General features: G+C 34.4%; 22 protein-coding genes across 28 annotated transcripts; 8 read left to right on the top strand and 14 right to left on the bottom strand.

Annotated features, from left to right (window-relative positions):
* Positions 1-23,304: 23,304 nt before the first annotated feature.
* On the top strand, positions 23,305-26,398 carry LOC136408242 (uncharacterized). The gene is made up of 6 exons (XM_066389119.1): positions 23,305-23,421; positions 23,471-23,536; positions 23,590-24,106; positions 24,323-24,602; positions 24,979-25,233; positions 25,292-26,398. The coding sequence occupies exons 1-6, from the start codon at positions 23,305-23,307 to the stop codon at positions 25,494-25,496; spliced, it is 1,440 nt and encodes a 479-aa protein (XP_066245216.1). The 3' UTR covers positions 25,497-26,398.
* Positions 26,399-39,877: 13,479 nt separating this feature from the next.
* LOC136408341 (helix-loop-helix protein delilah-like) lies at positions 39,878-41,342 on the bottom strand. The gene has a single exon (XM_066389267.1). The coding sequence runs from the start codon at positions 41,149-41,151 to the stop codon at positions 40,474-40,476; it is 678 nt and encodes a 225-aa protein (XP_066245364.1). The 5' UTR covers positions 41,152-41,342; the 3' UTR covers positions 39,878-40,473.
* Positions 41,343-43,191: 1,849 nt separating this feature from the next.
* Positions 43,192-47,925, bottom strand: Gnmt (Glycine N-methyltransferase). Of its 2 annotated transcripts, none has more exons than XM_066389392.1 (7): positions 47,888-47,925; positions 44,345-44,566; positions 44,160-44,287; positions 43,966-44,101; positions 43,717-43,837; positions 43,528-43,664; positions 43,192-43,445 (listed from the first exon to the last, which is right to left on the bottom strand). In XM_066389392.1, the coding sequence occupies exons 2-7, from the start codon at positions 44,548-44,550 to the stop codon at positions 43,271-43,273; spliced, it is 903 nt and encodes a 300-aa protein (XP_066245489.1). In that variant the 5' UTR covers positions 44,551-44,566; positions 47,888-47,925; the 3' UTR covers positions 43,192-43,270. The 2 variants fall into 2 exon arrangements, with proteins under 2 accessions (XP_066245489.1, XP_066245490.1); XM_066389393.1 differs by lacking the exon at positions 47,888-47,925 and adding an exon at positions 47,481-47,539.
* Positions 47,926-48,761: 836 nt separating this feature from the next.
* On the bottom strand, positions 48,762-50,185 carry Aven (Apoptosis and caspase activation inhibitor). Its single transcript, XM_066389395.1, has 4 exons — positions 50,041-50,185; positions 49,626-49,980; positions 48,922-49,189; positions 48,762-48,870 (listed from the first exon to the last, which is right to left on the bottom strand). Exons 1-4 carry the CDS (start codon positions 50,064-50,066, stop codon positions 48,794-48,796), a joined length of 726 nt encoding a protein of 241 aa, XP_066245492.1. The 5' UTR covers positions 50,067-50,185; the 3' UTR covers positions 48,762-48,793.
* Positions 50,186-50,363: 178 nt separating this feature from the next.
* Positions 50,364-52,198, bottom strand: NitFhit (NFT-1 protein). Its single transcript, XM_066389356.1, has 7 exons — positions 52,009-52,198; positions 51,792-51,956; positions 51,543-51,734; positions 51,255-51,467; positions 50,901-51,204; positions 50,676-50,851; positions 50,364-50,612 (listed from the first exon to the last, which is right to left on the bottom strand). Exons 1-7 carry the CDS (start codon positions 52,174-52,176, stop codon positions 50,448-50,450), a joined length of 1,383 nt encoding a protein of 460 aa, XP_066245453.1. The 5' UTR covers positions 52,177-52,198; the 3' UTR covers positions 50,364-50,447.
* A 239-nt stretch (positions 52,199-52,437) lies between these two features.
* On the bottom strand, positions 52,438-53,465 carry Alg13 (Alg13 UDP-N-acetylglucosaminyltransferase subunit). The gene has a single exon (XM_066389016.1). It carries the CDS (start codon positions 53,316-53,318, stop codon positions 52,758-52,760), a length of 561 nt encoding a protein of 186 aa, XP_066245113.1. The 5' UTR covers positions 53,319-53,465; the 3' UTR covers positions 52,438-52,757.
* Positions 53,466-53,743: 278 nt separating this feature from the next.
* LOC136408028 (zinc finger protein 883-like) lies at positions 53,744-56,946 on the top strand. The gene is made up of 10 exons (XM_066388749.1): positions 53,744-53,985; positions 54,224-54,563; positions 54,623-54,969; positions 55,070-55,311; positions 55,365-55,532; positions 55,596-55,726; positions 56,021-56,185; positions 56,242-56,406; positions 56,462-56,607; positions 56,661-56,946. Exons 1-10 carry the CDS (start codon positions 53,851-53,853, stop codon positions 56,781-56,783), a joined length of 1,962 nt encoding a protein of 653 aa, XP_066244846.1. The 5' UTR covers positions 53,744-53,850; the 3' UTR covers positions 56,784-56,946.
* Positions 56,947-57,452: 506 nt separating this feature from the next.
* Slh (sec1 family domain containing Slh) lies at positions 57,453-60,780 on the bottom strand. The gene is made up of 11 exons (XM_066388750.1): positions 60,582-60,780; positions 60,355-60,514; positions 60,079-60,292; positions 59,939-60,026; positions 59,787-59,876; positions 59,316-59,603; positions 58,785-59,081; positions 58,408-58,675; positions 58,197-58,341; positions 57,794-57,994; positions 57,453-57,680 (listed from the first exon to the last, which is right to left on the bottom strand). Exons 1-11 carry the CDS (start codon positions 60,607-60,609, stop codon positions 57,573-57,575), a joined length of 1,887 nt encoding a protein of 628 aa, XP_066244847.1. The 5' UTR covers positions 60,610-60,780; the 3' UTR covers positions 57,453-57,572.
* A 143-nt stretch (positions 60,781-60,923) lies between these two features.
* On the top strand, positions 60,924-63,272 carry Syx5 (syntaxin 5). Its single transcript, XM_066388632.1, has 5 exons — positions 60,924-61,383; positions 61,677-61,821; positions 61,878-62,207; positions 62,260-62,492; positions 62,813-63,272. The coding sequence occupies exons 1-5, from the start codon at positions 61,150-61,152 to the stop codon at positions 62,978-62,980; spliced, it is 1,110 nt and encodes a 369-aa protein (XP_066244729.1). The 5' UTR covers positions 60,924-61,149; the 3' UTR covers positions 62,981-63,272.
* Positions 63,273-63,363: 91 nt separating this feature from the next.
* Positions 63,364-68,512, bottom strand: Capr (Caprin). Its single transcript, XM_066388631.1, has 7 exons — positions 68,184-68,512; positions 66,621-66,756; positions 65,570-65,768; positions 65,307-65,511; positions 65,149-65,251; positions 64,634-64,890; positions 63,364-64,421 (listed from the first exon to the last, which is right to left on the bottom strand). Exons 1-7 carry the CDS (start codon positions 68,328-68,330, stop codon positions 63,993-63,995), a joined length of 1,476 nt encoding a protein of 491 aa, XP_066244728.1. The 5' UTR covers positions 68,331-68,512; the 3' UTR covers positions 63,364-63,992.
* Positions 68,513-69,488: 976 nt separating this feature from the next.
* Positions 69,489-70,710, top strand: LOC136408332 (metallo-beta-lactamase domain-containing protein 1). Its single transcript, XM_066389254.1, has one exon. It carries the CDS (start codon positions 69,572-69,574, stop codon positions 70,196-70,198), a length of 627 nt encoding a protein of 208 aa, XP_066245351.1. The 5' UTR covers positions 69,489-69,571; the 3' UTR covers positions 70,199-70,710.
* Positions 70,711-70,753: 43 nt separating this feature from the next.
* stc (nuclear transcription factor, X-box binding stc) lies at positions 70,754-74,222 on the bottom strand. Its single transcript, XM_066389241.1, has one exon. It carries the CDS (start codon positions 73,948-73,950, stop codon positions 70,969-70,971), a length of 2,982 nt encoding a protein of 993 aa, XP_066245338.1. The 5' UTR covers positions 73,951-74,222; the 3' UTR covers positions 70,754-70,968.
* A 199-nt stretch (positions 74,223-74,421) lies between these two features.
* Positions 74,422-84,802, bottom strand: LOC136408325 (uncharacterized). Of its 2 annotated transcripts, XM_066389247.1 has the most exons (12): positions 84,583-84,797; positions 84,379-84,521; positions 82,023-82,413; positions 81,519-81,970; positions 81,214-81,468; positions 77,533-77,879; positions 76,644-76,848; positions 76,182-76,351; positions 75,904-76,129; positions 75,606-75,841; positions 75,378-75,542; positions 74,422-74,623 (listed from the first exon to the last, which is right to left on the bottom strand). In XM_066389247.1, the coding sequence occupies exons 1-12, from the start codon at positions 84,621-84,623 to the stop codon at positions 74,480-74,482; spliced, it is 2,775 nt and encodes a 924-aa protein (XP_066245344.1). In that variant the 5' UTR covers positions 84,624-84,797; the 3' UTR covers positions 74,422-74,479. The 2 variants fall into 2 exon arrangements, with proteins under 2 accessions (XP_066245344.1, XP_066245345.1); XM_066389248.1 differs by lacking the exons at positions 74,422-74,623; positions 75,378-75,542 and having other exon boundaries at positions 75,694-75,841; positions 75,909-76,129; positions 84,583-84,802.
* Positions 84,803-92,320: 7,518 nt separating this feature from the next.
* Positions 92,321-104,624, bottom strand: LOC136408324 (uncharacterized). Of its 4 annotated transcripts, none has more exons than XM_066389245.1 (13): positions 104,525-104,624; positions 99,895-100,035; positions 95,797-96,181; positions 95,492-95,744; positions 95,249-95,438; positions 94,866-95,129; positions 94,378-94,718; positions 94,128-94,326; positions 93,902-94,071; positions 93,617-93,845; positions 92,855-93,081; positions 92,632-92,805; positions 92,321-92,575 (listed from the first exon to the last, which is right to left on the bottom strand). In XM_066389245.1, the coding sequence occupies exons 2-13, from the start codon at positions 100,031-100,033 to the stop codon at positions 92,354-92,356; spliced, it is 2,793 nt and encodes a 930-aa protein (XP_066245342.1). In that variant the 5' UTR covers positions 100,034-100,035; positions 104,525-104,624; the 3' UTR covers positions 92,321-92,353. The 4 variants fall into 4 exon arrangements, with proteins under 4 accessions (XP_066245342.1, XP_066245341.1, XP_066245339.1 ...); XM_066389244.1 differs by lacking the exon at positions 104,525-104,624 and adding an exon at positions 103,904-104,113; XM_066389242.1 differs by lacking the exon at positions 104,525-104,624 and having other exon boundaries at positions 99,895-100,132.
* Positions 104,625-104,678: 54 nt separating this feature from the next.
* On the bottom strand, positions 104,679-106,742 carry Pex16 (peroxin 16). The gene is made up of 4 exons (XM_066389253.1): positions 106,481-106,742; positions 106,145-106,385; positions 105,675-106,085; positions 104,679-105,195 (listed from the first exon to the last, which is right to left on the bottom strand). Exons 1-4 carry the CDS (start codon positions 106,602-106,604, stop codon positions 104,937-104,939), a joined length of 1,035 nt encoding a protein of 344 aa, XP_066245350.1. The 5' UTR covers positions 106,605-106,742; the 3' UTR covers positions 104,679-104,936.
* Positions 106,743-107,025: 283 nt separating this feature from the next.
* Positions 107,026-109,435, top strand: Dolk (Dolichol kinase). The gene is made up of 6 exons (XM_066389252.1): positions 107,026-107,218; positions 107,309-107,559; positions 107,623-107,846; positions 107,904-108,089; positions 108,150-108,359; positions 108,899-109,435. Exons 1-6 carry the CDS (start codon positions 107,172-107,174, stop codon positions 109,388-109,390), a joined length of 1,410 nt encoding a protein of 469 aa, XP_066245349.1. The 5' UTR covers positions 107,026-107,171; the 3' UTR covers positions 109,391-109,435.
* On the bottom strand, positions 108,897-110,450 carry LOC136408333 (rhodanese domain-containing protein CG4456-like). The gene is made up of 4 exons (XM_066389256.1): positions 110,247-110,450; positions 110,011-110,181; positions 109,598-109,760; positions 108,897-109,532 (listed from the first exon to the last, which is right to left on the bottom strand). The coding sequence occupies exons 1-4, from the start codon at positions 110,377-110,379 to the stop codon at positions 109,478-109,480; spliced, it is 522 nt and encodes a 173-aa protein (XP_066245353.1). The 5' UTR covers positions 110,380-110,450; the 3' UTR covers positions 108,897-109,477.
* Positions 110,451-110,889: 439 nt separating this feature from the next.
* On the top strand, positions 110,890-111,450 carry LOC136408241 (glucosidase 2 subunit beta). The gene is made up of 2 exons (XM_066389117.1): positions 110,890-111,109; positions 111,281-111,450. Exons 1-2 carry the CDS (start codon positions 110,890-110,892, stop codon positions 111,448-111,450), a joined length of 390 nt encoding a protein of 129 aa, XP_066245214.1.
* A 510-nt stretch (positions 111,451-111,960) lies between these two features.
* Pcl (polycomb protein Pcl) lies at positions 111,961-119,298 on the bottom strand. The gene is made up of 13 exons (XM_066389251.1): positions 119,024-119,298; positions 118,457-118,620; positions 118,280-118,395; positions 118,084-118,224; positions 117,870-118,030; positions 117,583-117,755; positions 117,326-117,521; positions 117,060-117,274; positions 116,416-116,581; positions 115,597-115,965; positions 115,303-115,537; positions 114,880-115,074; positions 111,961-114,719 (listed from the first exon to the last, which is right to left on the bottom strand). Exons 2-13 carry the CDS (start codon positions 118,600-118,602, stop codon positions 114,439-114,441), a joined length of 2,394 nt encoding a protein of 797 aa, XP_066245348.1. The 5' UTR covers positions 118,603-118,620; positions 119,024-119,298; the 3' UTR covers positions 111,961-114,438.
* Positions 119,299-119,992: 694 nt separating this feature from the next.
* On the bottom strand, positions 119,993-123,418 carry LOC136408182 (uncharacterized). Its single transcript, XM_066389039.1, has 7 exons — positions 122,651-123,418; positions 122,019-122,243; positions 121,850-121,961; positions 121,472-121,796; positions 121,162-121,406; positions 120,899-121,096; positions 119,993-120,231 (listed from the first exon to the last, which is right to left on the bottom strand). The coding sequence occupies exons 1-7, from the start codon at positions 122,886-122,888 to the stop codon at positions 120,126-120,128; spliced, it is 1,449 nt and encodes a 482-aa protein (XP_066245136.1). The 5' UTR covers positions 122,889-123,418; the 3' UTR covers positions 119,993-120,125.
* Positions 123,419-123,966: 548 nt separating this feature from the next.
* On the top strand, positions 123,967-126,476 carry Ent1 (Equilibrative nucleoside transporter 1). Its single transcript, XM_066389268.1, has 9 exons — positions 123,967-124,307; positions 124,373-124,539; positions 124,596-124,690; positions 125,170-125,220; positions 125,273-125,517; positions 125,569-125,776; positions 125,829-125,914; positions 125,972-126,168; positions 126,218-126,476. Exons 1-9 carry the CDS (start codon positions 124,098-124,100, stop codon positions 126,327-126,329), a joined length of 1,371 nt encoding a protein of 456 aa, XP_066245365.1. The 5' UTR covers positions 123,967-124,097; the 3' UTR covers positions 126,330-126,476.
* Positions 126,477-127,210: 734 nt separating this feature from the next.
* LOC136408327 (uncharacterized) lies at positions 127,211-136,302 on the top strand. 2 transcript variants are annotated; one of them, XM_066389250.1, is made up of 14 exons: positions 127,211-127,371; positions 127,905-128,147; positions 128,204-128,341; positions 128,397-128,530; positions 129,708-129,910; positions 130,008-130,162; positions 130,214-130,604; positions 130,657-130,907; positions 132,118-132,283; positions 133,015-133,128; positions 133,180-133,300; positions 133,352-133,537; positions 133,703-133,864; positions 135,916-136,302. In XM_066389250.1, exons 2-14 carry the CDS (start codon positions 127,929-127,931, stop codon positions 136,049-136,051), a joined length of 2,376 nt encoding a protein of 791 aa, XP_066245347.1. In that variant the 5' UTR covers positions 127,211-127,371; positions 127,905-127,928; the 3' UTR covers positions 136,052-136,302. The 2 variants fall into 2 exon arrangements, with proteins under 2 accessions (XP_066245347.1, XP_066245346.1); XM_066389249.1 differs by having other exon boundaries at positions 129,990-130,162.
* Positions 136,303-137,388: the final 1,086 nt, after the last annotated feature.

Raw genomic sequence — 137,388 nt, 5'->3', positions numbered from 1 at the left:
ATTTTTAAATCGTCATATTTCAAGGTCCTCTTCACGCACCTGCTCTGTGTGAGTTCCATTAAGACCACTTAAGACTTATTAACTAAAAAAACTTCCTTTCTTTCATTTTGATGTTTTTTAAGAACTGCAATAATAAATATTTATTTCATATCAATCTTATTTAAAGCCATTACGAAACCCTCAGGACCACCCATTCAACTCAAACTCTTTTAGGTATTTGCCGGCTTTTTTTATCTTCCAACCAAATGAAGTTCATTTCAATCAAATAGTCAATTAATATTGTGAAGAACAAGGTAATTATGTGCAAGATTAATTATCAAACTTTTACCCAATCTTAATTGATACGTTCTGTTAGAAGCAGATGAAGACATGTTTCCGTAAGAACTACGCAACACAATATTTAGATAGTATATATCTTGATTTATTGTATAAGAAATGATAACGAAAAAATGATGAATGAAAAATGTTTTTTTCTATTCCTGCCTTGAAATTACAAAAAAATGTATTAACAATTTTACTTCACATGCCATTTTTCAACCGCTCAAATGCAAACATATCGAGTTTTTTTCACAGGCCAATCACCAGCAGAATACTTCATTTGTCGTATAATTGTAAGGGAATTATAGATTTGGGAACCAAAAACTACTGAAGACGATAAACTCTGCTTTATATAGGGTGACCCACCGAAAACTTTATATCTCGATTTTTAGTATTTAAAATGAAAATGTGTAAAATACTCGGACCCGTCGATTTTTAATTCAAGAGAGACAATTTTTATTGTATTTTCAACTCTTCAATTTCAGCCCCTGAAAAGTAGTGACAATTACTTTCAAACTTTCTGATAAGAATAGGTGTCGAGTGACACTTCATTTTAAAGGTTGCTGTACCCTGATTATAACCTCAAAGTTTGAAGTCACTGTCATCATCCCCGTTGATATGACAGCTTGTCAAAGTCTGTGGGGAAAAAAGCTTCTAGCCAATAATTAATTTAACACAACAACAGCTGCAGACTTGAAAATGAGGGTAGGAAGATTTTTAAAAGTGCGATATCACTGCATCGTTTCGACAGAAGTGAGTTTTCATGAATGCCACCAAATTACACCCGAACTATTACGTAAAGTAAGACAACGCTTTGAACAAAACTTACTTTATTGTATAGAGGTAAATGGCGGTTATTTCCAACATTTAATAAATTGGCCAGAAAAGTAATGTGAACACTTTTTTCCATTCACCCACCTTTTTTAGGAAAAAAATTACAGGTAAAGAAACATACCCTTAATAAATTTAAGGTGTAAAACTCGCCTTCGTGAAACAATTCAGTGATATCTCACTTTTAAAGGTCTTCCTACCTTTATTTTGAAATTTGCAACTCTTATTATGATAAATTCCTTACAGACTTTGACAAGCTGTCATATCAACGGGGATAATGACGGGGACTTCAAACTTTGAGGTTATAATCACAGTACAATTGTCACCCCTGTTCAGGGGTTGACGTTGAAGGGTAAAAAATACAATGTAAAGTTATCCGCTTTAAATAAAAAATCGACGGATCCAAGCGTTTTTACACATTTTTATTCTAAATACTGAAAATCAAGCCAAATTTTCGTTGGACCCCCCTGTATGATGTGTTATCTGGCAATAAGCATCAGTTTTTCACACCTGGTATATGGCTGTCGGTAAAAATCTTTTATGATATTAGTTTTCAGTGATAAAATAAAACTGGAAAGTATTGTAATGTGATATGATGTTCGTGTTTAACGTATTAAAATTACATCAGATTTCAATCGAAGCCGATACTCGGGCTGTATACTATACATAATTTCAACATTCTGGTATGACATGCATGTTAAGCCACTTTGTAATGCGATATAGTGGAGAACTGCATCAAACTGCAATAATTGGCAATCAGTTTTCAGTCTCTGGGGCACAAAATGGATATTTGCACGCTTTCATACGTCTAACATAATCAAGGTGGATTAGGTTTTTGTAGTGACACTAAGAAGCTTTGCTGATTAAATCCCAAGTGTAAAGTTGTCTTGCTGGAGGATAAGCAAAGAAAAAAAAATTTAAAAGATACTTCGAGATATTTTAATTAGTAGGAGATCCTTGGGCGGACAAGTGTTCGTTTGGTGATTAAAAGTGAATGCCTAGTTTAGTCTCGGTGCTTCTTCGTTGGTTTTCGGACAACTTCTACACCCCACACCTCAGGAGTTCACTCAGATTTTGCTGCTTTCTCATCTCGTGTTATTCAATATTTATATAACCTTATCTTATACCACACAAGGATGATAGAATTTCGAAGCAAACTTCTGTTTATTAAACTCTGTGTTTATAGGTAATAAGTCAAAGTGCGGCAACAGAGAAGTTGCTTTTTATGTTCTACTGAGTTAAGGAAGGTAGCAAAAAAGGAGGAAGATTCTAGAAAACGAGAAATAACTTCCATAAGAGTCTCACAATAGCATATTATTAAGCAAGCTTTATGTGATAGCTGTTATGTCCTGAGGGAAACATTTATGTCCTGAGCCTTGGGTGAAGGACGCGAGCCTCCCAAAATAATGCGGGAAATAATAGTCATAAAAAGCGAGTATAATACTGTTAATTGAAATCCAAAAAGTATTCCAATAAGGTTGTACCAAACTTAAGGGGGTTGTAGGGGACATTGCAGTGAACAATTTTTGAACAGAGACCCCTAGTCAAAAATGAGCTATTTTGTACAAAAACTTAATGTTAGCTGGTTGACACCAAAAGACTTCGGTATTTAATTCATTCTTATTAAAAATAAAACAAAAATACATTATAATAAAACGTCAAAGCAATCACCCCCAACCTTGTTACATAAATTTGCTCTTTTAATTATTGAATCGCGCACACTTTGTAAGCTGTACGCATCTTCCTGCTCAAAAAGACACACTGCCATCGTTCCTCCCAACAATATTTCTTGAGTAACTACAGGAGTTTAATACTTCAACGACTTGATGTAATCTCAAAGAAAAGAATTCAACGGGCTTAAATCGGAACTTTGCACTGGTCATTTGATAGGTTTGCCTCTTCTGATCCATCGCCCATAAAAATATTGACTCGGATGGTTTGGATATTGGTTTAGAAGTACACCGTCATGTTGAAACCACATTCTACCCTGTATATCTATAGGGACGTGCTCATTGTCCAATAAATCAGGAAGTACGCCGTACAGAATATTTAGGCAGATGTTACCAGTTAGCCAAGGTTGAAGCAGGAACGGGCTAATTGAGAAGTCGCCAACAATATCGGCCCATATGTTAATGGAAAATTGGTTTTAATAAACGTTTATTCATGCGGTGTGAGGATTATGTGACTGTTAAAACTATCGAAGCGCCCGTCCTTAGAGAAACAAGCCTCATCGCTAAATAGAATTATCGAATTAAGATCCGATTGGTTTGCGATACGTTGCAAAAACCATTAGTAAAAATATGCCCATGGCTAGTAATCTTGCGGGGCTAGTGCTTGCACTTTTTAAGGTGGTAAGGATGTAAGAGCTACTCGTGAAGTACCCGTCACACTATTTGATGGGCAGCATTCATTGAAACTTGTTCCTCAAAGGCCACTGTTCGAACGGTTCGTGAATGTCATCGATTTCTTCATCTGCCTTAAGACTGCCCGTTTTTCGTAATCAATTATGGATTGTCGAAAATATATTTCGAAATGAATGTCGGCGATTTGAAAAACTCTTAGCTTCTCTAACGTTGCATCTTGCTTCGCCATAAACCAGATGCATGTCTGCATACTTTTCAAACGTAAATTGGACTATTTTCACAGTTCAAATGCAAAAAAATTGTCGCCAGAGATACGAATAGGAAGCATTTAATTTGCTGTAATTACGATTAAAATCAATGTTTAACGACATCGAGTTTAGGAATGCAATTGATAAACTTGTATCAGGAGACGAAAAGCGTTTATTATTATTTTTTGAAATTCTATTTACTTAAGTTGAATATCGAAGGCTTTTCAACAAAAATTACTCGGAGCTTAAAACTTCTCATTTTTAATTATACAGAAATTGTCACCGCAATGTCCCCTACAACCTCCTGAAGTTTGGTACAACACACTGTATATTGTAGGTTATACACCAAATTTTCAGATTTTTTCTAGTTATAGTTTTCCCATAATCATCGATCCACAGGGTACCCGGTGGAACATCCTGTATACACCTTATCATTAGTAATGAACAATGGTCGTTGAGTATAATATTGTATTAGCTATTTATGGCCATATTCCCTCGGGAGGCAAACATTTCCCTTGGGAAATAATGGCAATCATAAAAATCTCATTTAATGATGTACTATTGTGAAATTCTTATGAGCGTTATTCTTCATTCTCCTAGAATCTCATTCTCATTATACTACCCTACGGACTAAATATCCTGAAACCTCTAGGGAAGGAATCATTTAACCGAAAATCTGAACATAAGAATACATGAACATAAAGACATACATTTTGCTGATACGCAAGCATCCACGCCCATACCTCGATTGACAACCGATTACAATTGGTAAGTAGGGGTTATTACTGGACAATAGCTCGTCCGATCCGTAACCGATTATGTTACTTCTGAAATTAGTCACGATGCTTTTTACGTTAAGTCATTTCAATAAATTGTATTATTGAATTTTAAGGGTTAATTAAACACCTTTTCTTCAGCCATTAGGCCTAGCGTGCGCTAGCGATTTTCTGTCGTTCGAGTAAAAACTCGCAATCATAGGTACACGTATACGGGGTGAGTCGTAACGGATCTCACACAGATCAGATGTATGTAGGGGAATTCAAAATATGACGACTTATTGATTTTTTTCTATGGTTAATGGTTGAAGAGATATTGACCTCCACAATTGGCTTGTTAATAGAATATTAAATATCCTCGAAAATTATTCTAGTTTTATTATATGAGTGCAAATAATTTTAACGAACAAATTAGACTAGCGATGCCTCATATAACTTACCAAAACTTGGGAGAAGGCTGTATCAGCAGAGGAACGTTTGTCCCTTTAATTTTTTAATATAAAGTGCAGATCTGTTTTCTATCGCTAATATTAATTGTTCACTGTAGATAACACCCAAAATTAAATTCGACTGATCTGCCATTATTACATTACGTATCATAAAAATTGCAACACCTAGAATGAATGCATTAAATTCCTATAATTGATCAGATTTGACATATGCATACCACAAGAAGTGCTAGAACCAGTAGGTATACAATTCATTCAGCGTATTGAAAATGTGCTTTTCCAGCAAGACAAAGCACGGCCACATATTGCTCGTGTAACTATGACTGATCTACAGCATTGCAATGTTAATGTGCTTGCTTAGTCTCCACACTCTCCTGATCTTTCCCCCATAGAATACATATGAGGCATGAGAGGAAGAAGAGTTACCACCCTGGAGCAGCACCGCGTACTTTAGCAGAGTTATGAAATACCATTCAAGTTGCCTGGGATATACTACCTCAAGAGGACATCGACGGTTTGCTTAGAAGCATGCCCAGGCGAGTTGCTGAGTGTGTAAATTCACAAGATTCACATTATCAGATTTTTAAAGACTCTTTGATTGACTCAAAGTTACATGATTTATTTTACACAATGTTGTTAATATATTTACAAAGTTTCATTAAAATACGTGCCTTAGTTCTAGGCGTCGCAATTTTTATGATAAGTAGTATATTATCGTTCAATTGAAATTCAAATCTAAAAACTCAGTTTGGCTGCCAAAGCACCAAAAAATGTTAAAGCTACTATTGAAAAACAGGAAATGCTTACAGGTCTATGATAGTTATGAATATTTCATTTTAACCTGCGACAATAGAGTCGCAGGAAAAATAGAGCGAGTTGCACCTTTTTAGTCGCAAGTGCGCGCCAGTCCTTAAAATGCAACTCGATCGTACAGGCCTGTAAGTTTGATGGAACTTAACTAAAGAACCTCTTGTAACTTACATTCATCAAATAGTAGCAGCAACTTATCAAAATTAGTCTAACGCAGACGGAAATGGCTTTTCACTCTAGCCTAAAGAGACTAGCTCCTCTAAAGTATCACCAGTAAAACGTTATGAATATAAATTGGATCACTTGTGCCGTAAATCATGCGACCTCATGATAAATCATGTGTGAGTGCTTTTGTAAAGTGACATATTTCCTCTGCATGGCTAATAGAAGCACGAGCCGCATTTACTTATCTTCGGTTATAGGCGCAATGGAAATTACGACTTGCGCATAGCATACAAGAATAATTAAATTAAGACGTATCTTATTAACTGCTTGACTGAAGAAGAAGCAACGGGAACTTCCATGTGTACAAGCTGCCTGAAAATTTATCGTACAAGCGTATAAGTTACAATAATCGTCTTAGTTATTATGGTTAAGTGTAAAACATTTCTTCGCCTACATTGGAGCACAATCCTGTACCCAATTAACCGTGGTAGATTGTATACGATCATATTACCTCTGAATTACGATCAATGTTAACATGAGCATACGTAGATCAGTGGCGTTCATCGTGAGGACAAAAATCCCCGTTGTGTCCACGATTGTTCCAACGATTTAAATAAAAAAACCGGGCCCTCTATCTTATGTAGGAATAACCATACAATGGCCTAATAATGTATGCCTTAAAGCAGTTTCAGCTTAAAGACGCGCATTTTTTGAATAGCTGCAGTTCATTACAAGCAAACACAATGCGCATTCTGCTAATGCGTTGAATTCGGAATATTCGGTTTGAAATTACCACCCAGTAAATTTAAACCGGCTTATTGTGCAAATTTTATGGCAGGAGGATGTTCGTACAACGGGCCCAATGATTGGAAATTACACAAAGCTAAAGCATTCTAAATCAATTTCTAAAGTGACATTAACATTCGAATATGGCCTAGAGACAATGCCCCACCATGGTCCGTGTGTGTTTTATAACCACATAATAATGGAGAATTTATGTAGATTTCCTGCTTAATTACAATCATCAGGCAGTAAAACTTTTAAGTCCCGATTCTTTAAAGTCATATAATGAAAATATATGGTGCATCGAATTACAATAAAGCTCGGATGGTTTACTAGGCGAAATGATTTTAATAGATCGTAGCTGAGATTGCTATAGCAAAGCGCGTGATTAAAGCGGAATTGACAGTTACGAGGGAACCCCCCGTGATTTTGTAGAGTTCACTCGTTTCTCTATTAAAAAACTCTTAAATCAAAACGTCTCTAATTAAAGCTTAATGATCACAATGTTTAGAGCCAAATCCGTAACTTATTTGAATGTGAGACGTGGGAAGCCCGAGGCAGGATAAAACACAAATAAGAACATAAACTGAGTAATGAAGCAGTAATTAAGTTTGAAAGATGCAATAAGATGTAAGGGCTATACAGGGTGTTCTATGGTTACGAGTATACAGGATGAGGCAGAAGGAATCGGCCAACACTAAACTAGAAATGCTAGACACCGATTGTGATTGAAGTCAACTTGGCTTATATCAATGTCGCTGGTTTCAAAACTACAGCATGTTCAAAGGTTAAATTTTATTCTGAAATTTCTCAATAGTTAAGATAAATCTGAAAATCGGTAGTTGTATGTTTTTTGTGTGAGAATTATGAATTTTAAGCTTATTTTGGCGTTACTCCCAGAAGACGCTAGTTTCACCGTGTTACACACATCGAAAAAGTTCTGCGCCTCCAGTAAATTATAGGAATAGAGTGATGGTATTGGTATTAGCATTAGAGACAGTAACTAAAGTTTGAATACAAATTGCGTAATGAAGAAATACAGAACTTATTAAAATACAAAAAATCTCTTTAATTTCTTTGCGTTAATTTTATTAATACGGTCAATAAAGGGTTATACCGCCTCTTACAAGTCGACAAACTCTTACCCGGCGGGGCATACTGTCGACTGTCATTGAAGCGTTGCCATTCACTATTTTCTCATTACTCAATTGTAACCTGTTGAAGCTCCTCAATATTTTGCGGCTGATGCCTACAGCCTCCTTCAGTCGATTCTGCGTATGTTCAACTGGATGCATGTCGGGCGAGAATGCTGGCCACTCCAACCGTTCAATCCCTACTTCTTGAATGCACTTATTGACGATTCGAGCAGGATGAGGCCGAGCGTTATCGTCTTGCAGGACAAACTCATTACCAAAATTTTGATGGAAGGGCTTAACAATAGGTTTTAGGATAGTGTCCAGATATAGTGCAGCTATCATTGTGCTCTGGATTGGGATGAGCTGCGTGCTGTTTCCGTAGATGATACCACCCGAGAACATTGCAGAACCGCCCCCTTGTTGCACATGAGGAATAGCGTGTCGTAAATATTCAGTATATCCAGGTTCTTTCCACACACGTTGGCGATGGTTATCAAGCATTATACAGATTCGCACTTCATCCGTAAAAAATACACCAGCGATGCAGATCCCACATCTCATTTGCTCTTGCCTAGGCGCATCGTGCTGTACAGTGACGTGCCGTTAAAGCTGGTCCTCGCCACAAACGTCTTGCACCTAAGTGACTATTGTGAAGGTGGTTACGAACAATCTGAGTCGATATAACCGTTCGAGTGGCCTCAAGGAACGATCTGCGAAGAACCGTTGCGTTTTGGAATCGGTTTCTGAGAGCCAAAACAACGACTGATGTGACACGAAGACAATCTGTCCGCTGACGATCTCTCACTTCTCCAGCGGTTCCAGGTTCTTACAACATCGCTGTGATTTCTGCCCACGTCACGTACAACTTCTCTTACGGATAGTCCTAATTGACGTAACGTGACAATACGAATGCGGTTAAAAGTTAAAATTGGATTTCGAGGCATTTTTACCAAATTTTCTGTTCACTAAAGGTGTGTATAATTGCGCAGGCATGCAGAACAAAAATGAACATTTAACAAAATTTGTTAACAATAGTACTTTAAAATGTTTTTATTGGGCGCTAGTTTTTGTCGAATTAGAATGTTTTCTTGTTTTTTGCTTTTACAGACATTGTATTTGTGATTTTCAGCACTATTTTAATTTGGATGTCTTCTATTACAGAAAATTATATATGGTGCAAAAGTTTCTTTGATGTGTATATTCAAGTAATTTAAAACATATTTTTTTATGTATTGAGTTATGCTTAAAACAAATCGAGAACTTAAAAGAACACTTAATTCTACAGAGAAAATATATTCTTGTTTAAGTCATCTAAATTTATCGTTTTTTTAGATATTTGCCTTTAAAAGTTTCAATGTTTTTGCTATGATGATCCTATTTTCTTTTTTAAGTAGACTTGTGTCAAGCGAAACTCGAAAATAAACGCCTCGTTTATTTGGGTATTCCGAGGTGACGAAAAACTAACAAATTCATCCATTCCCGAAATGTGCCCAACAAGAGGGTAGCGACATTTGTCTCAAAAACAGGCCATGTAATAACAATTCCCCAGCAAGATAAAAGAACTATAACTGCCAATTGGTATACAACCATTTGTTTACCGAAAGTCATCGCTAAGTTTAAAAAAACCAACCCCAAACAATAAATCATCCTCCATCAAGTTAATGCAAGTTCGCACACAGCTAGTAAACAATGAAATTTTTAATGCAACAAAACGTCGAATTCAAACCGTCCTCCGTACAGTCCCGACCTAAGTCTTTACCTTTTCAAACATCAAAAACGCACTGCGTGGTTAAAGGTTCCAGTTGCTAAAAGCAATCAACGCCTTCAAAAACGTCATTTTGACTGTTCCAATAAACGATTGCTTCCAGAAATGGTTCCAGCGCTTGCTTGAGTGCATTGATCTTTGTGGAAAATACTTAGAAAAACAAAAGTTAAAAGACAGTACTCCAAAAAGGCTCGCCAACTTTGGGTTATAGAAGGTCTTATCTATCACTGCAACCAATAAATCGGAGCGGAAACAAACCTTATTTTATAAAGATCGTTGTGCCTGCTTTAAGTTTTTATGAAGGAACCATAAATAGTCAAGGCACTTGTTTCCAGAATTTTAAAATATTTCGACGTCAGACATATGTTCTAAACCTTGAAAACTAGAGCCTTTTATGCCAGAGTAGTACAATGTCGCGGATGATCATTTCGGCAAACGGCAGATAATTGATTAGTTCATTCAATGGAAATCATCTTATAGATAAAGATACTTAAATGAAAATAGAACTGTGTCATTGTGATGTAATTTGGTACTTATTACTAGATTCTCAATCTTTGCTTAGATGATAGATTTGTGGACTATTTGCCATTGTCGCCAGGCAATAAATTAGTTGAAAAATAAACACTTAACATAATTAGTGAATAGAAAAAAATATATGGTTGTTTAAGAGCATACCAGAGGAAAATGAGCTGTAACGATAGGCAACATAAAAAGCTTCATTAACTCACTGTTTGGCGTCGTTTATTAAACAAAAAGGAGTGATGGGTAAATTGCTCTGTCTAGGACGTCTCAAGATAAATGGTATCTAAGAAATTACCTCGATAAAGGTAACACACTGACGAATTCCAATTGAATGACTTCGCTTCAGCGCTGCAAGATTGACAAAGTTGGTCACAAGCTTGATTTGGGTGGAACCCCCCTGCTTCTAGATAGCAAAAAAAGTCCCATTAGCATGTTGTTTTAGAAGCTCGTCCCATAATTAGTTAAAGAGCTCTGAGCGATCGGAGGTGTTTTAATTGCCTTTTAAAATTCCCCATGCTATTTAACAAATCACAATGGCGTGGGTGCCAACACAAATCTCGTCAAAACTTATTAGAAACCACTAGCTTTCTTTACCAGTTCTGAAAGGTGGCGTAAATTAATGATCTTCGCATTTAATGTGCCTTACTGGTAGTACCAGGAAAAAATACCTTTTTTTGTGCAGAGAGCGTATACTGAGGAATTATGCTGTGGGCTATGTAGGATTTTGCGTACCTCTTGTATGATTTTCATCCATATTTGCTACTCTCTGGCCAAAGCATTGAGGTATTAACGAGCTTATAGGAACTAAGTTTTCATAAACATTTAGGTATTAAAGAACGAAAAATTAGTTAAGTTTTTGTACTGGATAGGCCACTGATAATATGTTGACTATGTTTTAGAGAGCCTTCATGATTAGATGACAAAGTATAGGAAATATTAACGTTAACTGGATTAATAATGAAAAATTGACATCATAGGTGCAACTAAAAAAATAATGAAAATACTTATTTGTACATCGATATGAGAAATATTTTTAAGGATGTGGTCGAGAGTTTCTTCATGAAATCGATTGAAAAAATATGAAAATAAAGAGTCTCTCGATACCATTCTTGAGTATCGGCATTCTTTGAAAGTACGAATTTTATATTATTTTCTTATCTCGTACATTTAACAAGTTCTGTTGTTTTCCTCATACGAGCTTAGATGAGTCAACTATTTAGAACAGGGGTCCCCAAACTTTTTAGAAATAGTGTCGCATATAAATAGATAAAACTATGGGCGGGCCGGATATAAGATTTTATATGAAGATAATATTAATAAAATGATTTGTTGAATGTTTCATTATTTATGAAAATATTTAAAATAATCAAACAAAGTGGCAAGTTTCCTTCAAAGTTCAAAGTATTTGTCAAAATATTGTATGATTGGGAATTTGCCGTTCTGGAAATTGGCCCCAACCGCTTCAAGCACATTACCATTAGCAAAACCATACGTATGAGGACTGTCTTTTAAGTTTTGCATAAGAACTGGAATAAAATAATAGATGGCTTTTAAGAGCTTTATTGTTTTTCGACGTATTCTCCGCAAAGATCAATGCACTTCCAGCGATTGGAACCTTTGATCACGCAGTCCGTTCTTGATTTTCGGAAAGGTAAAGAAATCGTAGGGGCTTAAATCGGACCAGTACAGAGGACGGTCTAACAATTCGCCGTTTTGTCGCATTAAAAATTCCATTGCCTTGCGAGTTGTGTGCGAACTTTTATTATCTTAATGGAGAATGATTCGTCGTTTGGGGTTGGTTTGTCTAAGTTCAGCGATTCATTTTGACAAAACAAATGGTTATTTAGGGTTACTTTTAGACGTCATTTTTTGTATTCTCGTACTGTTTTGTTGCTAATAAAATTTGTTTTTATTTGATAGTTTGATTTGCCAACAAGATAGTTTCCATAGAAACGAGGAATTTAGAACAAATTATTTCTGGATGTTACACGAAATTGAAGAAATTGTCTTCCTGGCAACGTTATAAGGACACTGATACGTCGTCTCATAAAGTGCTTCCTTTGAAATTATAGCAGTGGTACTCGCAGCCTTTGCCCGGACTATGTATTTAATGAGACACGCATCCAATATAAATTAAATTCATATTTAATATTGAATATCGATTCCCGTTAGAGGATTCTGCAAACCATTCAAAGACTGGGCTTAATTAGAGAGAGAGACTGGATGCAATTGGTAAAAATTCGCTCGGCGTGGTGTCAGAGGTCAGTTCCGTGAACTTATCAGCATTTTTAAAGCTGCCGCACGGCCACAGCTCGGGTACCAATTTTTTCCATTAGACTTTGGATAGAATGACAGGTCTTCCGGGTTTACCGGTACCACTACGTGAGACTATCGGGGATATCCTTCGCAGATTATGTCGTTAGGAATCGTTAAGGTTTTACATGAATTAAACGATGAGGCTTTTTACCAATTAGTGAAAACTATCTAGTGAAAAACATATTGATTGAGAAATACAAAACTGAATTTGAAGGAAAATATGTAATAGCTTATTTGTTTTTATCTCTTGCAGAAACAACTATAAATAAGCTGTGAATTTTGACCTCACTCGCATTTTCTTTTCAATTTCACTATCTTATTTATGTAGACTAAATTGTTACCGATTTTACCTTTTTTCATGACGAAGAATTTCAATTATCTCCTGTATAGGCATTAAAACATCAAGTTACGGTTTGTTTTTATCTTTGATTTATCGCAAAGGAATACCGTGGTATAATTAGTGAATTTTAACATTTTTCCAAGAAATGCTGTTTCTCCCAGAAGCCCCTCGTAAACTTGCCCGAATACTAACTGGTGAATAAGAACAAAAGTATCATAACGTTTGAACTTTGAATGAAGTGTGCAAATGTGAGTAAGTTCCAATAACCCCAAAGTTGCTATTACCGAGGCAAGTGGTAATATTTTGTTGTACAGGGTGTCTCAAACGCGACGCTGCTATACCTATTTTATCGAAATGGAAAGTAATATCAAAAATTTAAACTATGGGGTTGGATAACCTCCATTTTGACCTGAAGAAGTTCATTTCTATTCATCAGAGTAACGAGTTATAATGTTATTAATAATATTTTCCCTAGAAACATATCCAAATGCTAACAAAATTATATCATCCCTATTTTTCTACACAAGTTTTGTTAAAGAATTTTTTTCTTATATGTCAACATTTAAAAGTTATAAGCAATAACGTGTTAGAAATTATCGCAAAAATATTTAATATTACAACAGGAATTAAAAAACAAAAATAAATTAGTTTTTATAAAACTAAACAATGGAAAGAAACAAAATAAATATTATATTTAATTTAACGTATTTTCAATGACTTCCCCCTTCTGCAAGGCCCATAAGAAGTCTTCGCCTAATTTTCGTCTCAGTAGTTTTTCTTAATATTTCGTGTATCTATTAATTACAAGCAGTTCTTATTTTCTCCTTTAAGTGTTCTAAATTTCTTGAAGGGTTTTTTTAAACTTTGTTTTTAAGAAATCCCCCAAGAAAAAGTCCATGAAGATTAAATCTAGGGACTTTCCTGGCTACTGCACAGATTCGACAAATATTCCTTTATCAAAAGTTGTGTGGAAAAATAGAATCAAAATAATTTTATCAAAATTTGGATGTTGCTAGAAAAAATATCATTGATGTCATAACTCGTTACTCCGACATTTCATAAATGAACTTTTTTATGTCGAAATGGACGTTATACAACCTCATTGAAGACTAATAGTTTAAATTTTTCATATTACTTTCCGTTTCCATAAAATAGGTACAAGATTGTCAAATTTAAGGCATCGTGTACATTAATTTCTGGCTTATTAAATAACACCACAATTTCTTCCCTAAATGTCTTGAGCTCAGAACCATCATGTCAAAAACACAGTGAATATTCACATTATCATAAGTTTATTCTTAGAGACTATTTATTCTCTTCTCTCTAAGCATAATTGTACATAGTAACGTATTGGTTACGCTCAGGAATATCAATCCAAGATTAGCGGAATTAACAGGAAATCTATTTGATTGATATTTTAATACCCAGGTACTTGAAGAGGCAGGAGAGAGATATTATTTTTATCTGCTTTTGATGTAGGAGTTCATTGTCTTATTTTAATTATTTTATTCTTTTCGCAATCAAATAATGTAATCAGCAATGAGTACCATGAAATGGTCTAGACAGTTTAGGTTCCAGCCACGCGATCCTATTCTTGGGGAAAGTGACTTTGATAGAAATAAGTTTGTTAAAATACAAACTTGTTCAATTATTTTAAGTTCTAAAATACCATTTAAAAGACGATAAATTTCTATATGAAATTTTTCATTCAGACAGATTTAGCCAATGGATCGTTAATATGGGAACATTAATATGTCATGTTGTGTGAAATTATCAGCTGATTTCACAAGTGCGAAAAGCTAATTTTAAGAATAACTGATTTTTATGTTATTATTGTTAACAGTATTTTTTAGCCAAATTCTATGCAAATAATTTCTCATGATGTCAATTCAATGCTTCTTATTCTCTGCCTTCTCTGCTTTTCAATGTCTGAAAAAGCATCATTTAATGCGATTCCAAAATTCGCGTGCTCAGATATAATTACACCTAAACTTCATCTCCTTTATTATTTCTCAAAATCATAACCTGAATTCAAAAAATAAACGATTAAAACACCAAAAAAAATTATTGCCCCAAAGTAAATTTGGTATTTCCCTGGCGGGCTTCACGTAATCGATTTGCGCGAGCGAACCCTGTATATATACCGGGCGTTATGAGAACGCCTTATTTATTTTACAATAAGTTCTCTATGTTTATTTAAAACGTCAGAAAAATAAAAATTTCGCCACTGGCAACCATTCGTTTCGCGCGTGACTTGCTGCTATAGATTCGTTCTTCCTGCCCTGATTTCATGCAGTTCCCACTTCAATTCAATCTTAAGGCCTTTGTTGTCCAAGACGTATTACAGATTTATTTTGATTGGTTTATTTCAGAAGCTCTGTTATATTTTATTCGTTATTGTATGTTTCGATTAAGGCAGTAAGATTCTCGATAGTAATTGGAAAACATATAAAATCTTAAGTCACAATTTTAAGGCTGAATCGATTAGAGACTGAGTTATCAAACCAAATAAACAAAAACTGTTAATAGAATGTGAATTATATGTCATTCTGTATTAAATTACAATAGTTCAAATTATGATTGATCACATTTTTACTTTTCCCGAACATACGTTTGTACGTACATATATTATGTTATGTATTATGTACGATATTAGTAAATAAGAGGACGAGAACACGAAAAAGGCGCAAATTAATACCGAAGGTTGAAGCATCGAACATAATTATAATAGAAAGTTCACTCAGCCGCAGCACCTTAATCTAAGGGCATACATACATATATGCACTAAGTGGGTACCCGTGACCGTACTATCATGTAGCTGATGAAGAGCAAATAGAAATAAAGCTTCCCCATAAGTTAACATACATTTTTATTGCATGCGGTCAATCGGACGGCTGGCCGCGTCATGGATATCCGCTTATGTGTCCTAAAATTCCGACGTTTTTACTCCCCCGAAGACAGTTCCGGGTCGTCGCAGGTTCGGACAGGAGTCTTGAGGTTTTTAATGGGTAGAAGCTGTAGGTGGAACCTACACTACCCAGTCGACAAAACAACAGCCTGAGTGTCTCTTTAATGATTTTCCTGGAGCAAAAAAGGCCCCTTGACCTAAATATATTCAGGGTGTTTCAGAATAAGTTTGCCAACTGCTTATTGTAGATTTCTATGACTGAAATAAGAAAAAAAGTTTATACGAACAGAGTCCAGGATTATAGGACAGAACAGAATTATAAAAATTTTATTTAAATTATTAAAATTATTAAAATTTTTTCATAATAAATTCGTTCCACTATAAAATATTTTTATGAAAATTGGGGAATATAAAATAGATGTAAAGACATATCTTTAAAGGGGAAAACCATGTTTCAAATGTCATCAGTTTTATCCCCATAAAGGTGACCTTAAACATTTTGAACGAAAAATATGATACGTCACTGGTTAAAAAAAATAATTTTCTGAATGCTTCATATTTCTGTGAAAAAAGATCTTCTGAATATTTTTCATAACGTTAATCATTTTCATGGAAAAAACATTATTTGCTAACTAATATTAAAACTATAAGACTAAATTAAGTGCATTACGTTATTTATACAAGAACGATTAAATAAAGTGTTGAAAATGCCCTCCACCTACAAGAATGCATATCTCGGTCCTTTTTCGCATATTATCGCGCACTCTTTGAAAAACCTGTGATGTATTTATTACTGTGTTAAACGAATGAATTATGCGGCAATTTCTCAGTTGCAGATTATTGCATTGTATTATTTTCCATCAAAACGTTAATGTTATGAAAAATATTTAAGAAACTTTTTTTAACAAAAATTTAAAGCATTCAGAAAATTGTTTTTTTTTAACCAGTGGCGTATCATATTTTTCGTTTAAAATGTGTAGGGCCACATTCAACAAGTTGTTCAAACAGGAAGCGAAAACGGGCCCCTATTCGCATAAACTTTTTTTCTTATTTTGGTCACAAGAACCTACAGTAAACAGTGGGCGGACTTATTCTGAAACACCTTTTTGATATGTTAAGTGTACTCGCGAAACATCACTATTTAATGCTTTAGTTACTGATGATTTTTAATCCTCTAATACCACTCACAATATGGAGTAAAACTCATTACATTACATAATTGAATTCTTATTTCTTCATAGAAATATGTTTAATTATTTTTATAAAACTCGTCAGTTAAACTCATGACTGTTGAGAGGACCCACTACGTTCGTGGATCGGAACGCAGTTCGCATGAATAAACCACAATGGTTAATTCACTTGTTGTTTGTTTAGAATGTTGCTACGTGTTGATTAATTCACTCTTAATATATCAATGTTGAATAAAAAATATATCAATATACGCATACCTTTTGCGGTCAAGCAAATGATCACTAGAAAAAGGGCTCTAAAGATAAAGCCATTTTATAATGGATGGATTGAGATAATTTCACAAATTAAAGCATAAAGTTAATTAAAAAAAAAAAGCAAAACATGCTGATTTGACATTAGTTAATTTCTCAAGGGCGAAGAGAATTTATTGGCATATCTCAGGAGAAAAATAAATAACTAATCAGAGATTCTGGCTGTGTGTCCACCCAACAGCATCTTCCCCGAAAAGAGAGAGGCCGGGCAATGGACATCAAATCTAGATGATGTCTAGTAATCCGGTGGACAAGCATAATCTAAATTCTTTCGGTGAATCGTTTCAGTTTACCGGTTTGATTTTTAACTGAATACTCTAAATAAACTTTACTTTCCGTTGTTTTCGAGATTTTTCAGCGAAAGTCACGCACAAGATAAGATTTCGCGAGGGCCAACGAGAGAAAAACGTGTAATGAAATCATTGTTATTGCCAATTTTATTACCTCGATGGGCAGTTTTTATGTCGCAGGAATGCAAATTTTCGTTGTAAGTATTGTAGTTTGAGGTCACGGGGTTCGTACAACGTTATATTGCGATATGCAGTTTTATTTTTACGATCATTTATTTGGACCGTCCCGGTTGAGTAATCTCATAACGGGTGGTCCCTTAAAACACTACTGTATTGAGCTTCCCTCCCATATAGACCTTACTATTTCTTTACTAGTTCGCCAGTTAATAACACACAGGGCCGGGTAAAAGTTCGGAATAAAATTAATATCTTTTCAACGAGTAACTTAAAAACGCTTAAACACGTGAATTAATTAATAAATACGTATTTTTTAGTAATAAAATGAAATACTTTCCTTCATTTCCTTAGATACAACCCCACTCATTTTTTTATAATGCAAATATACATATGTATGTCGTGTGTGGACTCGTCAAAAAACTCGTGAAGAATGGAATCTTACCATACTCTTTTTTTTCTGTTAGCTATTTGGTTATGAGGAAACAAAAAAAAACTTTTTTAAGAAAAAACGAATGCCTTCTTAGTCCTATCTACAGGTTATTTAAAGTAGCAGATGCTGAAAATGTTCTCCACCCTCTATGTAGCTTGCTCCCAGGCAACGGTAAAATTCGTCGATGAAATTCCGAATGGCCTCAGTTGGTATGTTATCTGACTCCACCCTAATTTTGGTTCTTAAGTCAATATTAGCCAGCCTGTTTTGATGAACTTTATTTTTCAAATATACCCAAAGAAAGTGATCTAATGGAGTAAAGTCTGGGGATCTGGGTGGTCATTCAATTGTACAACGTCGTCCAATTCAGCGACTCACAAATATTTCATCAAGATATCATCCAACCAGATCCCTAGACTTCACGCCATTAGATCACTTTCTTTGGAAATTTCTGAAAGATAAGGTTTATCAAAATAGGCCGGTTAACATTAAAAACCTAAAAATCAAAATTAGAGTGAAGTCAAACAATGTATTACCTGAAGCCATTCGGAATTCAATTGAAGGATATTACCATCGCCTGGAACCTAAATAGAGTGTAGAGGACATTTTGAGCGTCTGCTTCGTTAAATAACCTATAGATAGGACTAAGAAGATATTCGTCTTTTTTTGTTTTTAAAAGAATTTTTTTTACTTTCTAATAAGCACATACCTAAAAGAAAAAAAGGATGTGGTAAGATTTTAGTTTCACGATAATTTCAACGAGCCCACACACGACATACATATGTATGTTTCCATAAAAAAAGTAGCGTAGGGTTGCAGCTTAGGGATTGAAGGAAAATATTTCATTTTACTGATAAAAAATACATACAATTCAAAATCAATTCGTATGTTTAAGCGTTTCTTTTTTAAGTTACTAATTGAAAAGTTATTAATTTTATTCGAGACTTTCGCTCAGCCCTGTAGCAGTCATTGACGATGATTTTAACAGACGAGCGGCATTCGTTATTTGCTAAATAACTTACATTCTTTGCACAAAAACACTGTATCAGTTGCAGCAATCGGAGTCATGTATGGTGTTTTTTAGACGAAGCAGATCTAAAACAAAGCAAAATATGGGCAGTCTCACGTCAAGAATGTCAATTAAACCCTTCATCAATTTGACGAATTATCGGAGATAAGCAATCGAAAGATAACAACTACAATTTCAGATTCGAGATACAGATCTAAATGTGGCTACCGTATTGGATGCAGAGCCCTAAAAAGATCTGAAACTTTACACATGCAGTAGGTGATGCTTAAGGACGGTCATCAATGTGATTAATTACGCTTTTTCTTCACCAAACTACCTTGAAATGGTTGTTATGGAAGTGTAGGCAGAAGTTGCAGTTTTATTTGGGATTATCTTTATTTATATGAGATTCAAGCGATCATTTATAAAAACTTTGAACTATATGATTTACACTTAAATTTTCCTTGGTTAATTATGAATCGCCCTATATAAAAATGTTGTGTTATAGAACAAGTCATTTTTGCTATGACGCGCACAGAGTGACTCAGAATTGCATTCTTTAAATCAGGCAGGAAAGTCGGCCAATGCAGAGAAAGAGTATTAAATAGTAACACTATCACTTTACCAATACATGAAGACGCTAATTCTAAAATATTTTGCAATATTTGCAAAAAATATACGATTTTAGACCTATGTACAGTATCGAGGAAAAATCTTCAAAAGACATCCAGTCTGTTGTTTCGACGACTAGATTGTGTGGGATTCGCCTACTGCGCCTACCCACTAAAAAACCTCAAGATTTCCACGTACCCTACGCCGACCCGGAACTTTCCCGAGGGATAAAACGTCGATGATGGCGGAGGTTTCGGTGTTTTACCATTTTTTTTTCCCGACACGATAGCTTATAAAACGTATTTTCTTTCGACGGAGAGAAAAACGAAAAAAAGCGATTTCATTTTACTGTCCCCTCTTATTTTTTGCAAGTTCTTCCGTCCATCAGAGCCAGAATTTTTTTTTTTCTATGTACAGTATGGAAATTTTGGATGGAACAGTTCATATAACTGAGTTACCGAACACATGCGACCAAAATCCTCGGACACCTCGATTTTTATTTTTTTTTACGGTTTTTTTGATAGTAAATTCATATATACAGAGTAATCCAAAAATCAAGTACGACCATCAAGTTTGTTTTTTCAAATAGAAACACCTATTTTTTATATTATTTTTGAATTCTGTGCAAAATTCTAAGTGTGTTTCAAGTACCATGTCCTATACTTAAATGCAACAGGTCTCGAGAAATTTACGATTGAACATGTCAAAAACTAAAATTTTTTATTTCTTTTAAAATTTCTTTGATCTTGAAAAGAATCGATTTAATACAATATAAAACACAAGAAGCAATTAAATTAAATGTTCAAATTAGATCCCACCTACTTCTTGACAATAAGGAAGATCATGAATGAACTCCTGTTTGACATTTTGAAGTATTGCTGGGGTAATTGTTCTTTATTCATTAAAGATTCTTCCTTTTAGGGTTTCGATAGTTGCTGGTTGGTTAAAGTATACCTTTCTTTTAAGATAACTCCATAGAAAGTAATCTAAAGGCGTGAGGTCAGGTGATCATGCCAGCCATTCAATTATCCCTTGTCTCCCAATCCAGCGTTCAGAAAAAATGTCATTTAAAGAAGCCCTAACATCAATGTGGTAATGAGGGGGTGCTCCATCATGTTGAAACCATAAAGTATCACTAGAAACATCAGGATGATTCTCATTTGGATATAGCTCAACAAGAGCAACAACAAGATCTATGAACAATTCTAAATAATTTTCACACGTTAATGTTCCGTCAATGAAATAGGGTCCTAAAATTCTATTGCCAACTATTCCGGCTCAAACATTTACCTTTTTGAAAAAAGGAAATTGAGTATGGGCCTCCATCATCCAATGAGGACATGCGGGTTAGCGCTCAAATAATTCCATGGCCTACTTGATCAGAAATTTTTTACGGTAAATAAACAACATCAACAATGTTCAATCGTACATTTCTCGAGATCTGTTGCGTTTATGTATAGGACATGGTACATGAAACAAACTTAGAATTTTGTGTAGAATTCAAAAATGAAATAAAAAATAGGTGTTTCCATTTGAAAAAATAAAGTTGATGGTCGTACCTGACTTTTGGACTACTCTATATACATGAATTTACTATCAAAAAAACCGCAAGAAAAAATAAAAAATTGACGTGTCCTAGGATTTTGGCCGCATATGTTCGGTATCTTAGTTCTATATGTATATCTTAGTACAGTTGCCGAAAAAAGTATTTAGACACCGCTTCATTTGGAATATAACACTTTCCAAAATCTAAACTATTAGTTATACTTAACTATGTGTATACAGAAAATAAATCTCATAACCAGGTTTTTTAAATAATGTATTATATAATTTATTAACAAAACAAAAATGTGAAACGACAAAAATAAATTATGTTGAAACAAGTATGAAATGCAATAGGAAAAAAGTATTTAGACAAATTCTACAAAGTATAACAAACAAACAGCAAACAAATGTTCTAATATTTTGTTGGGCATCCTCTAGACTTTATAACAGCTTCTAACCGTCTAGGCATAGAATGAACTAAATTTTTATTAACTTCTGGAGAGATGCTCATCCATGCGTCCATTAACTCTCTTTTCAAATCGGTACGGTTGTGAATAGATTTTTTGCGAATTTTTCTGTCCAATTCTTCCCACAAATGTTCGATAACATTCACGTCAGGTGATTGAGGGGGTGTTTCCAATACATGGGGAGTATTGTAAAGAATCCATTCCCTTACTAGTCGCGATTTATACTTAGGATCGCTATCTTGTTGAAAATGATAACGACCTTCTAGATTCAATTTAATGGCACTTTGACGCAAATTGTTCTTCAAAATGTCTAAATAAGAATATTGGTTCATAAAACCATCTATAAATACAAGGTTTCCAACACCATTTGCCGCCATACATCTCCATACCATCACATTACCTCCTCCATGTTTGACTGTAGGCTGAAGGTTTTCCTTATTTAGAACTGTACCTGTCTTCCTCCAAACTAATTTTCGTCCATCCGATCCCCAAACGCTAAACTTACTGTTGTCTGAAAATATAATAGTTTCCCAAAATTAATTTGTCTTGTGTTTATGAGCATTTGCAAAATCTAATCGCTTCTCTATTCACATTATTAATTATTGGTTACGACGTGCAGTACAAGCTTTGAACCCTTACTTTTTCAATTTGTTTCTCACTGTTCTTGATGTTACAGACTTCCCTGTTGCCAATTCCAAATCTCTGGCGATAGTTGTTGAACTTTCAAATGGATTCTTCTTAATGGTTCTGACAATTAAGCGTTCATCTCTGTCGTCAAGTTTTGAAGGTCTTCCAGGTCTTTTTCTATTTTGGACTGTGTTTGAAATTTTTAATTTGTTTATGGTATATGCCACTGTCGAATGGTGTCTACCCATCAGTTTCCCTATTTCTCTTGCAGATTTACCGTCTTTATAAAATTTAATAACCAAATTTTTTTCTTCATTTGTTAATTCCCTAGTTTTTGGAACCATTTTAAAAAACTTCAAGTTTTTATTACCTCAATGAAGCAAGAACTGATTCTAAATGATCACGATATACAAGTTGCTACAAGTTGTTTCTTTTTCCTGAAGCAGCAAAATGATTAAAAGGCAGTATGCGCGCGTGTCTAAATACTTTATTCCTATTGAATTTCATACTTGTTTCAATATAATGTATTTTTGTCGTTTCACATTTTTGTTTTGTTAATAAATTATACATTATTTAAAAAACCTGGCTATGAGATTTATTTTCTGTATACACATAGTTAAGTATAACTAATAGTTTAGATTTTGGAAAGTGTTATATTCCAAATGAAGCGGTGTCTAAATACTTTTTTTCGCAACGTATATATGTATATGAGGACATGAGGGATGCCCCGAATATGATTAAAATGAGCTATTATTAATATCAAGTAACTACAAATAGATTATTTATTTTACAATACTGCTTAATTTTACGTGCGATTAAATGTTGAAAAAATAAAAGTTCTTATCTCAGAGAGATTAGATACTCCAACCCAATCAATAAATGCAGAGATGAATGAAATATTCATATTGTAGAGCTATGGGATTTTGCAAGCTATGCTGTTGCTTTAAAATATTTTATTATAAATATGAGGACAGAACTGATATCGTCCCTCAAGAAGAACCACCCCCTATAGTGGTACAACCCCTCCCTTTAGTAAGTTCCAGAATTATGCTTTATATCTTATTAATAATGTCAATCCCAGTCTTCGACCAGCGTTGAGCCTGAGACTAAACCAGAAACATTGACAATTTTTGATGGTACCAGAACTGTAAGTACTAACAATAATTATTAGAACTCACCCATTTATTAAGTGTTTAATAGAATTCAGCGAACTCCGAAAATTTTTTTGATTGTTATACAACAGACCCTTTAGAAGATGCTCAACATCAAAATGCAACTACTACAAATTTTAAATCCAGAATTCCATCGATATTTGCGACTCTAGATTCTCCAAAGGACTTAAGACCTACTATTTCTTCATTAAATTTTCCAACAGAGAATCCATCGATTCCAAAGTCTTCGGCTAATTCATCAGTTTTGAATCACTCTTCCCCATATCGAGGCAAACCAACAATATCCATCAACCTTCCAAAAATTCCAAAACCTCAAGTTCACGGTATTTGGACTCAAGAAGATTCATTAAAACCCGAACCCAAAAATGTTTCAATACCTTTGAAAACAAAAAAGGAAGAAAAAGAAGAAGAAATACTTATCCGTCCTGCATTCCTACATCTGGATACTTCAACAAAAACATATGAAGACTCATTTCCAAAACTTCAAGTTGCAAATTCTACAACGCAATTGCCAGTAGCTGTTCCGTTGGAACCCGACGTCACAGGTACTTCCCCAATTTTACAGCTCCCATTCCTATATTTGGATACATTGACAAAAAGTGTCAAATCTTCAGAACCAATTGCTGTACTTGAAGTTCCTGATGCTGGCGCACTTGATATTCCAGTGGTTCCCTTGGTATCCACACCCCCAACTCATACAACAATTACAGAAGCTACACTTTCATCTGTAAATACTTCAACAACAATTATTAAACTTTCAGTTCCATTAGCAAAACATCAATCTCGTCCTGCTACGACCTTCAAACCCGTGACACCTTTAAAGAGTCACACTCAGTCACAATCTCAAATATTATCAGCCTTATCTCTGATATATGGAACTTCCCACTCGCTAGTACGCAGCTCATCAAACGAAGAACTGCTCAAAGACTTATTGAGCAAGCTCAACGTATGTCACATACCCCTCTTTCCCAAAACTACAGCCTATCAGCTGGAATCGCTTGATTCCAAATCTACAGAGTTCGTCTACAATATCCTCTTCAGGTAAGAATTCAAAATGCAGATCAAAATGGCGACACTTCTTTATGTCAAGCATCAGTGACATTTGTCATCTTGAATATTTATTGTCAGATTTCAATTAAATCTATTAGATCGACCAGAAAATTTTTTCCGTTTATGAAGAGGAAAAAAATAGTGCAGTTCTTAATACATTTAACAATATTTACTGTACGATATAATTTCCATCATTGCTGATGACTTCTTTGCTGTTGTTAATATCGAAAAATACATGTATAAATGCAATTATAAAGAGCCACGGCCATATATGGCTGAAAAGAGCATGCGCATACTTGTTCAAATTTAAAATAAAATCATCGGACAGTACTTTCCGGTAGACCTAATATTTTCAGCCGTTTCGCAGAAACAAAAAGTTTAGAAGTTGCTACGAAATAAAGGCAGTGAAACGCGTCTGGAACCCGTACTTGATGCTTCACTACGAACTTAATCAAAACAAGTATGGGGGCAAGTTTAAGCGCCGCTTCATGTACCACGGCACTAGTCTGGACGCTGCGAATGCGATATTGAAATATAACTTCAACTGGAGAATGTGCAATGAATTCAACTTTGGAAAAGGGGTGTATTTCGCCAATAATCCTTATTTCGCCAGTCATTATGGGTATAAAATGATTCTATTTTGGTGAAGCTGACCGTGAAGATGGTTCTTATGTTTGCAGGAAAAGAAGTGCTGATCCAAGGATAGAAGACTACGTCATGATCGTGGCCAGAGTGCTGATCGAAGAAGAAGATATTCAGACGGGCTTTCCACACTTGTTACCACCGGCAGGACATACCGCCACCAGCGTCAGCAAACAGGAATTTATTAAGTTTGATGATTGCGTTTTTTACCCGGAATTTCTAGTCTTTTTTAGGCCGTTTTAAAGAATATTACAATCTTAAATTGGTCTGACATCAAAAAAACCTTTCACACTCCATGAACTCCCCCATCGGAATAGGCCTAATAAAATTTCCATATGCATAACGGGTGTCAGAACCTTTAGTAAGCCCTAACTATTAAGTTTCTGAAAGTATGGAATTTCAAATTTTGACGAGAACTTCGAGATGCGGCGGCAGTTGTGGAGTTAAATTTCAAAATATTATTGATTCTATTGCTAATTATTTAGTGAATAAGACCAAATCAGCTGGAAATTTTACTCAAAACGAATTATGTGTAAATCAGTAAAGCCGTCACAAAAAACAGGCTGTAAAGTGTCAGCGTTAATGCCAGTAAAAATGTTATTTTATATTAAAAGGGACACTTTAGAGGCTGATTTTTAAGTAATTGTTTCCTTTTTTCCCTAAATCGCATATTTTGTCATTCGAAAGAAAAACAGATAAATGAATGTTAATTATGAAAAAAAATTGTGTGTTGCAAAAACGTAAATTTGCTGTGTTAGCTTATTTCATGATTCTTCAACTTCGCTGCGACACTAAACTGGCTAGTTTTTCACTTTTTAAAACAAATAACTATTATTGTAGTTTAGCTTCCTTCATAGCCTAACTGTTTTCGCCGATTTATATAAAAAGTGAGGTAATGCTGACTCATACCTGGCACCTAACTGGGATTTTTACAGCTCAAACAGTACATAAGTTTTACTTCCAAGGAAAGAAATTGTTATTTTCATTTGTTTAAGACTGTTTTTATAGTGTCCGAATATTGGCGGGACATTCAGCATATTGGTTAGTAAGGGCGAAAAATGCGGCGACAATAAAATTGCTAATTTCACGCCTTGTGAATTTTCTTCGCGTATTTATTAGGTTATTTAAGAGACTTTTTCTGCCTTAATTACTACATACTTACTGTTGTTTATTTTATCAATTTATTGAATATTCAAAGTAGTGCTATAAATTCAATATAAACTTGTAAGTTAATTTTAGTCCTCACTTGTTAATCCCAGGCAACAATGCCCATATATGGAATGGAACCAGACCGCCTAGTCCTAATTCCAAATGCATTTCCCATAAATCCAACCCAACAGAATTAATGTATTCAAACACTAAGTAAATATTCATTTTCTAATGAAACAGGCGTAAATAAATGCGGAACGATTCCACTAAGAATAATTAGCAATTCAAGTGATGTGGATAGACCCAAACGTGTGTACGGTTCTAAAAGTCGTAGGCCACATTATGGGAATATCTGATTGGTAACGAGTCCATGTATATTTTTATTTCTATTGGCCACGCTATAATTCCGCCTACAAGGATTGTTAATTCTCTCCTAAGCCTGAAGAGATCATTATATGCAAGTTAGAGAAATTCTAAGACAAAATTCGTATTATTAGCACATGCAAGCAAAGATTCGAGTTTCAAAAGCACCTCTTTTCAAGAACCATCCCATGCTAGTCAGGAATCTCGTTTATAAACAATGCCTAAAGTACCGTGTTTTGCACGTTTATAAGCTTCAGAAATGATAACATATATTTTCATTATACTTCCAGTTAGATCTCCTTGCATTACCATAATGCTGGGATAAGCAGTACCTTATTTTCATTTAAACGATGTTTTAATAAAATATGCATGCACTTTTTAGTTTCGACAGCAAAAATTTAACGAATGCTGAGATTCAACAAATCCTACGATTATTCAACACTGTTTTAAAGTCTCTAACAAACATCTCTTGGCTTTTATAGGACATCCCGCGCGGTGAAAGGTGCTTTGTCAAATGAACGTTATTAACATAAAAATAAAAGTTTATGTGCGTTAAAAATACGTCCCTTAGCGTGGTGAGTTAATAATGTCCCTAATTGTTTATGAATAATTTCCGACGATCTGTGTGTCGAATAGAGAAATCGGCGGCGCTCTTTGGTGCCCATGGTGCCTTAATAAATAATTGCTTCAAAAAAATCCCTAGCATAAGAGACGGAGTTAATAAATTGTGCATACGTATTTTCGAGAAAAAATGGCTTTGAAATATGAGAGTGGAGCTAAGATAGTATAGTAAGATATTTTCGACTTCCGTGAGCAAATTTGAAGAATTATCAAAAAACGAAAATAACTGTTACATAGCTTGATCATTTAATTACAATTTCACCACAGAACATTTTGCTGTAACTCATAATGTTGCTGAGCTATGGCCGGAAAAGTAAAAAACTTGTTTTGTCCCCTCTACTGTGGTAAAGATAGTAAACATTTTTCAATGCTGCAAAATAAAGAAAAGGTAAAGAAAAACATATATTCAATTATTTTGAATCATTGAAATATGTTTATTTAGAGTTATTTAGAACGATGACGTGTGTTCGCGAGGTTTCATAATTAAGTTTGAGTAGTTTTACGGCTTTAAATATGGAATCATCCCGTTTTACTATCTCAATGGCTTTAGATAAAGTTTCTTTATCGATTGGTGGTGTTTTTCGCCTATAATTACGCACTACTATGGCCAAAAACAAACAAAAAATTAACTGCTATCTTTGCCCTACAATCACATTTTACTCATTTTCAATGATTTTGACTAATAAATAGATTTGTTAGTGAAAAGCAAATTTCATAATCATTTTCAGTACTCTATTTTATCTTAGAGTTAACTTATCTTACTAGATTTGTAACACGGATCGTGCACGAATTAATACTATCAAAATCTTATAAGCGCAATTTAATTAACATAAATCAGCTCGTATCTTTCACAAATGGCGGCAGAGAAATTTTAAATTTTATCTGTCAGTATCGGCAATGAAGTAAACTCTATATTGCCATCTTTCGTTTAGCCGTTTAGCTGTCACACTTAACTACTATCTTTGTCCCGCTACTATCTTAGCCCCACTATCCCCTACTAATTAAGATTTTCTGATTTTCATTTGAGACAGGCCTAAAAAATCGCGGTAAATGCACCAAACAAATACAAAGGCCTGATGAAAAATAAAACAAGAATGAGACAATTGAACCGAAACGTCAAACATAACCGATGGTTTTTTGCCCGTAGGTTGGTTCCGCGCCGCCAAACTAAATGTTCCCTGTAAAATGTCCTATAAATCATTTTTTGCCAGTCTTGTGGTTCATCTTCAGCTACTGGCACGGGTTCGCCCAGGTCGACAATTCTCTTATTGTTTTGTGCCCACCGGTAGTTATAAGTCAAACTTTGTTAATTCGAATTAGTCCAGATTAGTTTACAATTCACAATGAGAATGTGTTTGTATACCAATCATGGGAAAATCGATGGTCCTAAGGGAACCAACGCTTACTTCACCTTAAAGAGGCATAAATCTTCCGAGTAGATCGGCGGTAGGAAAGTTAATTGATCAAGACGGTACAGTATGAACCAACAGGTAGGGAAAAATTAGAAGCGACGACCGCCATCGTGACCACCATCTTTGCCAGAGATTAGCGAGAGATATTATCATACGAATGCTTATCGATCTTAAATGCCGTTTGTTAAACAGTTAACTAACAAATTTTTTCCTGATTATATTTATTTCCTTCTTCGCTTTGCATAATCATTGTTTAGATTCTTTAAGCACAAAAGACATATTTTCAATGATTTTTTTCGGCATTTATTTCAATTATTAAGATGGAAAATCAGGCGATTTGATTGTCGCGAAATATAGATAATTTTTGTAAAACGAACTAAGGGATGAACAGATTTTAAAGAAATAAAAAATGGAAATTAGGTATTTACTTTAAACTATGAATTCCCAATAACGAGTTGCTAAGATTCAAATCTTAATTTAAGTCAATGAAGAGCTCATTTTTATGCATTTTTTTGCGAGCTTTCCAATTGGACGATGCAAAAATACCCTTAAAAAATTAATTGGAATGAAATACTTTTTCTTTAGAATGATATTCTACTAATCAAAAAATATCTACATATAATTTTTAAATTTTTTTATGAAAAGAAGTAATTCAATAATTGTTATCTACTTAATGATTAATACTCTAGTTTATAAAAAGGCTTTTAAAACTCATGCGACATTTTACAAAACAAGTCTCGAAGCAAATCATTTTGTAAAGCGCAAGCGCTTTAACGGTTTTTATACAATAATAATACTCTGTGTGGCTGTAAATTATCCCCGATAACTTTTTAACAAATCGTTATTTTCTTAAAACTCAAAAGCAACATTAAGTAGAACAAAAGATCCTATCTTTTGACGTTTGTTTATTTCTCTAAATGTTTACGTCACCGATACGGGCAAAAGGGTCGATTTTTTTAAATTGAAGCATAGATCAAGTAACACCTCAAATTAAAGTTGTTTCAAAACTACATTTAACGGTGTAATACCATTTAAAATCGATCGATTCGTTTTTCAGAAAAAGAGTTATAAATAGGCAAAAAATATAAAAAATGAAATACAAATTCAGTTTTATAGTACATAAACAATAAAAAAAACTTGTTTGTTAATAGGAAATAAAAAAATAATAAGATAATATAACTATAATAATTACTGAATCAAAAAAATTAAAAATAATTGCAATTCAGTAATTTGATTTCAAATATTAAGGAATGTCACAAATAGAAAAGTTAGGACAACATTTACGAAAGAGACCTTCTGTATGTGACGTCTCTGGCTAAAATCTGCAACTATTAGCACAAAAAAAAATCCCATTCCAACTTATTAAAGTATACCAAATTTCATAATTTTAGCTCAAACCTTTTCAAAAATATTTCGAAAAACAATTTTCAGAGTTCCCTTTAAAGGGTTCTAGTTCTTTTAGGAGGCAATTTTTGATGTATGTTTATAAGAACTTTTTTTTATTATTTTAATCTCTAGAATCAACCCCTAAAATATTTCTACGTTAGTTCTAGCTACCCTGTACAGGGTAAGTCAACATTTGGTAGTAGGACTTTAACAATCGATGGGAGATCTTATTTTAAGACGAAAACGGTCATATAAACATATCTTTCAAAGGGGTTAGTTTTTGAGATACAAGATATTAAAAATTTATTAAAAAGCTATAAACTTGCTAATATTTCTTAAACGGTTAATATTTTAAAAATAAAATTTTGCACTTTTTAACAGTTCAGGGTCACAAATTTTTTGATGTAAAAATATTTTTATTCAAGTATTGTAGTGGTGAGCGTAGGGATACATCTCTCAACTTAAAAAAAATGTTATGGCACTGATTTTTATTTAAATAAAAATTATTATTGAATTCCCTATTCAATTTAGAATTTTTCAAATAAAATTTTAACGCCTTTTATGTCAAAAACTAAGCTATTTCAAAGATATGATATGTTTTCGCCTTAAAATAAGGTTGATTGTTAAAGTCCTGCTACTAAAAGTTGACTTGTCCTATATACCAGGTCTACCGGTATGAAATTATCGCTATTTTGTGAAAATAAAACACCAATTTTAATAAGGAAAGAAAAATAAAATTTATTCAAAATATTGACCATTGTTTTCTACACATTTTGACCACCTTTCTAGCAATTTATGGATACCACGCCAATAGAAATGTGCCTCTTTGGCATCAAGCCAATTAGACATCCAATTTTCTACTTCTTCGTAGGAATCGAAGTGCTGCTCAGCCAATGCGTGTCCCATCGATGAAAACAAATGGTAGTCCGAAGGAGCCAAGTCTGATGAATACAGCGGATGGGGTAGCAACTTCCAGCCAAGTGTTTTGATAGTATCCTGAACCGGAGTTGCTTTGTGTGGAGGTGCGTTGTAATGGAGCAAAATTACCTTCCCGTGTCTTCAGGCCCATTCCGATCATTTTTCGATCAACGCATTGTTTAAATTAATCAATTGTTGTCGGTAGCGAACAATATTAACGATTTCACCAGGTTTTAAAAGCTCGTGGTGCACTACACCTTTCTGATCCCACCAAACACACAGCATTGCCTTCTTGCCGAATCGATCAGGTTTCGCAGTCGATGTTGATGGTTGTCCCAGATCAACCCATGATTTTTTCCGTTTAGGATTTCGAAAATAAATCCATTTTTCATCTCCAGTAACAATTCGATGCAAAACTGATTTTTTTTCGTGCCTTTGAAGCAAAATTTCACTGGTGTTTTTTCGGTTCTCCATCTGTCTTTCATTCAATTCATGCGGCACCCATTTTCCACATTTTTGGATCTTTCCCATAGCTTTTAAACGATCAGAAATTATTTGTTATGCAACATTTAATATTTCTGCCATTTGCTTTTGACTTAAAGTGTCATCTTCATCCAATATTGATTGCAGTTCGGCGTCTTCAAACTTTTTTGGTGGTCTGCCACGTTCTACATTTTGCATATCAAAATTGTTATTTCTGAATCGTTGAAACCATCTTTTGCATGTTGCTTCTGATAAAGCATAATCACCATATGCCTCGACAAGCATTCGATGCGACTCTGCAGCACTTTTCTTCAATTGAAAGCAAACAATTAATGCTTTCCGCAAATCATCATTTTGTGGTACAAAATTCGACATTTTTGGCACAATGAAATAATATAGTGTTATTTGTTCAAAGACTTGATTTGTACTAAATATATTTGTCAGTTTGTATACCAACCAAGCAAACAAAAAAAAAGGTTTGTTTACAACAAAAGCCCTATATCGAGACATTTATATCCTGACGCTTATTTCATACCGATATACCTGGTATATGATTTGAACAGCTACCTATAAAATCATGATCTCGATCTCTAGACCACTTTTATCGACAACTTATTAAAATGAAATAATCATGAAACGTGATTTGTAAGTTCACAATACCGATCACGATCGACGAAAAGGCGAAATGTCGCCCAAGAAGCACGTGCAGAACTTCCTGCTATTGCATACTATCGACCTCCCTGTGTTAGTTCCACTGTTTAATTCTTTTAATGAACAACGACAAAGTCATTGTCATTGCCGTTTTCAAATAAATGCGGTGAACATTTGAATAATGCCCTGATCGCATTTTAAAAGTTTGCATTCCGTATCATTAAAGACTTAAATTGCATATATTATGCATCTGGTTTTCTAAGCAGTAGCGACCTATCTCGATCAGCGATTGTTTGAGCATTTTTACTTATACGTAAATATTCTGAGGCTTTATCTTGCCCAACATGTGCTATCGTGGGTCGGTTGTGTGTATTTTCCGGTATGACATAAATACACTTTGTGGTTCTATTATAGCAAGAAGAATGGCCTACGTAACTGTGCATTTTGAGCAGTTGTGTCTTATACAAAACATCATTTTTCTGACCAAAGTGTAGTAGTATCCGAAAGTCGGAATTGAGACGCTTGGGAAATTAATTGTGACCAAACTCAATTACCTGTACGTTGATTTATAAACATTTAGCAAATAAAGTTCTTATAAATGATGCTCTCTATATTGAAGAGGTAACTCGCCGCAAAGAGCAAATTGGAATCTTAGCTCCAATTTACGACATATTGAGCCGGTAGGATCGGTAAAGATAATGTAATGTCGATCCCGCCGTTGGTTCGATGGTACCGACAAAATAATTAAGCGATCAGAACACGAACTTAAAAGCTATACTAACCTACTTGAAATTGCAAACTTTTAGTCCGGGAAAGTTAAAGATTATGCCGTAATATACCTGCTTTATGGCTACATTAACATATTCTTCCTGTTTAATTTTTAAAATTTCCTATGGGGGGCTTTCAAGCATATTCGAAACGCTTTCAGGTCGGAGACGTTGATATTTTCTGTCATACAGGGTGTTTCAGAATTGCACAGCACCATTTGAGGTATGTACCCTCTAGTACAAAATAAAGAACAAAATATAAACACCTCTCTGATCACGATCGATAGCGGAGTGACGGAGTGATAAAAGTTAATAAACGATAAGATTTTTATTTTATAGTACTTAATCTATTGAAGATAGAGCTTTCAAATCCTATATGCGTATTAGATAATAGGTGGTGCTTAATAGGAGAGTAGACTGCCTCCAACTACTGTGCAAAACAGTATATTTTTTGAGATCTTGGTCCATATAATCCCTTTAAAAAAATACTCGTACGCCACTGGTGAATTTTAATACTTTTCTTAAGCTTTTCAGTCTATTACCTAAATTGTATCTCTCTTGATTTTTGGTTGAATTCTGTTCAGTTTTCTCATAAATTAATCAATTTGTAAATTCAGCTATCTAAGGGCTTCAGGGTTTCCGAATTTTTTTTCGGAGTCCCATGATTCTTAGATTCTTTTTTCACCATTTTTTAAAAACTAATCGGATTTCATAGTATTCGGTCACACCAATATATCATTTGTCTAACATGAAAGAGCAAGTAACCGTATTATTTTTAAAATTAAATTTGATCAAATTTTTCTACATGATATAAATTCACGAATATTTCTAAAACAGTCTTATTGTAACAGAGATATGCTCAGAGCTTTACTCTGAACAAAAAAAACTTTAATTAATGTGTCGCAATCCGCTAAAGATAGGTACAGGAATCATTAAACAGAAATGATCAAAAGCAAATAAAGAACCAAAAAAATGAATTCTTATTGTATATACGGTAGTAGCTACTACTTTTTTATAAAGAGTATTCCCAAAACAGTGGTAGAAGGTAAAAAAATTAAGTGAGTTAGCTAAACTTGTTTCATACAAAAGTTGCTTGTTTACATTCTATAAGGTGTCAAAGTAATTCTTGTAATTTTGGAAACTGTAAATAAACTTTAGAGTTTTTAATTTATAGACTAGAAATTGCTCCTGGAAAAATTTTGGGTACGATAAGTTTATTTAAAATATCTATTTCTTCTTTATCAACACTGATAGCTTCAATATTTTTACGAATTCTGATATTCTGAACTCTTTTACATCAAAAGGTATTCTGCGCAAAAACTCGTATCTAACGGTTCTCGAGATATTTTCAATTAAGTAACTTCGTGCATTCAGAATTTTTGTTAATATTAGTTTCTTGGTAAAATGTGAAAAGAATACATTTTTTATTAAAATTATGTTTACAGATAATTTTAGTTAACATTTGTTTTATTTAACCGAATCAGTTACATACTAAGTTGACCTAAGAGCGTCGCCCACATGTTGGAAATTCCAAAAAATTAACTGAAGTAAGTTTTTCAAGTGTCGGGCGTCTACATCAATACATTTTCCAAGTCTTAATCCAAAATTTTGTTGTTATTACTATTATTACTATAATGTTATTATTCAATGTCTGTCCCAGCTCTTAAAACAAGACTAGTTTTATTCTCAGTCAGTTTTAACTGAGAATAGCGTGCAATTCCACCCCTACACTGGCATATTGACTTTTCAGGTGCGAATCAAAAAACTTTGAAATGAAATTCAAACGAATATTTACAATTGCCTCAACAATTGAATTGTTTTCAACCACCATGGCATTCCAGAAGCTACATGAGACTACAAAAATGCCGAAATAATCCCTACACAAAACTGTATTTATTTGCGGAATACGACGGCTTAGGTATGGCTGCATGATGCATTGCTTCTAAGGAAATTTAATTGTCTTTCACAGTAAAAGCATCAATTTTGGTTCACTTTTTCTACAATTTACTTAATGTCTGCTTTTTACGGATTCAAATAGTTTCGTAACAAAGGTTTTATCAGGACCTTATTTTGAACATAAAAATAAGAACAGAACTAGGTATAGGAATTATTAAGCAGAAATGAAATAATCACCCTGTATGCCATTTTATTATTCATGATATGCTTGGCCCATTCTCTATAAAGTATAGATGCCTACGATTCCGATGGGAAATAGTGTGAACTTCTGACCGCCGTGTTTGTTTTATTGATTTGACGTATTCTCAACCAATATAAGCTCTTCATTAACACCTTGTTCCAAATTTTTTAAATGTTATTAAAAGGTATTTACTTTTAACACGTCAACCATTGTGATCGGACGTAAAATGAATGTGTTTTCCCACGCGGTCAAGCTCGTTGGTTTGCGAAATATATTATTGACAACTCAAGTTAGCTTCGGGTTTGAATTTTTCCTATTTACCCAGTTCACTGGAAGCAGCTTTGTCTTAGCTTAGCTTGTTGTTGTTTGTAAGCTGTTAGGTCATTAGCTTTGCGATGGTAATTGGACTTACAGAGAACGATGCTCTTCGATGTGACTTAAGGTTCTAATTGAGGAAGTAGTTGTGAGTGAGACTTTATTTCCATTGCGAGTATGAATAATTTTTGGAAAATGCCATTCAATTTATGATACAAAATTGTGGCCTCTTTACCATTCTTTGCCTTTTCACGTGCACAATCATTGATATCTCAGCGATTCAAACTGGTGATTACAATGAAAACTTCCACATTGTGACTGTGTCAAGTGTCTCGGAAAATCTATTAAATCAGAATAAATTGTCAATAATTTGCGTTGAAATCTCTAAATGCCTTCCTGGTTAACTACGATAACCTCGATACCGCAACTGGAAATTCGAGTTCTTCACTTCACGATTTGAAGGTTGAAATTTTCGAAATGAACTTTGCGATTCTTTTTTAAACAAGTTGTCTCTGAACATAGTGCCATAAATTCAACCACAAGTTCGAGATCCCAAAATATTACGAAAACTTCGTATAAACATATATACGTACATCAAAAGGCACTTCGTTTTCGATATACAGGGTGTGAATACTTGGCTTCTGAGGATAATTTTTATTAATAGTTTCGAAACGTTTTGAGATAAATTAATGACATTTCTTACTTTATTATAAATTTTTTGTGCTTTATATGAATCTCTCTAAAGAATTTGACACATTTTTTGAGGAGCGAGTAATACACGGAGGTAGTGCTTAAAATGTACCTAAACTTTCTTGTGCTTAACTTTATTGACGATTTTGTAGGAAAAATAATTTTGAAGATTTTTACATAAAAATTTGTTGACAAATCAGTGGATCTTATTAAATAAACATCAGATTTAAATCCCAGTTGCCCTTAAAATGAAACAAAAAAATATTTTTGACATTTCCGTACATGACAGTATTTATTAATGAAGTATAATAAGAATTTTAAAAAGTAGTTAGTCAGAAGTTCGCGGTACTTAATTGCATTTAAATTTTCCGGAAATAAATAGTAGCCAAAAATTCTACTGTTTAAAGTTGCAGCCCAAATATTAATTTTAAAAAATGCTGGTAATACGTAACTCTTGCTGGTTTGGGATATTCTTCTGCCCAAATTTGAGAATTATGCATGTTGATTTACAGATGAGTAGCCTCATCTATGAATATGTTCCTTGACATAAAAGTTGAGTTATTATCATTTGCGCTAACAACCTTTCGGAAAATTCTTATCGAAGACTAAAATCGTCTGAAAGAATTCTTGTACCTGGCAGAGATAGAATAGGTGAAGTTGTTACTCCTTGCTACTGTCCGTGAAATATTTGTTTAAAGTGCTACTCTTCTAATACTAACTGCGGGATTTTTTTGCAAGATATGTAAAACCTCTTCCTTCTTCCAAACTGTTCTCATCGTACGTCTTCGTCCGATAATACTTTTTTGGGTTTGTTTAACCCAGTTTCGCGACAACGCCTTTAAACTGCTAAAGTCATCTTTCGATGTTAATGATAATAGTGGTAAAGATAATAATTCAATCTAACGGCTAAATGGCGAGACGAAAGATGGCGCCATTAACACTGTAGTTTTCTTCATTGCCGACACTGACAGATAAAATTTTTAATTTTTGTGTCGTCATTTGTAAAAGTTCCGAGTTGACTTATGATAATTAAAATGTGCTTATAAGATTTTGATAGTGTTAATCGCTCTGCTTCGTGCACCAATCCGTGTTACCAATTTAATAAGACAAGTTAATTCAAAGCGGGTGCTAAACACGATTATATTTGTTTTTCACTAAAACATCTGTTTATTGGTCAAAATCATCGAGAATGAGGGAAATGTGATTGTAGGACAAAGATAGCAGTTAATTTTTTTTTGTTTTTCGCCATAATGGTGCGTAATTATAGACAAAAAACGTCACCAATCGATAAAAAAAACTTTATCTGAAGCCATTGAGGTAGTAAAACGGGATGATTCGATATTTAAAGCCGCAAAACAACTCGTACTTAATTATGAAGCTTTAGGCACATACGTTCTAAATAACTAAATAAATATGTTTCAGTGATTCAAAATCGCAAAAAATATGTTTTTCTTACCTTTTTTTCATTTCCAGCATTAAAAACTGTTTATTATCTTTACCCAGTAGTGAGGGTAAAACATATAAAACAACATATTAAAACAAACTTTGTATTTTTCCAATCATAGCTCATTAGCATTACGAGCCACAGCAAAATGGTCTATGGCAAAATTTAAGATAAATGATCAAGCTATCTAACAGTTATTTTCGTCTTTTAATAACTCTTCAAATTTGCCTACCAAAATCGAAAATACATTACTATATTGTCTTAACCCTAGTCTCCCCTACTATCCACAATAAAATTCTCGATTACGTCATCAATTACCCAGAAGGCCATGCACAAAATTGCAAACGTGGCAGAATAAAATTTAGGATAAAAATATTAAAATTTGGCCTGTTAATGAAAATGCTATGAAGTTTTTCATCTTACTTTAGAACTAACACAAATATAATAAGTAATTATTTCAATTAAACTTGTAAACATTGATTAAATTCGAATTTTATTATCGTCCGGTTGGCGACACTACATCTTAATTTACAACGTTGCCGTTAAGATTTTATGATTTATGTCGCCGTTTAGAGTGATTTTATTTTTTCGGCAATTTTGACTTACAACTCTAGATCTTTTTCTTAGTATTATTGTAAAACCTGTTCTTTTAAGAACAAAAAGGGCAGTGTGCAAATATTTTTTGTTTTTATTCGTGTAAAAGTGCCACAGCATTTGAACAACCGCAACAAGGAGTTAGTAGCTTCTTTGGTAGAGTATTTTGAAAGCGAACTAAAAAATAATATACCACTATTACCGCTGGCTGCAGTTAAACAAGTAAGTTTAAATCATAAACATAAAATAAACTTAAAATTTTTCAATCTAAGCGTGTAGCTGCTGCCCTAAATTTAAGCATTTCCACGGTTAATGTGGTTTCAAAGTCTTATAAAAATAATATATTGGTTGAGGCGGTAGAACAGAGACTCACTCTTTAAATATGTGGAAAGCAGCTTTTAGCACTGTTATTCCATAAATTTGAAAAAATTTGGTACACCATAGAGAACACGAGATAAGAAGATGCTTCGATAGAGAACATATATTTGATAGGTTGAACGTGCAACCTGTTTTTTATTAATTTTGATGAAAGGCGTAGTAGTGATTATAGTGATTTTGACGATTCAGATAACTAAAAATGTTTAACTTTTATGTATACCTATAATGTGTCAAAAAATTTCACTCTTAATTCCTAATCCCAATTCCCGCACTCGTTATTGCTTTTTTTCCACAATATGGCAACGTTGTCGTCGTTGAAGGTTGCGACATAGTTTGAGAATTTTATTGTGAATAGTATAAAATATAATATAAAATATTTCCATAGTGCTCACCTAATATCAGCAACACATCTGATTATTCACTGTTAAAAAAGGTATTAATTTTCTTTAATAATTAGTATAAATCCACACTGTTCCGGTGAGAACGAAACACCACCAAACTTTATTAATAACTGCTGTCATGTACGGAAATGTCAAAAATGTTTTATGTTTCATTTCAAAGCCAACTGGGTTTTATATCTAATGTCTATTTAATAAAATTCATCGATTTGTTAAATCTTAATTTCCTCGAAAACTGTTGAAGATTTCGACTTTCAACAAGAATACCTTTCTTATGTAAAAGTCTTCGAATTTACTATTTTTCCTACAGAATCGTCAATAACGGTAAGCACAAGAAAGTTTAGATACATTTTAAGCACTACCTTCCTGTATTACCCGCACAAAAAGTTAGAGTAAAGTAAAAAATGTCATTAATTTATCTCAAATAAATATCTCTAATAAAAAACCAACTTTTCACACCCTGTTTATAGAAGCGCCTTTCGATATATGTATGTTTATAGAACTTTTTATAATAATTTGGGACCCAGAATACGTAGTTGAATTTATGGCACTATGTTCAGAGACACCTTGTATATCTCTCTAAATCCAAGGTCCTAACAAAATTCTAGCAAAAGCAGGAATTTCTGACTATTCATATTTCAATGTATTTGTACACTAGATGTAGGTACCGCTGATTTCTATACAACTTTTGCCTCGCATTCTCTGGGAAATGATGGAAACTAGTGTAAATCAACCGTTTATTTCGATTTAATTAATTAATAATTCCAAGATTAATTGCTAATAACAAGAGTATTCAGTCATTGAAATGGTGGCACGGCCAGTAAGTTTTAAAGCAAACCTTTAGTATTTAATGCCTAATTCCCGCGCTTCTGGCTCACCATGAATACCTCCACTAAACTATATAAAATAAACCACAACTTAATAAAATAATATATTTCTCCAAAACATATTTTTTACAATAGCGCGTCGTCAGATAAATAACATATTAAAGCTTAAAGGTATAAATAAAATCTATAGGAATAAGGCACTTGATTTCACGTGTTTTAGTTACAAATATACACGACACTAAAACTATATAAAAACCTCAGATATTTTGAAGATTCTATATGGAATAACTTATGGCACCCGAGAAGTAGAATGTAAATTATCATAGAACTAAAATCGAAATAAACTTTTAGAAAAGAAAAACGAAACAAGAAGCAGGACGGATTGATTTAAAGCTATAAATGCACACAGAGTGAGGCACCTCGTTTAAGATAACAGTAAATAGAGCAGATTCTCTGAATAACTGCTAAAATGCGATAATAATAAACTAGTAAGTCAAAGGTAAAGCTCTGCAGCAATATTTTTATGTCACATATTTTATATACATGATAGACGAGTAAGTACCTTACAAAAACGTATATTCACTGAGTTTTTCTTCTTAGAAAATAAATTAAAAACGCTTTCGAAAATACCCTTTACAATAATATCACATTAAACACCAACTTTAAGAACTACAAAACCGATCAATGCTAGCTGAAATCAGTCAAATAAGTATCAAAAGGTAACTGATGATCGGAAAAATCAGAAGAAAAATCCACCGAAGTTAGAGAGTCGTCAAAATCCACAGAAAAATCTGCTGGTGTGAGGGAATGCTCGGAGACGTCACTATTTACCGGAACAGATTCCCCATCAGATTCCAACAGGAATGATTCTAGCTCTGAACACTCCGAAAATAAATCCTGCTGGGGGAGCTCCGCAGGGCTGCCGCTAAGGGCTGCAGATAGCGCTGAGATGTACTTCATTGCCAGTCTCAAGGTGGTAATTTTGGTGAGTTTTTCGTTCTGCTGTTGGTTGGGGGTGATTTGCGGAACCACCTTCCTTAGAGCCTCGAAAGCCGTGTTGATTTCCTTCATCCTGCACCTTTCTCTGGCATTGGCAGTTTTCCTCCGGTACTTACTCAAAGGGGCTGATTTGGACTTTGAAGTTTTCCCCACTGCACTTCCACCTTTAGACTTGGAGTGGATTAGGGGGATTTCTTCGAAATCCGACGGCAGAACGTTCTTGCGCCTTATGGAGCGAGGCCGCAATGCATACTTTTCGCCCTTTTTGTTGGAAGTATTATTGTTAGTGTCCAAGGGGTAACTACCGCTAGGGAGAGTCAGCCCCAAACGCTCAGAAAGCTCCTCGTTGTATTGCAACATTGTCATTAAAAACAATATTGAAATTTGGAAAAACACGCACGTAAATGCTCCATCGACGAAGTATTTCACGATCGTGTGCCAGAATCCCGAGAGCAGATCAAGAGATGCTGCGCGCTACACCACAACACGGTGACTGCTTCGGTACGACTTGCGTCGAGGTAGCAGGTTAACTTAAAGCTGACCATCTCCCACTGTCCTCGACTCCCGCATATATGAGCTTATTGAGGGAGGGTCAAGCCTATTTTTCAGGTAGATTGACCTCTAGGCGCTGATGTAATCTAGGGTTACATGCAGAGCTTAGCCTGGAGTTAATATGTTGAGCGGCAGGTATTCGGGTTGGTTTTGGCCACAAGTCGGTTTATGGCTAAATGGTAATGCGTTATAGGCGTAAAAGGTCAATTTACTATTAAATACACTCATAGATTGATCGGGGATGGTAAATGCAGCCAGTTCAGGTATTGGTGGTCAAAGGTGTGCGAATTAAGTTTTCATCGGTAATACCACTATTAGTACCTTAATAGGGGAAAATTGGTTTGTATTGGACCACCTTTGTTTAATCTATTTTTTGGAATAATTTAGAACTGGCCAAATTATCTCTTATCGAGTCGAATGAATAGAAATGTCGAGATCGAATGAAAGGATAGTTATTAATCGTCATATTTATTAGAGATCAATCAACACAATTGTTGAACAGGATGTTTGGCGCATGAACCATCAACATTTTTTTGTGAATTGATGGGGTCATTTGCAACGCTTTTAGTTCCAAGGACCTAGGTCCTAAATGTTATAGTTACTGAAAAATTAATTTTTTAAGATTTTTCTTTAAATTACCTAAAATCTCCCATTCAAACCCTTAAAGCTGTTTTGTTTGTAGTTATATCAGCGTATAATCTTTTTCACTTTATTCTGTAACAAATTCTTGTTTAAAATTATTTGATACAACGACCCCCAAGAATTTTGGAACCTACAACGCTCCAAATTCTTAAAATGACCTAAAAGTAGTCAAAGTTTTGACCTTCGGAATTCATTTAAAAAAAACTAATATTAACTAAGAGTTCCTTTTTTATTCAAAAACTTTTTTAAGTAAGTTTTTGTCCTTTCTAATGATGCGTTACATGTGATGCAAATAATTCAGTATGTAGTGAAAATTGGGGATACACGTTTGTAATATGCTCAGCTTTCCCCTAATTTCCTGAAAACGATTTGAGAATTGGACCACCTTCGAACTAAAGAAAAAATTGCCATAAAATAAAATTAACAGTTTCATGGTAACGAAGCGAACATCGTTCCATTTCAAAAGCTAATAATGACTGCTTTACCACCTCTGCATCTCGCGAAATAGATCATTTACTGCTCCTCCTTCGGAGGCAACATCTTAATTGGATAATGGTTATGTAATTAAATTCCATTAGCAAAGGGAGAATAATTTTATAGAAAAGCCGTTTCGGTATTTAGCCTCAAATTGCAGTAAATTAATTTACGTGAGAAAAGTACACAAATACAGATGCTTGTTGAATATGGCTCGCAGTGTTTGTCTTGGATAGACGTTTTGTGCGTCCCAATTTACCAATTCTGTATTTCTCGAGTATTTTCAACATCTTACGTTCTTCTCCTTTGCAACTGCTTGATAATCACATCAATAGCTACTTGCCAAGATGAGAATGATATAGGGTGGGACAAAGCAATTTGCTTATTTAGAAATTCAATTAAAAAAAAGTAATGCAGATATACAGGGCGTTCGTTTCAAAACGAACCATCTGAAATATCTCTTGATTGGGAGAAAAATTTAAAATAACAAAAAAAAATCTATTTAAATATCTAGGGGGAAGTTTAATTTAACGGTAGAGAGAATTGTATCAGTCACCCCCTCACCCATAGCTACCTTCGCTTTGATATTTCAAATGAGACCCCTCATCAAGTGACATATCATTACAAGCAGAATTCAATTTGCCATGTAACTGTACCCAGAAAACCGAAATCAGTTAATGGAGTCGGAAGTTAGAAGGAAAAATGTGTACTAGTGCAAATAGCAATTTTGTCCCCAACTTTTTCTATTAAAAGTAATCACAAATTATTTCATTAAAATTATAAATACCAATCACACAAAACGCATATTAATCACACCTTAAAAATACGTGCTATATTTCTCGACTAAATGAATATAAAAATTAGGAGTGTCGATATCTTCTAAAGGCCTAAAATCTCCGAAAATCTTGTAAATCGAATTCTCACCAAAAGCTTCCTTCAACATCCGAGTAAACACTTTCAGCCTGTGAGGGTAATACGACAGTCTGAATTCACTGTAAATAAATAAATAAATGAACCACCAGTCTTCTGTCTCTTATCTCTGTATCCCACAAAGATTATTTTGTTCTAAATTACCTAACAGACTCTTCAGTAGCAATAAAATCAGACTGTTCCTTATCCGAAGACAAATCGATGATATAGTCCAAAGAAACTAAAGCCGGGATCCCACTGACATACAGCACGGAAGTCCGGATGTCTGTAGTGTGTGTAGGCTGAAATTTTTTTAAATGAAAATATGTCACGTTTATTAATGGAAATACGTACGTTGTAATAAATACTTTTGGCTGCAGTTTCCCCACTATCGATGATATTATCATAATTTCTATGGTCAATTAGTAGAAAGCCTCCGGGTTTAATGCATTTTTCGAAATTGCGCAATGCTTGTCTGTTGAATAAGGTTGCAAAAATTAAATATTTGGACGTTGAAAAAGCAACTTGTCGGATTTACAGTTAGATGAGAATCTCCTATTTGTTCCCAAAAATGTCCATATCAAATATTTTTAGTGCACTCACTTTTGTTCCCTCTGGTCTCCAAAATTATCCAACAAGTGGGCGAAGGAATTTCCAAGACAGATAACCGCATCAAATCCCTCCCCAACCAAACCTTCTATATCATCATACAGAGTCAACCAGTTCGCTTCTTCAATCACTACATAATCATTTTGATACAGCAGTCTTAAGGCAGCTTCAAACATTTGGCTACGTACCCCATTTGTCGAAAGATGGATCCTTCCTTCTGGCCCACCTGGACTTGAGAGCGTACTTCAACATTTTGTCTGAAGCATCCACTGAAACCACTTCGAATCCTTCTTCAACCAACATAATTGAATCTATTCTACAAACACATTTATGTGAGCTGCATGAGCGGGCAACCAGACACCATTGAATTTACCCAGTACCGCAGGCAACATCTAAAATGCGCTTGCAGCCTTTCCTTTTGAGCATTCCTATTAAAAAGTTCTTGTAATTTTGAGTTCTGGAATTTTTGTCCCCAATGAAGACCTCCCATACTTTCGCCGCCTTTCCATCAGCGTATTGATCCCTTACACCCTCAACGGCAGCCCCTAACGTTCGAGTTCTTATCACGTTTTCCGCCATTGTTTACGTGAACAACCTGCTTACGACATATTATTATGTTTAAGTAGGGGAGAGTGGGGCTAAGATAGTAAAATATTTTCGCGTTCTATGAGCAAATTTGAAGAGTTATCAAAATGCGAAAATAACTATTAGATAGCTTGATCGTTTAACTACAATTTTGCCATATATCATTTTGCAGGAATTCCTAATGCTGCTGAGCTGTAACCGGAAAACTAAAAAACTTGTTTTACTCTCTTTACCCCCACTATTGGAGTAAAGATAGTAAACATTTTTTAATGTCGCAAATGAAAGATAAAGTAAAGAAAAGTATATTTTTAGTAATTTTAAATCATTGAAACATGTTTATTTAGAGTTATTTAGAACGATTGACGTGTATGCTCAAAATTTCGTAATTAAGTTTTAATTGGTTTGCGGCTTTGAATATCGAATATCCGTGTTTTACTACTTCAATGGCTTTAGATAAAGTTTCTTTATCAATTTGGTGGTGTTTTTCGCCTATAATTACGCACCACTATGACCAAAAACTAAAAAAAAATTAATTGCTATCTTTGCCACACAATCATATTTTACTCAGTTTCGATGATTTTGACTAATAAACAAATTTTTTAGTGAAAAACAAATATCATAATCATGTTCAGCACTCTATTTTAACTTTGAATTAACTTATCTTATTACATTTGTAACACATTGTACAAGAACCAAAACGATTAATACTATCAAAATCTAATAAGCGCAATTTAATTAACATAAATCAGCTCGTATCTTTTACAAGTGATGGTGCAGAAATTTCAAATTTTATCTGTAAACAATGAAAGAAACTCTGCAGTGTTAATGACGCCATCTTTCGTCTAACCGTTTAGCTATCAAATTGAATTACTATCTTTACTCTACCCTCCTCTATACAGATAGAGGTGATGATTTAATCTACCTATGTCCTCTCTGTCTTAGTTTAATACCCTAAGATTCCCACAAAAGATTGAAGTTTCAGAATTTGTCCGTTTTTTCGTTGCAGCCCTTTCACATTTTACAAATATCTAGAAACGATTTAATGACTCAAAAAAGATTTATTTTTCCAAAAAACATGAAATTTGGCTCACGGTTAATTTAAAATTAAGACAGGAAGGAGAAACCTATTTGAAACTGTTGCTCATGTATCTACAAGGTAAATTTTTTAAAAGTATAAATTCCAGTATAATATGAGCATGGTTGCGACATATTATCAAAAAGTATTTTCGATAAGTTTTTCAAGGGTACCAAACTTTCTATCCCCAAATGTATTCCATTATGCCAAAAATGCAAAATCCATGAATAAGACACCTAGGCATAGAATTAAATGGTTTTCAATCAGGAATAAGTAATAGAACTGATAATTAATTCAAGTTTTATTGTAATTAAATCAAAGCGTAAAATTTGCCGCTCAATATTTTTATAATAGGTGTTCGAAATATTCGTCACTTTCCATACAAGTGTATAAATAATATTCACATTCTTAACGCACATTGACAAAAGTTTCCCTAGGAATTGCACGACACTTAGTGATAATTCGCTATCTTAATTCTTCAACCGTTTTTGGTTGAATTTTAAACGCTACAGATATCAGACAACTATAACAACTATCCGCAAAAAAATCCAAGGACGTAAAATCGGGAAACCTACGAGGCCATTCTATTACTCCTCTCCTTCCAATGCATCTGGCGGGGTAATTGTTATTCAATCACTACCTAACGGATAAAACAAAATGTGGCGGTGCCCCATCCTGTTAAAATCCTAGTAAACTTTCGTCCAGTTGTAATTTGCCGTTTTCGTCGTGCTGATTCTCTTGCTTATGAATTATCAATGATTTAGTAGCATTTTCTAAAAGGTCACGGTAGATTTCATCATTAAAATACCGTCAATAAACAAAAGTCCTATGATAGCGCCTCCAAAGATCAAGGCCTAAATATCCAGTTTTTGTGGATATTGACTGCTTTCTTTTTTCATAACATGAGCGTTTCAATCACCCGAGATTTCATAATTGTGACTATTGAGAATACCATTCAAGGAAAATGTGCACTCACTGCCGGAGCAAGCATTTAGCAATAGTCGGGGCTGGTTGATATTTCAAGCTTGTATCACCTCGCAATATTCAGTTCGTCAGTCTGGATCACCTTCATTCAGTTCCTAGTGAAATTAAATTTTGTATGGATGAAATTTGTGTAATTTTAGAGCTTTTCTGACCGATGCTGTTAATAGTCCAGTTAAAGTAGATGCTTGAAAGATAGACAGTGATGGATTTTGGGCAAATTATCTGAAAACTTCGTGTTTAACAAGCTCATCTAATATCCAAGGTTAATTCCTTTTTTTATTGGCCTCAGAATCAGTGTCTTCAATTTCCTAATGTAGGAAGGATTAATGTTCATTCCAGGATATCGCTGACGAAATATTTCTGTGATTCATAAAAAACGAACATCATAAATAAAAACGATTTCGACCCGTTCCGCCATTGAATAATCTATGTTTCAATTGGAAATTGCAAGAAGCATGAAGAACTCAGGTAATAAATAGAATTCGACGACTCACTGGATAGAAAAACATTCATAAATACCGATAAAAGAAAAATACTTAACTTTTTACCTTTAACATAACAATTATCAGTTACTTACTTATGGATTTTGCATTTTAAGCATTATCGAATACATTTGGGGAGACATTCCAAAAATTTTAGTACCATCGAAAAGCTTATCGAAAATGATTTCCGACGATATGCCGCAACCATACATGTACTAGGTAAAGAAAATCACTTGGGGTGGCTGGGTTGCATTTGGTAGAGGGTAGCGTGTTCATCATACTGTCGATCATCTTCCCTGTCATATTATAATAGCTTTCTTTTAGATTTTTCCATTGTCGGCATAATTTTTAATATTGGCATTTATACTTTTAAAAAAACTCACCCTATATATGCATCTATGTAACTGAATTACCCTTCAGCTTCCTGAATTACAGTCGTGGAACATTTTCAATTATCCTTGACGTTTTCTAAATTACAATTGAAAATGGTGTTTAATCTCCAAAATGCGTTGAAACACTTTTATATAAAAAACCACCCTGTAGATTTTAGTCGTGGGTTTAGAAGCCCGTGGTCGATATGGACTGTTCCGAAAAACGTATGTGCGCCCCAAAAATTGCAAACATTTCAAAAATCGGAAAATCTCCAACGAAAAACGGAAAAAAATACTAAAATTAACACCCTGAATCTTTGTTATTTGCGGTTTCACTTGAAACTGTTTACTAACAAAATCACCTTATCCTGCAATTTTCTTCCATCCTTTAAAAGGAAGCAGATAAAGAAAAATCTTACCTTAGTATTCGAGAAGAGCAAGTCACTGTGTACTAATAATCAATGTTGAGTTAATATAAGATATCATGTCTAATATATAGCAGTTTTTCGAAAAATTCGATCGATTTCTTAAGAGCCTTAGTACTCTCGTTCTCTATGTAAGTCCACACCGACAATATACTACTTCGACTAGATGAACTATTTAACCGGATTTCGAGGGATTTGCCTAACAAATATAGATTTAAAATGAATTACATCGTAAATATAAATATTTTGCGAAAAAATAAGCTAAGTGAAGCTAAAGCACTTGTGCTTTCGCCGAATAAAGTACATAATTTTTCTTCTATACGTATATTTTAGTGACTTTTCATGCCTAGGCGTTAAAAGTGACCCTCTACAGCCTATTTTCTGCCATCAAATAGTCACTTTTTCTTTCAATCGAAAAAAAACTACGTAAAGCTGTATTATTTTATCTATATACCGACCTAGTACCTGTTACTTACGCACGATGTATCTATTATGTACTGACAAATATATGCACACCTAATGCAAATTTACTGTAAAAAGGATCATTTCTTTCTTGCATAGTGAAGTAGCTTAGAACTCTTAATGTTTCCAATTCAAATGATAACACATTTCATCATGGTTACATGACACAGCATCTTTGCGCGTGTTGTGCTGTAATTTCAGGAGATCTTTTAACCAATAGGGAATAACAAATACCAAAACCCTTTTGTAATTTCTGGCCTTTTGACTTCATATCGGTCCTCGTAAATAAAATTTATATCTGTTGGGTGTTTCTATTTTGATGAGTTGCAATTGTTACGTACGTTAACCAGAAAAAACTAGCTTGATTATCACGAAACTAATTAAAAATTAAAAACTAAAAAGTGTGTTTTTCATTTTATTGATACTTGGTAACACATTTTAATCGTCTAAAATATCGTCCAACCATTGTTCTAATCCATCCGTTGGTTGACTAGCAGCTTCTGATACATCTAAATCTAAAGAAATAAAAATTCAATTCAAAGTTTTAATTAAAGGCGCACCCGTACCAATCGTATCCTCGAGATTACAGTTGTCTATTAACTCCATTAATGAACCTGCAGTTTTAACATCCATATGAGGAGTTTCTGCTTTACAACTATTTTCCAATTTCTCACAACTGGGCGCATCAAGTAATAAGTCATCAGATCGGTGATGTCTGCTAGCATTTGGCAAAATAAACTTCAAATTCTGGTGGTGACTTAAACTATCCAAAAAACATTTGTAAGCTTTTTCACTTTGGATTGCTCTTTCATCCATAGATTTAAGGTCAGCAGCCTTTAAAAATAAAGATTGACATACAGCCACTTCAGGAGAGCATCCTGTACTTACTGTATATCTAATTTTATTCTATAAAATATACACATTTAAATGTTAAAAAACACTTGTCACCATTTCTTCCCAAAAATCGTTGTTTGAATTTTAAATGAATTTAATGTTGTGCAATTAAATACTATTCTGGAAGATTGCCCACAATTTCGTTAGATAATAACAATGCAACCAGAGATCAATACAATTGCTTCGATCAAATTTGTCAAAGATCTTGACTCCAGGTTAGGGCAAAATTTGAATAAAATTAATAGGTTATATTACTGCTGTCAAACATTTTTAATTATGGAAAAAGAAAGCAAAATGGGATAGCAATTGGGGGGATGGTCATTCATTAAGCAATAACAGAACAATGGTGACCAACCAGATTGAATAATATAAGTACCTTAAAATATTCCTTTGGAATATCCAGCCTTTCATAGAATGGCACTGTCAAAATGCTCTTATTCAACAAATCCAAGTTTAAGGAAAATAAATCATTAGTTGCTTTTTCAAAAATTGGGTCTTCAGACACTCTATCTTTCTTAAATTGGAAATGGCTCCCGACTGAAAAGGGGGCGTTTGCTAACAAGGCAAAATCTGTACTGGCACTCAATATATTTTCAAGCTCATTTTCCTCCTGTCTTTCATATCGATCCCAGTTTGAATCTAATCTTGGTACATTTTTAGGTGGTACATATTTAGGGTTTTTCGTTGTGTTTCCTTTATACTTCTTTTTGTCTTTAACATGCTTCAAACCTCTGAAAAGTGAATATTTGAGATTAGGATTATATTCACCATATTTTAGGGTTTTTACAAACCTGCTTTTGATTTCGTCTTTGTTCATTTTAACTAATTGATGTGCAGAGAATCAATTTGGAAAATAGCACCTGTTTCTTAAATAATCGAATATTATTTATTTAAGTAATTTATATAATGTTAATGATAAGGAGGATCAAAGGAAAACTCACAGAAGAAAAGCCAATAAATAAATAAACATAACCTCTACAGGAGTCGGAAAATCCTGACAACTGCAAAAGTGTTGTTTGTTGCATACTCTTCTTTTGAGTCTTTAATTAACGCCCTCTATCCTCTATGATGATTTTTCTTTTGGACAATTTAAATTCTAATGGTATCTTAATTTTTATTACATACTTTATATATTATATTACAGACTATTTACTGAATACATTTAATTTTGAGATATCCTGTATAGGTAAATCAAATTCTAATAAAAATGTTTCCGTAATATACTGGCTTCTTCAATCTGCTCCTCTTGACTTCTCAAAGCACTCACGCTCCTTTCGTTATCATGCCGAGCCAAATGCAAATAAATATCGTCGTTATTGGCAAAATCACCTTGTTTACGTGGCAATACATGAACGTGCACATGCTAAAAATGTAATAAGTACCCTGATTAACCCCACAAATCAGTCGTAAATATTAAAAAAATTACAGGCACAGTTTGTCCTGCAAACTTTCCATCTTGAACACAGATAGTAGATGATGGAGACTTGTGGACGCTCTCCATTACTTTCGCTACTTTAATAGTAGTTTGGAATAAGTCAGAAATTTCTTCTTCGCTTAAATCTTGCAAACGTTTTGCTACCCGCAACGTTGAGATAAGCACATCTAAAGTTACTCTTATTACAGTTATAAACACACTAACATAAGTACTTACGTCCAGGTACTACACATCGGATATTTGTGAAGGCATAGCAATATTTGGATATATAAAAAACAGTTCTTCCTGGAATATCTTTGTCTCCAAAGGAATAAATACGATTATCATCAATTTCTTGACAACTTCCTATTAAATTTAAGCTGTAAATGTCGTTTCTCCGATGACAAAAAACAGGCATTTCCTCCCGTACTTTCTCCACTAAATCCAAATCTAAAGTGGCTACTCCTATACTCTCATCACTACCAATTTCCTCTGAGTATTTGGGACATTCAGCTATCACTTGCCCCCAAGGGTCTACAATCTTTTACCACTTTTTACTTAACAAAAAAACTGTCCAAAGTGATGTTTTACCAAAGATTGTCCAAAAGACGTTCTTTTTTCATTATGTTTTCCATATTGTGCCGCAGCAATAACGTAGCACTGATTTTCAATAGCCCTGGCTTTAAGAAGTGGTTCCCAATGCATTTTCCCAGTTCCACTTGTAAAGGCAGAAGGAAATGTTAAGACATTCGCCCCTAATTTCCTTAAAATGGTGCTTTGTTCTGGAAATCTGAGGTCATAGCACTGACGATTTAAAGCATATAAGGATTATACAGATGAGTGTTATATTTTAGAGCGCTTAAAGTTAAAGAAGGATACAATAGATAGACCAAGCTGACCTACAGGGCTTTGGAATGGTGGTACAATCTGTGCCCCGCCGATATTGTTGTCAGACTCTCTTAAGTGAATGTTTTTATCAGGGATTGACACATCAAACAAGTGAATTTTCCTATAAATTCCTCTAATATTCCCATTGCTATCGAGGATAATATGTGAATTATAGATTGTGTTCTAAAACAATTACCTGGCCTTAAGTTTGAAGTAATCTCACAAGTGACTTCTCTCTACCTCATCAAATTTTTCATGAAATCCTCCAATAGACAACCATATTCCGTAAGTGTTGGCAAGGTCCCGATATGACTTTATGAGGGGCCCAGAAATAGGTTCTGACAACTCTTTAAACTCGGACTTATCTCTAGATATAAAATCACATGCTTCTGGTAGAAATACCATCTGGAATACAGTTGTTTCATAGTTTTGAATATACATTTTGTGAGGTTCATACCTTAGCACTCTGCTCTACTGCCTTTTCAATAAGCCTCTTCACAGAATTAAAGTTATCCTCCTTATTATTTGTAGCAGTAAACTGAATTACAGAAACTGTACATTTTGTGGCCATTCTGCATATATGATGAACTACTTGAGGGCTTTGTATGAAGACAGATTTTAACATTTAAAAAATTTTTATTAAGTATTTATCAAACGCAATTTAAATTCATTAATCTACAGATTAGTAAACTCACTGTAATGAAGGAAAAATTAATTAACTCAACAAATACACTGATCTAAATCCATGATTTGGAGATGGAAAGGAATTTGAGGTTAAATTCTTAATTAATAACACATTTTATTTAAGTCATAATGTCTTTAATATCTTCTTCTAAGAAAAGAATGTATATGCAATGCTCCTATTACCTACTCTAATTTGTCTTAATTATGTATTCAAAACCTCTATCAAGACTTAATTCATTAACCCCCACTGTACTTACTGAATTTTAAATGAATTTATATATGTTTTTAATTCTTATGTGAGATCTATATATCATTGAGAACAGATAAAAGACTATTTGTATTCTTAATTAAGTACAGTATATTCTATATTACATAGGTGAAAAAAAAACAACCTCCCAACTATCAATAAGCCTTACATTAACAGGCCTTTTTAAAAACAATTATCTCAATCAGGCTGATCAGCACAAATTATGAATATTGTACCATCAATATATCATTTTGCAGCCTGGTAAACTCTTAACTTCACAACTCAAATCCACAACACTGATCCAAGTAATTTGTAAATATTTTTATGTCTGCCTTTGGGTAAGGTACCAATTGAGTTAAATCTTTACACAATGTTTCACCCAACTTGCTATAAGTGCAGAAGTACAAATATCCATCATTTTGCAGCTGAGTCGCAAGTTCAATTTGATGATTATCCATTAAGTCCTCATTTACAACCACAATTAGTGGCTTACCCAACTTGAGAATATCAAGACATGAGCCAGCTCCGGCATGACTTATTACTAAATCAGCTTTTTTGATTTGCTCTTCAAAATCCTCAAAGTATTGGTCATACTTAATAACAAGGTCAAAGTCGGTCAACTTTACTACTGTGGAAGAATTGGTTTGGGTTATTGTGGCTTCAATTTGAGGATCAATGTGCGGTTTGTGAAAATCTCGACCTGTTTGAATTTGAATATTGTTGTAGCCTAAATGAGATAGAACTTGAAGTGTATCTGCCTGGGTTATGGTATTCACAAGTTTTGGAAATTTCGTGGTGCCCACTGTTAGGAAAAGCTTTTTCTTCAGTTTTTTCATTTTGAGATATTTCTGAGATGTTTGAGTATAATTGTTGACTAGTCTTAACAATTTTAATGAACTATAAATTACAAACAGAGAATGTAGAGGTACAAAAACAATTAATAAAACTAACTAACTGGTAATTAAATAAATTTAATAATTTATAATAATTTGAGGTTGAGGTTAGATTAGGAAAATCAACGGAACACAAGAAAGGGTAAACCGAATAGTTAGGTTGAAGAGTATGACTCCGAAAAGAAAGAGACAGATACCGAGTACATTTTTGTTACTTTTTTTAGCCATCATTTTTTTAAAGTTGAAGTGAGATAAACTGATGTCTGGTGTACTCCATTACCAAAAAAAGATAACTACGTCACATACTTCAAAACAAAAAATTATAAACAAAGAAGTTGGGTTAGTTCATATATAAAAAAAAATTCCAAAAATTACAATTATTTAAATATAACTGAGAAACAATAATTACAGACAATTAATAAAAAGAAATTAAATTATAACAAGCTGTACAGTATTTTATACTCTACGAACTTCCATGGGAACTGAAATAAACTTATCATCCTGCTGTAGAACATGTTTAAGATCCACTTGCAATTTAGTCCCTTTAATTGCCGAAGATGAAGACTCTGTTAAATTTAATTTCAAACTAACGTCCTGCATTTCAAGCATTGTAAGTTATAAAGCGTAAGTGAGTGTATACATGCATTGTTTTGTGACCAATGCAAATAGAATTACTAGTACCGATAAGTTCAACAAAAAATATTAAACAACACATGGCTAATACATAAGTAAGGTATTTGTGTTGATGTAATTAACAAGCTTCAACCCCATATGATATTTATTCATTATCAACTTGTAACTTATAATATCGATAACTAAATACATTTAAACTACATTGCAATTTTGAGGTTTGGGAGCAAGAAGATATGCCAAATTTCATTTGCCAGCAATGCATTGATCAACTAAGGATAGCATTTGATTTTCGCATTGCCTGCTTGAGAACCAATGAGACTTTGCTGAAATGTATTAAGGTCACTCAGAAAATTAACACAAAGCATGTCTTATTAGAATGCATTGAAACAAATAGAGAAGAGGATATAAATGATTTGCCTACTGTAGGTGATAGTGAGAATCCCGAGTATTTGCATCTAAAGCATTTTTTAGACAGTGAAGAGGAAGTAGGGAAAAGTGAGTTATTAGTCAATCGGGAAGCACTATCAAGGAGTGTTGCACCTGCTTCCAATTCTGGTAAGTTATGTATAAGATATGACACACTTAATCTAAAAAAACAAACCTACAACCTCTAGAACACTTTTTATCTGAGTATAGCCAGTCTGGACCAATTGAAATTGAAGTAAGGGATATTCGTGAAATCATAGTACCAGATGAATGTAATAAAACAAAACTGATTCTAAGCAATGGTCAGGAATATAACATACAGGAGATTGAAATAGAGGAAAATGTGGAAAACTTGAAAATAGAACATGTAGATTTTGCTGACAATAAAGAGAATAGTGAAGAAGATAATGCAGAAGATAACATTGTTTTTGTCAATTCAGCAAATGTTTTAGAGGAAGGTGATGCAAGTGATAATGGAGATGCAGAATCTGTGGTGCTAGCTGGATATGAAAATTTACAAAATGATCAAAAACAGGTAATAATTTTAACAACTAAATATTTATTAGCTTATTGTGCTTTTAAATGAGTCACCTTTGTTGTTGTTGGATGGTTTTAGTTGGTTAATAAATTTTTAGACTACATCTTTAAAACCATATTCTTCTGGAATTTCTAATATTAAAATAACTCACAAAGCAACTAAAAATGCTGCCATCCAAGTGCGACCACCAACTCCAGATACCAAAAAGTCAAGCGCCTCAAATAATCCTAATACTTGTTCAATTTGTGGAAATACTTATAAAAAGAGGGCCAACTTGAAAGTCCATATGAGACTTCACACTGGAGAAAAACCCTTTGAATGTAAATATTGTGAGAAGAGGTAAGAATATTGCAGATGAGATAAGTACTGTAATAAAAAAAATAAATCCCAAGATTTCATCATTCCTCACACCTTAAGGAACATATAAGGAGACATACTGGAGAAAAACCATTTCAATGCAACATTTGTTCTAAAAGATTTACAATTAGAGGAGAGTTAAACATGCACATGAAATCCCACACAGGAGAAAAGCCTTATGAATGTAGTGTATGTGACCGAAGGTACAGAAAATAATTAAATTTTTCCTTAGATTGGAAGCCAATTTTTGGTAAATTTATTTTAAGATGTTTAACAGCAACAGACTTAAAAATTCATATGAGAACCCATACTGGGGAAAAACCATACACTTGCAACTACTGCCACAAAAAATTTAGTAGTCCTTACATACTGAGCTCCCATTTGAAAATTCATACAGGTATAAAATAAAATTCTCACATAAATGTCTTTTATTATCAGCATTTTAATTTATACAACATGGATTCACTGTATGTCTTGTAATTTATAGTATAAGTAATTAAGTTTACAGTATCATTGCTTCATGGTTAATTTTATTCTATACAGGACGATTTTTAAAAATCCTCCATTTGAACATAGAGCCGTAAACACGAAATTTCTTAAAACGGAATGTCGATATAAAGGACTTTTATGTATAATGCTCTAAATCATTTAGGGACACTGTCCAGCTTAAATGTATATCTTTCTACAACAGGAGAGCGTCCTCATATTTGCAAATTGTGCGATAAAACCTTCACGCAAGCATCCCATTTAAATGTCCACATGAAAAAACACACTGGAGAGAAATTTGTTTGTAAACAGTGCCCTGCAGAATTTAACCACTCTTCCCAGTTAACTGTTCATAAAAGAGAACATACAGGTGCTATATTACATTATTTCTCTTGGTATACGATATTACAGCTATGACTATTTCAGGACAACAGCCTTATAAATGCGCCGTGTGTGATAAACTATGCAACTATGCCTCCGAGTTGGAGTCGCACATGGCGAAACACAACGGATTGAAATTCACGTGTAACGTGTGTAATAAGCAATTTTCCACTAATGCCTATTTACAGGAGCACACAAGAGTTCATACTGGTAATTGCGTTGATTGGATAGATATGTATGGGCTAATACTCCTTAATTACCTCAGGAGAGAAACTTTTTACGTGTAAGTTATGCAACAAAAGCTTCACGAGACAGCAATTCCTGAAAAAACACCTTCGAACACATACAGGAGAGAAGCCCTACTTCTGTGATACTTGCGGAAAAACTTTCAGCCAGTCCTCGAGCTTAAAAGTAATGTATTTGTGGGAGAAATTAATAGTAATATTTAATTTGCTACATTTTAGGTCCACACAAGAATTCACACTGGAGAGAGACCGTTCAACTGTACTGTGTGCAATAAGACGTTCATTACTTCATCAGATCTGACGGCACACAGTAAAAAACACAAAAAATATACAGATTTATAGTGTGTATAGTGTTCTCGATAACGATGAATCTTTTTTTGTTGTCAAATATTGATATAGACATTTTTTAGCATACATTTTTATTAGTATGTATGTATTTTAATGTCTATGTATCAGATTTTATTGCCTTGAAAACTCTTCACTATGTTAAATACGTGCATTTTTTTGAGAATGATTTTTTTCTTATTAGATAACGCAACTAGTCGTGCTCACCATTCAGAAAATTGCATTGTCAATATAATTTTAAAATGGATATCAGACGTATGCCCAGCATGAGAAAACCTCTCTCACTGCACGATACTATTTTTTCATGTGTTATGGGCATTTCTACAAAAAATTTGGCTAACCGCTATTCTAAATTCTAGGAAATTAAATAGTTGCAGGAAGGACACCGTTGCGCATCATAATACACAGAGCGTTCCATCCTTCCTTTTTTTTTAAATTTAGGTTTTGAAAAAGCTGTCTAAGATTCGATGTAAAACTAAAAAGCTTTGATACAAAAATTATTATTTTAGTAGATAAGCTTCTTGCTAATTTTTCAAATTAAAGGTTTCGTAACCTTACTTCCAATCGTTTTCACTCAATCGGATTATATAACAATACTATTAGTTAATTTATTCCATCATAATGTTGCACTTTCGTTAATTTTGGGAGTTTTTAAGAGTTTTGGAATTTGAAGGTATGTATTCTTTATTAAAATAAGTAACCATATTTACCAACATTTTTCCAGTAGCGCCGTAGTCTAGTAAAAAATTACAATAACATACATAAATAAAATACAAATAATATTAATTATAATTCCTGGCCTAACAAAGCTAACTGTTGAAGGAACTGATGGGCGTTGTTTAAGGTGGACGCACCATACGTGATTCTCTTCATATTTCCAGATGTAGTTTTGGCCTACAAAGAAATTTTAATAATTTTGTCGTAGGCATTACAAGTCAGTTGATGAACTTTGAATTGAAACACTCTAGAGGATACTATTTAAATATGAATTAAATTTTAAAACTTGCCTTTGCATAATCCACTAAGTTTTGATATTCGATGTAGTTTCCTCCGCCAACAATAAAAACCACAGCATCCTGAAAAGGTGATCTGTTTTTGGGAATTTCTGTCAACTTCAGTTGCTTCGGATCTAAATAGTGATACTCGTCAGTTTCTTGACTGTTTTTAAACTCCATTAGATGGTCGACTATTTTGGTTACAGGCAAGTTCTATAGGATAAAAAGAAAAAAATCAAAAACTCATTGTAATTCGTTTCTTGGCGGCTGATGAATATGCTTTCGATTTCTAATGCAAAAAGTTTAAACAATTACATACAGGGTGTCTCATTGAAGTTATTTACTTCTAGTTTATTTAATCTGCATAATGACGCATAAAATTATACCATGACATTTAAGTATCTTAGGTTCTTACATGTCTCTTGACAACCAAATTTTTCACACCCTCCATCACAAAATTTGACCCCTGTGACACTAGCTTGGAAAACATATTAACGGTCCTAGTTCCTGCACCTTCATATTGATTTACCGTTCCTCCGCTGGCCATTCGAGTAAAACTCCTGCAAAAATATTTACAAATGTTAAACCTTAATGAAAAATGTAACTGTTGGTTACGGCAATCTTACTTCCATCTTTTGATATAAGCCAGAGGGTTTAAATCACATCCCACTTCCGCTAAAGCCGCTTCAAACTTCTTTAAATCTGAATCAGATAAGTGATTAGTGCAAATGTAATAAATGATAAAAAGTCTTAGTTTGTCATCAATGCTCCCAGCCTCGGGATCAGCGATAATTTCCAAAATGGATTTCTCTAACTGCTGCGTTTTACTCATTATTTTTTCTTCCAACTCAAAGAAAGTATCCAATTTTCTGGCTTTAATGTTATTTAATATTGCTACAATAGAATAAATAGGTTATATTTTTACTTGGCTAACGATCCATTTGGTATATTGGCTTTCTTTTTCAGGACACTGTATAGTGACTAAATCTGTTATAATACTTACCCGTGGCTAATGATGTATGCATGTCAATCAACCGCTTTTTCTCCAAAAGTTGTGGTAGTGATTGTACAGCTGATGTAATTTTGGCAGTATTATCTGTAACCATCGCAACGGCCACTTCGCTGTCATTATCGATACCCATTGAAGACTTCAGCTTTTTTACCTCCTCTTCTGAAGATCGATACTGTTCCAGCTCCTCTTGGATTGCCTCGGCCACGTTAGGGAATGGTGATCCTTTGTGACTGGACCAGAATTTATCTTTGGAATCCAGTTCACAGGCTTTATGTTTGGCTCGAGTACCTGTAAATACAATATAGCCAATTAAAATGTACAATATTTAACTGATGAGTATTTCAAAGGTTATAGAATAATTTTTATTAGAAATTGTAAAATACACTAAAGATATTATGTACATCTTGAGGCAAAGTTGATGGTCAAGTGTTCAAATCAGCTTATTGCAGAATTTTTATAGTCAATTGACAAAATCAGTTTCAACATGTATTCATTTACATTTATTACTCAATTAATTGCTACCTCCTTTGGGTGTGCTATCCTCAATCATGACCCTGTTAAGTGACAAATTTAACACATCATGGGCTAAAGCTTGATAAGTCCATGTGTGATGCAATGGGGTGGCCATGTCAACATTTCTATCCAAAATAATAAGCACAGGCCGATGGAAGTTAAAATTTCCTGACTGTGTATCTGCAGAAAATAGATTATTTCTGGCATCAAAGAGGTTTTCTCTCAGTTTCTTATCCAATTTTTTGGCCACCATTTCAGCAGCATTCCCTTTTGGACTCCTGATGATGGGTATGGTTCCTGGAAAACAATGTTGATGCTACTTTTTTTTACATTAGACTAATGGATATTTGGCAGAGTCAACAGTTGGAATTTCCATCTTAGATTATAAATACTTTGAATGGGATCTGATAACATTTTTGTAGCAAATTTCAAGCAGTTGCCTAACTGTAACCTCTACTGAATAATTCCAATAGGTCCCACCTGCAGTTACAAACACTGAAAACAGGCTATCTACAATATTATTCATAATGTCTTCCATTTCAGTGTCTTTAATATCTCCTTTATTTATAGCTGAAAAATTAGTATGTTATATATTATATAATTTGCACTAAAATAACAATTATTATCATTACCGTAATAAGACAAGGCATCGCTATTTTGATGCCTTAAAACAAACATATCGTCTTCCAAAGACAGGAAATTTACATATTGGTCATAAATCTAGAAAATTCTTAATTAAACCCTCCAAATGAATACTGTCAAGACAACTCACCTTATGTATATTTGCAACACAATTTGCCTCTATGGCAGCAGAAGCTAAATCTTCAAGTTTTTGCCTAGATATTGGTGAAATGAAGTTCAAATGGAATATATCATAAACACCTCGTTGGAAATCTTGCTTAATTCGCCCTAAATTCTCCTCTGTTGGGGAGCAAAAATAAACAGCTGGAACTTCAGGAATTGGGTCTCGATCTGAATGCAACTGACTGGAAGAATAAACTGTAAGCATCTACTTGTTACGTTTGCGAGTTAAGGTATTTATCATTACACAAAAAGGGTGACTCCCTGCTCTCGTAATTCCTTGACTGAAATTAGTGGTGAAATAATGTCCTGCCCTGTACGGTCATAAACCAAAATCTTCCAAGAAGGTTCTGAGGCCCCATGTTTTGTCAATGTTTGGTTTAGATTTAACATTTGCCTTATTGCCTCTGTAATATACATAAAACGCAAGAATTTTACAACATAAAGGTAGGAGTATGTAAGGAAGATTACTACCTTTTTGACGTTGTCTTAGGGATGACATTTTTGCAGGATTTTAATTTAAAATGTTCCTTTTTATTTTGAATCAAAGTATTGTCATTGCTGAATCTTTAATGGAAAATATAGGAAAACTAGATGAGATAGTAGCTTTCCAACTTTTCCAAATTTGATTTATGTTGTGACGTTGCCAACTATTGTAAGGTTATGTTCGACTAATTGACAATAACGACAGTTTGCAGGATATTAATTGACATAAAACTATTGACGTAGGGCCATGACATGGTAACACCAGAGTCACGGCCTTGACGTTATGACGTGTCTTGTCGTCTAACTTATGTCTCCTGACAAGTCCTATATAAAGTTATCTTTTTAATTAAAGGGAAAGGATGAAAATTGCATATTAGTGTTTTTTAAACAGTATTTATTATATTTAATGCATCGGAAATCATAGAATTCCATACTGTGTTCAACTAATAGTTATCACCCCACACTGCTAACTTGGGTAACTTGGTTCAGCCCCACTTCTATGTTGACTTGAAAGGGAGACTTTTGGTCCCGTGTGTGAAAGTCAATTAAGAATGCGATGCTTCCCAGAAGACGTCGTACAGGTTCTGAGAGTGATAATCCTGTAGTCCTAGGCCAGGAGGGCTCTTGGGGACAAGCAGAAAAATTTAACAAAATCAATAGTTCCTACCCAAATAATGTTACAGAGGACTACCTTTTAGAAGACCATATTGACGAATTGAATGAAGTAGATTCCGTCATGACTGCAAGAGATCGTACCAGTGAGTTTGTTAATACTATACAAACATTGCAGGTAGGTACTAGCACAGCTTTTAAAACATAACTGCTGGAACTTTGAAATGCATAATGCAAATTTGTAGCTAACATTTGAAGTTAAATTTGTAAGCAAAATATTTGAATTTGGAAAGGAACATGCAGATAAGTGCATCTTAAATCTATTATACAAGGCTGTTTAAAGCCTCATACTTTCCACTATAGGCCAAGGATGCACATAACTGAATGTATTCAATTTAAACCAGATATTTGCATTATGCATGTCAAAGTGCCAGCAGTTTAGTGGGAAGGTGACAGATAATTTATCTACAGGGCAGGAACATTGCCAGGGCTGTTGCAGCCAGAGACCCAAGAAAGTCTAAAGTTATTCAAAGCCATTCGGAATTTATGCTGATCGCCAAAAATGTTGGCAAAAATATTGCTAGTACATATGCAAAATTGGAGAAACTCACCTTATGTAGGTTTGCAAAAAGTGTATATTGATGTGATTAACTTTCATAAATTGTTTTCCAGTGGCCAAACGCAAATCACTTTTTGATGATAGGACTTCTGAAATTCAAGAATTAACTTATATAATTAAGAGTGACTTGAATAGTTTAAATCAACAAATAGCACAACTTCAAAATCTGTCAAAGAGGCAGAAAAATTCAAGTAATGGAAAGCACTTGCAGTCCCACTCAAGCAACATAGTTCTAACGTTGCAATCAAAACTTGCATCAATGTCCACAGATTTTAAACAAATTTTAGAAGTTCGGACAGAAAATTTAAGGCAACAGAAGACCAGGAGGGATCAGTTTAGTCAAGGGGGCTTGCCACCACCCACCAATGCAACAGTTGGGCAATGTAAGTATATTTTTTTAAGTTAATAAAAAAAATGGTGAATTTTATTTTCTAGCAAGTCTGTTATTCCAAGAGCAAGATCATCAGGTTAACGTTAATCTAGAGAATCAACCATTAATACCTAACCATCAATCACAAAGTCAAATGCAAGCTGCTTTGATGTATGATGAATCTGACAATTATTTGCAAAGCAGAGCAGAGACTATGCAAAACATTGAATCTACAATTGTGGAGTTGGGTGGAATTTTTCAGCAATTGGCGCACATGGTGAAAGAACAGGAAGAAATGGCAAGCTAATTCATTTTGCAAATTATTTACACGGAAATAGTAGTGGGTGGTCGTTTTAAAAAACCTCACAGTAGGCGTTAAACCGTAAACATAAGGCGTTCATTAAAGCCATTCATGTTTAGTTTGTAATTCAGTTAACAAATGGAACCAATCATGATTCCTACAATTTTACAGGCAGTTCTTCTCACTTAAATTCCAGCCTATTTTGTGTAGAATTGCAATTACATATTCCTTTAAATAATGTTTCATTAAAACAACATTAACGTTAATATTTCCAGTGGATTTGCTTTATCAGTACTACAAATAACCAATTATTTTAGGTGGAAAGGATCGACACGAACGTCCAAGATGCCGAACTAAATATTGAAGCAGCTCATGCCCAAATCGTGAAATACTTCAAATCTGTGTCATCAAACAGATGGCTCATGATCAAAGTCTTCGGAGTGTTAATATTCTTTTTTATATTTTTCGTTGTATTCTTAGCTTAAAGTTGTTTTATAAGTCCTTGGACGAATCATTTAGCTTAATTTACAAGGTACAAATAGTACCTAGAATGCATTTGAAACTAAAAAATTCATCCAAAATTCACTGTGATAAGCAGAATTCTTTTAACTTGATAATGTTATGTAGACCACCATACGAAAACAATTAATTAGATGTTAAGGTTTCAGTTATAGTATAAAAAATTGTTTAATAAAAGCAGTTGTACTTGTATATAAACGTGGATGATTACTTCATACATATTGTAAAGACAATCTCCCCATAAAATTCGCATTAACCTGTTCCTAATCCCGCTTACATAAAATGCTTTGCATGAAACATAAGAATTAGTAAATGGTTAACTACGTAGAAGTCTACAGAAGAAATCTAGTCATATCATACTCATATTTTATTTAACTGAAAAAATTACATAAACATTAAATCGAGAAAAGAATAATTTCCCTTTAAAGATAGGTATACTGAAAGGTAAAAAAATCTATTTAAACTTACAGAAGATTGTATGATACATTTTGTAGAACTACTGTATGACAAAGCTTAGACCCATCAAAATAATGTGAATATCCTTGGTAACCTTTGAATAGGTCCAGTTGTATACCTCCATTTCTAAAATCTGCCCCTCCATTAAAATCAAAAATACTGAATGCATACACAATGAAATATTCGACAAACTTTGCAACTTAAATTTCAGTTCATGATTGAGATGAAGGTCTACAACTGGACTTTAGGACATCAGTTGATGTGATTTTTCAAGAAATGTTAAACTGTTGCCCTGCAAATTTAAACATTCAAATTGTAATCTCAAGAAGTATATTCACAAGCAGCCAACACTGAAATTTGGTTTAGGATGATCTTTGAGAATTTACATTATTGGATATGAATTTGGTTTGTGTTGATGAAAAAACTAGGTTAATAACCTAGTTTCCTCAGCGTAAACCATACAAAATAAAAAAATAACCCAGGAACAGCCAAAATCAAGTACTCAGAAGCACTTCTAAACTGTTAATGCCTGTTGCTCTGTGCTCTACCTTGGACTCCATTATTCCTCGACTGCTGGTGCGGTGGTCTATTGGATCTGTTGCTGTAACCATTATTGTAAAATGCGGGCGGTTGATGGTTGTTCTGAGCTGGGGGATTTCTATTTTGCGGCGCCCGATTCAAGGAATGCTTGTCCAAGTCCTCCGTTGGTGGCTTATTCAGAGGGACGTCACCTTTATTCGAAGGAATCGACACTGGTTGCTGAATGACCGGAGCACCGCCGGGCGGCACTTGGTGATTCACCGTGGGCGGCAAATTACCGGGAGAAATTTGCTGAGGAGTTTGAAAATGAAGGGCATGGGGCATGGGGATTGGGGGAGGGGGTTGGACTACGAATGTTTGATTAGTAAAAGTCTGCGTGGGGATTTGTTCTGGAGTGTCAATCTCAGAATCCTGCAAAAAATGAATATTATTTGTTTGTTTTATGTATCAAATGTAAGCAAAAAATGTCCACAGGGTCTTATGTACAAAATCAACTTAACAAGCATATAGATTGTTTTTGTCAAAAATAAATTGATTGAGGTAGAAAGTACTCGTTATTTTTAAGGCGCGACTACAATAGGGTGGTTAAAATTTAATGAATAGGAGGAACATTTATGATTTACCTGCAAAAAGAAGAAACTTCCACTTCCCAACATTTCGGTAATAGGCTTGGGAGGTTGTTGTTGTGGAGGAGGTGGCTGATAGAACATCTCCTGAAGTGGTAGCTGGTGAGGAGGAACCGTTGAATCAAGTACCAAGGGTGCCTGCACTGGGGCCACGACGGGTGGCGGTACCGGTTGTACCACTGGTGGTGGTATACTAGGCGTCGCATGTACGGGAGGAAGGTGGGATGCTTCGATTGTTAATGCCTCGACAGAAGCTAGAATGAAAAAATCAATATCAGGTTTGGATCAATAAGGACTAAAACGAATATAGGGCGGACGAGACATTTTGATTTAAACTGCAGTTTATCTAAATTTATCATATTGATTTATGTTACACATTACATTCTATTAATTCCTCTGATAATAAAAATGAAAACGAGGATCTCGTTACTCATTCACTATAATCATTTGTACCAACGACACTGGGACAATAGTTTTTTTAATGTAAATATTGTGTCATGAACAATACTGACCTACAACTGCAACTTCATTAGCCACTTCAATGATGGCCGGATCTGGCTGATCCATGAGGGGTTCAGATTCAATAGCAACTTCCACATTTTCTTCCAATGTTTCCTAAAATTATAAAATTTTAGTTCTCAAATTCAAATCTAAACAAAACAAAAGTTACTTGAGCCTGATCAAAATATCCACTTTCATGTATTTTTCCTAAAATTTCCTTAACTTGACTATAAGATCCTCCAAACACGTCTTTTTGTTTTCCGTCGACTACGGCCAGCAGATGCTCGGCGGCCGCTTGTACTTCGTTTGTAAATGCAGTAGGGTTGCCAGATTCGTGTTTAGGGGTCACAGCGGGATAGAGGTCATCTAACAACCTGAAGCAGAGTAAATTCCTTGATATAAGCAGTTTATTCAGCCATATCCAGAACATACTTAAGATCAGCTTCAGTCAATTGAGCAGCACCATTTTTTCCATTCAGAAAGTCGTCTCTCACATTGTCACTTCCCATCTGATGTAATGCGTCTTGAACCAACAAAATTTCCCTTAATCTAGCCAATTCAGCCTGATTTTTCAAAGAACTCTCCCTCTTGGCCTGCTTCTTAGCATCTTTTTCTGAACTTGAAGCAATCCCTAATAACAAATATATTAATCTGTAGTTTAGTTCACAACAGTGGCAGGTTGTTTGAAAAGGCAGTGCCTCCCCTCTACAATATAGTCATCCTACTTAGGAGTTATAATATTAAATTTGATGTCCCTATTACTGATGAATGAATGCCTGTTTTATAGTTCAATCAAATTTAGAGCATCACTTGGCTGCCTCAACCCTGCATATGTTTTCCAATGATATTCCCAAATCAAAGGACAATATTAACAAAAACGCCAAGTAACAGTGTTTTTCTGATTTTTATGCTTAAAACAGTTTTTGCTACACTGCATCTGTATGAGATATATGAAACCAGAAATAGTATTGATAAAATAGATGGGTGTGGAAACAAACTATTGAATAAAAGATAATTTAAAGAAAAATGTTTAAAGATTAATAGCTAACACCAGCAATAGTTGTCAACTGCTACAGAGCTAAAAAAAAATATTTTGGCTGACAAAGAGCACTAGTAATAGCAAAAAAATGAGTTTGTGTAAACTTAAAAATTACCAACATAAATCTAAATATCAACTAAGAAGAACCTTAATTGTTTAAGCTAAATTATGCACCTATTTAATACAATAAAGCAAGTGCATACACATTTTTAAGGTTGTTGGTATCATACTTTTCAGTTGGAGTGTTAAACCAGCAATTCCAACAAAGTAAAATACTTCAAAATCTCTTTTGGCATTAGTTATTGCAAAAAAATGAATACAAAAGTGTAGAGGTTAGTTCAGGTTATCGTTAATAATGTTAAACCCAATATCTGTTGTTTTCTTGAATCTATTAATACAATTCTAATAGTAATGGTGGCTGTTAAAACTCAAATATTTACTTACCTAGGAACTGTTTATATAAATCCCTTGCAAAATCCAAAGTCATAATAACTTCATTAATTTTAGCCAAGGCAGTCTTTTGGTCAGTATTCAATTCTTTGCCTGAATTCTGCAAGTCACGGTAGGATTCTAGTTTTGACTGAAAAAAAGTGGTAAATTGAAATCAGTGTGTACATTTATTTCCTTTCAGGGTAGATTTCCTTGTATTTTTTTAATCCTATAAAATTCCCAAGAAAATCAATTTGAGTTACCTAAAATAGCTATTTTTAACACAGAGAATTACAGGCTTAACTAAACTAAAGTGTTTTACTTGACTTTACTTAAAGTTAAAAATCAAAATTTTGAAAAAATAAAATAGGTATAAATCTTCACAGCACTTAAAAGCAATGGTAATACTGTGTGCAATTGTTTAGCTGCTTGATATAAAATCCCCTGAAGCAGTGTACTCTAAAGTTTGAGTAGATGATTTATTTATATTATACACTCTAGTGTATTTTTAAATTTCACTACAGGTAATAATTTAAAAAACTTTACTCCTATAAGCAGCAATTGTTATTGTACTCTCCTAAAATGTAGTGGATGAGCAGTTTTTTAAAGGAATGTAGTAAACTTTTATGTGGCACATGACTGATATTTTTTCATATTCCTCATTTTCTTGTTCAATTTAGGAACTTCTTTGCCTGTTATATGTTTTCTTGAGCTATCATTATTTTCCAACTCTTTACAAATGAATAATTTTTTTAATTTAAAATCAGAACAAATTACCTATTTTTATCCTAATTTATTATAAAGAACCAAATGGGAACACATTATAAAGAATTAGTATAAGTACTATGCACTTCTTATGGGCAAATCATGTGTTTTGATGTGGATAATGGGGAACAACATACAAAAACCAAATTTTTCATTTTGATACTCTGTATTTTGGAGACAAAGCATTTGCAGGCTTATTACTATAAAAGCCTTTGCTTTATTTTCTAAGATACCCTTATCTGATTTCAACGGTAGAAAGCTTGGCATATTTACATAATTAATAATATAATAATATAACAATAAAAAAATCAAAATTTGCAAGCACAATTAGATTTTATAAATAAAATTCTTTTTTCATTTGAGTTATGTTTGTACCTTGCTGATATTCATTAAATAAAACTATTGCTTTCCAGCAGAGTTAAGCTTCTCGGTCATGTTAAAATCACCAAATAATTTGCTTGCAAATTTTCTAATTTTATTACTTTGTATTCATCATAGCTACTTTTGCTAAATACCATTTTACACACTTAGAAGTGTGGACACCAAAAACCCTTATATTTGATGGAAACCACATGAAAGTCCCCATTTCATTTAGAGACTGGCAATGACACTGATATTGGCAGGGTGATAGGCAAAATTCCGATGTGAAAAGGAAAAAAGAAGGAACTTGACCACATTGTGTTGCAAAGACTACTTAAACAGAATGCATAAACCTCCAGGTATATGGAAGTAATGTAAAAGAGGCCACAGGTATAAGGACCTTGAGCTCTGCATTTACCCGGATTTTACAGTTGTAGCAACATCTATACTCACCTTCCGTTTCTCTAAATTCCGAATCTTGTGTTCGATAATGGTTATGGCTTGCCGAAGAGGTGTAGTAGCAGAGTTTCCATTGTCCACCAATGCGTTTTCAGCCGGGGATATTTGCTTGTCAATCTTGACGTTGGCTGCAGAAGGCATTCTTACCTCTTGTAGGGCTATTTTTGTACCTTGCCAACGGTCGTCGAATAAAACTATTACTTTACAACAATTTTAAGCTTTTCCGTCGCTTTCTAGTCACAAAATAATTTGCTAAAAATTCGATGTTAACTTGAAAAATCCACACTCCATTGGGAAAAAGCCGACAAATGACAAACTGACAGGCGAATAGCGGTAGCGGAAATAGCAGAGGTGGTCGGTTCGGGCGTGTTCGGTATCATTGAGTGTCGGAGTCGTTAATGATAGTTCGAAAAGTTTGGAGTTGTGTCAGAACCCACACTTTTCCGCACTCGACTGTGTGGCAAAGGTGCTAAGCGGTTCTGGTGCGTGTTGACGACTTAACAAACTCGACAGGAACTCCGCTGATTTTGATTCCTCATTTGCTTTGATCTTTTATTTTTTTTTAGATAAGTCCAAATAAATGTATTCACATATGTGCTGACGTTGAACATTTAAACCCACTTCTTGAGCTAGTTCCGAAAAATGAAAACTAAGTCTTGTTTTTGACGTCACCATCTTTAGTGAAAATCGGTTGGTTCTGTTGTTGCTTCAGATATTTGATAAAGACGCTCAAATCATGAAAAATAACTTTTTTTATTGCCAGAATCAATTTATAGCTCTCTGCACTGGTTTATAGCATACAACTAGTTTTTCTCTTCTTACAGTTATTGCATTGTTAGGGTCAAAACTGGAATTTTTAAACAATGCACGATTGTTATAGCGGCTTATTGCTTCCGGTCTGTGCCGTACCTATTGCTATCATCCTTTAATTGGTAACTCCATGTGAATTATGTCAGTTAAAATTTACTACATTAAAACAAATGATAATGCATCGTTTATCATTCTTTATAAAGTTGACCTTACTATTAACTAACTATCCCTACCTCTAAATCTGGAGCGTCAAGTTCATCACACTACTATACTAAAATTGCACACTCTACAACAGAACACACCTTCCGTTCTGTCAAATTTACCATAGAGAACGCTTTAGCGTAGTAAGTGCAAGATAATACAAAAAGTTCGGGGAAGAAGAACAAATCTTGACACAATAAGGGTTTTCCGAACGCATACACACACACACCTGAAACATGTTTTGTTTATTATAAATTATTTAACTAACCTCAACTAACTCATAAATTGTTTAAAAACATGTAAAAAAATGCGTACATAAATGAAAACTAAGTACTTTTTTATTCGTTTCATAAATTTCAATAAAATACAACATGAACAAAAGTGATCCACGAATCATCGTTCTCTTCTCTGGATATTCAGAAGTACAGAAAAATACTATGAACGCGAACTGCACCTGTACGTTAATAAAAGGTCCTCCAAATTGTATCATCGATACAATGACTGCTTGGGATGGCTCTAAAATTGTAGCAGCCTTACAGAAGCATGGAATTACACCGAATGATATAAATTATGTTATTTGTACTCATGGTCATTCTGATCACATTGGCAGTAACTATCTTTTCCAAAATGCAATTCATATTGTTGGATTCAGTGTCTCCCAAGGAGACCATTACTACTTAAGTCCAGACATTGCTAAAGGAGACAACTATGAGATTACAGATAATATTAAAGTGATTCCTACACCAGGACACACCTTACAAGATGTTTCTGTTATCATCACAATAAAAAATGTAGTCTATGCAATAACTGGGGACCTGTTTGAGAAGTTTGAAGATTTAGAGGATGACAATGTTTGGATCTCGGCAGGAACTGATAATGAACAGTTGCAAAGGGCAAATCGTGCAGAAATTTTAAAAATTGCTAATTTCATTATTCCAGGGCATGGGCCCATGTTTCAAGTGCCTCAAAAATACAAAGCAATAAAAGATAATATGTGAAAAAAAATTTAAGAACAAGGCTGTTGATTTGAACCCTTAATAAAGGGTGAATGTTGTTCTCAGTCAGTTTTGACTGAAAATTGTGTGCAATTCCACCCCTTATTTCCAAATAGAAAAACTAACAACAGCAGTTATATTATCATAAAACATAATTTGTTTCTGCACCACTCACCTGGTGAGCCCTTGTACTTTTCATTTTGAAAATGGAAATCTCAGCTTCATATGATGGTTGAGATATGAGAAGAGGCTACATTATTTCAAAAGAAATTTCAATGTCTGCCTAAATTCTTCTGAAGAACTTAGAACAAGATTAATGTTATCAGTTATTTTCAACTAAGATTAGTGTGCATTTCCACTTACCTTGTGTGTGAGTCTTTATTCTTAAAAACTAAAACAAAGATGATATTGTCTAATGAAAAATGTATTACAATTTTCTAAGTATAAAATAATAAGGGAATTTTATATGACATTGTGTATAGCACAGGATACACATTATTAATACTAAAAATTTCCTTAAAAAATAAATAGTGAGAAAGAAAATATGTTAAATAGGAGAGCCTACTTGCAAAAAACAATAAATAAAAAATCCTACCCAAACCTACTTTTCATACAGATGGAAAAAAAAACAAAAGCAAAAAACACAAAAATCTTAACTAATAAAGTTCCAAAAATTTACTACACACAATGATACAAAAAAAAAAATGTCTCCAATACCATTAATATATATCTTTTCCTCTAAAACTCCCAACTTTGTCACTTCTTCAAACAATTTATACATTTTTAACACTTGTGAGTAGTTTCAAAGAAACAGATTCTCCTTCATTATGAGATTTGTAACCTAACACTGGTCCTGGAACCTTTCTTTGCCCACTTTCTCTCTGTAGAACCTCCAGCACACTCATGCCAGGTAACCATGACTTGTCTCTGGTGGCTGTAGCAACAACATTCCTATTAGGTTCAGCATCATAAGCAGCACTTTCTATTCCAAAATATTCACAATATTCATGAATAAAGTGGCGTTTGTCTCGGTTCATTGACTCAAAGGAGTAAGAACGACTTTTCTGCTTGCTCTGCTTTGCTAGTTGCACCAGTTCTGTCAACTTATCATGAATTCTTTGGCAAAATTTAGGATCCTTTTTCACGCACTGTTTTAAGAAAACTGAATACCTTGGAGTTAACTTTTGTGACAAATCAGGATTTTGAATCTGCAAACCTATTGCCAATCTTCGATTCCTCTCTAAAATTCGGCACTCATCATTGCATTCCAAGATTTTCATCACTGAAGGTTTCTTAGGCGCCTCTGAAAAATCTATGGTTTGATAGGAAGAGGAAAAATTATCCATTCTGTCCTTCACATAAGCCATTTCAATAGCTTTGTATTCTTCAGTCAAATCAGTGCACATCTTCTGACCTTTTTGAAGACCACAGAGGCAGCTGACTGGAACCATTTGCTTGCAGTTACTTTCGGGACATGGGGGAGTGTGACATGGCTTATTACAGGGATGGCCACATAATGATCTAGGTGTGCTGCAGGGCTGAGTGCAAGGTACAGGACAATGGCCATCATGGCATTGTTTAACACATTTATGACGGCCACATACCATTGGTTTTCCACAAGATAACCCACAACTGAAACTGGCTTGATGGCATGGAATTGTGCCCCTTGATTCATGTCTTCCATGGCACCATTTCTTGGTTAACACAAAACAAGACGGGCAATTACCAGGATGACAATCATGGTTAGGTGGGTGGCCACACACACGTTTCTTTGAGCAGGGTTTATCACAGCTTGGGGGCTTAGTTCCACAAGGAACTGGGGGATACAAAACACTTGCTTTACATTCACAATAGAGCTCCTCGAAACTAGTTTCTATGCAGGGTGGACAGCGACCAGAGTGGCAAGTAAGTTCGCATTTATGTAAGCCACATGACAACATTTTATTGCAAGGTAAAGGGCAGATATGTTCAATTTCTATGCAGCACTTTTGTTTACAAGTATGCTTGCCACAAAGTCTTTTCTTGACACATTTCTTCTCACATCTTGCATCATCTGCTTTTCTAGTTACTTTCTGGCATGCAATTTCTTTGTCCATATGACCACATCTGCATTTGACTACTGTGGTCAATGAACATGGTGGACATTTTCCTTTATGACATCTAGACTTGCATGTATGTGGCTTACTAGGCGGTCCACAGATCAATGTCTTACCACAAATGTTATCACAACAGGGAATTGGATCAAGGCAGGTAAGTCTTGGAGTCTTTAATTGTACTTTGCTACAGTAACAATGTTTTATTAATGTGATATCTGTTTCACATAGTAAACATGGTCCTGAATGGCACTGCTTCTGGCAGTTATGTAGGCCACAAGATAATAATTTCCCACACACATTTTCACAGGTAAATGTAGTGATTCCTGAATTGTTTTCATCACAATTCACTTTTCTTCCTGTCTTGCCACAATGACATTCTTGAATAATGAATTCTGAACAAGGCTCACATGGCCCTGGATGACATGTCGATGCACAGATATGTAAACCACAGTTTAACACTTTTTTGCAAGGTGATTGGCAAGTCACTTTAATGTCGCTACAACATTTCACAACTTGTTGAGTTGATCCACAACCACAAAATTTTGGAACCATAATATTGCATTCTGGGCATGGTCCTGGATGGCAAAGTATGTTGCATTTGTGCTCACAATTCTTGCCTTTCCTTGAACATAAATTATCACAACCATGAGCAATTATATTTGGATTTACTTTAGGGTCCACAATTTTTCCGCAATAACATGTGTATTGCTGGGGAACTTCTGTATAGCCATTTTGACAAGCTGGGCATCTCCAATTTTCTTCTACTTTCGAAGATTTGACCCAAGCTAAAATGCATAATAAATGAATTATATGATAGCATTGGGAGCAGGACCAAACTTTATCAGTTCTTTTGATTTTCTCACAACAAACCAAACATTCTAACATATTGCTGTCAATCATTTCTGTTAATCTCTCCTTTTGGCCTGCTGTGCTTAAAGTGAGTCTTTTACTAAGTTTATTGAGAGATAATTTCTTATCTGCATGATAATGGTTTTCAACAATTTGTGATGGAACTGAGAGTCTTTCTTTGTTACTGGATTGACGATAAGTTCTTCTAAACTGCTCATGTGACTTATTAGATGCCCCATTTCCATAAAATGAGTCTTGCTGATACTTGTTTCTTTGCTGATAGTTGTTACCTTCATAACTTAAGTCATAAGAAAAATTCTGATTGCCATTTTTTCCATATCTTCCATCATTTCTATGAGATCTTGGCTGCTCTGTCTCCTCATATGTATTATGCTTCCTTGACTTACTATTAGGATTTTGGGCATAGTAAGTTCCACCATTGTTATTGTAATGTGAAGATCTCCAATTAGAATAACCACCTCTATTTTTGTCCACTCCCTTTTTCTTCACGCCTCCTGTTGGGTGAAAGACCTGACCATCTTGTTGCTCGTAAGACTGAGCTGACTCAAAATTCCTCCCTCCATCTCCATTGTACACACTTTCATGGTGCCCTTGATACAAAGTGTGATTGTTATGCGGTCGGCTGTTTCTATAAGACTTCTTCCTAATTGCCCCTTGATTCGCATTCAAGGGACGAAATTCAGGAGCTGTTGCCTGCAAACTGGAATATCTGGGTTCTTTAGCCTCATAGCCTGACGAGCTTGGGAGATTAGAGTAACTAGGGGGAACCGTTTCCTTAACGTTTGACATGCTTCTAAGTTCAAAATTCGAATAAAAGGGTATTCTGTACACAAGAAGAACAATGTTGCACAACACCAATATGTTGACTGGAAACGTGAACTGAAGGTTGGGAGATGTTGCACGGAACTTGCCTGATGACTTAAGTGGTTAATATCGTGTAAGATTTTGGAATATACTAAAAATCTATGGGTTTTCTCGAAAAAATATCGCAACTTGTGCAAACAAGCAGAAAATCACACGAAAACTTATTAAGGGAAAACGCCAGAAAGAAAAAGGAGTGCATGACATTGACAGCAAACACAAAGATGGTAATGCCCAGCGACAGGAGAATTTATCATTCATATGTCTGTTTAACTGGCATGTGCTTATTGTAAACATGACGTCACGAAGATGTCGAATTTTCAATGTCAGTACTCGCGAAACGTGATTCAGAGGAAAGAATAGAAGAAAAAGTTAGGTGTTGCAGTAAAAAATAGAACCTTGAAATTTACAGAAACGTTTATTTCAAATTCAGCCTTGTATAAGAATTATCACTTATTTAGTTGACTAAATGAGGTAATTTTCGGTATATAAAATCTATGAAGTCTACCGTACTGACTTGATTTATAGCACATTCAGAATTCACATCGTCCCCAATCATTTCAGCAATATTATTGCTACTGCTCCCCGTCTGAATTGAGCTCTAAAAATTAATATTAGTTAGGAAAAAGTTAGTCCGGGTTTTTGGAACGTCATATGCTCACACACTATGCAAATGCAACAAATTTATTAGTATACAGTGTCGCTAAAAACTTTTATTTAGCAGAGTCTAGAGCATTTGAAAAAAAGTAATCTTTCGTTTTCTAGTCGTTGGCCAAAAGTATGAGGTAATAGACGAATTTTTTTTATTGATTTTCTATATACATATGTATAAAGGACGCCTTATTTAGGAGTTCTTACTAGTTTGATTGATAGATTAATTGAGAGAAGCCGGAGACACAAAAATCGCTTTAGCTATAGTATGGGTCCATTATGTGGAGCCTACCTAATGGCTAAATTACCAATATGCTGTTAATTTTAACATCAAGCTAGTCCCCCCCCCCCCCCCCCAGGTTGAAGTAAAAAATTAGTTGAACTACGAGATTCGCAGCACTTTTTCAAAAACGCAGGTTTTGAGTTTTTAGGAATCAACTCAGAAACAGAAAAATTTTAAATCGTTTTCAAAGCCTTGTGGACCTGACCTCTTTCCTGCAACTTTTCCCAGTTAGCCAATTTTCTATCCCTTATAGTTTTCAAAATGCCCATACATTTCAACCCAGTTTGGGCCACACCGTATACTGAATGCTAAATTGTGTTGCTGTACTTGTGAACCTCTACAGCATATCGTGTGGCCACAATCCACGACATGGGCTGTGATGGAGCATTGGAAATAATTTATTCATGTACGGGTTACTCACATCTTTATTAGCGTTCAATTCACCATTAATCATCTCCATTAACGTCTCCTCCACTATATCCTTCATATTCTCATCTTCCATTGTAGAAGGCGACTGAATCAAATTGCTAGTGAGGGACCAAAGATTCGGATAAGCTTGGTTGAAAAGTATAAATTCAGGAGTAACCTTCAGAAGCAAGTTTACAGGTAAATATGTAAAATGTTATAAAGGAAACACTAAGTTTAGTACCTCATACTGTTGCAATAGTCGCAATAATTTGGTCACTGTAGCTATCGCAGTCCCAAGTACTTGCTTATGAGAGTTATCATTTTGTAAAATTTTTTGAAACACCCCGAAGCATCCGGACTTGCTGATAGCATCCAGGGTTTTAAAGAGTCGCTTGCGGATCTCCTTATCATCCATTCTAATGATTTTTTTCTGCTCCTTTGAAAATATCACCGTTGGAAACGCATCATCCGTCATCCCTGCAACATTGAAGTCCTTTTTGACGATTTCCGTGAAGAGACTGGAAACATCATCATAGAACCTTGCCTCTCCAGATTTTTCCTAGTAACTCGGTCCCAAAACTTTACTGCCTTTTCCTGAACCTCGGGATTACCCTCCCTTAAAGCTACTTTAACCATGACGTTGTAGATTTTAAAGTTGTCTGCTTCGGTGTTCTTGTCGCATTGATATATTTGGCTCACGACGTTGATGGCTTCCTTCAGCACTGCTGGTTCTTGATCTTTGGATATCAACTGCAGAATTTTATCCTAGAATTTGTGCATTTAACACGTTACAGAAAACATATTTTTGCATAGGTACCACGAATTCGCACTGATACAAACTTTCTCCAATATCCTCCATTATGATCAGCTCTTTCAGGCATCTGAGGGCAGTAGCTCGCACTGACCAGTCAAAGTCGGTCATTGACATCGTCAAAATCAAATCCTTAGTTAAAGATTCTTCTAAGATTTGTTTGAACGAGGTAAATCCTGAAATCACTCGTAACTTAATCACGTAGTCCTCTAACTACAAAAATATTTATTTACCCAACGAGTGCGTTAAGTTGAAAAATGAAAATCAAAAAAGTTTTCATTAATTTATCAAAAGTGTATTAGGAAAACAACCTTCCTCTCGGCTAAATGAGTGCAGTAGCAGTAGCTTTATCGCGCTTAATGTGGAAAAAAAACTTTACGGCACTTTACGGCATGATAAAGTACTGCAAATCAGTACGGTAACGTGGACTTTTACTAACGCGAATAAGGAGAATTAAAAATTTATTACCTTGATTTACTTTTTGACATACAGTACAAACTACCGTTAGAGCTGCATTTCTCACTTCGGGATTACTACTGAAACAGTTTTTAAACAACATCGAGCCCAGGTCGTTAAAAGCAGGATTTTGGCCGGTATCCACTAGCAATGCCATGTCGGGGCACATGTGTTTCAAAATTGTGATATTTAGAGTTTTTAAAGCTTTCAGCAGGACCTAAATTAACGGAATACCGTTATACAGGCTGTCTCAAAAATATACTGACAAACTTTAAGGGGTGCTGGGGGTAACCAATACAAACTTTTTTCTTTAATAAACATATGCTCACAAAAAAAAAGTTAGTTTCTCATTTGAAGAACTTACCGATATGCATTGATGGATTGGAAGAGGGGGTGCTGTAGCCTGGCCTGTGCTGTCTCCTGGTCTCAACACCTTGGATTTTTTCCTTCGGGGTTATCTCAAATCTCTGGTCTACGAAACACCTATTACATATATTTTATTATATTATGTATAATGAGGAAGATCTCTTAGCAAGAATAATGGCCATGCACATATCGCCATGGTTGCACATATCTAGAAGCTATTCCCGGAAAATTCCATAAAGTCCGTGAGTGAACGAACCGACAGCGCAATTTTTGTATTGAAGCAAATGATCAAATTTTGAACAATTATTGTAAGCTATCGTTTATTTATCAATAAAACAATGTCTAATATGAACGCAAAGTGATTATAATGACCAAAACCATATTATCTTTTTTCTGCTCAAATGGCTCATTTGTGGGCCTATGTTTATTTAAGAAAAAAGTTTGTCCTGATGTCCCCCACCACCCCTTAAAGTTTGTCAGTATATTTTTGGAACACCCTGTATTATAATAACAGGGTGACAGCAGCAAGCACTACCTCCGCCGGCCACCTCGAAGAATACAGCAAAAACTCATATACAAGATTAGACATTTCAATGCGGCCAATGCTTTCCCTCCAAGACAAGTCAAAATTTTCTAAATAAGCGAGTATCGCTTCCAGCAGCATGTCAGCAAACAGATGGTCATGTTCCATTTGTCCCATTTGTCCCATTTCTGGATTTTTGGAAACATACTTGATGAAATCCCTCAAGGCGTATGTGAGACTTTGAAAGACAACAGCTAAGTTTTTTCGGCAGTACATAGGTTTGGACTTAATTAAGCATTGGAGAGCTGTAATATCCACGTCTAGTGGAACTATATTTAATTTTTCTCGTATTTCGTAGCCTGAAAGAGTGGATACATGAAACAGGCCGTTGAAAATAGCTGAGAATTTACTATAAGTGGTACCCAGGTTTACTGAACAGAAAGACAAACATGCATCTTTATTAAGTAAAATACACTGATGGACAAAATTAGCGCATCACCAATAAATTTCAAAGGAATTTTAATAAAACTCATACCGAACAAAAATTAATTTTATTTGTTGAGATAAGAAGTAATGGAAATAAATCACTTCTCCCCTACGTTAACGTGGGTAACATTAGATTAATTCAGTTTTTTTTTAGTTTTTTAGATTTTTTTGTTAAAAATTTAAGAATAAAAAAATCGAAAATAAACTGAATTTCTCGTTTTTAACGGTTTCAATATCGTATATTCTCGCCTCTAGCTTGAACAACTTCCCCCAAACGTCTTGGGATGCCATTAAAAAGTTTCGTGGTGAATTCTTGGGGCATGTTATGCCATTCTTGAAGAACCGCATTTTCCAGTTCAGCCAAGCTGTCAGGAGCAGGATCTCGTCGTCGAATACGTCGTTTGAGATAATCCCAAACATGTTCAATCACGTTCAAATCAGGACTACTCGCCGGCCACACTAAACGCTGAATGTTCGCGTACAATCGGGGCTTGGTGCGATCTGGCATTATCGTCCGTAAACAAAAAATTGTTGCCAATGTGAAGTGCAAAAGGTACGACATGTTCTTGGTCGGCCTTGCCCTGGTCGCCTAGTATGGCAACCTGTTTCCCTAAATCGCTGGAGAGATTGACCAATGGTGGTGTGGTGAACACCCAACCTTCGGACATCCTCACATTGGGTATATTCTTCTTCCATTAAGGTGATAATTTTAACCGCATCATATTCATTTAAATTTCTTGTTGGGAGACATTTCAATATACAAAATCAAATCCAAAACAATACCACACTTGTTGACAATAATTATGTAATATTGCAAATGGCGCGAAACAAGTATCTCAATGGATTAAAAACAATTGAAAGTATACAGTGTTACTTGATTTTTTTAAGAAAATGCATAATTTATAATCCTACTTGGGAAAAAAGTTTTATATTCAAAAATTTATAAGTGGTGCGCTAATTCTGTCCATCACTGTATATGCGCATTTTTCGATTTTACGCTTCTTGGATAATGGTACCTTGGTAACGATGCAAGCATCATTCCCTTCAATTCTATGGCCATTATCAAGGGCTGATACATATTTGACCCATGAAACTTTCTAATTTTGGTGCCCTTTTTTTATTTTAGGCTCATTTAGGAAACACTCTGTATAAATAAAAGGTAACGCGAATATTTTCGCCTTATTAGATTTACCACACCAGTCAAAATGACAGGTGCATTTTTCTGTGTGATGCAATAAGTTTTGCGCAGTCATGATAAATTATGAATACTGCGCAATTACAGTACGATCAAAACAAATGCTAAGCGGGTGATGATGAGACTTAAATGTCATGACAGTCGTCAATTGAATTTTGAGAGGTGACGGTTGTGAAATTTTGTTGAGAATACTGGAAAAAAACATTTCTTTGGAAACTAAAACATTCCAAACTACATTCGTTGGTAAGAAAACTAATTGCAGAGAGAAACATTGTTTGTTTCGATTTATTTTTACAATTATTATCGTCAGACCTAAAAAATGGTGAAACGAAAGAAGTATTTTGCGTTTTTGGAAAATGTAGCCGACATGCCTATGGAATGTTTGAATGTTGAAAATGATGAATTTTATGATAGGGAAGGAAAATTGTTAGATCACCAATGTGATTCACACCACAGCAACCGTAAGAATAGAGCACAAAGCAAAATCTATCTATGTGAGAGTTGTGACAAGTTCAATACTATTAGGTTTTTGATTCGCAATTGAAACAAAGTTTTGAATTGTTATTTATGTTATAGGTTTACTGTACTTTTTATTATACTGTATACTTTAAAGGGTGTTTCAGGATAAGTCTGCCAACAATTTAATGTAGGTTCTTGTGACCGAAATAAGAAAAAAGTTCAGATGATCATAGGTTTTCGCTTCCTCTTTGAAATACAGGGTGATAAAATTTGTTTTTTAATGTTTTCCTAATAAACCCGTTTCGGCATTAAATATTTTTATGAAAATTGGAAAGCGTAAAATAGGTGTAGAAAAACATGTTTTTGGGGGAAAATAATGTTTCATATTTCATCAGTAGCGTCCCCATTGATGTGACTCTGAACATTAAATTTAAAAAAAACATGATATGTCACTGGTTTAAAAAATAAAAATGGTTTTCTGAATGCTTCATATTTCTGTGAAAAAAAGGTTTCTCGAATATTTTTCATAACGTTAACCGTTTTCATGAAAAAAACATTATATGCTAACAAATATGAAAACTATTGTATGTATAAGACTAAATTAAACACATTATGTTTCTTATAAAAGAACAATAAAATAAGGTATTGAAAATGTCCTCCATCCACAAAAATGCATGACTCGATCCTTTTTCGCATATTATCGTGCGCTATTTGAAAAATTCCTAAGGAATTTCTTATTGTGTTAAACGAACGAGTTATGCGATTTCTTAGTTGCAGATTCTTGCGTTTTATTTTTTCCATTAAAACGGTTAACGCTATAAAAAATATTTAAGAGACCTTTTTTCACAGAAATATGAAGCATTCAGAAAATTATTTTCTTTTTTAACCAGCGACATATCATATATATATACATATATATATATATATTTTTTTTTTATGTTCAGAGTCACATCAATGGGGACGGCATTGATGAAATTAATAACATTTTTCCCCTTAAAAGATGTATCTCTACACCTATTTTACGCTCCCCAATTTTCATAAAAATATTTGATGCCGGAACGGGCTTATTAGGAAAAAACTAAGAAATGTTAACTTTTATTCCCTGTATTTCATACAGGAAACAAAACTGGACTCATCCAAATGAACGTTTTTCTTATTTTGGTCACAGAAACCCGTAGTAAGCTTTTGGCAAACTTATTCTGAAACACCCTCTTACAAAAGTAATTTATCATTTTTTAAAAATATATAGACAGGAAACCCCACTAACCATTTCTTCTAAGACCAGTTCTTTCGACTGCTGTCGGTGGAAATAGGTGCAAATTGTTAGTATATTTAGTGTTAATGAAAGCTAAAAGAAGAGGGATGTAACAAAGGGAAACCTGTAAGGTGATTCTTGATGCGTAGACAAGATGTTTTAATGTTTGTAACCATATTTTTTGCTTCAATCCGGTTCCCTATCTCACAAAATGCAGTTTTAATGGATTGCTTATTTATACTCTTGTCTGTGCAAAATAAATATAAATAAATTACTATTTGTAAAACAATATCCTTACCTAGCTGTAAGCCATCCCTGCTATAAACGTTAAGAATATCCGCCAAGTAACAATCCCTCAGTTCCTCCTCATGGGTTTGAGGAACTCCCAAAAGCTTTTCTGCAATTATAACAAGAGGTTCAATCTGAAAAGACATGAGTTCATCTTCGATATCTATGGGCTTTCCTTTTAAGAAATACTGGGGCATTTTCCTAGACACGTTTTTCCAGTATTTTTGGGCGTAATAATACAACTCGAATATTATTTTTAAATGGTCTGTAATAAATATTGAATAGTAAAAAATACATAACAGTCAATACACTTACTTTTCCTCAATTCGCGTTCGACGATTTTCAGAAACCCGCTCAAAGCAATGGGATCGTGGTTGACGACTTTAATCCCATCAAAGAGGTCTGTCATCTCATAAAAGGACAATATAATCACTATTTTGTCCGCTTGCAATGAAAAATTGCTGTCATTAGAGAGCACGGCCAGAGTCTCACTGGCTTCTCTTACTTGCATCTTGACGAAATATTTAAAAATATCTGTAACCGAGGTGGCCAGGAGTCTTTCCAACGTTTCTACCAAGCAGGTTAACTTTGGCAAAAGCATTTTACTATCATTTAAGCTCAGAAGTTCCACCGGTTGTTTCTTGGTTTTGGAAAAATTCTTTGCGGAGGTCTGTACTAAAGATTGGACCATTTGCTTTATAACATGAATGCATATTTTTGGAGCTATCCTCAGCGTCTTTTGGAGAAACTTTGATAATATATTGTGCCTAAGAGAGATTTATTTTGTCGAGTCAAAAAACGTTAGCAGAAAAGGCTTACGCTTTTTTAGTTATGCATAATTTATCATTTTGGCAATCAATCACTAGTTCATAAATTTCCATCCAGTAATTGGTTTCCAGGGACCATTTCAGCCCAGCATCATGCTCCAGAAACGAGCACAGCATATCCATATATTTTACTTTGACCAGACCATCAGTGGTTGGTTTGGTCACTTCAGCCATTGTTACCAATGAGGTATAGGTACCACTGGCATTTAGCTGAAGAAAGTTTTTCTGATTTTCGCTCACGCAGGCCGCAATAGCCAAAATCAGCGTCTTTTGTCTGGCGCTGGGCCATTGCTTCACCTTGTGGTATACTTCTGGTATTTGCGAGAGAAAGGAAACGTAACGATGTTGTTCTTGCACTGTTACCTCGAAATCTATTCCGTTTTCTAAAAATTAAGCTACAGGGTGATATGATTTTCCTTCCAATGATGGTTGTAGCTAGTCATTTATCAACTTAGACATAAACCATGTAACAGAAGATATGCAGTAAATGCTGCTTGGAGCAAATGACGCAAATATAAACGTATGCCATCGGAAGTACCTATCGTTTACCGGAGCACCATTTGAGCATGTTGCTCTGATAGGTTCAAATGATCTCAAAATTAGTACTCAAACATCTCAAGACATACTCAAATGTTGCTCTGGCGGGTACTCATTTTCAGATCGTTTGAAATATTGAAGTATTCATTTTTTACATGTAAATGAAAGAAAAAATGTGTGGATGATGCTGACAGATTTCGATAAATGACTATTGCATTCGCCATATACAGGGTGTTCCATTAATTTCTTCATTTTTGATATTTAAAAAAAAGTTCAAACAAAGACCCTCTTTCATTTTAAGAGTAGAGCTTAAAAATGGCCTCGTTGCCCTACCCGCACGTGATACAAATTTCCTTATTTTACATGGAATCCCCCAATTATTTTGGCATTTTTGGATTTCTCGTTAAATTTTAATGTCAGTTTATGTGAGGTGCCTTATTTTTAAAATTTACCATTTTCGAGTTATTCCAGAAAATTTGAAAATTTTGACAACTGCAAGGTCCCACAAAAATCGGTGTTGTTCCCTAACTGCTGCAAATTTCGAAATCAGCCTTTTAGAGCTAAGACAGGACCTAAAAAGCTACGTTTAGACATATTTGAATTTCAGAAAAAGTCTTCCACAACCCACGAAATACGCTTCTAAATTTGCATGATTTCAAAAATCAATAACTTGTGTATTTCGAATGGAGTATCCCAATTTTCTCGACAGCATCGTATTCAGAATTTAAAAATCTAAAACTTTTATGAACACGACCCTATCCTTACACCCAGCTATTTTTAAGTTTCCGAAAATTGACCCCTTTTGTTGGTCAAGTCTAAACATTAATGATAATGTCGCTTGGACTTCGCCATTAACATTTTGACATTTATTTATCTATTTTTTTTTAAATTTAATATTTGGTAAAAAAAACGACGATGATTCCAAAACTTTTATAGTACATTTTTTTGTATAATTTAATGTTTCAATTTGTCAAAATGCCTCGCAATATCGTTCATTCCCAAATAGAGAAACAGGACTTGCTTCAAACTTATTTTAAATTTAATAAACATCTAAAACGAAGTATTAAGATGTATCGCGGAAGATTTCCCGACCGTTCTACACTTAGATTTTTGAATTCTGAACACGGTGCCGTCGAGAAAATTGGGACATTTTATTTGAAATCAATAAATCATTGACGTTGAAAGTCATACAAATTCTGAGGCGTATTTCGAGGATTGTGAAAGACTTTTTCTGAAATTCAAAAACGTCAACACATAGCTTATTAGGTCCTCTCTTAGTCCTGAAAGGCCGATTCCGAAATTCGCAGCAATTAGGGAACACCACCGATTTGCGTGGGACCTCGCGGCGGTCAAAATTTTCAATTTTCCAGAATAACTCGAAAATAGTAAATTTTAAAGATAAGACATATTACATAAAATGGCTTTAAAATTTAATAATAAATTCAAAATTGCCAAGATAATTGGGGGATTCCGTTTAAAATAAGGTAATTGATGTCACATGCGGAGAAGGGCAACAAGGCAATTTTTAAGGTATACTCCTGAAATGAAGGGGGTTTCCCGCTTAAACCTCTATTCTAATGTCAAAAAGAAAGAAATTAGAGGAGGATAAATTATTAATGGGACACCCTATATTCAAGAAACAATGTTGGTTTTTCACTTGAAGCACAAATTCTTTGTAAATTAGGCGACATTATGAAATAAATTAATGTATGATGGACGTCCCTTAAATATTAAATCTGTAAAAATGACCTACGGGACTTGTGACCAACATAAGTATCACGCAAATGCGACGTAATATTCTTGTTTTTTACCTGAGTAAGTAAAGCAGGTATTATCCTCATAATCCAACTTTGGATCTGATTGTAATGCGCTTTGAAAGTATTCGTGCCACTCTTTGTCGCCATTGTTTGCGACTTGATTCGCTTCGAATTTTAAAAGCTTTCGCTTCTTAGATCTACAATAAATATCAAAATCGAAGAATAAGATAGATACCAGAGGTTGTGTGGTTCTCCAACCTTAATCTCGTCACATACGGAAGCTTGTCTTCTATATCCATTATTCCATTAAATTGACGACTTTCACCACAAATTCCTGTAAGGATCGGAAAAGCAAATATACAGATATATGTATACTTTTTCACGCCCGATTAACGAATAATCGAAGCATATCTGAACTAAATGATGCAAGTCAAGCAACCACGTTGAGATAAAAACCTTGTTGGCCTTGATAAAGGAATATTAAGTATTAGGCCTGATGTGAGTAATTAATAACAAACGTATTATGATACCTAAGTGGTACGTAAGAAAGGAAATGTTAAAATTAAGCATGCAGCCTGGTCCCCTCCCAGCTAGCGAGTTAAACTTCATCTGCATATACTCTTTCTTCAAAATTCGTCTCAACTTGGGCTTATACAGAGTGTCCCAAAAATATACCGACAAACTTTAAGGGATGGTGGGAGACATCAATACAAACTTTTTTCTTAAATAAACATATGCCCACAAATGAGCCATTTGAGCAGAAAAAAGACAATATGGTTTTGGTCATTATAATCACTTTGCGTTCATATTAGACATTGTTTTATTGATAAATAAACGATAGCTTACAGTAATTGTTCAAAATGTTGACCGTTTGCTTTAATACAAAGATTGCACCGTCAGTTCATAGACTCGTGCACTCTATGAAATATTTCAGTAATAGCTTCTAGATGCGTGTAACTGGCCATTATTCTTACTAAGAGGTCTTCCTCATTAGGAATAGGCGTTTCGTAAACCAGAGAATTGAGATAACCCTAAAAGAGAAATTCTAGGATGTTAAAATCAGGAGAACGCGCGGGCCAAACTACAAGACGTTCTCATCTAATCCATCGATGCGTATCAGTAAGTTCTTTAAATGAGAAATTAAGTCCATTTTCAATACAAATTTTGATTTAAAAAACAACAAAACGAATGTTACTATGCTAACTGAATAATCATAATGTACAAATAATGGCTATTACGTTCTTAAAATTTACATTTTTGGAATATCCAATTATGATAAAGAAATGTTTGTGTTCCTTAATAACAAACATATTTGAAACAAAAAATGTTCAACGAAAGAAAATGGTGTCCAACTAAATCAAGAATTTATTTATTTATTTGATATAACTTAAAATATTTCATTTGCTCTGCAGCCTTAACGGTGCTTTTGCGGGCATATGTTTATTAAAGAAAAAAGTTTGTCCTGATGTCCCCCACAACCCCTTAAAGTTTGTTCGTATATTTTTTGGACACCCTATATAGTGCTTATTGCGTAACATAACGCAGATAATCGTAATGTTTTTGCAGAAGGAACATTTGAGTCAAATCTGGCCCATTAAGAAGAAATCACTCTGTCATTATATCTCTGAGCTGTGACTTGCTAGAATTTAATTTAGATTTAAATTTGGATTTCTCCTGGTAAATATTTTGCTAATGTGAAATTTTAAATCATCATCCACCTCTTGTGACCAAAAGTCCAAATATTAGTAAAAAATGACTTTTATTTGTATTAAAGTCATTAATTAATTTTTTTACCTAATAACATATTTTTCAAGGCTCAAACTGGAAAGACAGATCACACTGTGCGAAAGTTACCTCTTTAGTAGCTGAAATGTGCAAAAATCTAAGTACCAGAAACTTACCTGTGGGAACTGAGGTAACAAATTAACATATAAAACAAAGAATTAGGAAAATATTTTAAAGGAAAATTGGGAAATAGCGATTTAGAAAGTCCTTTAGCTGTGGATTCTTTATGTTGATGCAGCACTTCTTAAATGGCATTATTTTAATGTCTTAAAAAATACATTAATCCGCACGTGTAGAATATTTGCCAAAGTAAAACATATTTCAATGTTATGTTGAGGGCACCTAATTTATTTGGTTTTACAGATTAACATAAACATATATATACAGGGTATACCACTGAAAACTTTACACCCGCCTTATTTTAAATTGCCATCGAAATGTTAGAAATTACCGCGACATGTCGATATTGTTTTCGAGAGGGACACTTTTTAACGTTAAATGCAAATTCATCAAAACAACCCCCTTTTAGGGGGTGCATTCAACTTTAGAATCTCAAATGGCACCATAGGTCTAGTGACGCTTCATTTAAAAAGGTTTTTTATTTTGATTGTCAGTATAACAAAATAGATTGATCTTTTTAAATGCAAGTAACTTAAACAAGGGTACATATTTTCTGTAGAATTAAGCGTCCTTTTAAATTCTCGATTTATTTTAAGCGTGGCTCATCAGATAAAAAAGTTTTAAATTACTTAAATAATACGGTGAAACTAGCTCTCTTTAGGAACGGCCTCAAAATTTGAACTTTGGATACGCTGTATCTCTTAAACCGACAATATTAGTATAAGCCATGTTGAGCTCAATCATAATATTTTGGTGTCTAGTATTTTCAGTTTAATGTTGACCCATACTTTCTGACTCACTCTACATAAACATTTACTTAAACCTCTATGTTTTAAATGGGAATATGTATTACATATCATTTAAAATTGAGAAGAATAAAATATGGTGCCATCCCAGTTGATTGGTATATTTATGGAAGTAGAAGGTACCAAAGAAACCCATTCTTAATCGAGTTCCCAATAATTCCTAATATAAAAATAAATGGTAACAAAGCCTTTAAAAGGTCCATTGAGAGGTAAATTTACATTTATATATTTATTGTAAATAATGAAATAGTTGCCTGTGTCAATTAGAAACGTGTTATTAATAAAATTTTCAAATTCTGGACAATTTGGCGAATTATTATTTTTTTCTCTGCAGGATCGCCACATGATGCTTATGGCTATTGCTTGTTCGATCACAATCATTATACAACAAAGTTGTTAAGTTTTATTAGAGCGAAAGGGTATTGGCTTTATCTGGCCCTTCTTTCCATATGTGTACTAATTAAAATAACTGTGCGAAAATGGATATATCAGGTAAGTTCAGGTTAGGCCATTGGTAGCGAGACACGGATAATAATACATTTTCCGATTCCATTTCAAAATTAGAGCTCAATAAACGATACATAAAAGATATAAAAAAAGAAGGTGTCTTATTAAAATAAAAAATATATAATAAATCAGGTATTTTATTTACCTTGTTTTGCAAAAAATCCTATTAAACAACAAACAGAAAGAAAATTATAATCATATCTATTAATAATAGGATTTATCTTTAATTTTCAATAGAAGAGGTACTTTTTTCTCCATCTTTTAAACTTGACTCGCCGATATCTCGGGAACACGCAAGGCAACTATCTTAAAAAATACCTCAAATCTATCGTCTCAATGCGCTCCATAATCCTACACCAACCGCTTTACAAAATGCCTTTTGATTTACCATTTAATGAGTTTTCTGCGAACGTAATATACTGATAAAAATTACGAATTATTGACAATATGGTGAAGGAAAATTTGTCACTGTAATATTACGATACGATGCTTAGGCTATTGTTCATAAGATAATTCAATGTATAAGCTCACATACATATATTATTCAGCCCTCGAAGTAGTTAAATTTTTAATAGACTGAGATAAAATGTTAAGGTAATTAGTGGTTTTATTTTTATTATATACAAAATGTCTTTTCATTTTAAATATGATGTATTTAATACCGTATAAAATCTTCAATTAATATTGTTCTGCAAAAACCTTAGACGTGTTTTTCGATCAAATTATTTTTGCAATAGAAAATGCATTTTTTTATTCTGTCAGGGTATGTTTGCATAATAAAACTACTGCTTTGAATTCGCAACTTTTCCCCCATTTTACTAAATCTGGAAACATCGCATGTTACTTCCTATTGTGCATCGTGTCCTATACTGATCAGCTGTACCTTTACACAAGGCAGGTCGTACCGATATCACTTCGCAGGTGATTCACTCGAATGTTAGCGCTACGATGAGCAAGATGTTTGTAGTTTGCACTGAATTAATAATCGGGTTAATCGAGTTTTCTTTTGTTCTAAAGACTCGTGAGGTACCTCTTTAGTACATCCATGACTTAGTGAGTGAAAGTGGGTGTCATTTAACTGTTATTTTGTAAGTGAAATTGGACGTTGCTGGCGTGATTCTGGACCACGCTTTTGGTACTGGGGGGTGAGTGCTGATTGTTGTTTCCTGTGGTTCACAGCTAAGTTTTGTCAAGTCAAGAAGAAGGACGTGATTAGAATTTTAGTTGAAAGTCGAAATTATTTGCAATTTTGACCCTTCTGTAAGGTACTTAGGAGCATCTTCGACGTGGCCGAAGAATAATCTCGCATCTTGAGCTGTTTCGGACACTTCAATTTTTTTTTTGTCAGGGATTAATATTACATTTTTCTGTGTTTCAGGTCTCAACTGTGTACGCCTCTGCTTTAAATCGAATTCATTTGAAACTCTAACTGATTTGAAGATTTTTTTCAGGGATTAATATTGATTTTTTGTGTTTCAGGTCTCAAGTGGGTACGCCTCTGCTTCAAGTCGAAATTAATTTGAAACTCTAACTGCTTTGAAAGTTTTTTTCAAGAATTAATATTTAATTTTTTTTGTGTTTCAAGGTTGAACTTTGTACGCCTTTGTTTCGTTAAATCTTACCACACCGAAATAATAAATTAACGTTAATAATGTGGTTTTTCCTTAATTACATTGTATACGTGTAATATGTCTATGTACCTAGATTAATAATGAATAAAGGTGTATGAAATTTTAAACTCCGAAAAAACCTCTGACTCCTTTTTCAATTAATTTCTCTTTGAAATATGAAATGTATTTACTCACTATAAATATATTTGAACAAACGAAATGTTTGGAGGCCATCGTATCATTATTATCATTCGGGCTATGACTCGTATCTTTGCAAAAGGTAGATTGTAAAGTATTTTGTACGTTTTCATACCAGTATCGATTCTTAGATTATTTAGCCGAGTGGTAGCACGATAAACAAGATATTCGTAATACGAAATTGGTTCGAAAAACTTGATAGATACATCGCTAACTTTCTTCCTCATTTGAGGTGCGTTCCTTTCTCCAGGTGAAACGATATGCACGATTGGAGTCTACATTATAAAAGAAACATAATTTTGGTCAATTTTTGTTGCCGAATGCTAAATTTCCAAAGCTGAGGAGATCCCTTTCCAGATTATTTTTATTCGCGGAAGAGCCGCTTGTTTTAACATCGATTTTTCAGCACAAACAAATCAACACCTACTTTTGTGATAATACGTCATCCAATAGTGACGCTTTGGATTAAGAAGGCTTTGGAAACAAAAGAATAACACTTATGCTGTCAGTATTAATGGCGTCTCCGCTTTTCCTTCCGTGCCGCTCGCGAAAATTATCAAATTTCGACTGAAAATATGCAAAAAATTTGGAAAAAATTTGTACGAACTTGAAGGTTAATTAAATGAAAAAAGTAACGAGTATTCGTGCGGGATTATGTTTGATTGAAAACAGATAAAAATCACACTTTAAAATTCAATTTTATTTGATAATATCAAGAATATAGTTTCGTTTGCGTTCGGGTCTTCGAAGCTGCACGATCGCTGAGTAGCATACTTCGAAGGAGCTCAAATTGAATCGCAGTAAAAATTTCGACGACTAAAAAGAAAAAAGCCATAGGCGGACGTGAGATCGAGCAGTGCAGTGCGTGCCGTGTCGAAAATAAATAGTAACTGAAATCTTTCTTCTCAATGACTGAGGAACGACAGTTTTTGTTGACAGGATTTCAAACGAATCGTAATACCAGAAGATTTATTTGCGGTAAGTGTTTAATCATTGTACCTAATTTAACCTCGCTGTATTTTATTTGCTTTGTTGATGATAGCTCTAAGTGATTTTGTATCACTGTTTATATGTCCTTCCTTAAGCATGTACACACCGTGTATTATTTCGTTTCGCGTATCGTTTCCATGGTTAAACCGATGAACTGTAGGTTCGCGAAAAAGGGTATAAAGTTATTTGAATATTTGGAGGTCATCGTATCGTTATAACCATTCGATTTATGACTCGTACCTTTGCGAAAAACAGATTGTAAAGTATTTTGTACGTTTTCGTACTGATATCAATTCTTAGACGATTTAGCCGAGCAGCAGTACGACAAGATATTCGAAATACAGAATAAATTAATAATCGAGTCAGCTCGAAATAAAAATCGTTTGGCAATATCTTCTTTAGTTTCCGAAATACAGTACAATTTTGGTTCCTACTTTTTGCAACTTTTTGGTGCCGAAAACGAAAGTTCGAAAAAAGTGCCTTTCTAAGGTTCCACAACCCCAATAGTCATATTTATTGTCGACATAAGTCCAAAATTTTTAATTGTAATTTAGGAAATAAAATTCGATTTTTTTGTATTTCAAGCATCAACCGTGTGCACCTCTGGCTTGAGCCAAAATTATTTGTCAATTTTGACTCTTCCAGAGACAACTCTAGCGATTTCTCTCGACATGATTCTTATGTAGCTATTGTTCATAAGAGATTTAAATTTATTAGATCACATATAAAATGTTAAAGTTGATAGCGGTTTTACGACGTATAAAATTCTAAATAAGTATTGTTGATGAAAAGGTTTAGACTCGTTTTTCGATTACTTTTTCTTTGAAATAAGAAATGTGTTTCTCGGGTCCTTGCTTATTTTTTAATTATTCTGTGTCTCTAACTTATATCAATTTGTTTGGCCTGGAAGTACTGAAATTTTTATTTGTGGAAGGGCAGTATTGCAATTTACTAAAAACTAGATTGGATGAGGGAATTTATCTGGAGTTGCGGGTGTCGTGTGTACGATGGATACTCCAATGACTGTGATCCGGAAAATTTTTTTTAGTTTTTTATAACTCTGATTTGTCTAGTGATCTAGATGAATTGGGTGTAGCAAAGAATTTACGGCATTCCACTAAAAGTAGGATCATTTTTTGGGCGGAAAATTGCTATGTACTGTACTAGTGTCTCTGTGACGTCATTTTGTTGTTGGAAATGCCTTTCGCCGTCATAGATTAGTGCCTTATTTATACAAAATAGGATCTTAACTATTTGAAAATAAAGCTTCACAGACAGGTAGGGGTGGAATTTTACACTATTCTCAGCTAAAACTAGCTGAGATGGATAAACGTTGAATAATAATAATAGTAGTAATAATAATATCGACATTTTGGTGTAAGACTTGAAAGTGTATTGATGTAAACGGTCGATATTCTTTTGAAAACGTTTCATCATTCCTAACCTGTGTGTGGTTCAGCTGGGTCCAGAAGACTGTCATCGATTTCATATTTTTTCCCTAATTTTCCGGGGACACGACAGTTTACCAATGTAAAAAATTGCCAATTCAGATAAGCTCTCCCCATGCCAGTAATTCGAAAAAAAAATTCTCGGATCACTGCTTCACGAGCAGCTTATTTGCTCTTAAGTAAGAATAAGAATATTAATGCTCGATCTATATCTCCGTCACTAGGGAACGTAAGTCACTCAACGTGAACTATTTTTTTTGGTTTCAGCTAAATGGACTTTAAGAAAAGTAGTAAAATCTTTCATGTTTATAGCGATTATTTTCATTATCTAAGACGTAGAATAGTGTTAGGTCTCTTAGAAGCCAAAGCGACCGATGAACTTCCCCCCAAACCGACCTATTTAAGGGCGTTAACAAGCGAATGAATTTCACTAACACAGATTTCTGTCAGTATATTTTCGTATGTCTCTGTTTAGTGAACTTGAACAAAAACATGCAAACCGGCTGTCATAAATACCTAAAATAACTGTCTGTGTATAAAAAATACTTTATATTACATTAAAAATCTAATAGTCTATAATATTATGTTGGTCACAATCAGCCTTTAGTACTGAAGTCTCCAGGTATTTCTCCAAACCCTCCGTTGTTTTGCCTAGAAGCTCAATTTTCTTATAAATTACACTGACAAACTCTGCAGGAGTAATAAAATCGGTAACTTGCGACTCAAGCTGGACAGGTGGCGAGGGGTATTTTCGGTTATATTTCGCATCCATCAAAGAATAGAGATCCTGAAAATATTCCAAAAATGTGCTTACGGGTATTGTCACTTGCGGTAAAAACTAACTTCATCTTGAACAAACTGCAAATCATCTGGAATTAGCTTCATTACGGTATCATCGATAATTTCTTGCAAGATATGATCTGGATTAGGTGAAGGTATGCTTGAGAAACTCGAGCTATGAGATGGTGAAGACGTAATTGAATATTCTTCGATAAATAGTATAGATTCGGGAGTCACCTAAAAGTCTTACTATTGAGTCAATTTGAGTGTATTTAAACAAACTTACGTCATATTCACGAAACAAATTGTTAAACCGTACGGCAAGCTTATTGTTAAAATCTTCTACCTCTTTTGAGACATTTGATCTTCGCAACATTTGTGCTAAGACATTCAAACATCCTATGGAACTAAGTTGATTTAATACTTTAAATATTCGCTTCCGTACTTCGGGGTTGGTCATGCAAATTATTCTTTTCGAAAATGTGACCGAAGGAAATTTCATATCCAACCAACCTGTAATAGATCTTGATTGTAAAATGGTTATTTGCGTAACAAGTGCGAAAAGTGGTGCTTTACCGCACGCTATTCGGGTTCGTGAGCTCGGTCAGCAACCGAGTGCGGTAAAGACACATTCGCACGTCTTAAGTACAATGTTTTTTCTACGGGTGTGAGTTAACTGTGTTGTGTTCTTTATGCCCCCATTAAAATTAGCATGCGGTAAAGCGTTTTACCGTACACATGCAGTGAATGCTTGCGAGGTTGCAATAAAATCATCTAATTTGGTGAAGATTCCAGCTTTTTTATTTAGGTTTGGCAGTTCTCAGAAATCGTTCATCATACAATCTTTTATCGAACACGACGTAACGTACGTAGTGATGTAGCTGTGCAGATCTTGAAGCGCTTCAAATTTCAACGTTTTTTTTGTGTCTAAATTTAAGATAATTTAAAAAAAATAGTTATAAGTTTATGAAAAAAACTGCTTCTATTTTAACGTTATCTGTGGTTTAGGTCTACCCTGTATATCTGAAATTAGCAGCTCTTTTATTACCTTGAAGTGCTAAGTGCTTCTTCACGACGTTCGTCCAAAACTCTATAGTTTCTAGCTGCACACCACTATCATTCTCTACTAAGGCTATTTGCTCCAGATGCTTGTAAACTGCAATTAAAACTGTATCGTTAAGACCACCATCCTGGTTGTAGGCTATTTGGATGAGTTTTATCACTTCTTTTTTTAAAAATGGCTGCACGTTGCTCATTAAAGTGGGCAGCGCTTTGTTCTAAAGAAATTAATCGTCATTGAAAATGGGCAAATTAATGGTATGGCTAGACTAACAAGAAAATAATTCCTTGGCAATATCTCTTCAACCTCCTCCCACACAATAAATTGTTGAAGACATTTAAATGCATTCGCTCTAACTTCCTGGTTCTCGTCGTTTAAAGCCATCGTGGAGGCTAACTGCGGAAACGAAATGTCAAGTAAGAGGTGCTTAAATGAGGGAAAACCTAGAAGAATAGTTAAACGTACAATATGAGTTGAGTTATGCGCTAACTTAAGTTACTTTTATTCGCACTGTCTGCAATAGTACAAGCGACTGCTAAGCTGGCTTTTCGAATCTCCCACTCCGTGGTGAAACAGTGCTGATATAGCACTGGCCCCAGTTGGCTCAGGTCTTCCGCACAATCTATGAGCAAGGACATTGATGGAGACAACCGTCTTGCGATGACTTCCTGTAGAATGTGACTACCTTTCACAAGCACCTAAAACTCAGATTTTACAAGAAAAGATCATGGGTTTTCAACGAAACCTACCTTTTTTGACCATTGATACACCGTGCAACCAGTGTATAAGAGTTGAATTATTTCCAAAATTTTTACGCTATCAGACCAGCCTAAGTTGAAGGATTCAATAAATAGCAGAATAGCATTAAACAGCTCCAACAAGAAGGAATCCATGCCGATTTCGTTTAAATACTTGTGATCACAGCAGTTTTTTACAAAGTCGATAGTGTCTTGCAAAGAAAACATAAGTCCTTCGAAAACCATTCCCAAATTCTCCTTTGCATATAAATGTCTGGATCGCATTATGTTCCTCACAGCGGTAATGAATACTTCCAAGGGTAAATGCGGTAAGCACGGAGTTAGCTTTGAGACTACAATAATTGAAATATATCGTAAATCTTAGGTAAAAATTACCAAGAAAAATTGCTAGGAATGAAAAGGAAAACACTGGAAATTCGCAACTTCAATCGATTCAATTAGCAATATAGCAGATTTTAGACCTCAGACGTGTTACTTACTAACTTTAATGGTGTCGGTGCTTAGATTTTGAAGAACCTTCGTAACGTGTGTCTTTCTCACTAAATCGGAATCGATGCTTTTAATTAGCAGAGAATTGCCAAATTTCTCAGATATCATTATCAAAGGGCCGAGCTGTAATGAGGTCAATTCGATCTCGATATCCACTTTTTTCCCTTTAAGAAGACATTTCGGCAGTCTCTCTGCTACTACTGTGAAATATTTGAGGCCGTAGTAATAAAGATCTAATGTTAAGTCAAAGTGTCCTGAAATGTGAAATAATCTTAGTTGTGACGCAAATTAGGGCATGAATGGAGAAAAACATTTTGCATTGGTAATATGCTGATGCGTTAAAACCGTTAAACGCTAATCAAATAATAGACACCTTTATCATTCTCTGTTTCCAAGATCCTCAAAAAGCCGCTAATTGCTAACGGATCCTCAGTAATTGATTTAATGCCGTCAAAAACGTCGGATAGCTTGAAAAAGGATAAAACCATAGCTATTCTGTCTAGAATTAAGCTTATAGATTTATCCATTGTGACTTTGGAGATCGTATTACTGGCTAAATCTACCTAAAATCAGTTTCTGTTAATATTGGTCAAAACAGACAAAAAGTATCCTTTACCCTGAGGCTCATAACACAATTTAAAACACCCTCATTGTATTCCTGCAACAATCTTTCTAGAATTTTTACTAAGCAGCGTATACTGGGTTGTAAGGCTTGTATATTGAGACTATTCACATTTACCCTCTGCTCTTGAACTTCTATCACACGGGCAACATGCAGTAAAGGTCCAGCAAGAATTTGCACTATTTCATAGCAGTAATTCTTATTTAAACTCATGCTTTTCCCCAATAACTTCGTCAGAAATTGATATCTGCAACAAAGCACTGTATTGCACTCATTAACAAATCTCAATTGACGCCTACCCAATGTTCGATAATTTTTCATCGTTATGTTGATTTTCGAGTATCAAGTTGTAGCAGTAGGTCCAATGTTTCATATCTAACATCCCTTTTATCCCACTGGGGTGCTCCAGGAACGAGTCCAACATCCCCAATATCAAAATTTTCGTTTCAGCAGCAGTATCTGCGCTCTTTGACACGCATATCGTGCCTGGAAGGACATTGTTGGCATTTAAGTTGATGTAGCAGGTTTCATCTCTGGAAGTGTATTTTGCCACAGTCAACAGAAATTGAATTTGGCTCGGTCTGGGACTTGTTGATCGGATGGTGAGGAGGTTTAGTGACTCCGCGAGGCATTTTTCGCACAGTTCCTTGTCGGTGTAATTGGCCTCTTGTTCAATATCATTTTCTGAAATTGAATGTTAAAAAATGATTATTAAGAATTTTAACATGACTTGTAAACTTCAAACGCATTAGCGTTGTGGTGCTTTCTGCCCAAAAATGTGCTTTATATACAGGGTATTATTTAAAAACAAAGCCAAACTTCAAGAGATGATTCCTGAAGTAATTTTAAGACGAAAAGTTTATATAAACATTAATCCGGTATGCTTCGTATTCAAGATACAGGGTGCCAATTTTTTTTAATCGTTACAATTAAAAAAACTTCTAAATAACAAAAAGCCACAAATGAATATGACGCTAAAACTTGGTGACAGTTTTTACCGTTGTACAAAGGAATCTTAAGCTAAAAATTGTTTGAGCCCTTTTGTTAGTGGCATGCACAGGGGTAACGCCGAAAATTTAAGAAGAAAAACAAGACAAATATTTTATTAAAACTACATTTAAACGAATGATACGCAATTTTTTTAGTAAAAAACATTTAATAAGTAAATGCTAATTTCAACAAAGTCATCTAAAGGATTATTCAGATTTTTACGAAAAAACAATTAAAAAAAAAGTTTGACACCCTATATTTTGAAAATGAAGCATTACCAGACCTATGTTTATATAAACTTTTCGTCTTAGAATCCCTCGAAGAATTACCAATTGAAGTTTGGCCGCGTATTTAAATAACACCCTGAATATGTATGTACCTCTTCAACAGGAGGTTATTTTTCTACGATCAACTGATGAGCGCTAACGAGCACGAAACAGGCCATTTCTTGATCTAAAAGGAAAAGAAGATAATCGTATCTTGGATCGTTCTCTTCTCATCCTTGTACTATTAACCAATACTATTCTAAATACCTCCTACTTTTGCTATTACTTTAAAATGTGAATCTGGAAAAAGAAAATTATGGGGATGCTTTTCTTGGCGCAGAGAGGAACCTTTACTTAAAATTGTAAGTATTATGGACCAGGAAATATGCAGTAAAATTTTAGAAAACCACATGCCAACATGAACCAAATTTGTCGAAGAAGATTTGCCACCTACATATCTAGACAAGCAGAAAAATAATTGCAAATACAGGACGCTCAATAAAACAGTGGTCTTAGTATAATTAGTATGTTACTGCAATTGAGTGGCTTACATGTAGGTCGGACTTAGATTCCATTGAAAGTCTTTGATTTCAATAGTTCAACGATAAAAAAATATATGAATTAGAAATATTAGGTTGTTCGGAAAGTAATTTCGTTTTTTCCCGACAGAGGATTTAATGGTATTTTTTTGCACTTAACCTCACACTTAAGCCATATAATTTTTATATGCTTTGAGAGCTCATATAACAAGGCTTGTGTGTGAAACATTTCAATTAATTCTACGCAGTAGTTTTTGGTTGGTGCCCTTTTAAATATGGAGAGCGATAAGCAGCATTTTCGACATATCCTACTGTTTTACTACAGAAAGGGTAAAAATGCTGTTCAAGCCAGAAAGAAATTGACCGATGTGTATGGAGAAGGTGTGTTGACAGTACGCCAGTGTCAGAACTGGTTCTCTAAATTTCGATCTGGCAATTTTGATGTCGAAGATGCACCACGTTCGGGAAGGCCGGTTGAAGCTGATAAAGACGCCATAAAGGCATTAGTTGATGCGAACCGTCGAATAACAACACGTGAAATCGGATTGAAGTTAAATTTATCGAATTCAACAGTTTATGACCACTTGAAAGGCCTGGGATTATCCTCGAAGCTCGATATATGGGTTCCCCATGTTCTCACAGAGAGAAATCTGTGTCGCCGCATTGACGTCTGCGATTCGCTTCTCAAACGTGACAAAAATGATCCGTTTTTGAAGCGCATCATTACTGGGGACGAAAAATGGGTTGTATACAACAACGTCAAACGCAAGAGGTCATGGAGCAAAAAAGATGAATCGACTCAAACCATTTCCAAAGCCGATATTCACCAAAAAAAGGTGATGCTGTCTGTTTGGTGGGATTTTAAAGGAATCGTTTTTTTTGAGCTTTTACCGGATAACACAACGATTAATTCGGAAGTCTACTGCCAGCAGCTGGACAAACTGAAGGATGCACTTCAACAGAAAAGACCCGAACTAATCAACAGAAAAGGTGTAGTGTTTCACCAAGACAACGCGAGACCTCACACAAGTTTGGTCACTCGCCAAAAGCTTTTACAGCTTGAATGGGACACAATGCCACACCCACCATATTCTCCAGACCTGGCACCATCGGATTATTATTTGTTCCGGTCACTCCAAAATTTTTTAGACGGTAAAACTTTCATCTCAAATGATGAGGTCAAAAACCACCTCGATCAGTTTTTTGCCAGCAAAGACAAAAAATTTTATGAGCGTGGAATTATGCTACTACCAGAAAGATGGCAAAAGGTGTTGGACCAGAACGGCCAATATATAATTTAATAAAGCATTTGTTTATTATACGAAAACTGTCATTCATTTTCACATAAAAAAACGAAATTACTTTCCGAACAACCTGATATAATATAATAATTCGTTTTCCATAACATCCAAAGTGCTGCATTACAATATTTGAATCACTTATTTGAGAAACCTCACAAATCCATATTTTCGACAAATTTGTTTTTCCATCAAAATGTTAAGCCCAAATGAATATACATATTTTAAAAGAATAACCTCATACTTTCACTGCCTCAATTACTAAATAACCAATGTTCAATTTTAGAGATATTTCAGGAACCCCACATGTCTGGGACATGTGGGGTTTGTGAAATTTACGAGTTTTAAACGATACCTATGCCAAAAATATTGGCATGTTTCAAAAATTACAAAATGCGTTTAATATATCTATTTTTATGCAGTTCATTCACAAAAAAGACAAACAAGGATATGTTTCTACCAAAAAATACATTAACAGCGTCGTGAAACACGAATTTAAACTTAATACTCTGTCCTCTTCTGTGTTTTTTTTTCCGAGGAAACTGCTTACCCTGATGTAAAAGAGTGTATAAATGTGAAGAAAATAACTTCCATTAAGAAATTTAAACGTTATGTTTGCGATAAAGAGAAAGAAGTGCAACATTTTTATAATTAAATGTTTTCATGAACAACTGTTGGTGGAGAACTGGATGAAGTTGAGGATTAGTTTTTTTGTTTTTTTTTTTGTTACACGTTTTAACTTATTAATAAATTGAAATAATATACTACCACCTTAAACATTTTGGTACACATTCGCACTGATATATTTAAAAAACCCCACAAGTCCATTTACAGTTTTGTTTTATAAAGTTAATTTTAATGTTGCATCAGTGAAATATTCGTAGAAATGTTACATTAGGGTAGTCCAAATGCGTGGAAGTTTAAAATTTACAACAATGTTAATGGTACGAAAAAAAATGTTTTTTGCGTTTTTCTCAAAACATGAAAATCTGGACATGAGGGGTTTCTCAAATAAGTGATTCATTTAGGGAAAGAAGACAAGTACCTAGAGATAAGGACATCTTTCCAAGTTCAATACTATCGATTATTAGATTGCCATTAATTTAATTAATCTGTTTTCGCAGTGATTAAAGTAAACATGCAATTTCTGAAAATGTTTACTTTCGTTCTTTTGAAGTTTAAGTCTGATGCAAAATCAATATTTAATGAGACAATAACGTGCACATGGAATCTTTAAATCCGTGTGTTTGGCTGATGAAAACTTTCCCAAAGGGCATGTAAGGTGACATTGAAATGCGTCTTACCTGTGTAGAATATTTTCCTTAGAGCCTCTTCGAATTTTAGAGGAGTGTGGTATTGATGTTGGAATGAAAAAGACTTCAGGTATCTGTGCTGCAAACTTTGCCATTCCAGGTCCAGATGATCGGCGTAGTTAAATTCCATTTCTAGTAACGAATGAGACGCATGTAGACATAACTGCATATCATAGTAAGAAAATCCTATCTAATCGAGTTAAAAGCAGAATCCTCGAATATTATCGCTGATATAGTGTCAGTGTCGCTACTATTTTTATAAACGATATCTACACGGGCCCTGTTATCAACAATTCAGAATTAACGTTATCTCGAAAGTACAAAAATATATAGGGCGATTTATTCGAGTAGTACCGCTATTTTCACTTTTGAAGCAATGAAAGCGATGCAGTTGGGAAACAAACAGTATCGTGGCGCTTAACATGTTAATTCTCGTGTTCTCGAAAATTCCTATGGCCATGGCCCACTAGATATTTGGAAACCACTAAAATTTGTCGATTTCTTCAGGCAACCGTAAAATAAAAATAATCGTGGTCCTAAGAAAAATCTGGGAATATTAAGGCCTATTGCAGCGTCATGTTTCGATTCTATTCGATTCGATTCAATGAAAATGCAGGAAAAAGGGCGCGGTAAATCACTCTGGTAGGATCTTTTCCTGCAAGGAGAGTTGACAGATCGCGTGATGGAAAACTCTGAAGGTCATCAACATAAAAAATAAAGCGCATCTACGCAATTATATTGCTATTATTAAGAAAATGGAGGTAAATCGACCCATTTTTACCTGGGACACATGTGGGCAGTTTGTCCATGTTTCTTTCGAAAATTTCCAGATTTAGACTCGGTTACTTTCAACTTGACTAAATAAACTCAAATTAATTTAATGCAAGGAATAATAACGAGATAAAATGTTACTGCCCAATCAGAAGATGCGCTATTTTAGTAACCAGCGACAGGCCGAGAAATATACTCATGGCAATTTTTATGGTAATTTGGTAATAATTATGCTCGCAATTTCCTATTTCAAAAGTATGTCATGAATTCCCTTAAAAGTACATAGTGAGATTCTTTGAAACGGTTTTTTTTTACTAAAACCACGCGTCACAATCACATCTTTTATTCATAAACAGTGATGTTTACTGGTAAATGGAAGCTATTATCGTACGTTGTTTACCACAAAGCCAATTATCCTGTAGTTCTTATAAAAGTATCTAAAAATATATGTCTACCGAAATAACGTAATTGAGAGAATTAAGAGCAAAACGTGTAAATACATATAAATACAGGATGCCCCAACTAAAGTGAGTTCCATGGGGATTATGGAAACGGTAAGAAATCCCAGGTGACTCCAATTAGGGAACAAAAATGCACGTTTGTGCATTGTGCTCTTTCAGAAAATGTTCTAAAATTAAAAATATGTAAATACGAAGGTTGACTATGATTTTCGAAAATCATGAATTATGAGGAACCGTTTAAGTAAATTTTACAAAATTTACCATTTCTTTATTATCGAGAACTGTCAATTGAATGACGTTCTCAATACTTTTCCATGCTTTCTTGATTTCAAGCAATTATATTCAACTTTGTTATTTCTTATGGCCGCTGTGTTGGATTTTGGTAGCGTCGAATTGGCAATAATAAAAGTTACTAGGGTGAAATGTTGCTTGTGTTTATTTTTTCTATTTTAGTAGGTCCAAGGGCACCATTTTCATACATGGCCGAAAAGCTCTTTTTATTGTCTAGTCAACGCCACCAAAATCCAGTAGTGGCAATAAGAAATAACAAAGTTGGATATAATTGCTCGAAATCTAAATGGCATTGTCTTTCGATTGCCAGTTATTGGTAATAGAGAGCTGCAAAATTTCATAAAATTTACTTAAATTATTTACTCATAATTCGTGAAAATCACAGTTCAACTTCCGTACTTAAAAATTTTTAATTTTAGAACATTTTCTGAACAGATGCAAAAACGTGCATTTTTTCCCTAATTTATGTCATGTGGTATCTCTTACCGTTTCCATAATCCCCATGGAACTTACTTTATTTGAGACATCCAGTATAGATATTTTCTTTGAAAAAAAGGGAAAGGACTGATGCGGGACTTAATGTCTTGCTTCTAAGTTATGAATTCTAGCCCTAAAATGAAGTAAATTTTTTTAGTTCGTTCATGCCGAATATCAAAAGTATGTATACAACAGAGTATCAGTATTTCGAAATAAATACCAAGTACCACAAAAGAAAGAGACGTTCAGTTCTACTTGGTATGCCCTTTATGATGTAGGATGTCTCAAGTATATACGGTTCTCGCAATCATGTGCTCGATTTTTGTCAAAGAAAGATTTACAGTGATAGAAAAGCCATAGTCATCTAGGTTCAATAGATACAGCGTGTTTTTAAAATCTCTGCATTTTGGGATCGCTTCGGTCTTTTATCTATCCACCAAGATATTGAAAAAATAAAAATGGATTTTTATATCGTTTTTGCTGTAGAATTCTATGGAGTAAGTGACTCCTTTTTGTATTGAATGGTTTAGTCACAATTAATCACAAATATGACTTTTATGATGGGACACCCTATATATTATTAGACATTTTGATCCGTTTCCTCCGTAGTGAAAAGTGAATAAATAATTTTCAGAATTCGCTTTTACTTTCTCAATATTCTTCTGAATAATAGTTTTCTAAAAAACCTATTTAGGGAAGAATTGTCACTGATTGTTAACTTCCGTTTCAAAAAGATTTAGCACAAGATAGCAAAAACCTTATATCTTTAAGTTCTTTAATAACCGAGATACTCCCTGAAACCAGTAAATTTGGGACACTTTGTAACCTCGGTGTAGGCCAATCGGTATTGCAAATAAGGAAATTTAGCACAATTTTTTTTATTGCGTAGCGTTTTGAAAATTATACTTATTCAACGGTTTATTAGTAGGATTAATAGTTATTCATATAATAAGTACGAAATGCAAAGTTTTATGGGAGGAATCAGTTTACAATCGAGCAAGTCCATAATTATTTGTGTGTAAAACCTAATTACGTACGCATTACACATAACGTTTTACATTCGCTTTCATGTTAAGTTGCTAATTATTTAACTTGGAAGACGAAATTAAAATACCTTAATCACTCGTTAAAAGAAATGTTTGTCCGTCAGTCAATATTCAGTTATGTGAATTTCATAGAAAACACAATACGTATTTACTTGCTTTATTCTAATATAATTATGAATTCACCTGTTTTATTGTACTAGGACGATAAGGAAATATATAGCCGCAAAACTATATTATAACGGACGCTTTAGAATTAAACTGGATATAGAAAAAAAGTTATCAGTGGAAACAGAATGTAGCGCAAAAACCACGATTTTTAGTTTTTTAGAAATATTACTTTCTCTATTTGGTAGTTTTATCCAGGAACCATCCCTATACCTATGTACATACTTTGCAAAGTCGATTTCAACATTGAATCAAAATGTGGACAACACTTTAATCTTTAAATAATAAACTAAAAATGGCAAACAAAACAATTTCATAAGATTTTGTTTTGTAACTCAATTTGTTACATAAGTCTTAACCTTCATATTCAGGTTTTGCACGTCTAAACTGCCTTAATTCGAAACTGAGGGGTTTTGATGCGCGAACCCTGCGCATGTTGATCTTGGCTCCATCAAGCCTATTTTCCGATATTTTTCAAAAAAGTCTCAAAAACCAATTTACTTAAACTATGAGATTGGCATTGACTTCTAATGCAAGGAAAACTTTTGTCTAAATAAGTTCATAGGGATTACGCACGTTATTTGCGTAGTTCATATCCGTAGACAGTGGCTCTAAGCCTAAATTATCCCCGTAATTGCATACATCAAATTCCACTTATTTCAAAACACGTGGCTCTATAATTCCATACATTGACCTTAAGGTCATCGTTTATCAGTCCAAACCGTTATCCAAATGTAGATATTAATGAAAAATTCTCTATTAATAATAATAAAGTTATTTAATACTCACTAAAAATTGTCAAAATTCACACATTAAACATAATTAGCGACAAGGTCCGCACACATTTCACATAATAACAAACTGACACATGTATCTGAAAATCTTTTGCAAGGGCCGAAATCCGTTTTGAGGAATAGAAAAGTAAACTTTCACGTTATAAATTATAACGATTCACTTCTAAACGACGCGCGCTAGATGATAGGTCTACTGCACCAGTAACTTATATGTGCTGGTTTTGGATTTAAGTATATTTGCGCGTTGATAACTCGCGCACTACGAACTTGAGAAGATGGTCCACATTCGAATTAATATGTTTGGGTATAACGGTTGGTTACCATTGATTTATTTGTCCAGAGCTATAACGCTAATATAGATGTTTACTTCGTCAAAATTTTTTCACATAATAAGTATATTATGTTATGTACTTATTGAGCAGTTGAAATTAGTAGTAGTTTCTCAACACTAGTAGATGCTTTTGAAAACGTTGATAATAAGGCAGAAATAATTAGTTTATAATGGGTCTGACCTTGAGGTGAAGACCAGTTGATTATCGTAAACATTAATAATATTCCAAGTACATAATTTAGTTGATGTACCTGCTTAATTCTAAAACATTTCCAGATTACCTACCTGCGTGATTATAGGGATATGTAAATCCTCAGGATTTCCTCAACAGTCAAGTCCAAATTGGGACTTTATTTTAAACAGCACCTATGTTTAAACAGAAGATTTTTGTTACTAACTCAATGTGATTGTTCAGGATATATTGGAATTGGAAGGTATATAAACTACGTAAGAGGCTTAATTTTATACCAAAAATAAGGTATTAAACTTAAATGACTAATCCTTCTTAAAATAAGTACCTATTACTAACCAACAATTAAAAAAACACAATTTTTAAGGTAAAATATTCTTAACCCCTAACAAGTCAAGCATTTATATTTACACTATAGCTTGTCCTTGAAAACCCAAATCACCATTTTCGTCCCATACAAATTTCGCTAAATCATCAATAAATATTTACGTAAATAACACTAATTGCTTACGAAGACCACATATAGAAGTAATTGCTCTGCCAAAAAGGTAAGTATTGTATTAATGGAAGGCAAATTATTTTGATCAAGGGTACGTTATTGCTCAACGCCATAAGAAAAGCATTTATCTTATTTTTGCTGTGTTTTTCGTAAAAAGGTGACCGTATGAGGTACAACAGTAAAAGAACCGTTCTCTTGGATAACTGTAGTTGTTGCTTCTTTGACCGGGACGTTAAGGAGGTGCGGCTGGACTTGTAAAGCTGCAAACTTAAAAAAACAATAATCATCATACAATTATAGTCAGCCCACTTGGGCAGATTTGTTTAAAAAACTTTACTTTTACTTTTTACTTTACCAAACGTTATTATGAAAAAAATTATAAACACAAAGAAACTGTTGAATTCAACTCCAATAGAAAGTTTGTTGTCAATTGTATTTTTTTGGATATATCACCATTTTCCAAACATTTGCAGAAGAAATTTTTGATCATAATTTAATAAGAATTTAAAGATCTAAATGGTAATGCATGATGTATAGTAGACACTTCTTATAGGAAAATGTCTGGAAAATGGTGACACAGGAAAAAAGGTAGAAAACAAAAGTGATGCTAAATTAGACAAAGGCATTCAACTTAAAAAAAAAAACAAGCTTGGAATGGTAAAATAGATCCTAACCTTCTTCCAATTTATGAATACTACCCCACTCTTATATAAATCTGTCATTTCTAAAAACCTATAGAAAGTCACCTTGCCAAATCCAAAGCCAATGAAATCATCCATGGTTTCCAAGTTTTGGTCCCAAACACACCCAAAGACAACAAATGGATTATCGGTTTGGCAAGATATATTGCTTCTGCCACTAATTGTTGTCTTGTTAAATTTTCTATTTGTACTTCATCGTTCTCATACAAAGGTCTTTTTTGTATTTCAACAGGTTTCCATGTTCTCCAAATTAGTGGTGGAGAGGATTCTACTTTCCTCACCACTCTCCCTGATCTTTTCAAATTAAATGAAACTGAGCCTAGTTCACTGCGACTGAGATCTTGATTTCCTGCACTGTTCTGCTTTGCAAATTTTGCTCTGTCTAGAGGAGGAATTGTAGGATTTTCTGCTATGGCTTCCTTATGTTTATAAATTAACAAAAACCTTGCAACACATCTAAAATATATTAGATTACTAGAAATCAAAAAGTATTATCAGTCAATTAACAGTATTACTTGAATACTTGTATAGCAACAATAACAATCCATTTCCCAGTATTTCCCCAAAATTTCTGAACTGATAATTCACAAAACACCTCCGAATATTCAACAATTGCCAGCCACAATTTTATTTTCTCAACAGCTTTTGGAGATTTTAAGTGTAAGTTATCTTTAATTATCCTGTCATTGAAAAGAATCAACAAGTTTGATAGGCAATACACTAACTCGGAAACAGTGTGAGAATTATTTATTCGACCTAAAATAATAATAAAACATTTTGTTAAAAAAGGTAATTTAGGCATAGGTTCCCACATTTACTTTTAAGGTTTTCTGTATGAGATAAGTACCTACCTGCAATGAAATAAGATATCCACTTTGCAGATGTTTCATAGTCGCTTGCAGTTTGAGGGTTTTTACTAACCCAGGCTTTATATGAATTATACAATTCGGGCAAAGATAAAAGGACCGAAGTCATATTTAACAAGGTTCCTTAATCTACCCACAACAATTCGACTTTATATATAAAATGCTTAAAACTCAACCTGAACTTGATGCTGTACTGGAACTGACAACCACTTGAACTGAGTAAGATTTCTGTGACAAGGAGTTAAAAATTAAACTTATTAAGACTTAAGTAAACCTAACATTTGTTGAAAAGAAAATTACAATATAAAAAGACAGAGGAGGAACAAAAGAGCACAGACACAAAGGAGAATCAAACGAAAAATAAGATACAATATTAAAAATATTACTATCAAAAAAGGTTGACAACTGATTGACAGGAGTGTCATATGTTCTCTCACGAATCAAAGCTCACATTCTACTTTCTCTGTCCTTGTTCGACAAACAAAAGTGATGCTACGATATTTGCAACCTAACCTTAAAAATGGAGATACGCGAAAACGGATCAACTACTTGTTTAGATGTTTTAATTTGATTAAAACTAATCACTAAATTCAATTTAACCCTGTAAGCTGGTGGGTGATCAGTATGCAAAGTGCATCAAGATAATTTTGAACGTAATTTTTCAGTCTTAAATAAAATGGAAAATAAAAAAAAATTTGAGACAAAAAATGAATTTTTTCCAAGGTAAACGTTAAAGCATTAGTTTGGCCAAATACTTTTTATTTAAAAAAACGCCTATTTTACACTGACACCATATACTGTAAACATTTCTAGGCTTACTGAAGAGAAAGGACTCTGGATGTTCTTCTTACTACCAAGTTCAATTATCCTCTCAACACTGAAGCATCCAGTTACAGTAACACTAACTTATAAGTTTGCCACTGCTACAGCTATTATGTTATCATTTACCTCAATATATATTATAGCAAAATGTTGGCAACATCAGAAAATTAAGGTTCTGAATATGAAGGTGCTAATGATTTCACTTTTAACTTGTTTAATTATCCGTTTTTGGTTAAACAAAGGCAAGTCTCATATATATAGCATATAGCACATGAGATATAATATATTAAATGACACTTTATTAGACTGGTGGTTTTCTGTGATAAGTGGCCTTCTTTCAACTACTCTTTTCATCTTTTTCTACAAGTGTTTGTTAAGAAATGCCAAGAAAAGTTTCACATTTGGAGAGGCAGGGTTAACTGCTCAAGGACTGACTTTGTTCTTATTATCTTATTTTTATAGCATCATTGAAATGATACAAAGAGAAATTAAATTAAGCAATATGCAGAAATCAACTGTTATTATTCAGGTATCTACTTCATTTACTTTTGCCACATCTTCATAAAGCATTCTATTGTTATTCTAGGTTGGTATTTTAGGCATTGCAGCTTTTGCTTACATTTTGAACAAAACTAGGGTAAACAACCATTACAGTTTTTATTATTCTGCATTATTTCTATTAACCAGTACAGTTATTGTTCCTTTATTCTTAATTCTTAAAGAAAATCCCCTCATATGGATATTCTCACAAGTTCTCGAGGATGTAACTTTAGTAAGTTGTAATGTTTTATTAGCTGAATATTAGATGAACCTTTATGGATGATGTTTCTAGTTAAAATTGTTTATTTATTGGAGTGCTTGCATAGCCATAGCAGTTTTGGCTGTCAACAATCAAATATACTATGCTAAGAAAGCATCAACTAGTACAAGAAAAATATTCCATATTCTGGCAGTACTAGTCTACATACCAGGCTTATACTATAGATGTTGTTTCCTTTATCTAGCCAGTGGAGTAACACTAGGATTTTTTTTCTTTTTAGAGGTATTTAGGAAAAAATATGCTTTGTATGAAGTTATCCGTAATAATTGTTAATTAGGCATTCCCCTACAGGGCGTTTCTGAAAGTTGATTCACCCTAATTTTTCCACGATTTTCAGAATAAAAATTGAATTTTTTTGTGATTTAATACATTCAAAACTGGAACTGTACTACAATTCCACTATTTAAGTTCCACATATTGGTTGACGTGTTTATTTTTCTACAATAATGGTTGATGTGGATGCGTAAATAAGTAAGTAAATAAGGTTTCTCTTTAACAAGGGCGTTTAATTTGGTCTACCCTGTAGAAACGTGTTAGTTATTTGAAATTTTATCAATAGGTGGAGGTAAAAATTAGGAAAAATATAAAATGCAATATTTAAAAAACAAAAATATTAAAAATAGCATTTATTATTAGTATTATTATATCATATTCCATTCTTATGCAACATCCTACATCTCCATTTTTTACGGCTTATGATTTATGGATGACTTCACACAAGGTTACAATCGATTCATATCAGCAAATTGAAAACATTTCAGATTTTAAGATTGTTATGTATACCACCTTTGGGTAAGCTGCTTCAAGACGGATATGAAGTGTTCAGAGATGAAAAAGACACAGGGCCACTAGCTCTAACCCCAATATATTTATTAGTTGGAGTGTCTTTGCCCATATGGCTGCACCCCTCACCTTGTGACATCACTGATTCTACCCAGTTTACAATTTTGCCTCTTCTAAGTGGGTTAGTCACAATTGGAATTGGTGATACTGCTGCTAGTTATGTTGGATCAAGGATTGGAAGAATCAAATGGGAGAGTTCATCCAAGACAATTGAGGGGACTTTAGCCTGTATCATTAGTCAAGTTGTGTTCTTTTTATTTATTTATTATATAGGTCTGTTAACACAGGTGACTACAGTGGTGATTGTGAAGATTGTGCTGTCCATTACCATAACATCTATAGTAGAAGCCAAAACTAGCCAAATTGATAATTTGGTTCTGCCATTAATTATGTATATCATTTTAGTATAAATGTTTCCTTTTTAGTTAAAAGTAATATACTGATGTGAGGTGATACATCTGGTACTTTTGTTATAGTAAGACTCAAGTAAAATATATTTATTTTTTAGTTTTCTCAGCCCACTCAGTCCAACCACCTAGATAATTCTTTACACTGAAATATTTAAATCTGAGCTAGTTATGACCTCACCAAAACGTTAATACTATATAAAAACTTACTTTGTAAAGTTCAGTTTTAAAGCTGCAATTTGTGCTTTTTCACTCCTTATACCGCTTCTACAGGAAAATATGATTGGACTATTCTTTTGTGGCTTTTTGTGTCCATATTTCTTTAAAAATTGGTCATCTGACAGGTTCTTTAAAACGTCTTCTATGTCCCCTACTACAATAAATCAATTATTATTTATCATGTCTATAACATAATCTACAAGGTGGAATCTTCAAAAAAGACAAAGATCATGAAGTCAATGGAATTTTTTTTAAGAAGAACTCTAATGTGTAATATGTTATTTTCAGCTTTGCCAAATTATGCTGTCTATTTTTTTATTATTACAACAACTGGAACAATCTAATGACAAAATTGCCATAAGTAAATAACAATAGATGGTTGAATAAAAACTTGCCTTACTTACATGGTATATTAATTGCTCTCGGCAATGCTCCATGTTCAACCAGTTCTTCAGGTTGTCGAACATCAATAACAGTTATATTGCAATCTTTAATCAAGTTTTGAAATTCATCAAAGTGAACTTTGACCAAATTTGATGGTGCTGGGCAAGAACTGAGTTTTCTGGATGTGAAGTCTTAAAATGCAAGTCATGATTTTAATGGTTAAATTCTTCTCTTACGTTACCCATGTATTTCTTACCATAAGCGCTAATGTACCTAGGTTTAAAAGTGTTAACTAAACCGCATACACGTGAAAAAGGACATGGACCATTAAACATATTTATTAATTGACGAATGCCATTTAGGCACGGATTTAAAGATGTGCGAAACATTACTGCAACCGATTGTCTTCAATATTTTTTGCCCACATTAAACAAAAAATAAACACTGCACATCAGTCCCCCAAATTCTCCTTCGACCTTGAATTCTGAGACCTCCATCCTACCTTATTTTTCTTGGTAACATTGAATAATTGCACTTTGCTGGCAACGCTACGTACTAATAGGAGAATTCAAAGTATAATGAGCGCTATGCCCTTTATTATGCATTGTTGCCACATTTAATTTATAATAAATCTTAACTCTAAATAGTGGACAAGCCAACAATAACAAACGAACCTAACCTAACCTATCTTTAGAAAACAAAACCTAAAAAATTTGGTGTTTTTGCTTCGTGTTGTTTTGGATTATCTTCAGTCTTATTACAAGCGATGTTCATAAAAAATAACAATGTACCCATCAAAAATCGATAAGTTTATTTTACATATAACACGCCGTAGGAAAAGGACTTTTGTCGTAGCCACAGTGCTAGCTTCAATTCTATTTATTTCCTATCAGTTCAAAATGTATTACGTGATGTCTAATCAAGCCGATAAGCATAACATTAAGCCGAAAGATCTAGTAAGAGGCACCCATCTAAAAGAGGCTCGATTCTATACCCCCAACGAGGGCATGTTCACGTGCATCAAAAGCGGTGAAAGCATTGACTTTAAAAAAGTTAATGATGATTACTGCGATTGTGCTGATAGTACTGATGAACCAGGTACCAGTGCTTGCCCTGATGGTTAGTTTATTTTTTCCAACTACACGTTCCAAAATTCGCCATTTTTCAATGCTAGTTATGGAAATTCATTAATGTAAATAAAATAATAATTAAATTTCAAGAGTTTGTCAATGCCGAGTGGTGATTTTTGCAGTATTCTCCTTTGTTCCTATCTAATTTAATTAATTTCAGGCATATTTTATTGTTCAAATTTGCCTACGGCACTGAATAATAAGCACCCAAAAAGAATTCCTTCAAGTAAAATCAATGATGGAATTTGCGACTGTTGTGATGGTTCAGATGAGTATGGTGTCAAAAACCTGTTAAATAATCTATTGGTTTCTTGCCCTAATGTTTGTTAGTTAGAGCTATAGGTTATTAATTTTTATCGAGACCTTTCATGGACGTTCTGTAAGTGTGAAATGTGGTACGTAGTTAAAAATACACAGAATTGCTTTTCTAGTTAATAAAATAATTTTATATGACAATAGTACTTGTTCTTTATATATAATAGTGTTATTCTTTACCTTAACATTTCTGCAAACTACTCAGCCAGTAGTTTAGTTGGATTGGAGTATATCACCAACACATACTACAATTGGTCAATTTAAAACCAGCGAACGTTGGTATTCACTTAGGAATTTATGTTAATTAAGTAACTGACTAAGTTATCAATTAATATTGTTTAATAATATTGAAGGAACAGAAATATTTCTAATGGAGAGTAAATCTTTTAGAACAAGAATTATCAGGAAATATATAAAATATGGAAAGCGTAAGCTTGTCGCAAAAAGACCTAATTTACATTTGTAAATAGGAGTGAATATAAGGGCAAGTGGAAATTGTTAATAGTCATGAGGAAAAGTATCATATCAACATGAAATTTCTTTATTAAGAATTAAATTAATTTAAAAAAATACAGGTTTTGCATGATTATGAGAGGTAGCCCCTAAAGGGACAATTATTGACTATGTACACTATAAACATTCGGTATGTAAACAACGTGACGAGAAGTAATTTGTTAATATCAAAGTTTCCTTTTTACAACAACACTTTCTGAATACATTCAGAACGTGCCAAGTTAGAAGAAAACAACGTAACCTCATAATAATTTAATAACAGATGATATTAGATATAATATATACAGTTTTTGGACACCCCTTTTAAATACTTTTAGTATGATGTTTAAGAGTCAGTCTCGTTAAAATTAAAATACAAAAATTACAATAATTAAACTAAAGCAAAATTTTGAAGTATACAAATTTCCTAAAAAGTATTTTTGCAAGGTGGAATTCAGCCGTGCTTCCCCACACATCTATTACCATAAACTTCTTTTTTGTGAAATTAATTATTAATAATCGATAAACCATAATGTATAAACATAAATAAGCTTTACTACATGTAAAATATAGTATGTGTGCAAGTGACCCAAGTAAAGTTTCTGAGGAATTAAAACAGACAAGTTTAACAGAATTGGCGTATGACCCTAAAAGTTTCATAACCTTTGGGTTTTGGACCTTTTGCAAATAGTTTCACGAGACAGATATTAATTTGATAAGATTTTGACATAGATACAAATGAAACAGACATTTAGATATGTCTAAAAAAAGCTGAGACTTTTAAAAGTGCAAAAACCATCAAAATATGCCGGGTATGTATCTCATTTGAATTTTCCAAAGAATTAACAACTTTACACTCGCGGAATTACTTGTAGAATATAGACCATGACCTACTATGACACCAAATTTAAGGAAGCAGTCTTTTTTAATTCTCTAGAAATTTTAATGGAACACTTACGTAAAATCACCTTGTATATCATGGAAAAAATAATAAAAAATAACAAACTACCAAAATTTTACCCTGTCCAGAGATATTTTCTCGCACGAGAACAACACTAACGAAATCATCGTTAAATCTTTTATTTTCAGGTAACTTTTATTTAAGCCGCGTATAGGAAGGAACTAGACGTTTTATTTAACGCTAACGAAAGCTACATACGCATCTAGGTTTTCAATTAAATTTAGAACAGTTCTCTCGCGTTTTTAAGACACGACTTTGATAAAGTTAAAGCATTAAAAAGTATTGTTAAAAAAAATTTAACTAGGCTAACAGTATTCACAATGAAAGCTTACATTTTAATATCGTCTTCGACAAAAACCTGACATTGGATTAGTAAGTCAGGGCAGCAATGCAGGGACAAAATATTTAAACTATCATTGTCAGATCTGCATATTACCATTTAATACTTTCCAACAACATTACTTACATTAATTTATAAATTAATAAATAAAACAATAAAGATCTCCGATGTCCCCCTAGATCAGCGCAATTCAAACCATAGTGAGAACAATGAGCATATCACAAGTTTTTTTGGTTTTTCTCAAGTTACATTACATGCAACAGTTAACTCATCACTCACAATTTGTACACTTGGGGCAAGGTTTCAAAGAGCTCAGTAATTTGTAAGTGCACGCAAATTTGCGCAAATAAGGGAGGACATTAGTGATATTACTAGTTGAAATGTGGCAGTGTCTTAACATGGCAGTTACGAGTTACGTATCATATTGTTTTTTGCATTAACCGGCACTTGTCCTATTTTAAGTTCAGTACATAAGCTCCGGTTTAATTGTTTGAAATAATGCTAACTGATTGCGAATGGCTTACATATTGGGCCAAAAGTTTAAATGAACGCCACTCAATCTATGAACCAAATAAAATGAACACTAACTGTTTCCTTTTAGGTACAGACGCAAGGGAAATATCTGCCGAAAATAATTTACATTTCGAAGGTTTCCCCAAATATTTGAAATGATTGCGTAATATAACCATGACGACCACGCCCCAACGCATTTGATACATGTGTTGCAAACAAACGTCATGTCTATAGATCGACATAATCATTAAGATTGCAATAAACCGATGACCAAATAGCCCCGTACAGTTGTTATCATGGTGTTATCGAACTGATCAAGTTGCAGAAAAATGGCCCCTTAGTCGTGAAAGCCACAGGTATTTCGCCCAGCTTCTCGCGCTCGTGGATATAATCTTGACGTTCGATTCACGATAATATAGTTCACGACTTTGGTGTATGACATTCTATTGACTGCCTCTATAGCGGTTCTTTCACTTAAATTAATTATATTAGCAATTAGAATGTGATCTGATATCGGTTATAGCTTGCTATATAAATGTTTTTGGAAATTCCCGCCTGCGTATAAAAAATCGTGTCATTAAATGGGGAAAGATCCTACTCAAACAAAATTGACTCCTACAAACTACAAGTCGATAGTTTTTGGTAAAAATACGAACTTCGTACCAACCTTCTCACAGCCGTTCTCCACCAAAATTTCTCAAGACATTCCTTGACTGCTCCCGGTGCCCTCCCATTCGAGTAGATACTCCAACTTTCCTGTAGGACCCACCCTCTTCGCTTTCACATTAAAGCGCTCTCCTGCAGCTATTCTATTGGCGGCACCAAAGTAAATGTTCACAGACGTCTTCAGATCTTCCATATCTATATCCGGCTCGGTTTTAACAGGACTTGGTTTAGGTGTGGGTTGTTTGGTAGTTGTCGGAGCGGGATCCTTTTCCGGTGGTTTTTCGGGACGTTGTCTCAAGCGTCGCGCATGTGCTGTTAATAAAAATACATTGTTCTTGTGTAGTTAACGTTGTAAATGTAAACTCATAACCATATTTAAATTTTATTTTTATACCGCGCTTTTATCACCCTGCACAGAATCCAAAAAATAAGATAATTACTAGTGTTGATTGTGTCTTTCTTAATTACTTACCTAATTGAGGATTAGAATCTGTGTTCTTTGCTGGTACAATAGCGGCAGTTTTACTGGCGGTTTGGCTTACGCCGTAATTGGAAATGTTGCTACGATTCTTCTTAAACCTTTTTTTCCGCTTTATCTCTCCATTGGGTCCCACAACGATGTCTTTCTCACTTAACTGGCGTTTCATTGGTCTCATAACAGGCTGACCTAAGAAAGACTTTCTGTTTCTAGATCCCTAAGGGTCAATATATCAAACCCTTGGTAACTTTATCAACGAGACAGTTTCCACAGAAACGATGAAATCGACGCAGGTCAACGGACAAATTCTCAATTTCCATATAAAATATCTTCTTGATAAAGCTGCCATTACTGTTACCTAACTCTCACATGTCCCTATAGAATCGGGGCGATCGAATGTTCAGTTATAAAACTCACTTGGTATCACAGTTTTCAGAGGTAAGGGTAATGTAATATCCTTCCCCTTCTTCTTCTTATTCAAATCCTCTCCAATTTTCAAAAGCGCTAAGAAAGGATTATTTTTCCCTTCAAAATCTTTCAGTGGCGGAATGATTAGGTCCAATGTGCTTTTGGACGATGTCTCATCGCTCGAAGTATCACACGGCGTATTCAATTCTAAGTCGATTAAGTTTTGCTTCTTAATAGGAACTGCCTAAAGGTAAAAAAACAGATATTAGTAAAACAAATTAACAGTTTCCCTATAAGTATTACTTTAGTTTGATTTGAACTCTCGGAAAAATCGTTGCTAAAGTCGGATTGCAACGATCCAGGACCTGTGGAGGCAGGCGGCGTAGGAGGGGAAGAAACACTCGTGGGAGGCGTTGGGGGCATTTCAACTCCATTGACTTGTTTCGAGTCGCTTTGGTTCTTACCCGCGTTTTGGTCCTCCTTCATAGTGACCAATCGACGAGGTCTTTTCAGTATACGCTCTCTCTCTCGGTTGGTCATAGCTAACAGCTTTTTGCGACGTTGCAAACTCATTTTTTTAAAGGGGACTGTTTTTTTGGCGCAGCCTGCTCCTAAGTACTGGTCTTTGTTACGCGGAAGACTGCTGGTTGAGAGAGGCGGAGGAGGAATGACCTTTAAATTATATACAATTTCTATTTAAACAAAAGAACGAAACATTATTCGGAATTTGGCAAAATAATTTTTATAAAACATAATACATTGTGGTTGCTACTTTCAAGTCATCTATTAAATGCTGTATTTTTTTTAATTTTTTTTTTTTAGCTAAAATTGCTGCCACTGCCAATAAACAAATTCGGTCCGTTGTGCATGAATGTTTTCCCATTCATTCCTTCTTTTAACAATTTTACCCATACCCATCAGGTAAAACTGTTGAAAAAGGAATAATATGTGAAGGGTTTACCCTTAACTAAAATAACGATCTCCAAGATATTCCCCTTCAGTTTTCCAATACCTTCATTAACTTTTGATTTCTACTATTAAGAATGGTTTTTGAGATCTCAATGTTGAGAATTAAATTTGACACCCAGCAATTATTAAATAATAAGTATTCTCAACACTCACCCTTTCTTCATTTTCAATCTCTGGACTGGGACATGGAGAGTCAGTTTCACTATGGTTGGCTGATTGTTGATACGCAACACCCAACATTAGGTTACGCATTGCTGTATCGCAGGCCACAATTTTGCGTCCATTCGCACAGGATGGAGGTGACAGAAATTGCAGTCGCCTAAAATAACATTTGAGGTTCTTTAATAATGTACCACTTTCTATGTTGATAATGTATATTTTTACAGTATATTTTACATTACACTGTGCTGTCAAGTTATTGATTAAGTGGATTTAAACCAGTTTTTACTGTTTTAAATGTAGGTATATTATAAAGTGTTGAATATGATCTTATAGGCAAAGATATCAACAAAGATCTGTAGTACGAGTACAAAGAATAAAGATAAACATATAATTAAAAACAGATTAGGAAGTCATTACTAACTATGATACCATTTAATTAAAATTTCTTATCAAAGGTCAACACTATCATCCCGTGAAGAAACCATAAGTGTTTTAATATACTCTTTATTTCACTTTTTCATATAAAAGATATACGCCAATTTGATCATCCTGTATATCAACTGCAGCGAGACATAAGACATTCTGTCTAATAATTTAACTCTTACTATAATACTCTTTATTCCCTCAAAACTTACCTTTTTCCATGCCACAATTCCTTCAGTTCATTCTCTGTAATTTTTCCATGGATTTGTGGCAAAATAAAGAATGGCGCAGGTGGAGGAAGTCGCACTCGCAACCCCCAAATTGTGGTCCTCTTCTTAATTTCCCTGCCACACTTGAAACGGTTCTTATTATTGGTTAACACTGATAAGATATTTTCGCGACGTTCTGCCTTTGTTACATTTGCCATCTAAAATCCCTTAGATGTTAAAAAAACTTCAGATAAACTTTAACTACCCACCTTTGGTGCCAGCTGTAACCCATGCCAATTATCACTAATATAAGGTATCACAACAGTGTCCAAATCATAATACTTCTTGCTGTGATGGATGGTCAAGTTGAAGAGCATCAAATGCACCAAATCAACCCACTTTATTACTAGTCTTCTCACAAATTCTTTGCCGTGGTTGCAAATTGCACACACAAAAACATAAAACCTACAACGCCAAAACCAATAAGATAAACAAGTTTAAATTTTAAACCAGAGAAATTATGTACCTATCCCCACAATATAATGGAAATTGCAAACAATCAACACATTTTTCATGAAACCATTGTTTACAACGCCTACACTGTAGCATTTGTTTATACCACTCCCCATTCCCACCACAATAGCAGTAAATCTGCTCCTTATTAACTCTATGATATGAATCCCAATTGAGTGAGCTTATCTGAAACATTAACACCCTATGAAATCTTTCAACTTGATTTGGATTTGATTTACACCAAAATACATTAAGTCTACATAACAGTAAATTGAAGGTTTGATCAATTTCTCAGCTTACATCGTAAGGTAATACTTTTGGTGTAGTAGATGAAGGCATTGTTTCCTGAGTTGTAGACCCTGTTGAATTTCTTGAATCTCTTCTAAAGGGAGGCTTTGAATCACTTCTTCTCAGTCTATTTGGATCACTTTCTATGCATCTCTTACACATCCAATTTGAGTCTAGCAAAATATCTAATTGTCAAAGCTATCATCCCTGAAAATAAGTGACATACCTTCCTTTTCACTCGGTGTATCAGGCTGATGACATTTTTTGTGATACCCCCTACCACAGCGATCACAAGCTCTAATGACTTTTTCACTTTTGGGTGATGACTCCTTACAAATCACACACAACAAATCTTCCTGTTCTAAACCTAACAAATTTAGACCCTAAAGTAATAGCATTTACTTTATGAACTTGGTTTGTACCTGTGCTAAGTTTTGTTAACTCCTTAAAACTATACCAATTCTGTGTATTGTCTCCATATTTTACTAGGCATTGTTCTCTCACTGCATCTACTTCAACTATTGTCCCAAAATAATACCTATAATTAATGAACCTTTTAAATATTCATCCTAATTTATTTTGAATTAGACTTTTTCTACCTTCCATCTTTCTGTTTGGCTAACACATCCTGACTCTTGCTGAAATGATAAAGCAGTTTGTCGGCTTGAGTAGTGCTGTCTGGAGTCACTTTCTCATCTAATTTCTTGGGGCTTTGGCAGTTTAGGTTTCGATGCACTGGTGTCATCGTTGTTCAACAAACAAGCTGAAAACACATTCCCTTTGAGTGAACTTGGGGAAAAAAAATGTATAACAACTATTCCATTTTGTTTGCAACTTAGAAACTGAACTGGACATAACTGCCCTATCGATATCAATGTTTTTCAAAACAAAAAGAAGAGATTAAACAACAAAATCCGTCTTGAAAGTAATGATGGAATGAATGATGATGGAATTTTTCTTCACATTAGTTAGCATTTGAGACAATAAGGCGTTAAAAATGAAAATGCTCTTATACAAACAGAACCCAGATATGGCATTTTTACAACTATCACGCCCGTCCAAATGCACTCTAATGATATTAATTAAACTAAAACCTATATTTAAGCATTAGGTATCCAAAACATACTTAAAATGATACAGAATTAGTTATATATAAATTAACTTACGAGTCCCGGAAAATCAAGATTTTCACGGCTGCTTCAGGCGAACAGAAAACATATCGGCCATTACCACCGCTAGGCATTCACGACTCCCGCCAATTTCGCACGAAAAACTACGTGATTATCACAAAAACCCACATGAAAGTTAATTGCTACTATTTACTACAGGTCCATAAATTAACTTGCTAATGGAAATTTTAATTATTTGGGGACATTTTATAGGGAAAATTGCGATTTTAAACACATATTTTGAAAATTAACGACATTACAACATTGTGAAACGTCAATTGCAGATGGCGTATGAGTGGGGATTACGTCAAATGGTTGACAACTGAAACAAGAGATACGGGTTGTATGGTCTTTCAAATCCTTGATTATTGTTACACTGGAAACTGCCTACTTGGTATGAGAGTGATTATATCAAAAATATAAGATATGCGGCGATTGGTGGACTTCTGGAACCTCAAGCTGATAGGTTCTTTCCAAGTCTCAATCGTGGCAATAAGGGCAAAATACGCCAATTTGGGATGCCAAACGCATACCACCCACCAATGAGTGACAACAAATAAATTTCTCCCAGACCTGAAATTTTTTAAAATAAATCTTTACATTTTTAGACCCAACACTGGGCCTCTATAATTTAAGTTCTAATAAAAGCAGATCAAAACCTTGGAAGGGCCTGAATTTGCAATCACTTGAGGGCGGTAATAATCAAGTAACATTAATATTAGCCGCGACCGTTCATTATCGCACGCCGTGCGATAATGTACTGCTTATCGTACGGCGTATATAAAATTACTTACAAATAAGCAGGAATAATGTATCATTTATTACGACGCATCATTTACGTATATTTATCGCTTATTCAATCTCTTTGATATGCCGTTCAATTTCTAGAATTTTTGAATATTCTCATATGCACAGTGCCTCTGGGGATGAAAAAAAGTGTAAAGAAGACGATAAAACGTGTTTTATTGCATATATGTAAATAATCTTAAAATATAAGGTACAAAAATCTCTTAAAATGAACATAAATACTAGAAATGGATGCAAAGAGCGCGAATATGGTCATCTATTACTGGTGATGAATGTATAATTAATTTTGCAATTATGTGTTGTCTAAATTACTACACGATATGGGGTTGCAGTCTTGGTTCCGAACAGCTTCAAAAACTTTTTTTAAATCCTCAGCTCGGCTTTTGTAGTCAACATCCCTGAAATAATTCATATAACTCTTTAAAACCTACAAGCCAATTAGTATACAAGGTGTGTCTGGATAGAGTACCATAAATTCGACCACGCATTTTATGACCCAAAATATGACAAAAACTTCTTAGAAATATATATCGAAAGGCGACTCGTTTTCGATATACAGGGTGTGGAAAGTTGGTTCCTAAAGATGGTTTTTAAATCTAATGCTTATTTAATAAAACATAGTATCTATCAATTTGTTAAATCTCAATTTTCCCGAAAATTGTTGAAGATTTCGATTTTCAATAAGGAAACCTTTTTTTATGTCAAAAACCTTCAAATTTAATATTTTTCCTATATAGTTAAGCACAAAAAGTTTAGGTACTTTTAAACCACTATCCCTCTGTAGCATCCGCCCTTGGAAAAACGTGGCAATTTCTTTATAAAGATTCTGGAAGAGCCCAAAAAGTTATAGTAAGTATAAAATTTCATTAATTTATTTTGAAATGTTTCGAAAATATTAATAAAAACCATCATCTAGAACTCAATTTCACACCCTGTACATAGAATACGAAGCGCTTTTCGATATATATTTATATGAAGTTTTCGTTATATTTTGGGACATAAAATGCGTGGTTGAATTTATGGTACTATGTTCAGAGACACCTTGTATATTGAAAAATAACATACTGATTCGCAAAATTGTCCAACAAATTCTGAACATGACGGCTGGAATCCGGCATTTGGCTCGCAGTTACCAAAAGTTCACAAAACACCCTGTGTTCGCAGCCGTTTTCATTCAGTTTATCGAAATAGTCCAATGATGACAGTATTTGGCTATGCAATTCTCTTTTGGGGTCATCGTTTGATCGGTATCTCGTTTGTTGCCTGAAAATATATGCTCAGTCGCTTGGAACTATTCACGAACGTATGAAAGGGAAAGTTACACTCACGTATTACTGGTATCATTAACATTAGTAACTGTAATAACTGTAGGGGTCAGAGCACTAATAAGTAGCCCTATGGGAATAAAGGTGGCCAAAACCTTTAATATTTTCTTCCATGAACTAGCGCCACGACCCCCTCCATGAGAATGCTGTCTAACATCATACGGTTTTTCCATTATGTTAAATGGAGTTTCGTACGTTTTTTCATAAATCGGGATGCCGTCATCGTAGGGGTAATACTTCTTCGGTACCTATAAAAACCTACGTTACAGCTATAAAATATGAAATACCTGACTTGATAGTGTGATTTAGTGACCTGGATAAGTTTATTGAAATTGAAATCCCTGCCAGTTTCCGCTGCTGAACTAGCGTAACCTATGGGAAATCTGTTCCCTTCGCCACTGGAGCTATGAGATGATATAGCAGAAGGAAAATATCCACTTCTTGGATTGTTTACTGCATGGGGTCTTGAAAATTTAGAACTGACAGGTCCAACAGAATATTGTGACCCCACAATAAGGGTATTCCCTTGACAGCAGTTTGGTGGATTTGGAGCCTTGTTGGCTTCAAACTGGTAAGGTTGGATTTCGTCGTTCGGCTGCTGACTTGGGGGAAACCTAACTTTATTAGTCCATGAATTACTGCAGGAAAAATGATTTCAAAAAAGGCATTATTTTTTCCGCACATAATGTACTCATAGTTTCGGGTTGTCCAGGGTAGTGTGTTGTCTTCAGTTTGCCTTTGTTTCAAAGATGCCTCGCTGTCGTCTTCTACATCCGGTCCACCTCTGCTACGGAAACTTTGATCTAAATGAGTTTAATTGCAATAATCTTTTGGAAACTATACGTTGTGTGGGATTATACCATCAAAGGAAATTTTACCATAATTTGGAATCGTCTTCGCTTCTGGATGAGCGAGCTTCACAGGGAATTTATTATGCTCATATTCGATCTTTAATTGCGGACTGGGGTGAAAGTCATCAAATTTCGATTTTATGAAGTTGTTGGTGCTAGTATTCGCCATTAAGGCACTCTTCAATTTCGTATGTGCATTAAATTGGATCAGGTTTGGCGCTGTGTTTTCAGCCTCTAAAAAATTATAGTGTGCGCCATGCAGGGTGTTTCAGGAGGAGATGTACAAACTTCGATATGTTATTCTACTTTTAATTCTAAGCAAAAAAATTCTGAGAAACATAAATCAGGAAAAGTTCGTCGAAGTTTTTCCGGATTTATGTTTCTCAGAACTTTTTTGCTTAGAATTAAAAGTAGAATAACATATCGAATCTCCTCTTGAACCACCATGAATACTCCTTATTTGAGTAAATAGGTAATTAATTTGGATTTATTCATGGGGAAGTCTGCTGACCACTTCCATAACTCCACGTGTAATGCCAGTAAAGGAGCGAACCGGTAAACAAAAATATTCTCAATTTTACGCTCTTTTGAGGTTATCGAAAATATTTTTTCGGGTGTTCGTTGCATTATGATCGTCTTACCTGCAGTTCTCAATTCTTCCAAGCCGCGATTAGACGAATTCTTAAATGGCTCGGAAGTGGTAGCAATTAAATCGGCATCAGAAACTGAAATACTTGCAGTAAGATTTCGGAAGAAAACAACGCCAGCAGTACCAGCAGTATCATTACTAGTTTGGTTTTGTGCAGCTTCATTGGCGTCTTGCGAAATTGCACCCTCGACAATTGACAAAATGGCGACCAGACTCAACGCACTCCACATTATTCCCCGGACGTTTACGTTTAAAAGCGTGATAAATTTGGTCAGAAGTAGTTTTATAAATTCCGTGTCACAATGCAATCTCGTAAAACAATAAAATGTAATGTGTTTTAAAGTTATTACGTGATGGAGATACAGTATACAATGTGTGGAGTTTCTCCATTGTGTTTATTTGTCAAGCGTGGATAAATGGAGTTATGTTTTGGGGTATCATGCTCTAGATACTAGAAGAGCGTTCGTATTTCGATTAAGTATTTTTTGAAAAAACGTCGTTACTTGCATCTACTTGCTTCGTAAAACACTTTTCGGTTCGTCTAAGGTATAGAGGAATATTTGGACTTAATTGTCAATAATCACGGTTAAAATAACTATCGTTGGAGAAATGATGAGATATTTATTTATGTTCAGTCTAGCGAACTGAAGAGCGTTTTAACGAAGCGTAAAAATAAAATCGTCATTAATTATAACGCAATTGCTCAGTTTATGTGGGTAATTCTGAGTAAGACACACCAACATTCCTTGTTTTGTTAAGTATTAAATTTCTGTCCATCTTTGGGAGTCACATTCCTGGCATTGTAGAGGGATGAAAGGTTCGATCGTGAAACAAAAACGTTAGAACCACAACGTTGTCATTTTTGCAACAAATCAAACGTTAAACTTACGTTTTCTAAGAATGAAAAAAATGCCAGTATTAAGCTTCCATTCTAATTTATTGTTCTGAGCGAATATTCGGTAAATTCCGTTCAGAAATAAAATCCGCCGCTAAAGAAAACCTAAAAATCATTGAACTCAATTTCAAATCTTCAGTTTGCTACAAATTGGAACATCTGGCATCGCAGCAACTCAAATGTCAGTTCCCCTCCTCTCTAACAATCATTGCCTGATTACTCAACAAAGCGACGATATGGGCAACGTGGCCCGTGCGTGTAATGTGATAGACAGAGTAAGAAAATTGACTGCTCATATGGTGCCACATTGCCACATTGTTTTAAATACGCGAAAACGTTAAGATGTTGTTTTCAGGTAACAGCTGATGCAGTAAATATTAATTGTCTTTCTTTAGCCTTTGTTATCATAATATCATCACTAGAAGTGTTAGTTAAATATAAATATGTTTCTTTTATAACAATGACGATTATCAAGGAAAATATGAATTAATTATATTACTAATGTGATCTCGGCATCAAGTCAACATAAATTAATTGAAGAAACATGGCTTCAATTAATACAACACCCTTGTTGCAAGAATTGGATTCCGAGATAGAAGACAATGATATTCATGAGAGCTTAGCTGTAAGGGATAATAAGCCGTTATTCAAACCTGTAGAACCTAGAGATAAATTTAACACCGTGTATCTGATATTCTACATATTGGGGATTGTAACCTTGCTGCCCTGGAACTTCTATGTTACTGCAAATGATGTAAGTGTCCCAAGAGAGTGATATATCAAAACAATAAACATTACTGTGAAACTACATGATTTCAGTATTGGATGTACAAATTCAGAGACACCAAAATCCACAATAATTCAGTAACAGGGAGCAAAGAGATAAACAAGACACCTTTACAGGCTGAGTTTACATCATACATAACAGTGGCTTCTGCAACTCCTAGTTTACTATTTTTTATTCTTAATGCAGCTATAAGTCACAGGTATTACTGTAACAATTATATTGATAGTTTTGTTAAATTTTTCACTATTTTTGCAGAACCTCAGCTAATAAAAGAATTCTGGGATCACTGTTCTTTATGCTTTTATTGATGATATTGACTCTTGTATTAGTGTTCATTGATACTGATAAATGTAAGTAAAAGAGTGAATGTATACACCTATTGTTAGATTTGTAGTATGCACTATTAACATTGCTAAACAAGACATCTCATTATTTAGTCAAATGCAAAACAGTGGATCATGGAAAATTTACATTGACGTTTTTAACATATCTTCCTGACATGGCAAGTATGCTTTAAACCAAATTGCACAAAAACAACCATGGATGTCATAAGGTTTAACATGAACATATCAAAAAAGGACTTAATTTGAATAATTTTTTGATAATTTATGGAAAGTTTCATAATTGTAGATAAACTTAAGTCAAATTCTGTTAGATGGTTTTTTTCTTAAAAAGTCCTAAATCAAACTACAATTTTAAATAATGTTAAATTTTATGGGGCTTTCGTTTGATTTCATGGACATCTTTAACAGCCTGATACCCTGTAGAATATATGTATACTTTATAGAGTAATAATTTTCAGGAATATACCTTAACTTGATTTTTACAGGGCAGTACTTATTTTTTGTTATAACACTTACTATAGTGGTTTTTCTAAATGGTAAGATTTAGCTCTATGTTCCCAAGCAAAATATTATTTCTATTAATTTTAGTGTGTAGTGCCATTTTGTCAGGAAGTATATTTGGAATAGTAAGCAATTTTTCCCCTATCTACATTACCGCAACAATAGGAGGACAAGCGTTGGGAGGCATTTTTGCAGCCGCCGCTGAAATTGTATCTTTGGCACTTGGCGCATCGTCGACCCATAGTGCTCTAGTTTATTTTCTCATAGGAAACATTACCATAGCGCTTTCGATTGTACTTTATATCGTTTTGACCAAAACAGTATTTTATAAAGTAAGTATCAATCTCAACTCCCTCAAAGTCCAAGACTCACTTATTCTGTAGTATCATATAGAGGATAAATTACTTACCATATCAGAATTCGGAAGTTCGTCCTCTACAGCACAATTAGTTTCAAATAGAGTGGTATGGAAGAAAACTTGGATCTGTGGATTGTCCATGTTCTTGGTTTTCGCCATTACTTTAAGTGTCTATCCTGGCGTTACGGTGCTTATAGAATCTGAAGGGCGTGGAAATGGAAATAAATGGAATGGTAATAAAACTAACAAGCTTTTACCTGAAAATAATGTTCTGCATTTTTTTAGATTTATATTTTATTCCGACTATTACATATCTCCTCTTTAGCATTGGTGACTATTTGGGAAGAATTTCGGCAGGCAAAATTCAGAAGGTAAGGGGGAAGAAACTGTAAAAAATATTTTAGCTAATACTACCACACATATTTCAGCCAAAGAAAGAAAGTATTATCCTAATTTTAAGCTTAGCCAGGTTCGTGTTTATTCCTCTTTTGATGTTATGCAATGCCCAACCTAGATTCTACTGGGCAGTGGTTTTTAATAAGGATTATCAGTACATCATCATATTGTTCATGTGTGCAATAAGCAATGGGTATTTGGCTAACATAATCGCGATTTTAGCCCCAAAGTAAGTAATTTTAACATTTCCAGTCAGATTTATTTAGTGATATTTGCAGGAAAGTGGACGATTTTGAGAAAGAAACTGCTTCGTTAATGATGACAGTATTTATGGGCGTTGGCCTAGCTTTAGGATCTGTTATGAGCTTAATCATGGTTAAGCTATTGTAGTTTGATACACAACAGGGAAAATAATATTTTAAGTTATCATGTACTAGCACTTCTTTGACTCATATAGATAAAAGTACATATCATGTTAGAGACAATTTAAATGCGACATTTAGTGAATCATATATTCAAGGAACTCTTTGGCAAATATACAATTTTAATATAAAACATCTTTTATGGATATTCCTAAACAATTTTTTTTAATGTTGATTCTGTTCACTTAATAAAATTACATCTATGTTTACCAAAAATTATTAATGCGTATTAATTCCCCTCATAAAAAATACACGTGGTAATTAAGTTAAAAAATGGTAAATTTCAGTTTGAAAGCTTTTTTTTGGTAGTAACAGAGCTACGGGATGAATTTTCCAGTAAGTGAATTCCTAAAAAATCCACAAGTTTAGAAATGAAATACAGGGTCTGTTCATAAAAAAATAATCTAAAAATTCTACAACGAAATTGCTCTACTGAAAATCCCCCGAGAATTCGTCCCTTTATAATCCGAAGGTCAATTACTAAGAATCTTCTTTTCTCTTCTCAGCTTAATATTTCTTTATAGTCTCTTATTTCTTATTTCGAAACAAAATTTTTTAAATTGTTTATGTAGTATGAAAGTGAATTTGCATTGATTTTTTTACGTTTATAACAAGGCTGGGGGGGAATTTAAAGCCGCACGGTATACAAAAAACCAATCTATCAATTTTCGGGATACCATGTAGAACAACTTTAAGCCAGAAGAGGCAATAACGAACGGAACTTACAGCGAATACAAGCGTAGGCAAAGAATTAACAATTCTTTTTTTTTCTAGCGTAGGATTTAGCTTTACACTTATGGTCATACCAAGGCGTTTTGCAAAAGATCAAAAGATCTTGAAAAATAAAACAAATCGAACGGTTTCTTATTTTCAGCCGTGAGTCGGTGTTGCGATTTTAGCTGGTGAGGCACCGAGTGCGGTTGCGATCATTTGGTAATTCAGTGCTTGTTTCCGGGCTAAAGTCATGTAAAGTGAGTTCGGCCCTATTTTTCGAAGGAGGTAAAAACCAGGTTTGTATATATCAAGTAAAACGTTAAAATATTTTACTAATTATAATTATTACCTACCATGTACAGGAGAGTATAACTACAGATTAAATTGATTAGGTAACAAAATATTTGAAACAAATTTGGAAATTTTCACTGAAAGGGCAACGTTTTTGAATACGAGTATCATTAGACATTCACCTATTCACTGCATACCCATTTTAGGAATGCCCACGTATTTTTAAATCCTAAATAAAGCTCTTCCTACTACACAAACAGCTAAATACAGCTATAAGCAGACGTAATATACTATGGTATACTCATACGTTCACGAAAAATATTGGAAAATGCTGCTTGATATGCATAATTTGCAACTTTAAAATTCACCTAAGTACCATTTTTGCATGTGTACCAGATGTTTACCATTGTTAACATTAATCTGGTGACACTCAAGGCCGATGAGGAAAGAAATACACATTCATACAATTTAAACAAAGCGATCCCACGCATACAGCAGCTGAATGATTTAAGTAACGCATGTATTTCCATTAATGCAGTAAACGGGAATTTTTTCCGCTAAAATGTTACTGGCCCTTCTGGTGACGTGTCTTTGGGCCGCAACAGGCGCTTTTCCGCAATCGAACTACGCGGACCAAGCAAATAACATCGCCTACATAGGGGAGGGCCTCCCCCCTGAGGCTGTCTTAGGGGGGAAAGTCACTCAGCTAGATGACCTCAGTCCGGAAATCAACTTAAATAAAACTAAGGCTGATCTTAACTGCGCTGAAGGATCTATGCAAGTATGTCATTATCGCTCAGGTTGTAAAACAGCCAATACATTTCAGTGGTATTTCAGATAAATATGAAGTTTAGAGAACCGTTTTATGGCACTGTATATGCGGACTTTGATAGGAACTCTGCTTGCCAAATAAATGGCAACGGAGCTTTGAAATATGACCTGGAGTTGCCACTTAAAGGGTGCGGGACTAAGCAAGTTAGTAAAAACTTTTACTAATCGATACATAAAATTAACACAGTTGTAAATGAAGGGACCCCAAAGGGTATTTACCAACAATATCGTGGTAAGGTTCCATCCAGGGCTGGAAATGGACGGAGATGAAATCATTACTATTGTGTGCCGATATCCACCACCCATCGTGGTTCCTCCTCCGCTGCCACCAAGGTAAACCCTATCACATTTGAGATTCCTATACAGGATGTCTCAAAAATATACCGACAAGCTTTAAGGGGTGGTGAAAGACATCAATACAAACGTTTTTTCTTAAACAAGCATATACTCGCAAATGAACCGTTTGAGCAGAAAAATGGCAATATGGTTTTGGTCATTATAATCATTTTCTGTTCTTAATAGACGCTGTTTGATTGATAATTAAACGATGGATTACAGTAATTCTTCAAAATGTTGACCATTTGCTTCAATAAAAAAATTGTACCGTCGGTTCATTGACTCACAGACTTTACGGAATATTCTGAGAATAGCTTCTAGATGTGCGCAAACTGGGCATTATTTTTGCTAAGAGATCTTCCTCATTACAAATAGGCGTTTAGTAGACCAAAGTTTATAGATAACCCCAAAGCAAAAAGTCCAGGGAGTTAAGATCAGGAGAACGCGCGGGCTAGGCTACAAGACCTCCTCTTCCAATGCATCGATGAATACCGGCAAATTATTCTAATGAGAAATTAATGTATTTTTTTGTTTGTTTTGCGGGCATGTATTTATTAAACAAAAAGATTGTATGATGTTCCCCACCTCCCCTTAAAGTTTATCGGTATATTTTTGGAACATCTTATAGATTTCACATATTACTAGTCACATGATGATGTTTATTGTGTAATATCAGTCTGATTAATATTCAAGGCAGGAAAGTGAGATTCGCTTGATTTTAGTTTCCGCCTACACAAAACAGCCTTAGGTAAACGCCTGCTTTTCATTGGAATCAATGGGCAGCAATTTAATTTAATGCATCTTTACTATGTGGCAGAAAAACTACAGCGATAAATCGCAAGTGAAAAATAGTACATTGTAAAGTCACTTTTAATAAAGCATCTGAAGTTATAAAAACGTTTAAAAATTAGTTATTGAGGAGCTGTAATTGCAGAGTTCAGTGTTTTATGCAAATCGTAGATACAGTATCATCTCCTCAGCAGGGACTTTGCAGGGATTTTCGTGATTATCCTAGATAAAGCATCGTGGTGAAATATGAAAGGGTTTAAGGAATCGTAGAGCAATTTTAAGCATTGTTTTTATAATTAAATACCGAAATTTTAGAACTATTTGTTAGTTGGCAAAGCTATACTTACCTTGAAATCTACCCTCATAGAAATTTTATTCTATTCAGCTTTGCCCCACTTATACCAGTACCTTATGAACCCCTTTCACCGCTACCAGTACTGTTGATAATCTGCGGAATATTATTTCTATCGCTATTTCTCTTGGGATTGGCCGCCTCGTACTTCTGTCTTAGAAGACGTCCAGTGACCGTAATCCGCACTATAACACCAGTAGAGAGTGACATCGAAAAACTCTCTGAAAGCTCTTTAGGCAAGTGCAAAAGCCTGCAAAGGCTTTTATTTAATTTTAGATCAAACGTTAGTATTGGCTCCAATACATGAATCATTAGGCTCTGAATATCCTGCAGAATCGCCATCCGAAATTGAGGAACTTCCAGTGGTTCAAGAGAACGTTAGTTTTTCCAGCGACGACTACACACAAGAGCCGGACGTGCAGCAGTTCACAGCCATCCCGAGCACTGTTCCTCGCTTACCGATTGCAGTCAAAGAAGATTCACCTAAAGTGAGTTATTTCTTACAAATAAGTGAAATTAAAAAATATACATTTATTTAGTTCGATGTGCAAGTAAAAGTGAAAAAGCCTCCATCGCCATCGCCTCCATCATCTTTTACCGACAGCAAGAGCTCTCGAACTGAGAGCATTATTGCCCCTATTCAAGAAGAAGTTCTTGAAATCGAGGAATCGGTAAAAATGATAGCAGTGTCACCTCCTGTCGTGCAGCAACCCGATTATCAACAACACTTCGTCGATGACGTATTCTTGAGAACCATTAAGGAAAAGAAGACTATCGAAGATGTGGATCGCCATATAAGAAATATTACCGAGTACCACACAGAGGCGAAACCACTACCTTCCCAAATCTGGGACGTTACTATTAAGAATTACCCGGTTGAGCCTCAGCCACCCCAATGGGAAAATTTCTCTGATATTTCCTCTGGATCTGGTAAAAGAATAAAATGTAAAACAATAATCACCATTTCACCAAAAATGTGCAGGATTGTCCACACCAAAACTACCACCGAGGGTGATGAGTTTGGCACCTCAGCAGCAAATTCATGATGATAAAGTTCCGTTGAGTTCTCCGGAACTTGTAGGCTATATCGGGCAGCAACCACCAGTAAGGGCTACACCGGATCGTGCAGTGGTAACCACTGACTTGGCTACTAGAACAACCGAAACGACAAAAGAAACTAGTGAGAGGGAAGAATGGCTCAGAATATTTAATATTCCGAGAGAAAATCCTAAGGTGACAGACTGTTTATATTGTTGCGTTTTAGCTATTCAATATATTCCACTGCTGCACGCACAGCCTAACAAGGTGACCTATGCTAGTAGAGATACTTTTGTGCATTCTGCCATTTTCTTATTCATTCATTCTATTCAGTACAAATCAATGAGATACAAGAGATGCTCTTTTTGTTGACCGGTTTCGTTGAGTGTGGCACTCTTTCGAGGTTGTGCACTCTTCCTACCAATACAAATCGTTGTTTTGTATACAGAATGCTATTTAAGTACGTGGCCAAACCTCAAAACGTGATTCTTTGAGTCATTGTCAGACGAAAAGTTTATATAAACATAGGTCCGAAGATGCTTCGTTTTCAAATTACAGGATTTTAAAAAATCATTACTTAAATAAATAAGAAACATGCTTGGTTAAAACTACACTTAAACAAATGAAATGCATTTTTTTTTAGTAAACAAAACATTTAACAATAAGTAATACAAAACTTACAATAGTTGCTGAAAATGTCTTCCTTCAACTTCAATGTAAGCATTAACTCATCTTAACATCGATTGTCGAACACGTTAAAATATTTCCGGCGTATATGTTGTTGGATTACATGAATCCCGTAACCGTTAAAAGAATTATTTTTCAGTGTTGACCGGAGTTTTATAAACGAAGGGGACTTTACGCATCCTAAAGGAAAAAATCTAACGGATTTAAATCCGGTGACCTGGGTGGCCATGACTTTGCTTAAAGCGAAAAATATATAAAATCTTTAAAAGTCTATTGCGCATAAATAACAATAATAATCATTAATAACACTGCCAAATTTCAACAAAATCGGCTAAAGAATTATTCAGATTTAAGAAAAAAAAAGTGATATTTTCAGAAAAGTTTGACACCCTGTATAGTGAAAATGAAACATTACTGGACCTATGTTAATATAAACTTTTCGTTTTAGAATCACTAAAAAAAAAACACCTTTTGAAGTTTGCCCACGTATTTAAATAACACCCTGTATATTATGTAACACAGGCATATTAAAAAATTCCTGGTCTAGCATGCTTTGAAACATTTTTTGTTTACTGCAAGTGTGTCGTACCTAAATTCTGCATCTCTGACACGTTTCACCTGCAAATAATGAACTAAATTACGATATACAAGTCATGCTTAAGAGTCTTTCCAAAGCCAGGAGTTTCTCAATACACTCTTGATCAAATGTAATTCTTAGGTTCCAAACTGGAGCGTTCTGATTAGGGTATTACAACCGATCGAGCCGGAAGAAAGTCACGTTATAGATACCGCTGAAACATTTAATTCTCAACTTACCATGACAGACAGAATGAAGTGGAGGCAGATCATTACAACTGAATCTACATTGAGAACTTTACTCACAGGTACGTGTTCGATTGCTAAATTGCTGGGTGAACTCCCTCATACATTAAAGCTAAAGGACAATTTCCACAGAAATTTGTTATTTGTAACATAATTGCGAACTGAAACAAATTACCGATTTTCGATCCTGATTTGAAGATCAAACAAAGTCATCTTCACAGGCAACATATAGAACGATGTCCCCTTCTCCATTCCTCTTTTGCATAGTTCGTACTGTCCCGTCCTGCAAACGTTTCTAAATGATCCTTTCCTATAAATCCAATTTTAGTCTAAAACACTGGTTTAGGGAAGTCTTTTTCACTACATTAAGCTGTTCACCTAAAATACAATAATTGCATCAGTGATAATTTTAACGATGTTTGCCCACAGTATGGTTAAAGGGACAAACTATTTTTAAGCTTTGTGTTCTTTTACCGCTTAAATTGCCACGTAATTTAATTTTATATATCACAGATATGAACAGTCCTAATGCATCAGCGTTGCTCTGAAAATTAAGGGATTCAAAATTAAGAACAAAAATACTGTATTTCTTGCAATAGCATGAGAAACTTCGACCAAACATCGTACTTTTAGGACCGTGTTGGGGAATATCAAGTCAAATTTATTCTATTCAATTATTAAATTGCAGGTACTTCATCGACAAATATACGTTATTGAGAATCTGTGGCGTAACGCCACAAGTTCAATACTCAAACTTTAATATTGAATAAATTTACGTATTTGAAAATTTCAGAGGCCATAGTACGAGAAGATTTCGAACGAATCAGTAGAGATGCACGATTTAGAGATGTTTTCGAACCGCCTAAATGGACAGTGATAATCCGCATTTTAACACCTGAAGACATTGGTAACTGTTATTTATTGATATTTTAGATCGTTTTAACCAACAACTTTGCAGGTCCGGATCAAAAATATATTATACCCAGACGTGGTAGTCTGCCAACATTGGTAGAATATGACTCCGACGATGGCAGCAGCATTAAGGAACCCCAATTATACCCATCTTCTGTGTACAGGAGGTAATTTTGCATTAACGTCTAAAAACACTATAATTTATTAGAAATAAATAGGTCACTATATCGAAGTGAAGCTGACTTACGCTCAATGACCGAAATGACTGTGGACTTCGGGAAGTCCTATCCTGATAGCAGTGGACGCAGCCAGGTCACTCCAGAGTCACCATTTTTATATCTGAACCGGTCTTCGAGTCAACCAAGCTTGGGGAGGTCTCTGAGTGAATATACTGAAAAGGACAGGTCAGCTCTTGGAATATGCTTTCCTTACTAACGCAAGCGTCGATTTTTTACAACTTAATTAATCTGAATTGAATCTAAAGGAGGATGTTTGGAATTAGCAGTGTGTCTCTTAGGAAATAGCGAAAACACTTCGTCAGCCGCTATAATTTAAAGTTTTGTCCGCAGGTGGTTTTTGCCGGACACGCCAAGTCCGCAGCAAACTCCTCGTTTACAAAGAAGCCCCAAAATTAAAGCTTTCCACCTGCCAAGAGTGAGGCTGGATAGTGGATCGTCTAGCGGGAGAGGCCCGCAGGCCGAGAGTTCTTGGCAAGCTAGCGAAACTAGCAGGTAATGTTGAGTTACGTCGCCAACTCTTGGAATTTTCGTGAAATACATTTACCGTGAAATATTTATAAAATACAGGGTCCGCCAACAGGATTGAACGATTTTAAAATGCTTGCTGTGAAAAATAAACGTAGCGATTCAAACAACCGGTAGTGAAACATGGACTTTATTGTTGGCAATTTCTTAATGTCTGTAAATTATGTCCTTAAGATATCCGCCATTCTCATTAACAAACGTTTGCAGTCTCTCCCTGAAATTTTCCAACACGTTCTGAAACAAGCCTTGGTCGATTTCGTTTACCGTTTCCCTAATCTGACCTTTTATTTCTTGTATTGTCTGAGAACGAGTAGTGTATACTTTTGGCTTTAGAAAATCTCATAGAAAATAATCTGGTACTGTTAGATCGGGAGATCTTGACGGCCATGGAATGTCACCAAAACGTGAAACGAAGCGACGTAGGAACATTGACGTAAAATAGCTAAACTTCGCCTACTGGCATGAGCGAGTGGTATGGGCGAGCGGTGGAACCATCTCGTGGAAACCATACAATATTTTTGCCCCCTTTTTGAAGTTTTAAATTTACACGTGTCCAACATCATAACATATCAGCTAGAGTTACCTTTTTTGTAGGAAAGTTATGAAAAAATCAAGCTATAAAAGAAAATACTGATTTCAACTCACTAAAAAAATGAATAAGCTTAAAGAGAAATTTTAACTTCCCCTGTATAAGGAAGACATATGAAACATCTGTTTACATGTGAAAATTAGCACGACTATGGGTTACTTAAATCGCCCAATTTTCATTGTTACCATGATCATTTTTTTTTTAAGTTGCAGCAAAAATACTTTTTTCAACTTCTTACTCTGAGAGCGAATAACTTGGTAAGGAAGGCCGCTAGGATTTTTTTAATATGTAGTACTAACATTATTTTAGCCTTCTCTGCAACCCCTAGAATTTATGACAAGACCTTTCCGGACACCCTGTGTGTAATCCCTTGGATAGTCATGTGCCCAAGAACGAAAATTATGTTTGTTAGCATATCAAGTTAGATGAAAATGAGCATACTCAAAAATTACACACTTTGATGACAAACCCATTGAGAACACTTCGATCGTTATTTAACACTTTTAGCATTTGTCTGCTGAAACGTAAACGTGCTTCTTTACCAAGACTATTAAATTTATGAACAATCTGCACTTTAAATGGGTGATGGTACAAGTCTTCGTGCAAAATGCGTCTTAAACTTCGATCAAAAATATTCAACGCAATCGCGTGCCTGACGGCAGAGCGCAACGGACTTCGCTGAACCGATCGCCTGGTTCCTTCAATATTTTCTGGAGTACGAATTGAATGAGTACCACCAAGGAATTTTGGTACCACGCCGCCTGTTTCTTCAAAACATCCTACCCACCTTAAAATCGCGTTTCTTGTTGGAATGCGTCCAAGGCGTGGCACACGAAATTAATTGCGGAAGCACCTTTGTGTCTGTACTACATATCGCGTGATAATGAACCACTTTACGGGAAAATCTGGTTTATTTCCCAAGTAGCCATAACGCACTTCATTGCCGAACTGACAGAACAAAGAAATCGCACTTTGACAAACGCGACTTCATTTGTTTTTCCATGGCCAGCTTTTCAAAAACCGCTCAATCCTGTTGCCGGACCCTGTATTGTGTATTTACTATTTACCGTCAAGTTGTCATTATGTGTCAAACGTTTTAACACATTTTCCTGCAGTACCTTGTCAGAATGACACCTGCCAAATAAGATTTGAAGCGGGAGGGACGAAGGATCGACGTTGGGTTGCATTGGTAGAAAATAAGTTACGGAGGACGCAGGATTAGTTGGCAGAAAGTTCTGTAAAACAATTTGGTCGTTTACACGTAACTTTTCAGGCAGGGAGCTTGTGCCCCAATGCAAGACGTTTTTGGCGGTTTTTCTTGCACGAACGTCAACTGAAATATCTGAAATATGGCATTTCATTCAAAATTTTTCATAGCAAACTGTTTTACTGTAGCACTACAATTAAGTACATGATTAAATCTGTTAAGGATGGCTCAAACCCCCGGCGGGACCACTACTAGCGAAGTGACCAGAGAGGTTCGTGGTAGAACCAGGGCAAAGTGGGGAAGACCTGGGCCGAAAGGATGGTTTCCTGACAGTGGCAGCGAAAGCGGATCTAAATGATCTAGGATATTAAATAATTTCATATTTCCTACCACATTTGTTACTAATAATTAATTGAAGTGAAGTTTCTGACAGGACTAACTTTGTGATACAGCAACTAACTGTGATAATAACCTACAAGTTTCTGATAATGCATACACCCATTTTAATTGAATTTAATATAATGTATAAGGAAAGCTCACTTATATGACACAATAAATGAATATATGTTTCTTACAATATTTGCATTTAACCAAAACATAGATGGTGTGGAATGCAGAGGATGGTAACGTCGCAATGTTAAGTCTGCCTGCATGGGAACGTGGAAGGTGACCGTTTCAGAAGCCCACCATTGGGATTTCGGTTATCATAAGTGATGCGAGATTCGCCAATATTTAAAAAATCACTGACAAACGATGTATGTAGGGTGTGTTAAGTGAAGTATTGCTACAATTCCAAGGGGAATTTAAAAATAAAATAAAACACAAGGTCTTATTACTTTGTGCTCACCATTGCTATCTCTGAAATGGTCCGAAAATCACGATTAAGTAGGATGTCCCTGAAGAAAACGCTTGACCAAAAATTCTTGAATAAAAAACAAGGCGTCCTAGGCAAACTTACCCTATATCTTTTCCCGCTATAGGTCGCCAAATTTTTCAAATTAATATCCTTTTTACGATATACGATACATACGATTTTACAAAACATGAAAAACATTTTAATTCTAAATAACTACCAACTTAGTTTAATTCTTATAAAAAATTTTCAAAATGTTGACGTTTTCCTAAATACGAAAAATTTATCTGTGCTTTGGGTATCGTCTCGGGCTTGTTTTAAAAATAATCTGCAGCGTTGAAAATTCTTTGCAGTAACTCAGCTTCCGCAGCGACGGGGGAAGCATACACTTTTGATTTAAGAGCTCTCCACAGGAAAAACTCTAGAGACGCTAAATCGGGTGAACTTGCTGGCCAATTTACGAGCGCATCGTTGCCCTTTCCGATCCATCTGTTAGGATATATTTCATTTAAAAATCTACAAACGGTTACATTAACGTGGGGTGTCCCCCGTCGTACATAAACGACATTTTGTCACGAAGCTATAACGGAAGATCCTCCAATAAATCGGGTAGTGTTTTGCAAGAAGAGTAAAAAGTTATCCTCATTTAACCGATTTGGCACTACAACTGGTTCAAAAATAAAATAGCCAATCATACCTGCCCAAACATTAGTTTTAACCTCATACTGGAAATGTTTCTCTCTAATTGCAAGAAAATTTTTATCGCTATGCACATGTTCATTGTGTTCATTTATAAAATTTTGTATAACAAAATATATAATGATAAATAATAACATTTTCTT

The sequence above is a fragment of the Euwallacea similis genome, chromosome 4 (assembly GCF_039881205.1).
Source record: "Euwallacea similis isolate ESF13 chromosome 4, ESF131.1, whole genome shotgun sequence".
Lineage (NCBI taxonomy): Eukaryota > Metazoa > Arthropoda > Insecta > Coleoptera > Curculionidae > Euwallacea > Euwallacea similis.
The sequence above is the reverse complement of the archived record's forward strand: the minus strand, read 5'-3'. Positions and strand labels throughout refer to the sequence as shown.

What these genes read in the sequence shown, in the direction of transcription:
- LOC136408242 (XM_066389119.1), top strand. Translation starts at nt 23,305, where the DNA reads ATGGGATTTTGCAAGCTATGCTGTTGCTTTAAAATATTTTATTATAAA. An exon ending in TTTTTGATGGTACCAGAACT is followed by an intron (nt 23,537 to 23,589) that starts GTAAGTACTAAC and finishes AGTGTTTAATAG; the next exon opens with AATTCAGCGAACTCCGAAAA. An exon ending in TATTTCGCCAGTCATTATGG is followed by an intron (nt 25,234 to 25,291) that starts GTATAAAATGAT and finishes TTATGTTTGCAG; the next exon opens with GAAAAGAAGTGCTGATCCAA.
- Syx5 (XM_066388632.1), top strand. Translation starts at nt 61,150, where the DNA reads ATGCTTCCCAGAAGACGTCGTACAGGTTCTGAGAGTGATAATCCTGTA. An exon ending in ATTGGAGAAACTCACCTTAT is followed by an intron (nt 61,822 to 61,877) that starts GTAGGTTTGCAA and finishes ATTGTTTTCCAG; the next exon opens with TGGCCAAACGCAAATCACTT. An exon ending in CAATGCAACAGTTGGGCAAT is followed by an intron (nt 62,208 to 62,259) that starts GTAAGTATATTT and finishes TTTATTTTCTAG; the next exon opens with CAAGTCTGTTATTCCAAGAG.
- LOC136408325 (XM_066389247.1), bottom strand. Translation starts at nt 84,623, where the DNA reads ATGGATATAGAAGACAAGCTTCCGTATGTGACGAGATTAAG. An exon ending in ATGTCAAAAAGTAAATCAAG is followed by an intron (nt 76,352 to 76,643) that starts GTAATAAATTTT and finishes GAGTGATTTCAG; the next exon opens with GATTTACCTCGTTCAAACAA. An exon ending in GACTATTGCAACAGTATGAG is followed by an intron (nt 75,543 to 75,605) that starts GTACTAAACTTA and finishes TTGCTTCTGAAG; the next exon opens with GTTACTCCTGAATTTATACT.
- Gnmt (XM_066389392.1), bottom strand. Translation starts at nt 44,550, where the DNA reads ATGGCGGAAAACGTGATAAGAACTCGAACGTTAGGGGCTGCCGTTGAG. An exon ending in CCAAAAGTATTTATTACAAC is followed by an intron (nt 43,665 to 43,716) that starts GTACGTATTTCC and finishes AAAAAATTTCAG; the next exon opens with CCTACACACACTACAGACAT. An exon ending in GCTACTGAAGAGTCTGTTAG is followed by an intron (nt 43,446 to 43,527) that starts GTAATTTAGAAC and finishes ATTTATTTACAG; the next exon opens with TGAATTCAGACTGTCGTATT.
- Aven (XM_066389395.1), bottom strand. Translation starts at nt 50,066, where the DNA reads ATGAACAAAGACGAAATCAAAAGCAG. An exon ending in AAAGACGAAATCAAAAGCAG is followed by an intron (nt 49,981 to 50,040) that starts GTTTGTAAAAAC and finishes TTCACTTTTCAG; the next exon opens with AGGTTTGAAGCATGTTAAAG. An exon ending in TAATCTCGAGGATACGATTG is followed by an intron (nt 48,871 to 48,921) that starts GTACGGGTGCGC and finishes TTATTTCTTTAG; the next exon opens with ATTTAGATGTATCAGAAGCT.
- LOC136408332 (XM_066389254.1), top strand. Translation starts at nt 69,572, where the DNA reads ATGAACAAAAGTGATCCACGAATCATCGTTCTCTTCTCTGGATATTCA.
- stc (XM_066389241.1), bottom strand. Translation starts at nt 73,950, where the DNA reads ATGTCAAACGTTAAGGAAACGGTTCCCCCTAGTTACTCTAATCTCCCA.
- Slh (XM_066388750.1), bottom strand. Translation starts at nt 60,609, where the DNA reads ATGTCATCCCTAAGACAACGTCAAAAAG. An exon ending in CAGGGAGTCACCCTTTTTGT is followed by an intron (nt 60,293 to 60,354) that starts GTAATGATAAAT and finishes TTATTCTTCCAG; the next exon opens with TCAGTTGCATTCAGATCGAG. An exon ending in GTGTTGCAAATATACATAAG is followed by an intron (nt 60,027 to 60,078) that starts GTGAGTTGTCTT and finishes AGAATTTTCTAG; the next exon opens with ATTTATGACCAATATGTAAA.
- Alg13 (XM_066389016.1), bottom strand. Translation starts at nt 53,318, where the DNA reads ATGAAAAAACTGAAGAAAAAGCTTTTCCTAACAGTGGGCACCACGAAA.
- Pex16 (XM_066389253.1), bottom strand. Translation starts at nt 106,604, where the DNA reads ATGACTTCGGTCCTTTTATCTTTGCCCGAATTGTATAATTCATATAAA. An exon ending in GTTGCTATACAAGTATTCAA is followed by an intron (nt 106,086 to 106,144) that starts GTAATACTGTTA and finishes AATATATTTTAG; the next exon opens with ATGTGTTGCAAGGTTTTTGT. An exon ending in TTGGCTTTGGATTTGGCAAG is followed by an intron (nt 105,196 to 105,674) that starts GTGACTTTCTAT and finishes TGTTTTTTTAAG; the next exon opens with TTTGCAGCTTTACAAGTCCA.
- Dolk (XM_066389252.1), top strand. Translation starts at nt 107,172, where the DNA reads ATGGAAAATAAAAAAAAATTTGAGACAAAAAATGAATTTTTTCCAAG. An exon ending in CCGTTTTTGGTTAAACAAAG is followed by an intron (nt 107,560 to 107,622) that starts GCAAGTCTCATA and finishes ACACTTTATTAG; the next exon opens with ACTGGTGGTTTTCTGTGATA. An exon ending in GATTTTTTTTCTTTTTAGAG is followed by an intron (nt 108,360 to 108,898) that starts GTATTTAGGAAA and finishes AAAACATTTCAG; the next exon opens with ATTTTAAGATTGTTATGTAT.
- LOC136408324 (XM_066389242.1), bottom strand. Translation starts at nt 100,072, where the DNA reads ATGCAGTTATGTCTACATGCGTCTCATTCGTTACTAGAAATGGAATTT. An exon ending in CACCGACACCATTAAAGTTA is followed by an intron (nt 94,719 to 94,865) that starts GTAAGTAACACG and finishes CAATTATTGTAG; the next exon opens with TCTCAAAGCTAACTCCGTGC. An exon ending in TGTATCAATGGTCAAAAAAG is followed by an intron (nt 94,327 to 94,377) that starts GTAGGTTTCGTT and finishes TCTGAGTTTTAG; the next exon opens with GTGCTTGTGAAAGGTAGTCA.
- NitFhit (XM_066389356.1), bottom strand. Translation starts at nt 52,176, where the DNA reads ATGTTAAAATCTGTCTTCATACAAAGCCCTCAAGTAGTTCATCATATA. An exon ending in GTCAGCTTGGTCTATCTATT is followed by an intron (nt 51,468 to 51,542) that starts GTATCCTTCTTT and finishes TTAAATCGTCAG; the next exon opens with TGCTATGACCTCAGATTTCC. An exon ending in TTGCAGGACAAACTGTGCCT is followed by an intron (nt 50,613 to 50,675) that starts GTAATTTTTTTA and finishes TTACATTTTTAG; the next exon opens with CATGTGCACGTTCATGTATT.
- LOC136408327 (XM_066389249.1), top strand. Translation starts at nt 127,929, where the DNA reads ATGTTACTGGCCCTTCTGGTGACGTGTCTTTGGGCCGCAACAGGCGCT. An exon ending in TGATATTTCCTCTGGATCTG is followed by an intron (nt 130,605 to 130,656) that starts GTAAAAGAATAA and finishes AAAAATGTGCAG; the next exon opens with GATTGTCCACACCAAAACTA. An exon ending in TTCCGAGAGAAAATCCTAAG is followed by an intron (nt 130,908 to 132,117) that starts GTGACAGACTGT and finishes TGTAATTCTTAG; the next exon opens with GTTCCAAACTGGAGCGTTCT.
- LOC136408241 (XM_066389117.1), top strand. Translation starts at nt 110,890, where the DNA reads ATGTATTACGTGATGTCTAATCAAGCCGATAAGCATAACATTAAGCCG. An exon ending in TACCAGTGCTTGCCCTGATG is followed by an intron (nt 111,110 to 111,280) that starts GTTAGTTTATTT and finishes AATTAATTTCAG; the next exon opens with GCATATTTTATTGTTCAAAT.
- LOC136408182 (XM_066389039.1), bottom strand. Translation starts at nt 122,888, where the DNA reads ATGTGGAGTGCGTTGAGTCTGGTCGCCATTTTGTCAATTGTCGAGGGT. An exon ending in ATTTCAATAAACTTATCCAG is followed by an intron (nt 121,407 to 121,471) that starts GTCACTAAATCA and finishes AGGTTTTTATAG; the next exon opens with GTACCGAAGAAGTATTACCC. An exon ending in GTTAATGATACCAGTAATAC is followed by an intron (nt 121,097 to 121,161) that starts GTGAGTGTAACT and finishes ATATATTTTCAG; the next exon opens with GCAACAAACGAGATACCGAT.
- LOC136408333 (XM_066389256.1), bottom strand. Translation starts at nt 110,379, where the DNA reads ATGTTTCGCACATCTTTAAATCCGTGCCTAAATGGCATTCGTCAATTA. An exon ending in GAGAGCAATTAATATACCAT is followed by an intron (nt 109,761 to 110,010) that starts GTAAGTAAGGCA and finishes GATTTATTGTAG; the next exon opens with TAGGGGACATAGAAGACGTT. An exon ending in TTAAAACTGAACTTTACAAA is followed by an intron (nt 109,533 to 109,597) that starts GTAAGTTTTTAT and finishes TAAATATTTCAG; the next exon opens with TGTAAAGAATTATCTAGGTG.
- Pcl (XM_066389251.1), bottom strand. Translation starts at nt 118,602, where the DNA reads ATGACACCAGTGCATCGAAACCTAAACTGCCAAAGCCCCAAGAAATTA. An exon ending in GCCAAACAGAAAGATGGAAG is followed by an intron (nt 118,396 to 118,456) that starts GTAGAAAAAGTC and finishes CATTAATTATAG; the next exon opens with GTATTATTTTGGGACAATAG. An exon ending in AGAGTTCAAATCAAACTAAA is followed by an intron (nt 115,538 to 115,596) that starts GTAATACTTATA and finishes TTTTACCTTTAG; the next exon opens with GCAGTTCCTATTAAGAAGCA.
- Ent1 (XM_066389268.1), top strand. Translation starts at nt 124,098, where the DNA reads ATGGCTTCAATTAATACAACACCCTTGTTGCAAGAATTGGATTCCGAG. An exon ending in AATGCAGCTATAAGTCACAG is followed by an intron (nt 124,540 to 124,595) that starts GTATTACTGTAA and finishes CTATTTTTGCAG; the next exon opens with AACCTCAGCTAATAAAAGAA. An exon ending in ATCGCGATTTTAGCCCCAAA is followed by an intron (nt 126,169 to 126,217) that starts GTAAGTAATTTT and finishes TGATATTTGCAG; the next exon opens with GAAAGTGGACGATTTTGAGA.
- LOC136408341 (XM_066389267.1), bottom strand. Translation starts at nt 41,151, where the DNA reads ATGACAATGTTGCAATACAACGAGGAGCTTTCTGAGCGTTTGGGGCTG.
- LOC136408028 (XM_066388749.1), top strand. Translation starts at nt 53,851, where the DNA reads ATGGGAACTGAAATAAACTTATCATCCTGCTGTAGAACATGTTTAAGA. An exon ending in CGTCCTGCATTTCAAGCATT is followed by an intron (nt 53,986 to 54,223) that starts GTAAGTTATAAA and finishes TGCAATTTTGAG; the next exon opens with GTTTGGGAGCAAGAAGATAT. An exon ending in TCATAAAAGAGAACATACAG is followed by an intron (nt 56,186 to 56,241) that starts GTGCTATATTAC and finishes TGACTATTTCAG; the next exon opens with GACAACAGCCTTATAAATGC.
- Capr (XM_066388631.1), bottom strand. Translation starts at nt 68,330, where the DNA reads ATGCCTTCTGCAGCCAACGTCAAGATTGACAAGCAAATATCCCCGGCT. An exon ending in GGAATTTAGAGAAACGGAAG is followed by an intron (nt 66,757 to 68,183) that starts GTGAGTATAGAT and finishes ACTTTTTTTCAG; the next exon opens with TCAAAACTAGAATCCTACCG. An exon ending in TTTATATAAACAGTTCCTAG is followed by an intron (nt 65,769 to 66,620) that starts GTAAGTAAATAT and finishes ATTTGTTATTAG; the next exon opens with GGATTGCTTCAAGTTCAGAA.